Genomic DNA, 144,179 nt, shown 5'->3' on the forward strand with positions numbered 1-144,179 from the left:
GCAGCTGTGGGGCAGGGCGTGGGAAAAGAACCTCGGCCACCCAGGGGAGGCCCCAGTGAGTTGAGCGCAGGCCCCGTTCTCAAGCGCAAGCCCGTTCTGCCTGCGGCCTCAGAGAAGGGTTCCCAGGGAGCCGCCCCCGGCAAGTTGCTCAGTCTGGCTCTACACGCCCCGCGGCTCCTGGGGTATTTGCCCAGACGGCCATGCCCGAGCGCTCCTGCCTCCCTCAAGCCATGAGATACAAGCTGTCTCCAAGTCCCACAGATTGTCACTGGGACTTGACCCCAGTTGGGGTTTGGCGGCAGGTCTAATTCACTTCACAGCCCAACTCTTCTCTCTCACACAACCAGCCCAGACCGTGTTGAGCCCTGTGCCCTGACATTTCCTAGGTGCCCTCCCCATGGGGGAGGACTATCCCACTCCACACAGGCGGCTCCTCTCACTCTCCAGGGCACTAAAGCCCCACACAGAGGCCAACAGAAACCCCAGAGCATCCCAGGGCTGCAGCCTCGGGGCAGGGGGATCAGGCGGTGGACCCCTCCCCCTCACAGTAGCCACACTGCCATACTCCCCATTAGCAGCTCAAAAACTCAGACTTGAGAACGAATCTTTATTTTAGCAGCTTCACTAGCAAATAAGCGAATGCTCATGGCCAACCAGTCCTGCAGCAAAGCTAGACAGCCAAGTGCCCTCTGGGTCACAGTTGCCTCAGCTGTCCCCATTTAATAGAGGAACCCTGAGGTTTGCAGGGTTCAAGTGATTTCTCCACAGCCCATGTCCACCCACATCTGTCCTTTGCCATCTCTGCCAAGCCCCGCTACCCTCAGCCTCTGCCCAGCACCTGAGACCCGTGTTCCCAGACTCAAACCCTGCGGCTCCTGCCCTTCTTTCAGCACGAAAGTAGCAACAGGAAGAAGGAAGGCCAAAGGCCACACACTGAGGACCGAAGGGTCCAGACTGGTCCTTACTAAGTTTTAAGAACCCCATGAGCCTGCAAGGACAGTGCCTGGCCAGTGCCTTGATAAACAGCCAGACAGTGTGGGCCTTGGGGAACTTCTTGCCAGTAGCTGGGTCTACAAAGCTGCCAAGCTCCAGGCCTCCCCGCATGCGCTCCACGCCCCATCCAAGGGACCTGACAGAAGAGAAGGAACCTGACAGAACCTGGAGCCTCCAGCACCTCCAGGAGCCCAACAGGACACAGCCAGGGCAGCTGTGTCCTCAGGCTTGGGAACACCCTTCTGTCCTGACCCCAAGAGGGGCCACAGTCACTTGAGGGGAAGGAAGATGCTTTTCCTGGTCCTGGGAAGGGACCCAGTCAAGTAGGCACCGTGGAAGGGTGTGGGGAGCCGCTCATCCCAACCCTCTAAGAGTCAAAGTTAGGAGGTCTCATGAGCTAGCCCAGGGCCCCAGTCAAGACCTGAACCCAGCCTGGCTGGGGCCAGGCTCAGCAACAGGGCCTCATGTTCCTCTGAGCATTGCCACAGACCCCTGGAGAGCATCGTCTAGACCTTGTTCCATGCAGATGCCCAGTGCCACCACCCAGGCCTGAGAAGCCACATGGTGATGGTTTGGCCCAGGAATCTGTATGTTTGACAATGCCGGCATCAGATGCTGTTGCACACTGAAATCCGAGAACCATAGCAGGGTAAAGGGCCTTGCTGGTTTCTGTCCAGGAGCAGCTGATGCTAAAGGCCCCTGCAAAGCCAGCCTCCTTCCCTGCTGACTTGTCACCATGGGGGCAGGTCTGGGGCGCTTCTATGGGGCTGTCAGGGATCTAGAGCCACAAGTATCCTGGGCCTGAACAGGATCCAAGGCAGAAAGGAGTAATCAGGTGCGGGACCCAAGAGACCAGCTTCCTCCCTACCTGGCGTTGGATGACTGACATCTCCCACCACCCTGTGTAAGCCTTGGAGATTCTTGGGCAATTCAGAGATGGCAGCGGTCTCCACTCAGGAGGGAGGAGACCCTTGGCTTCCTGCTGATTGGTATGTGGGGGCCTCACATGATAGAAAAGGGAGGTCTGGTGAAGTTTGTCCCCTAAGTTTGTGGTACAGATCACACTGATTGCATTTGGCTCAAGAAAGGTGGCCTCCTCGCTAGATCTTAAAGTGCTGGTGAATTTCTTCAGTGAAAGGGGAAAACAGTGGCACAGAGCACATGGATTATGAGGCTCCTTCCCTTGTATTATTCCCACCCACCCATTATTACCTCCTATTTTCACCTGGGAGTCCCACAGCCCAGGGGGTGGATAGATGCAGTCACCGCAAGAAGTGGGGGCAGAGCTTTGATAAATCCAGGCCAGCTGACCCTCTGTGGGAGAAAGGAAAACGCACCCCCAAGTCTCCCAGGGCCCAGGCCTGGGCAACCGGCTGAGGTGTGAAGAGCTTCTGGCCAAATCATCAAATTAAAGTGTGCTCAGTACAAGGAAAATCACTGTATATTTCTGAAAAATTAACCAGAAGGGCAACAGTAGGGTAGACGTGGATACGTGGATATGTACCTCCCTTTACATAACTGTCTGGCTTAGAAAACAGAAACCAAAGGTGTCTCCATCCTAAGGAAGACTGAAGAGCAACTCAACGTCACCTCTACCTCCCCTTCCCAGAACACAAGGCCACAAACTGGCACCCAGAGTTTGTCCTAGCAAGTGGGGTCAATAAAGACAGGGAGGGCAACAGTGTGGCACAAATGACTGCTTTCTGGGAGTTGCCTGCCCTTCTGCCACCATACTGGGGTGCCCTGCCTGGTCATGGTGCCCTTGTAAGCCGTTTGCTGCAGGAGCTGCTCTCCAACTATAAATGGCTCTGTAGCTGCTGGCATTTGCACCACAGCAGAAGGAAGAATGCAGGTTGGAATCTGCAATAATAATCTGAATCCAGTGACATGGTAGGCCTCCACCTAAAATATGTCCAGGATTTTGCTGCAATTCTTGCACAAACACGTTGATGACATTGATTCCTAATGGACAGAAGGCATCTTGGGGACCGAGAGACACTTCTTGCCTAGTTCCAATTTCCTCTCAGACAACTGGTCCCAGGGAATGGCCATCCAGACCAGGGAAGCTTCCTAGCACTGGAATTCTTTGGGAAATGTTGTGAGCCCAGATCTTAGCCCCTGAATCCGAATGGTTCCTCATCATGAGGTGTAAGAAGCGGCTTCACCTAATATCATCTACACGCCTACAATCTCTTAGGACCAGATGTGTCACGGAATTTTGACTTGTTCAGGTGTTAGGTAACAAGATGCATATACATGTGTTATGCAACAGCTTGAATGTGGTATAAAGTGGACTCCTATAGTCAATTGCCTTAATAACTGCTTTCCTCAGCTCTCTGTTACCAAAAGGTCAAAGGCAAAGTCGAGATAGTGCCATCTTCTCACACCTCTCCCCACCCACCTGGGCAGCCTGAGGAGTGGGCTCCAGGATCAGGTTAACAGTGCATCCCTGGCCAAGACTCTTTCCTTTTCTGAGTCTCATTGCCCCCTGCAAATGAAATGCAAACAAGAGCCTGCCCTGCCCATCCCTTTCTGTGGGGTTCCATCAGAATAACATCCACATTCTCTGGCTTTTAAGACTCTGAAGTCTGCCTTTAGAAGAGGTTCACACACCATGCCTCTTTTGCTCAAGACTTTTTTTTTTTTTTTTTTGAGACAGAGTCTCACTCTGTCACCTAGGCTGGAGTGCAGTGGTACGATCTCAGCTTACTGCAAGCTCTGCCACCCGGGTTCACGCCATTCTCTTGCCTCAGCCTCCCAAGTAGCTGGGACTACAGGTGCCTGCCACCCTGCCCGGCTAATTTTTTTATATTTTTAGTAGAGATGGGGTTTCACCATGTTCGCCAGGGTGGTCCCGATCTCCTGACCTCATGATCCACCCGCCTTGGCCTCCCAAAGTGCTGGGATTACAGGCGTGAGCCACCATGCCCAGTCCTTTTCTTTTTTTTTTTTTTTATTTAGACAGAGTCTTGCTCTGTCACCCCGGGTGGAGTGCCGTGGTGCGATCTCGGCTCACTGCAACCTTCACCTCCTGGGATCAAGCGATTCTCTTGCCTCAGCCTCCCAAGTAGCTGGGATTACAGGTGCCCGCCACCATGCCCAGCTAATTTTTGTATTTTTAGTAGAGACAGGGTTTCACCATATTAGCCAGGCTGGTCTCAAACTCCTGACCTCAGGTGATCTGCCCGCCTCAGTATCCCAAAGTGCTAGGATTAGAGACGTGAGCCACGTGCCCAGCCCTCCTCTGAGACTCTTCGTGGCACACAGGTCATGGGTCAGTGGACAGGCAATGAGAATTTCGGGTTGAGAGCAGCATGGGTGAGCTGGAGAGAGCTGTGGAAGGGAAGGTGTCCAGGCAGAGCCAGGGGCAGGAGCAGGGTAGCTAAGAGGGAAAGAATTCCCATTTCCAAGACCCTCCATTCCTTTCTTGAGCACCCACCTGTGTTCTAACCCCCTCTCTCCTCACACTTCCAGAGAGGCCCCCACAGGACCTACTTCTAGTTTTAAAATTCCCTTCGGCCTCAGGGGGACCTCTGACTCCCAGGCTGCAGAGCCTTTGTGAGAATTCTCAGGCTTACCTGCTGGTGTCCCACTCTGGCCCTCCACTCCCCACCCCCACATTTGAGTGGTCCCTGGGCTTCTGTCTCATTCCTTGGCTGCCTTCTCTGGGCCTAAGCTCTCACCAAAGTCTCCTATTCTCAGGGGTGACAGCATTTCCTCAATACTTGCAGAGCACAGATCTACAAAGGGATCCCTCGGTCAGGTGCAGAATCCACAGTGTAAAATGAAAATGCAATGCCCTTTTTCAAACATTTTTGAGAATTTTATCTTAGGCTGGGTGCAGTGGCTCACACCTGTAATTACAGCATTTTCAGAGGCCGAGGCAGGGGTATCACCTGAGGTCAGGAGTTCGATACCAGCCTGGGCAACACAGTGAAACCCTGTCTCTACTAAAAATACAAAAATTAGCCGGGTGTGGTGGTGCATGCCTGTAGTCCCAGCTACTCAGGAGACTGAGGTGGGAGAATCACTTGAGCCCAGGAGGTGGAGATTGCAGTGAGCTGAGATCGTGCCACCATATTCCAGCCTGGCAGAGTGAGACTCTGTCTCAAAAAATTATTTTATTTTTTAACTTTTAAGTTCAGAGGTACATGTGCAAGTTTGTCATATAGGTAAACCGTGTCATGGAGGTTTGTTGTACAATTATTTCATCACCCAGGTATTAAGCCTAGTATCTATTATTTTTTCTGTCCTCTCCTTCATCCCACCCTTCACCTTCAGGTAGGCCTCAGTGTCTGTTGTTCCCCTCTATGTGTCCATGTGTTCTCATCATTTAGCTCCCACTTGTAAGTGAGAACATGTGGTATTTGGTTTTCTGTTCCTGTGTTAGTTTGCTAAGGATAACGGCCTCCAGCTCTATGCATATTGCAGCAAAAAACAAGATCTGGTTCTTTTTTTTTATTGCTGTGTAGTATTCCACAGTGTATATGTACCACATTTTCTTTATCCAGTCTATCATTGATGGGCATTTAGGTTGATTCCATATGTTTGCTATTGTGAATAGTGCTACAGTGAACATAAATGTGCGTGTCTCTTTATGATAGAACGATTTATTATCCTTTGGATATATATCAAAGGTATATACCCCTTGGTATGTTAATAGTTCTGTTTTTAGCTCTTTGAGGAATTGTACTTTCCACAATGGCTGAAATAATTTACACTTCCACCCACAATGTTATATAAGAGTTTCTTTTTCTCCACAACCTCAACAGCGTCTGTTTTGACTTTTTAATAATAGCCATTCAGACTGGTGTGAGATGGTATCTCATTATGGTTTTGATTGGAATTTCTCTAATAGTCAGTAATGTTGAGCTTTTCTTCATATGCTTGTTGGCCACATGTATGTCTTCTTTTGAGATGTGTCTGTTCATGTCCTTTGCCCACATTTTAATGGGGTTGTTTTCTTCTTATAAATTTAAGTTCCTTATAGATGCTGGATATTAGACCTTTGTCAGATGCATAGTTTGTAAAAATGTTCTCCCATTCTGTAGGTTGTCTGTTTACTCTGTTGACAGCTTCTTCTGCTGTGCTCGTTAGTTTTATTAGATCCCATTTGTCCATTTTTGTTTTTGCTGCAATTGCTTTCAGCATTTTTGTCATGGAATCTTTGCCCATTCCTGTGTCCAGAATGGTATTGCCTGTGTTGTCTTCTGGGGTTTTTATAGTTTTGGGTTTTACATTTAAGTCTCTGACCTGTCTTGAGTTGATTTTTGTATATGGTGTAAGGAAGGGGTCCAGTTTCAGTCTGCATCTGGCTAACCAGTTATCCCAGTACCATTTATTGAATAGGGAGTCTGTTCCCATTGCTTGTTTTTGTCAGCTTTGTCAAAGATCAGATGGTTGTAGGTGTGCAGACTTATTTCTCAGCTCTCTATTCGGTTCCATTGGTCTGTGTGTCTGTTTTTATACCAGTACCATGCTGTTTTGGTTACTGTGGCCCTGTAATATAGTTTGAAATCAGGTAGCATGATGCCTCCAGCATTGTTCTTTTTGCTTAGAATTGCCTTGGCTATTCAGGGTCTTTTTTGGTTCCATGTGAATTTTGAAATAGTTTTTTCTAGTTCTGTGAAGAAGGTCATTGGTATTTTGATAGGAATAGCATTGAACCTGTAAATTGCATTGGACAGTATGGCTATTTTAATGATATTGATTCTTCCTATCTATGAGCATGGAGTGTTTTTCCACTTGTTGGTGTTATCTCAGATTTCTTTGAGCAGTGTTTTTTGTTTTTGTTTTTCAGAAGGAGTCTCACTCTGTCGCCCAGGCTGGAGTGCAGTAGTGCGATCTCGGCTCACTGCAACCTCTGAACAGTATTTTGTAGTTCTCATTGTAGAGATCTTTCACTTTCCTGGTCAGCTGTATTGCTAGATATTTCACTCTTTTGTGAAAATTGTGAATGGGATTGCCTTCCTGATTCGGCTCTTGGCTTGACTATTGTTGATGTATAGGAATGCTAGTGATTTTTGTACATTGATTTTATTTCCTGAGACTGCCTAAGTTGTTTATCAGCTGAAGGAGTTTTTGGGCTGAGACTATGGGGTTTTCTAGATATAGAATCATGTGTCTGCAAACAGGGATGGTTTGACTTCTTCTCTTCTTATTTGGATGCCCTTTATTTCTTTCTCTTGACAGGACTTGCCCTGGCCAGGACCTCTAATACTGTGTTGAATATGAGTGGTGAGAGAGGACATCCTTGTCTTGTGCCAGTTTTCAAGGGAAATGCTCCAGTTTTGTCCATTCAGTATGACATGGCTATGGGTTGGTCATAGATGGCTCTTATTATATTATCATTATTTTTCAGATAGAGTCTCACTCTGTTGCCCAGGCTGGAGTGCAGTGGCACGATTTCCACTCACTGCAGCCTCCACCTCCCAGGTTCAAGCAGTTCTCCTGCCTCAGCCTCCCAGGTAGCTGGGGCTACAGCCACCAAATCCAGCTAATTTTTGTTTTTTTAGTAGAGACGGGGTTTCACCGTGTTGGCCAGGCTGGTCTTGAACTCCGTACCTCATGATCCACCAGTCACAGCCTCCCAAAGTGCTGGGATTACAGGAGTGAGCCACCATGCCCGGCCAGATGACTCTTATTGTTTTGAGGTATGTTCCTTCAATACCCAGTTTATTGAGAGTTGAACATGAGAGGGTGTTGAATTTTGTTGAAAGCCTTTTCTGCATCTGTTGAGATAATCATGTGGTCTCTGTCTTTATTTCTGCTTATGTGATGAGTCACATTTATTGACTTGCATATGTTGAACCAACCTTGAATTCTGGGAATGAAGCCTACTTGATCATGGTGGATAAGCTTTTTGATGTGCTGCTGAATTTGGCTTGCCAGCATTTTGTTGAGGATTTTTGCATCAATGTTCATCAGGGACATTGGCCTGAAGTTTTCTGGTGTCTCTGCTAGGTTTTGGTATCAGGATGATGTTGGCCTCAAAGAATGAGTTAGGAAGGAGTCCTTCCTTCCTCCTCAATTTTTTAGAGTAGTTTTAGTAAGAATGGTGCCAGCTCATCTTTGTACATCTGGTAGAATTTGGCTGTGAATCTGTCTGGTCCTGAGCTTTTTGGGGGTGGTAGGCTATTACTGATTCAATTTCAGAGCTCATTATTGGTCTGTTCAAGGATTCAGTTTTTTCCTGGTTCAGTCTTGGGAGGGTGTATGTATTCAGAAATGTATCAATTTCTTCTAGATTTTCTAGTTTGTGTGCATAGAGGTGTTCATAATATTCTCTGGCGGTTATCTGCATTTCAGCGGGGTCAGTGGTAATATCCTCTTTGTTGTTTGTTTCTGATTATGTTTATTTGGATCATCTCTCTTTTGCTCTTTATTAGTCTAGCTGGCAGTCTATTTTATTAATGTTTTCAAAGAAACAACTCCTGGATTTGATCTTTTGAATGGTTTTTTGTGTCTCAATCTCCTTCAGTTCAGCTCTGATTTTGGTTATTTCTTGTCTTCTGGTAGCTTTCTTAATTTCAGCCTAAATTTCATTATTTACCCAAAAGTCATTCAGGAGCAGGTTATTTAATTTCCATGTAATCGTACGGTTCTGAGCAATTTTCTTAGTCTTAATTTCTAATTTTATTGCACCATGGTCCAAGAGAGTCACTGGTATTTCACTTCTTTTGCATTTGCTGATGATTGTTTTATGTCCAATTGTGTGATCAATTTTAAGAGTATGTGCCATGTGGCAATGAATTTTAAAACAACAGCAGAGTGTCGAACTTAATGTGGGACTCTTCTAAGTGTGGTGCCCCCAAATGAGTATACAGGTCACATATACACATGAAGCCAGCTCTGCCAGCCGGACATTGACTCAGTCTTGTTTCCACCTTCATGCTGGTCTTCCTGTTAGTGACTGTTTCTACCAGTGCCCCCACCCCAACCCCCACTCTTTTCATCTTCTAATCCAGAAACTTTGGAGTCCTTGTAAAAGGATAAAGTTATCAAGAAGCAAAATGAATTCTGTCTCAGCAATGTCCACTGCTACCTCCTGTGGCTCACACAGGGACCTCCAGATGATCGGAACCCTGCTCACACTCTTCAGTTCTCCACTGTCTGCATTCTTCCTCCCTGCTTCGCCCTTCTTTGAATTCCCTGACCCTGATAGCGGTGCTGTGCAGACGCATCACCACCTCTGATCCATCAACTTGTGCTAATTTAAATCACCATTTTCTTCTCCAATGAACTGGCAACAACCACCATTCATTTTTTTCTCTTCTGACTTCCCAATCTGTAACGCCTTGCTCAGAGTGAGGTGTCCAGCAAGTGCTTAGTCCTGGATCCAGGGGTCCTGAAAAATACGACTCTCTCCCTAGTAGTCACAATGTCCTTAGGCCCTACTAGCTCAAAAAGGGCTACATCCTATTTCCCTTTCTCGTCTGTCTCTCTCCAGATCCCAGAAGTCTGAGAAACCTCTTCCTTGCTGAGCAGCTGTAGGGGGCAGAAGGGCCATGGATTAATAGCCACTTGAAGTCTGACGCGTCCTGTGTTTGGCCTCTTCAAGAACTAGCAAGGAGGTTATTGCAGCCAGAGCTGAATGAGCAAGTTGAGAGAAGCAGATGTGGTAACTGGGGCAGAGGACAGACGAGGGCCTTGTGGGCCACCACACAGGATTAGACTTTTAAATCTGAGATGGAAGCCATGGAAGGATTTTGAGCAGGGGAGTGACCCACTATTTAGACTGCTGTTTCTGGCCATGATGGAATTAGAGGAATTTGATTGACCCTCTTGCTTTAAACAACTAAGAAACCAAACAAAATATATGGAGCAATAGTTTCCAGACATTGAGCAACACCCCTGAGAGAAGGGAGGCAAATGAGGTGAGCCTTGTGAGTTGAATGCCCCAGCTGACTGCCCAAAGGCAGTTGCCAGAACACAGAGAGGGAGAGCCCAAATAGTCTGGTTGAGTTGAGCAAGTAGTTTGAAGTTCAAGATCAATGTGCAGGGCAGAGAGGAGGGAGTTGCACAGATAGTGAGCAAGCTCCGAAAGAAAATCTGTGGTCTTTGGTTGAGTACTGATCAGTACTTATGAGAAAACTACCCGAAGCTGGAGAAAGAACCACTGGAAAGCAGCAGGCTGAACAATGCTCAGAACTTACCCAAGGCTGCGAATAGTTCATGTTCCTACCAGCCGGAAGAGAAAAATCTCACGAGTCCCTAGAGAGGTACTGCCTCAGTAGTGGGCCAAATTAGCCCTAGACTGAAGACTGCTCAGGATCTACCCTAATAGTTTAAAAGCGAGACATGAATGATCCAATTATTTTAAATAACTACATTCCAAAATGAAATCCAACACTTCATATACGAATACAAAAAATTCCAGCATTCAACAATGTAAAATTCAGTGTCCAGCTTTGCAATAAAAATAAATCAATTTTTATACCCAATGATATCTTTAAGGAAAAATAATTTTTCAGACAAGCAAAAGCTGACAGAATGTAATGCCAGCAGATTTGCATTATATGAAATGTTAAAGAATGTTCTACAGACAGAAGGAAAACCAAAGTGTGGGTCTACACAAAGAAATGAAGAGTGCTGCAAGTGACAAATATGTAGCTAAAATACTCCCCCCAACCCATGTTTAATCCCTTAAAAACTAGTTAAAACAATATTTATATATACAAAAATAAAATGTATGACAACAGTAGTATAAAGAACAGGAAGAGGAAAGTAGAGGCATACAGTTGCAAGGTTTTTATACTCTACATGAAGTGATACATTAAGATAGACTGTGATATAATAAAACACATGTATTGCAAATCTTACTGCATCCACTGAGAAGCAAGAGGTACAGCCAATAAGCCAATAGTGGAGATAAAATGGAGTAACAAAAGGTGCTCAGTTAAACCAAAACAAGGTAGTAAAAGAGGGAAAAAGACGAGACAAATGGAAAACTAGGTAGGTTTAAACTCAACCATATGGACAATTACACTAAATGTAATACATCATCTAAACCCTCAATAAAAGACACATTTGCTGCTGGGATGAAAAAGCAAGCTCTAACTATATGATATCTACAAAAAACAAACATTAAACATAAACACACAATAGGTTAACAGTAAAGAATGGAAAAAGATATATTCTCATAAGTCAAAAGAAAGCTGGAGTGACTATATCACTATCACACAAAGTAGATTTCAGAACAAATAATTTACCAGGCATAAAGAGGGAACATTTCATGAGGAAAGGGATCAATCCATTGATATGACATAACAATCTTAAATGTATACGTACCAAACAACAGAGCTTCAAATTTTCTAAACTACCGCTGCTAGAACTAAAAGGAGAAACAGACAAATCCACAACTATAGTTGGAGATTTCAACACTCCTCTCTCAATAATTGACACAGAAAATCAGTAAGAATATAGAAAACTTGAACATTATCAACCAACCTGAACGAACTGACATGTGTAGAATACTCAACCAATAGCATTTTCCAAGTACTCAGGAAACATTCACCAAGATAGGTCATATGCTGAGCCATAAAACAAGTTTCAAAAGATTTAAACTGTACAAAGCATGCACTGATAGAAATGGAATTAAACCAAAAATCATAGAAACGTATGTGGGAAAACCCCAAATATTTGGAAACTAAACACCTTTCAAAACATGGTATGTTTTAGCCTTTAAAATTATCTCTCATACTGCTAAGTGAGTATGAGAAACGAGAAAGACAAGGGCAAAAGCAGGGAAACCCTTTAGGAGGCATTTACAGTTGAGTGCCATGGACTAGAGTGGTAGTGGTGGCGGCAACGAGAAGTTGTCAACTTTGAAAGGCAAGTAACATTTGCTCATAGACTGAATGTTGGGATGAAAAAGTAGATGACACCAAGATTTTCTGCTTGTATGAAACTATTGAAGGCTAGGAGTTGCTATTTATTAAGATGGGTGCACTAGTAAAAGGATTTGAGGGGAAAGATTAGGAGTTTTGAACTTGTAAAAATTGAGATGCTGTAGACACACAGATACATCCAAGTAGAAAAGTCAAATAGGTAGTTGAAATTCAGTGTTCCCAGGCTATGTGGGCTAAATATAATTTGGGCTTCTATCAGCATATAGATACTAGACTAAATGAGATGAGGAGTCACTGCAGATAGAGCAGGGGTCCAGAATTGAACCTTGGGACATTCCAAATTTAAGAGGTTGGAAGAATGAGGAAGTACCACTGGACTTGAAGAGCAGCAAGGCAGAAGTGAGATACTGAGAGATGGGAAGTTCGTAAGGAAGAGAGTGAGCAATTTATCAGATTCTAACATGGGATTGAAAATGGATCACAGGAAGTGGTTGCATGAGGCTGGAGTAAGGTGAGTTGCGGACAAAGGTAAAGTATGCCAAAGGGCACAAGATTTCTTTTTTGGGGGGTTGGAGTGGGGGTGGGGTGAAAGTCGATTATGGTAATGGTTGTGAGAATTGATTAAGAGTAGCTCACCTTGGAATCACAGTAACAGGAGGTATGTGTATGAAGGAAGGGAGGAAGGCAGAGGTGAGAACTTGTGGCAGTTCCCATTGCTTCCCTTTATTCAGTTAGGCAGCATGGTGACCAGCAGAGTGAGGAAAGGAGATGAAATAGAGAAAGTATACTTAAAGGGCACCCTGGCCCCACCTCTTATTTGTGGCCATGAGTTTAAACATAGTAATGACTGTACTTTTTCAGCCACATCTGGTGGTGTGGGCACAGGGCATGGAGGAGGCTGGGTCTAACTGAGGTGGGATCACACAAAGCTGCACTCATGAGAAGCAATACAACACAGGACACGGTTTATATTGCTGAACACCAATATGTCACTTTATTATTTGGATTTTTTCCCATTTGTCACATACCTGTCAATGTTTACACGATGAGGGAAATCAACTAGCACTGGAAGCAACTGACCACATCAGTTGATAATTCTGTACCCTCTTAACACACATCAATTTTCACTTGGTAGGGATTATCTTTAATTCGGTCTCACAGCTATTCTTAAAATTGGTGTCAAGATTGTCACATCTTTAAATACAGATAGAATTGCCAGAAGTACATAATTATATATATACACACATACAGAAAAATACAAGACTGTTTTTCCACAATATTTAATTTATACACTACTGTAACTCTATGCAACTTTTGAAGACAGGTTAAGGGGTACAAGTAACTGTTTACAGCAAGTAAGTAGTTTGGTCCAATATTATCTTAATGTAATGGTTTTTCGCTCCCTCCCTTTTATGTGATGACATACTATGACATACAACACATGCACAATCATTCACTTATAAACAAAGGAGTAAGACACCACTCAGACTGACATTTGTACACCCCGAGGGTCAACCAAACAACTAATAAGGCTATAATACAGCTATGCAGCATAAATGGTCAACACTGCTGATCCTAAAGTGAGCACCATATATACATCTGAATATAAAAAACCATTGAAACCAAACACATATGGGTTAGTTAAAAGGTGCCATTCCAAGGCTATACATAATCACAGGAAAAAGTATTTACACTGCTTGGAAAACAGCTGCAACAAAGAGTTTATTGCCAATGCCCTTTATAAACTTCGCTCCTACGTTTAATACAGATGTTACGCTCACTATCTATGTGAACCACACATCTTATTTCTGGCCCTTTATAAGATCCCTGCTCAAGAATTTCAAGCAAATATGTTCTATGGCTTCACCCACACATCTATTCTCATAGCTTTCAAATTATAAATACCACAATGAACTAGAGCTGTAGCTTAAAACATATCTAGCCTAGGTCTAGAAAGTAAAATAAGTATTTTAAGTATCATTTTTACTTAGTTTAGTAAGTATACTGTGAAATTCAGAGTTCTGAGTAAAATATATTTATCCTAAAGTAGCAGAGTCAGTGTGTACTTGAAGAAACAGTGACCACAGCAATGCAGTTCTTTGGTGATCCGCCCACTCTCCGAATTACAGGACCAGATGCATCTCAGTCCGTCACCTCAGAGACATGATGTGGGGCTGAAGAGTGGGGAAAGGCCCTGGGTCCCAGCCACATTCTATCACCAATGTTGCTAAGCACTGCTTTTAAGACTCCCAGGGCACTGCATGAAAAAACAGCAACTGGCCCCTTCCATAATTAGCAATTTGCAATATACAGTGTCCTACAAGATAAAATGCCACAACAGATGATTCTCTGGTCAAAAGCAGTCTTTGTACAGGAATAGGTTAAAGCAAGAGTTCTTTGATTATTGTTTTGGCAGGAAAAGGCAAAGTGAAAAGCAATTCCAGAAAAAAAAGTTACAAAGCAGGCTTTGTGCATTTTTGTTTGCTGTATGTGTGAATTTTACCCTTTTATGTATATTTTTCATTCAGAGCTAGCTGAGCCAATGAATATAACTGAATGAAAATAACAAGAGATAACCTAACTACCAAACTCCTAAAAACCAAATCCCAGTAGGTTTTAATTCATAGAGTTTTAACTTTGCCAACATTTGTGTGCACCTTCTGTACTAGGCCCTATAGTTCTTCTATCTACATGGAAATCCTGCAGTGTGCCCTACAGGAAGGAATTTACACAGAGCATCTTTTTGTTCTGTTAGACAGACATACACTCTCTAAGTAGAGTTAAGACATCATCACTTCATCACATTACAAAAGAAGATTGTCTGCTTGTAATTTATCACTACAGGGGAAGCTGCCTTATAAATCTAAGTACTTTATCTCACCTATTACAAAAACAAGGAAATCTTTTTCAGTTAAATTTTAAGAGCCCGAACTTTGTTTTTACACTATAGCTTAAGACAAACAGGTGTGGGTATGTTCAAATTGTTGTTTTAAGGTTCTCAGTGCAGACACTCACTGTCCTCTGCTCTGCACAGACCACGGACGGCTGGGCGGCACAAGGTCGCTAGCTGGCTCCAGGCCTGTGGGCATCACAACGTTATTGCTTTGGTTCTGTCTCAGACACCAGAGAGTGTGTCTCAGAGCCCAGAGTTTCCACATCACAGAAGGTCAGGACAGGAATTCAGATTTTTCACAAAGAAAAGCATTTTTTCTCTAAGTTAAGTGCAGAACATCAAATTTCTAAGTGCTCCATTTATAAGAGGTTCCAGATATACATCTTAATTTAATCCTGATCATCCACATTAAAATTATGAATGTAAAAATTACATAATAGGCTTTTCGGCTGGAAAAGAAAAGAAGTGTCTAGCAGCATGCACAAAGACCATGCATTGTCACATCATCAGGCGAACAAATGGAAAGGTAATAAATAATTGCTCCTAACGCCCACTTTAAAACAGTAAAACCAAATGGGAACAGTGAAGTGAGCCGGTCTTCACTGCTCTGAGCAGGAAGCGTTGCTAGCGGCCAGATGGGGCCACAGTCAGATGACGTGGCAACAGCTGGCTGGGCTGGATGCACACAGCAGCCCCTCCTTAGGGTTCCGCTGGATGTTCACAGAGATGGTCTTTTCGCACAGAGGTAGCTGCAGCACATTATTTTTCAGGTTCTTGCTCTTTATCCGTTCCAGTTCAGTGGTGGTATCCGCCATGTGGTCAGAGAAAAACTTTATGCTGCCCACTGCAGGGGCCTGCCCTGCATTCCCTGTGGAGCTGATGCACATTTTCCACGTAGATTTCTCTTGGACTTTCACACTGGAAAACGACAAGCCATTCTGTGGATCAATAATGTACTTGGTGCTCCCATGAAGCTGGGAACCGAGGCAGAGGCTCATGAGTTTGAGGCTCTCAACGAGCTCCCCAGCACTGCGAGAGGCCAGCTGCATGGAGCTGCTGGGGCCGGCACAGCGGCGTGTGGTACCCGATGTATTGGTGGGGTTGCCACCTGAGCCGCTGGAGGGGCTGCCCCCACCAGCATTGTTCTCGCTGGGGCTGGCCTTGTCCACCCCTCCACTGGCATTGCTCGGCTTGCTCTGGCCCCCGCCATCCCCCTCACTGCCAGGGGGCCCCTCGCTGCTATCCCGGCGGTGCCAGGAGTAGGTGAACCCACTATCTTTATCGAGCCGCCGCCGGCTTTCAGAATCATCATCACTGGTCTCCGAACTACTGCAGCTGGAGCCCCGGCCCTGACTTTTCCTCCGGTGGTAGCGTTTGTGAACTGTACCTGGAGAAGCTATGTTCATCTTTAATCTGCTCAACTTGGGAGGCAGATTCTCATCCATGTCAAACTCATCATCAGATTCCCCTTCCTCAAAGATCTGGTTGAGGACGGGCGCGCTCTTCCTGGATGTCAGGCGGTTGGTCACAGATGGCTTCCGGCGCAAAACCACTTGTGTTGAGAGGGACATGGGTTTCTTGTCCTCCTCATCTTCCTCTTCATCTTCTTCCACCCTGAACAGACACTTCCGCCCACTGGCTGTGGGTTTTAAGCTTGCGGGTGGCACCGTAGACAGTGCTGGTCCAGCCAACTCGGGGAGGTCATCTTTCTTAGCCGAGTCACACAGGCCTTTGCTCCTGTGGCCATTGAGGACACTGTCAGCAGCCCGAGCAGGAGACTGAGGGACAGTCGTGTGGGACAAAGGAGTGGCGGTGAGGTCATCCTCAAGGTCCTGGGGCACATCAATTTTGGTTGGCCATGACTGCCTATGTAACAGATAGATTGGAGGGGGGAAAGCCATATAATCATTATGCAGATGATAGTAAAGTACATCACATCAAACTTACTGGGACAAAATCTACAGACTTAAAGAAAAAAGCAGCAACCCTGCAAACCCATTCAACATCCTGTAAACATCAGCAAGGCCACCAGAAGGGCGAATGTGGTTTTGAAACATGGTTCAGTTTGTGGCTTATTGGCCAAGTGACAACTTCATCACAGCTGTCAGAAAAGAAAACAGGGCAAAAAGCTACTCCATCTTTTCTATACAAAAGCTTTATACTACAAGATAAACATTTTTTAAAAGCCCATGGAGGCTACTGGCAAAGCAAAACCTGAACAGCACACGTTTTGTTTCTTTGGTTCTTAGATCACAACCTTTAAAGGTATATTACTACAAATAAAATTCACCTGAAATTTCTAGGGCTCCTGATTTTACCATGGGGTAAGAACTTGGCGTTTATAAAATGAAATGGAAACAGTTCAATGGATCTGAATAGAAAGAAAAGTTACATGTGTAACACATATATATCATACAAAATCATATAAAAATCTCTTCTCCAATTAAACTCACTAGGTTAAATAAAAATGTCTGTCTTTTGAGACAGGGTCTCACTGTTATTCAGGCTGGAGTGCAAGGGCATGAATGCGGCTCACTGCAGCCCTGACCCCCGGAGATATCAAGCAATCCTCCCACCTCGGCCTCTTGAATAGCTGGGACTATAGGCGCACACCACAGTGCCAGCCTTAAATAAGTATATTTTTAAATGCCCATACAAGAGTAGTGAATAGCAAAATTCGCCATTATTTAAACTTTGATTTTATCTCCTAACCTGGAGTTGCCAAAGTAACAAGAATACTGCTTGGTTCCCAGAGAAGATGAATTTTTTAAATGAGGCTCTCTAGCTGCTATTCTGAATAAACATCTCTGAATTGTCAACTATCCTCTCTCCCCAGGGGGCATAGTAATATAGTTATAATAATAAAGGCAGGAACAAAATTCTACCAGTGGCCATTGTATGTGGAATATCGACTAGACTTGCTATGTGCAAGTTTTCTTTTGTTTTGCACAGGTTCTCCTTTAATAAATAAACGTGTCATTAAGAAAAACATTTAAATTTGAAGCTAAGAAGCAGTATTCTCTGAAGTGGTCATAACCGAACAATGGCTAACACTGTGTGGCCACGTCCTGCTTCTGGGTTAACTTCTTGATTTTCCATTCCAGAACTATCTGGCTGCAGTCTATGAGATGCCTACCCTGCTATCTGGCTCCTCCCTAGAGAGTTCCAACAGTGCTGTCCTCGGCTCTACAGGGCAGGCTGGAGGAAGAGTCTCTGGGGTCTGCAGACAGGCCCCGGACACAGTCAGTCATAAGAGTTCTCAATTAGAAATAATTCTAAATGCCTAGACCTCATGTTCTTCCATACAAATGTCCTGGGACAACCCTACAATTATTCATATTTTTAACAAAGTTAATGCTACTATATCTGAAACAGAATCCGTTCTAGAATTTAAGAAACCTTAAGCTACTTGATTTGACAACTCCCAAATACCACACCACCTCAGTGCTGCAGGATCCCATCTGTACCAACACCACTCCTTTCAGCTAAGCCACATCTTATACCTACATTCCTGAGATGGCATCTGGGACTTCATTCTCTAGTGGAGTCCCTGTGTTCTCGCTCAATTCCAGGTCTAGGACTCTGCCCCTGGACTCCAGAACCTGCCTACCGATCTGCCTGCGAAGACACCCAGCCCAACTGAGAGGCTGGGTATCAGTCTCCAGTTAAACACCCATCTCAACCAGCCTGTCACCAATTCTTCCGGACTACCCACTGGTGCACACAGCATGTATCTGTTCTCTGTGGCTGTGGCTCTCACTGGCCTGACCCTTCCTTCCAGCTAGTTGCCATTTTAAATACAGTCTCCTGACTCAGTCCAGGTTTCCACCTCCTAGGTCATTCTGACCACAAGGCATACCCAGCAATGGAACCAAGGGAGGTCCAGGGTCTTGTCAATAAAGTTACACTGACAACAAAGAGAAGGCAAGTCAGGAGACATTGCCACTGCCAGTGGGTCCTGTGCCATAGAAAAAAAGGCGCACATAGCTTCTCCACTTCAGAGTCCTCATGACAGCAAAAGGAAAACAGTTCAGAAAGCTCTAGTATTTTAAATTCTTTTTATTTTTAATTTTTATAGAGACAGGGTCTATGTTGCCCAGGCTAGTCATGAACTCCTGGGCTCAAGGGATCTTCCCGCCTTGGCCTCCCAAAGGGTTGAACCACTGTGCCTGGCCTACTATTTCTTTATAGCTAATGTTAGTCTCACATATACAATCAGCTTTAAACTGAGTTCTGGTATGTTTCACTGAATAGAAGAGTTCAAATCTAAATATTCTCTCCTCCAGAAGGCCGGTGGTAGCGCCAGTCTCGGTGCACCTGGCAAGTAGTGATGATCTGCCTTGGGGTTACTTTTTCTTGCCAGGGAGCTCGGGTCAGGACTAGGTTGACCGTAACTTCTGAGCATCAATCTGGTTTATCTCATCCTCAAGAATCCCCTCACTCCCTGGGTTCAGTCCTCTTCTAGGCAGACACTAGACAGTGTGCCTAGTTTTTATTACAGAGGAATGCATCCAAGATATGAATAAAGTTACTAAATTCACGTTCTAGTTAAACTAGACTTCTAAATCTTTACTGTTTGGCAGGCTGGGAATGTTTTCCTCCCCCTACTCTGCCACTCCACCCAAGCAACAAAGTTCACATGACGAGACAACAGCAAGTAACTTAAAATCGAAATGGCTTTCTTAATCTTTTACAATCATATTATTATTATTCACAATAATATTCACACACACATATATTCATAAATATTTGGAGGTACACACAGCTTTACTCAGAATCAGGAGCACTCTTCTGTTTTTGAACTACAGTTCCATGGGTTACTTTATCTGAGTGCATAAAGATAAACTTGAAATAAATTTCATAATGATAATGAAAAAAGTAAGCCTTTTCCATGCTTTGATTTTAAGTGGAAAGTTACTCTGGCAGAAGAAAAAGCAAAGTGGGAAGGCTGGAAGAGAGGAGGAGGAAGAGGAGGAGGAGAGAGGAGGTTAGAAAAGGCTTGGGGAGCAGCACGTTCTGACTTTATTGAAGATAATGGTGGTAAAATATTCCCAGCAGGGTCCGGCAAACACACAAAGCCCTGGTTCTAAGTGCTTTACATGTGTTAATTCATCATTCCTCTCCACAACCCCATGAGGTAAATAGCATTGTTACTTTTGTTTTACAGATTGGGCAGCTAAGTCATAGAGAGGTTAAGCAACCTCCCAAGGTCAAGCAGCTAAGAAATCAACTAGCTAATGTGACTATCCAATTCTGGAAATCCTGAGAGAACACTGTGGCATAACAATACTCTATTTAATTTTAAAAATTACTTCAAATAACTGAGGGAAAATTCAGCCTTGTTCCTAGAATGAAAAACTAAAGAAAATAACAGATTAATACATGTTGGAGTTGGAAGAATTTAATGAAAATAACTAGCAAGACACTCTGGCGTGAGGCTGCTTCTCCAAACATGTTTTCCTGACCATGCCAACAGACACGGCCCATCCCCACTGAGCCCAGGAGGGGACGGCATCCCCGGTGACGACGGAACCCAGACCCTCATGTACACCCGAAGAGCCCAGGTGTGGCCTCTGCAATGAGGCCATCATCACTGTTTGTGCTCTCTTGCCCCAAAGAGTTAGGAAGCATTAAAAAAAAAAAAAAAGTTCGCTATTTCAAAACGTTAAACTTACTAAAATCAGTGAAGATTTTTTTCTCACCTAAACTGGGCCTTGATATTGCTCGGGCTTGCAGATCTGGTCTGTATTTCTTTCTCTTGCTTTTCTCTCAGGATCCTTTCAGCCAGCAGGAAGTACGTGGCTGTGATATGGTTATACCTGTTGGTTTCCAGGGCTCTAAGGAAAACAAGGTGAGAGCAAACGTCAGCCATATCAGGAGGTTTTTTACAAGAAGCAGAACTGATTTTTAAAAGCACATGCAAGTTAAATTCAATGGCTGGAATCTTTAAAATTATGCAAAAAATGCAAACCAGAAAAAAAAATTAAACTAGTAGCTATTTAGGTCACTCAAAATTCTAAAAACAACTGCATAAAAATGTTCATATTTTTATGAACATTTTTCATAAATGAGAGAAAAATCCAAAATGCCAACAGCAGCTGAGTTAGACATCAGTTTTAGACACTTAAGATAATGAGTGCATGCATTATTCAAAATCTGGATTTGTGTGTACAGTGTCTGTTCAGGTGGCTTACTTGCTTCCACTAGAAGTATGAAATGAAGACGAAGTCTGTGTTACATGAATGTGCACTGAAGTACTAATATCAGTCAGAAAAATTAGAAAATGTTTTTATTTTCATACTCCCTCTGCATTTACTGGCAATTTAGACACTACAGAATTATTAAAGAAATTGAAAGTATGTCATCATTAATTGCTGTGAATAAGGTCAATGTAGTCATTCATCCATTTAAAAACTAATGCTCACCGAGTACCCAGTCTGGCTAGACACGGTGCTGGGACACAAGGCCCAACAAGGTCCACAGCCCTGCCCACTCTTTTGTAGCTGGCCTGTCACAGGATATACTGGGGCGTGCTTTGGTGGATCCCACAAGGCCAGGAAATACGTAACTATGGTTTTCAGAAACTTTCTGTAGTTACTGAAAATACTTACACAATGAACACTCAGGAAAGAAGCAACAGTAGACACCCATTTTTCAAAATGTACACTGGGGTCACAACTAATGGGGGCAGGGCAGGCTGAGGCATGCGATTCCAAAGGAAGTGTCCAAGGTAAAATTCAAGGGTAGAATGACTTATTAGTTTCTTCAGCAAAGTACTGAATACAGGAGTTGGCTTGGGTTTGGAAATGTATTGTGAGACAAAGGTGTGTGTTGGAACTCAGGAGTCACCCTCAGAATGAGCAGCTTCTCATGACGTGAGCAGCAAGCACGGAGTAAGGCTAGCTGAGGGGACAGCAAGACTGGCTCGCCCAGCTATCGGGAAACCAGCAAACTGGCAAACTGGAGTCACCTCAACCATTTAAATTGTACTACCTTTTGGATTTATAATTGGATTTATATTAACTAAGTAGTTCTAGATGACACTACTGCATATATATGTTTTAAGCTAAGAACATAAGGCCAGTTCAAAGCGATATAAACAGCCTTTTATCCACTCAAAAGTGAAAAATCATTTTCTACACATTCCAAAAGTGAGTGTCTGTAGCAGAAACAGCAAATATCCTGTCTTTGTCACATGTTTAGGTCATTTAAGTAGCTGTGAGTCAATACTGTAAAGAATCATAATACATTTGGAAACTTATAGAAATTTGTACTTAAACCAAAATTAAGAACCTGAGTTTATTTTTATAAACCTTTCTTTCCATTAATATAAAACACTCTAAAGTGTCCTTTATATAGACACTGCCCTTCTTGGGGATCAGAGCCTTCCACTGGGCATGCGTGTGGCAGGAAGACACACGGCAGGGGTCTGCAGGTCCAGCCCACAGCCTTCTCGTCCCCCAAGTCAGCGAACTGGATCAAATCCCGAAAGGGCCCTCCTGATGGGAACCCCTTTTTTTGCCTTCTAGGGCATACTCTCTTTCCAACATACCCAACTGTTTCATCCAACACATTAAATAACCTTTGACCTTTAATTTGTGGAAATATTCCTTATTTTTACAGTCAGGACCTCTTACAGATTTTAATCATTATCAGAACTAAGAAAATACATTTTTTCTCTGTATTATCTTTGATTCCAAACTGTTTATTAAAAACTGGCTTTGGTTTTAAAGGATGTAATTAACAACTTGTATAACCTGCAGACTCCAGGTGGCTGCAGCAGGGTCTCTCAAGGGCCAGACAATAAATATTTCAGGCTTTGTGGGCCATGTGGTCTCTCCCACAACCACTCTGCCATTGTAGCACAATGCAACCACTGACAATACTTAAATGAATGGGCATGGCTGTGGCCCAATAAAACTTCACTTATAAAAATGTGTGGCCGGCACCATTTACCATCTCCTGATTTAGAGGACTCTAGGCATGTGGTACTCTTCTCCCTACTCACTGTGGGGACCAGAAGGAGACAGAGGAATGAGAATAGTGCTACAGATAAGGTATATACTGGGATACAAAACAAGCTGTTTCATTCCACCCCTACAGAAAGGGAAAAAGGTCACAGCACTCACTGACACCACCCAGCAATGGCTTACTTGTTCACTAGCATAAAACCAAAACACCAAAAAAACCCTGTGTCAGACCCTGGGCCAAGAACTTTAGAGATAAATGACACAACTCTTGCCACCTATTACACAGGTGTCCAAAGGCTGTGTTAAGTAGAGAGAGCCCATTCCAAGAATCCTAAACCTGTGGCCCCCTGTACTGACAGGCACTGACGTACTCTACAATGGCGTCTCGATCCGCTATGTCCCCAAGCACCATGCGCTGAATGATGCTGTTGTGCTCCTCTTCCGAGAGATTTTTGTATGACACAAGGGGAATGTTATACTTTGTGGCTGGTGAAGGGTCCACTCCCTGAAGCCAAGGATGATTTTCAATCTCTTCTAAAGAAGCCCTTCTCTTGGGATCTCTCTGTAGCATCCGTGTGATCAGGCTGGAATGGAAGGTAAGTCCATTGTTAAAGCAAACTGCTTGCAAGGATTAGTAATGATGGATCATTTTATTAATAAAAATGATTTCCTATACCATCAATTAAATTAGGTGCACTAGTGGTGGCAGTGGGGCAGATGGGAATAATAAAAATTTAGTACCACTGTAGTCATAAAATAAAAAATCACAACCTCCGGGTATACTGATAAGCCAAATGCATAAATAAGAGCTCCCTATCATCTAGAATTAACTATAGGTATCAACATCTGTTCTTGAATTAACTGCTGGCTTAGTGACATACCAGAATCAAATTCAATGATCAGCAATGACATACAGAATAGAGTACACAAGCCCACTTCTGCTTCAGAAAAAAATAAATGATGCTTCTGATGAAGACAACTAAAATACATAATTTTTTTTTATTTTTTATTTTTTTTTGAAACAGAGTCTCGCTCCGTTACCAGGTTGGAGTGCAGTGGCGCGACCTCGGCTCACTGCAACCTCTAACTCCTGGATTCAAGCGATCCTCCTGCCTCAGCCTCCCAAGTAGCTGGGGCTACAGGAATGAGCCACCACACCCAGCTAAGTTTTGTATTTTTGGTAGAGACGGGTTTCACTATGTTGGCCAGGATGGTCTCGATCTCTTGACCTAGTGATCTGCCCGCCTCAGCCTCCCAAAGTGCTGGAATTATAGGCGTGAGCCACCGCGCCCGGCCCATGTAATGTATTTTTAGGAAAATATTTTATTTAAAGGCACCATTTTGGCAGAATAAATAAGTAACACTCAGCAACTAAAAATGAAGTAAAAGCAGAACCCTTATGAAGTGAATGACATCTGCTTCAGCTTTACAGGCTATGTTGGATGCATATAACAGAATATAATGTGTAAGGCCTACTGAAGGTAGATAGTACAACTAGAGTCCTTGCAAAGAGCTAGGACTCCAGCTTTGATGTAAGGGTAAAAGAAAAATGAGAAACAACTTAGAACTTCTTACTACAAGCCGGTCCTCACACAAGTCTGTGTTCCAAACTATTGATATCTGTGTGGTACACAGAAGTTAATTTATAGTGCTTTCAGCTGGAAGCACTCCTGCGCAACTAGTAAAGTAAATATACAGACCCCTCCTGTAGGAATGTAACTGAAAACCAGCCTCAAATAATTCTCCAAATAACATTACAAAGAATATCAGTCAAAACCACAAAAGAAACAAGTTACCAATAGCAAGACCTTGGAAACAAGCAAACTCAGAATGCAAATACTTCAGATACTGAAATTTTCAGATGTAAAATGTAACCGTGTTAAATATGTTTAGGACATGAAAGAGAATCTTGAAAATAATATAGCCAGTGAACTAAAGATGATACTTTATACTATAAATAAAGCTACTATACATAAAATTACTAGGCAATGGAGAAAAAACTAAATAGGGCTTCTAAAATGAAAAATAATCACTATAACTAAAAACAAAATCAACAAACAAAATTTAAAAATTAGACACAGAATCAATGTAAGATAAAATTAAGGAAATAACTGTATCAACAGACTGAGATAGGTAATATAAAACAGTTTTATAACAAGAAGAAGACAGAGTGAGAGAAATGAGAAAATCAGGAAGAAACTATATTTGAAAAGATAATGGCTGAGAATTTTCCAAAATTCATCAAAGAGCACAAATCCTGAACCACTAAGCCTAACGTATCCCGGAAAATCTTAAAGCAGCCTAAGTGAAGACAGGACACCTACGTGGAGACAACAAGATGATAAGATGGACAGCTGACTTCTCAACAGCAACAACAAATGCCAGAAAATAGTGGAATAGTATCTTCCATGAGCTGAGAGAAAATAACTATCAACCTAGAATTCTATACTCAATGAAACCATCTTTTAGGAGCATACATAACTTGAAGACATTCCAAATAAAAACTGAGAATGCTTATCACCAACACATGTTCGTCCAAACAAATTCTACACAATTTTATTTTGACAGGATAGTGTGATTCCACTTGGAAGGGTCAACAGTTTCTGTCAAGCATCTGGGTAAATATGAAATTTTTAACTGTGTAGAATGATAATCATATCTACTTTGTGGCATTTGAAAAATTATTAAAATATTGTATGGTAGTTAAAATATTCTAAAGATTTTGTGTTGTTCAAGAAGAGAATAAAGAGGCCGGACACAGTGGCTCATGCCCGTCATCACGGCACTTTGGAAGGCCGAGGTGGAGGGACGGCCGAGGTGGAGGGACGGCTTGAGTCTAGGAGTCTCAGACCAGCCTGGGTAACATATCAGACACTGATAAGATTAGGCTTTGTGTCCCCACCCAAATCTAATTTTGAATTATAATCCTTATAATCCCCACGTGTCAAGGGAGAGACCAGGTGGAGGTAAATGAATCATGGGGGCAGTTTCCACCATGCTGTTCTCCTGATAGTGATGATGAGCTGATGGTTTTATTAAGTGTTCAGTAGCTTCTTCTGAGTTCCTTTTCCTTCCTGCTGCCTTGTGAAGAAGGCGCCTTGCTTCCCCTTCACTTTCGGCCATGACTCTAAGTTTCCTGAGGCCTCTCCAGCCATGCTGAACTGCAAGTCAATTAAATCTCTTTCCTCTAAAAATTACCCAGTCTGGGGAAGTTCTTTATAGCAGTATGAAAATAGACTAATACACCATCTCTATAAAAAAAATAAAAAACAAAAAAAAATAGCCAGGTGTGGTGACTTGCACCTGTGGTACCAGCTACTTGGGAGGATCACTTGAGGCTGACGTCGAGACTGTGGTGAGCCATGATTGCACTGCAGCATTCCAACCTGGGTGACAGGGTGAGACCATTCCCCACCCCTCCCCAAAAAAGTAATAAGAATCAGCTGTAGTTTTTGTTAAATTAAGTATAAAAACATGAGGCCCCTGAGCATGGTGGCTCATGCCTGTAATCCTAACACTTTGGGAGGCTGAGGCAGGTGGATTGCCTGAGCTCAGGAGTTCGAGACCAGCCTGGGCAAAATGCAAAACCCCGTCAATACTAAAAATACAAAAAATTAGCCAGGTGTGGTGGCGGGTGCCTGTAATCCCAGTTACTCTGGAGGCTGAGGCACGAGAATCACTTGAACCTAGGAGGTGGAGGCAGCAGTGAGCCAAGATTGCATGACTGCACTCCAGCCTGGGCGACAGAGTGAGACTCCATCTCAAAAAAGAAAAAAAAAAGGTATAAAAACATGTATATTTGGCCGGGCACGGTGGCTCACGTCTGTAATCCCAGCACTTTGGGAGGCCAAGGCAGGTGGATCACAAGGTCAGGAGATTGAGGCCATCCTGGCTAACACGGTGAAACCCCGTCTCTACTAATGATACAAAAAATTAGCCAAGCATGGTGGCGGGCGCCTGTAGTCCCAGCTACTCGGGAGGCTGAGGCAGGAGAATGGCGTGAACCTGGGAGGCGGAGCTTGCAATGAGCTGAGATCGCACCACTGCACTCGTCAGGGCAACAAGTGAAACTCCGTCTCAAAAAAAACCAAAACCAAAACAAAAATAAACAAAAAAATGTGTATCTGTGTTAAAACAGGTAGAAAAATCACTAAAATAACAGACTATAACTTCCTAGCTAATTCAGGGAGAAAGTCAAATGAGGGGAAAAAGAAAAACTTTGGCAGGGCGTGGTAGCTCATGTCTATAATCCCAGCACTTCGGGAGGCAGAGGCTGGAGGATCTCTTGAGACCAGGAGTTCGAGAACAGCCTGGGCAACATAGTGAGACCCAGTCTCTACAAAAAGTTTAAAAATTAGCCAGGCATGGTGGCAAGCACCTGTAGTCCTAGCTACTCAGGAGGCTGAGGCAGGACAACCACTTGAGCTCAGGAGTTGAAGGCTGCAGTGAGCGATGTATGATTGTACCACTGTATTCCAGCCTGGGCAATAAAGCAAGACCCTAAGAAAAGAAAGAGGGAGGGAGGGAGGACAGAGAGAGAGAGCAAGGGAGGGAGAAGCAAGAGAGAGGATGGAGGGAGGGGAAGGAGGAAAGGAAAGGGAAGAAGGGAGGGAAGGAGAGGGGAGGAAAGGGAGGGCAGAGGGAGGGGGAGGGGAAGGGAGGGAGGAAGGAAGGAAGGGGAGGGAGACAGGGAAGAAAGAAAGAAAAAGAGAAAGGAGGCGGCGAAAGGGAAAGGAAAGGAATCCTCCATCAACTCCAAAGAAGAATGGGGTAAAAAGAAAAAATAGGCTGGGCGCAGTGGCTCACGTCTGTAATCCCAGCACTTTGGGAGGCTGAGACGGGCGGATCACAAGGTCAGGAGATCGAGACCATCCTGGCTAACATGGTGAAATCCCGTCTCTACTAAAAATACAAACATTAGCCAGGCGCAGTGGCAGGTGCCTGTAGTCCCAGCTACACGGGAGGCTGAGGCAGGAGAATGGCATGAACCCGGGAGGTGGAGCTTGCAGTGAGTGGAGATCGCCCCACTGCACTCTAGCCTGAGCAACAGAGCGAGACTCTGTCTCAAAAAAAAAAAAAAAAAGAAAAAGAAAAAAAACAAGTAGGACAAACATATAAAAAGATGGCATAAATAGATCTACATCTATCAGTGACTACAATAAATGTAAATGGAATAAACTCTCCATTTAAAACACAAAAATGATCAGATGGGATTAAAGAAAAACTTGGCTCCAGTCTGTTAAAAAAAGATGTATTTAAAACCAGAACAATGGGAAGTTTAAAGTAAGAAAAGAAAGAAAAATTATACAGTACACAAATAGTAACCAACAGAAGACTGGTGTGGCTAAAATTAGACAACACAGACTGACTTTAAGGCAAAAAAGCAGTACTAAAGAGGGCCATTACCTCATTGATACAAACTGATAGAATGGGAAGATAAGACAGTTTTCAACTTGTTTGCACCTAATAACATTACCTCAAAACAAAGCAAAAACTGACAGAGCTCCAAGAATAAAACATATCTACCATCACAGTGGAAGAATATCTCAGTAACTGATCAACTAGGAGAAAAAAAAACTCAGAGGAAGGATGCAAATAATTTTGAACAGCATAATCAAAAAGCTTGATCTTAAGGATTTATACAGAACTCCAAAATTGGAAAATATACACTATTTTCCAGAACAAAAAGATCTTATGCTAGGCCATAAGCAAGCCTCAGCAATTTGAAAAACCAAAAAAACAAAAACAACACTGGTACCATAGAGGCTATTATTCTTGGACCATAACACAATTAAGGTAGAAATCAATAAAAAGCTAATTAGAAAAATGCCATAGATTTGGAAATGTAAAACACCCCTGTAAAAAACTCACACATATAATAAATCAACACAAACTGGAAAATACTTATTAGAACTGAATAATAGCAAAAGGACTATAAATCAAAACCAGTGGGATGCAGCTAAAATGGTATCAGAAGGCAATTTATAGCCTTAAATTATTACATCAGAAAAGGGAAATTTGTGAGCTAAGTATCTGACAACAGAAAGAAAAAGAATAGAATTAGCCCATGGAAGTGAGTGGCATGAAATACTACAGACAAGAGAAAAGAAAATTAAGAAAACATAAAACAAAAATTTTAATTGTTAATAAAAGCAAAAGGTAGTTCTTAGAAAAAGTCTAATAAAATAACAGACTTCTTGTAAAACTGATCAAGACAAACAAGCACAAATTATCACTATTGAAATAAAAAAGGACAATATATTCACACTTCTTATAGACTTAAAAAATACAACTAAAAGGTACTATAGGCTGGGCATAGTGGCTCACGCCTGTAATCCCAGCACTTTGGGAGGTCGAGGTGGGTGGATCATGAGGTTGAGAGATCGAGACCATCCTGACCAACATGGTGAAACACTGTCTCTACTAAAAATACAAAAATTAGCTGGGCATGGTGGTGTGCACCTCTAGTCCCAGCTAACTGGGAGGCTGATGCAGGAGAATCGCTTGAACCCAGGAGGTAGAGGCTGCAGTGAGCTGAGACTGTGCCACTGCACTCTCGCCTGGTGACAGTTCTAGACTCCATCTCAAAAAAATAAAAAAGATAAATACTTGAGGTTAATACATTTGAAAAATTAGATAAAACAGACATGTCCCTTAAAAAACACAGCTTAGCAAAACTGATACAGGAAAAAGGTTAAAAACCTAAATAGTCCCAATAATTTTTTTTTTTTTGAGACAGGGTCTTATTCTGTCACCCAGACTGGAGTGCAGTGGCGCAATCACAGCTAACTGCGTCCTCGACCTTCTGGGCCCATGCCATCCTCCCACCTCAGCCTCTCCAGTAGCTGGGACCACAGGCATGGGCCACCATAAATGGTTAATTTTTCTTTGTTTGTTTAGTAGAGACAGGGTCTCCCTGTGTTTCCCAGGCTGGTCTTGAACTCCTGGGCACAAATGATCCTTCCGTCTTGGCCTCCCAAAATGCTGGGATTACAGGCGTGAGCCACCATGCCTGGCCCCAATAATAATAATATTTTTTTTTTTTGAGATGGAGTCTCGCTCTGTCACCCAGGCTGGAGTGCAGTGGTGCGGTCTGGGCTCACTGCCAGCTCCGCCTCCGGAGTTCACGCCATTCTCCTGCCTCAGCCTCCCGAGTAGCTGGGACTACAGGTGCCCCATCACCACGCCCGGCTAACTTTTTGTATTTTTAGTAGAGACGGGGTTTCACTGTGTTAGCCAGGATGGTCTCGATCTCCTGACCTCGTGATCCACCCGCCTCGGCCTCCCAAAGTGCTGGGATTACAGGCGTGAGCCACTGCGCCCGGCCAATAATAATAATTATTTTTTTGAGACAGAGTCTTGCTCTGTCACCCAGGCTGGAGTGCAGTGGCATGATCTCAGCTCACTGCAACCGCCACCTCCCGGGTTCAAGTGATTCTCCTGCCTCAGCCTTCTGAGTAGCTGGGATTACAGGCGCATGCCACCACACTCAGCTAATTTTCGTATTTTTAGTAGAAACAGGGTTTCACCATGTTGGTCAGGCTGGTCTCGAACTCCTGATCTTGTGATCCGCTTGTCTCGGCCTCCCAAAGTGCTGGGATTACAGGTGTGAGCCACTGCACCCAGCCCCAATAAGTATTAAAAATAATAATTCTAGGAGGGAGACACAGCTACTAGACACTAGGAACTGTTCTACTTCTTAAGCTAGATAATGGGGTACATAGGTACTCATTTTACTACATATACACTGTATACTTATTTGAATGATATATATATCAATATAAAAATAAGCATTTTCAGTAGAAGCTGTGGAAATACTACTTGAATTATAACATGAATCACAAACATTCAACATGCAGACAACGTATGCCCCCAGACAGCTGCCCTGCTTCCTGGGGTAGAGAATAGTTAACAGTAAGGTCATAAAAATAATCATCATCAATATTCATAGTTTCCTATGTGCTAAGGACCGAGCTAAGAGCTTTACACATATTAATTCATTTAATTTTCACAATAACCCTATATGGTAGTTTCCACCACTCTGACATCATTAGTAAATGGAGAAGTCAATATTTGAATCCAGAGTTTGAATACCTAAGGTCTTTTTTTTTTTTTTTGAGACGGAGTCTCACTCTATCACCCAGGCTGGAGTGCAATGGCGCAATCTTGGCTCACTGCAAGCTCCACCCCTAGGTTCACGACATTCTCCTGCTTCAGCCTCCCAAGTAGCTGGGACTACAGGCACCCGCCTCCACGCCCAGCTAATTTTTTGTATTTTTAGTAGAGACAGGGTTTTACCGTGTTAGCCAGGATGGTCTCGATCTCCTGACCTCGTGATCCACCCGCCTCAGCCTTGAATACCTAAGTTCTTAAACATCCACCTGAGATGGGGCTTCACTTAGAGAAAAAAAATTCCTCAAGCAATCAGATTTCCTTCTTACCAGTTGATAGGAGAAACTCAAAACTGTTTCTACAGCAAAGTCCTCTAAGTAGTGGCTATAACCTCAGCTGAGGTCATTTAAAAAATGTCACTTACAATGTCAATGAAATACTGAACTTCCAACAGTTCTATTCTATTACTATATTTCTCACTACACATTATCATAGTACTATGTACTAATTTAAATTCCAAATAATCGAGTATACTTTTTGTTGCTGGCTTCCCATAGTTGCATAAACCTAAACAGCTTTAGTCAATTGGCAGGAGGCGTGTGTGAAGAAAATTATGAGACGTACTATGTAAACCCTAAAATAGTGTGTTGATGGTCTATTCAGGAAAGAAAATGCCCTAACTCTTATCTGGAACTTAAAACTATTCCAGGTGATCTTGCTTTTTGCTCATGCAAAGAAAGGTAGTTGCCATGGTATTTCTTTACTTCAAGTGAAATAACCGCCACTCCTGAAGGCTGAAGAGGCATGTAATATTATTTCTTGAATAAGAAATAGATGAATACATTTTGTACTCTAATATTAAATTTCAGATCATATTCAGGGGTTAACCACTCCCCCCCCCCACCAAACACTCTTAACAACAGTAGAAATACTAAATTCAAAAATTAAAATGAACCCAGATGCTTGAATGTTTGAAGTCCTCTCACATTTTCTTGACATGTTAATGGAATTAAAACTTCTGGTTTTAATCTGAGTCCTTAAAGTTTCCACATACTTTTTTTTTACTTACTCTTTACACTCTTTAGACACATGGGATGGTACTGTATATTTGCAATCCATGATCATTGTCAGTGTTTCACTGTCATTGGCTTCTTGAAAGGGTGGCTGCCCACACACCAACATGAAAAGGATCACTCCCAGACTCCAAATATCTATAAATCAAAGACATACTTTTAAATACTGGACTAATTAGAAAACCAAAAACATTAAGAGTAAAAGTGGGCTAACAATAATATTTTATCTTGAGCAGTCAAAAGCATTTATATCTCAAAGTACAAACATCCATGAAGGAAACGAAGCCCCAATAGGGCAGGGAAGGTGTCTGTCTTCTTCACTGTTTTTATAGTAAGTGCTAGTAAACAGTGAACGGTCAATGAATGTTCAATGAAGAGATAAACTAATGTCTTTGTTAATATAGCAATAACATCAACTGCAAAGTATCTATCCAGGTGCCCAAGCCAACAGACAACACACTGCTGTTTCTCCCATTAGAATATATACCAGAAATAAAACTAATATATTAATACTCTGAGATCTGAAAAGAATTTTGCCTAAGGTCACAATTATCTCAAGTTGTTCTTTACCTCAATGCTAGTGAAGTAACCAGGTGAAGTCACTCATGTCATTTTATAGGCAAGAAAATTAAAGCTCAAGGAGGAAAGAAACATGGCCATCAATCTAGTCAATCAGGAAAAAGACTGGTTATGTATTACTCCAGAGGATGAAACTAGGACCAAAGGTATAAGTAACCAAGAGGCACACTTCAGCTTAAAAATGGGGAACTACTCAATGGAGCTGTTACAATACCAGAAAAGGCAGTGAGTTATCCATCACTAAAAGTATTCCAGCAAAGGCAGGGCAAACATCTGTCTAAAATTCTGCATAAGGCATTTCTGCACCAATGGTAAGGCTGGACTACCTGACATCTAAGGACCTCTCAACTCTAGCATTAGACTAACTCTGACAGTAAGAAACAACTCCTTACCTCTTTCATCATTAAATAAAAAGCAAACCCATCAATCATATGGGAAAATGATCTTTTGTTCAGATGAAAAAAAATTTTTAAGATGAAAAGGACTTAGGAAAGGCATCACAAATCATTTATTCATTCCAGAAACTAAAGAACAAACATGATAATATAAACATTCACATAATTAGAAACCAATCCAAGAAGTATTCTAGACCACAAAAGGCTTAAAAGTGAATGGAAGGGCAGACCACACGGCCTTTGTCATCACATCTGTTAACATTCAACTGCTGTTTCCATTTAAACTTAAAACACCCAAAACACCCAAAATAATGTAGGTTCCATGTTATTTCCCAAGATAATTAAAACTTAATAAAATATCTTTTCCTTGGTTCAAACTAAACAAAGACTGGCCACAAAGGCAGAAACTCAAAAGTTACACACAATGTGATTTTTCTATACGTACAATAAATTTTACTAAGGATACTCCGATGGAAACTAATGAATCAGATGAAAAAAAACAGACTGAAATTAAACATTTACATAAATGAAGATGAAAGGTAACTGTGGATCATTCAGTCCAAACCCTTGGCTCTGCAGTGTCCCTAAGAGGTCTGACATTGCTTTTTGAATGCATGCATTATCTGTCCCTGGACAGCAAGCTCACTCAGGAGTCCACTCTACTCACTTTCATTTCTTTGCCTTGACTTTGGAATCCAGAGGGCCATTCCCATTCAAAAATCAAACATATCTTAATAATGGTGACTAATCACATCTATTCTTTAAATGGCCAGTGAAAAGCATCTATAACCCCAGTCCTAGCAGTACCTTAAGATTTTTTTAAAGGACATTTATACAGTTGATGTTTAACTTAAATTCTCTTTGTACCACTTGAACCTGCTATTTTGGGTCACTTGTCCCAACTCCCAAGCCACCACTGTGAACAAGTGGCAATTACAATTATTCTCCCTTTATTGCAATGTGTCCTGCATTTACAAAAAGTTATGTTGTAGAAATTCACTGTAAAGTAAATCCCACCTTTCCAACTATGTCCATTATACAAGGAGGGTAACCTACCAAGTTTAAAAAAATAATATATACTTGGCTATCCCTCCACAGCAAAATAGGGGATGATTTTAAATGGCTTACAATGAAAATACATAAACAATAAAAATCCAGGTAGTTAAAAACTTTTTCTTCTGTTGTTCAAATATTGACAATGTTTAACGCGACTACTTATAATCATACCTAACTACTAATACATATGTATTTGGAATACGATAAATATATATCTTTCCATATAAGTCCTACAAAACATCAACTTTTATAAAATGAGTTTAATTACATTATTTCCTGTACTATCTCATACTATAACTGTGCATAAACCAGTTTGGTTTTTTACCTCTTGTCCATGCCAAACTGGGTATCTGATAGTGCAATTATTCAAAATAACGTTTTAAAAATATAATGAACAATATAAATATCAACTAACAATTACCCAACATTCTTGTTTGACTGAAGAAAACTTTCTTTTTCTGTTAAAGATTAGCCTCACAAACAAGAAGTTCAATTGATTTGGAAATTCTCTCTTCAGGATGATTTGTCCAATCACCTTAACACACTCTGCTTGCTATGATGTGACACACGATTAGAAGAAAAGCAACATAAAACTGCAGTTTCCAGTTAAGGCTCAAATAATTTCTAAATATAGACATGCTAAAAGGTTGAAAAACTTAGAAATACAATTCTATGTCAAGTAGTTGGCTAAGCTAAATGACATAATTTGAAGCATTTAAACTAGAAAAGAACAGCAGGGTAACTAAGTTTCAGAGAGGGCAAATGACTCTCCCACTGAGACAATGTGATTATTCAAGGGGCCATTTATTCCACATATTTATTTTCCAGACTTTTTATTTCTCTTCTTACTTTACTTTTGTCTTTGAATAATTTTACGTTTTCATCCCAAGGGCCAAAGGAAAGAATAAAAACAGGCCACTAAACAGAGTGCTATTACTTTAGCCAAACTATTTTAAAATGTGTTCCCAATCTTTAAAACGGGAGTACTAATAGTTATCTACTTTCTTGTAAAGCTACTGTGGGCATTAAATAAATTAAAACAGAATCCATGCTAAGTATTCAGCACAGAGAAAACATTCAAAGGTGGCTGCTGCTGCCCTGCCCCGCTTCATCTGTGGCAGGCACTGTTCTTGGCATAGCAGACAGAGATGAATGAGAGATGCCCTTGTCCTTACAAGCCTCCCAAGCCACTAAGGATGCTCCAGTGGAAATTAGCAAAACAGATATGGGAAACAGACAGTAAGTAAGTTCAAGGAGGCACAAAGCCAACACGGTTTGAGATGAGAGGGAGAAGAAACAGGGAAAGCTTCTTATTCTTAGTAATTGAGGTTTTTTAAAAAAAAAGGTGATGATTCAGGAGCTTGGGTCCCCAGAATTAGACATCTGGTATTATAGGACTAAGAATGGCATCAACAAAAATTATCCACCATATTCCTTCACAAATGGGGGTGGGAAGTGGTATCTGTCTTAATATAACATTCATTTTAAGCCAGGAACAGTGGTGCATGCCTACAGTCCCAGCTAGTAGGGAGACTGAGGTGGGAGGACCACTTGAACCCAGGAATTTGAGGCCACAGTGTGCTAAACCATATCTGTGAATAGCCACTGTGCTCTAGCCTGGGCAACATAGCCAGACCCCATCTCTTAAGAAAAAAGAAAATCCGTTCATTTTAGAGAATATTTTGTTATCTTTTTCCATAAGAAAAAAAAAAAAAAAGTTAACAAAACTACAAACTCCTAACGTATAGACCACAGCCTCAGCTTGAGATCTTAAGAATGCAAGGGATCACTGAAACCATAAATGGGGGATGGGGGTGTAAGGGAGCAAAATGTACAGGGGACCTTACGCTATAATCATTTCCAAAAAATGTTAATGGAATTGTCTATTCACATTAAAGATCCACGGGTTACCAAACATCAACCATCTGAATCAAATTTCACATAGATACGACTATCTGAAGTGTATGTTTTTATTTCAGACCCAGCTATAGGTGCTTGGTTAATAAAAATGAAAAAAAGGAAATATTTAATAAATGTAATCGGCTTGGTTAAAAAACAAAACCCCAACTCATGGAACTATAGGAAGGAGTGAAGAGATAATGAAGTTTTTGATAATATAAAGGGTGGAAGTTACAAGTTTCCCCTTACTGGTTGCCTTCGAGCTAGCTGGAAAATGAGGTCACAGAAAGGAGCACTGAAGTCTCATCTGGCTAACACTCAGCAGATCATAACATAACTGAATTATGCTATTTCTAGGGTTGGGGTAGAGTTTAAGATCAAAATGAAAACAAAACAGAGTAAAAGAACATGCTAATCATTCATCTGAGGAAAAGCAAATGCCAACAGCGTGGGGAGGGGACTACAGGACTACTGAGAGGTTTCCTAAAAAGTCATTTCTAAAGTGAATTATCTATACAACAAAAGAGGGGGATTAGAAAATAATAAAAATGGGAAGACCAGAAGAAGGGTTTTAGGTAGAAACCTCTACTTTTTCCTTTTAATAGCTTTATTTTATCAGTATAGCCATAAATCATGAAAGAAGCAATAGAAGTAGAATGTTGTGAAACCACAGCAGATAAAATAGGGGCACCTTTTACAAGACCACTTAACAGCTGCCAGGATTTATGCAATCACTTTTCAGTTCCAAGTAGGGTCACAAGCCACTGACATATGACCTAACACTAATGTAGAAGGCAATGCTTTCTTAGAATAGCAAGTATTGTTTCAGAAGTGTGTAGGTCCCAGGAGTTCTATAATAAAACCTAGGACCTTTGTTTTTTGTATAACACTCAGAAACCTAATTGCCCACGTTTATCCATCTGAATTTCTATTTACACAGAAGAACTACATGTCTGCATTCAAAATTATGCAGAGCTTTGGTTACTAATGATTCTTTCTTGTCCCAAAAAGATCAGTGGTTAGTTTTAAGGAACATGACTAGAAAGCATTCCAAAAGTAGAAAACGGTCAGGTCATCTGAATAGCATAAGAAAGAAACAGAAGAGGAATGAAGAACTTGCACAAGTTTTTTAGATCTGTTTTCTGATATGTCTAGTATTCCTAGTTTTACCAATACTTAAGTTAGAAGCAAGGTTTTATTATTTAACAGGGAAATGGTTTCTTTTTCCCCCCTAAAAAGAATGAATGCCATCATCTGATACCTACTTTAAAACACTCCTTTCTCAGACCTTAATTCATCTAAATGTCCCTTGGGGACTTCAAAAATCAGTGCTGCTAAAACTAAGCTTATCATTTTTTCCCCCAAGTTTATTTCTCCCCATCTACCCTGGTCGGTACAATGCAAACTTAGGAGACATTCCAGACTCCCTACTCTGAGGGTCCTCTGACTTCCAGATCAAGGAGGCACTGCCAATTCTATCACGTGCTTAAAATCCTCCAGTGATCTTCATCTTCCCCAAGGTATTCCCACACTGCCCTCCAACTTAGAAACCTGGGCTACCTAACAATTTCAGCATCATCACAATGGGCTGTGATTACAGATATTCTATTTCCCTCCATTACTTGGAGCTCCTTGAGTGCAGAATAGGGCCTTCTGTTGAGCAGGCACTAGTCTACACTCAGCTAGGGCCTGCTCAACAGAAGTTTGGTGAATGAAAACCTGAAATTAAAGAGTTCTGCAAATATTGTGGGGCCCCCTCAAAAGGCAGCTGATGCAGAGTTTTAGGGTACAGAGGAAGGTGGTGGTTATTCCCAATCCTACACACACACACACACACACACACACACACACACACGAAAAAAAAGGTAAGAGGAAAAAGAGACTAAGAAGTGCTCAGAGCAGACTGTGGTGGGATAAATCAGTGAAGATAAGCTGCAGTTTATTTCAGTCACCTGTTTAAGGCCCTGTGAAACTTGTTTTTTCAAGTAAAACAGAAAAAGTTCAAAATGTCAAAGTGTTATCAATCACATATTGTGGGAATGCACACATTCACACAAATCCAAACCAGACAAGCAGCAGACACCCTACCAACTCAGCATTCCTTCATAAAATCATTTTACAAACCTGCTATTGGTACCACTCAGGAAGAATACTTTACAAATGAAAATGGAAAGATAAGATGGCGAAAACATCATACTTAGGCGATTTCTTTCAGTGTGCCCTAATGAAAATAGCATGCCTGGCCTAAAGCTTCAGAGAGACCTGGTTCAAATCCTCTGATGGCTGCTTAGCTGAGTTTCAATATGGATACTCATCCAAGGGGGAACTGCTTCACCAGGGATACAGAGTGACTTTTTAAATTTAGTTTCAAGCAGTGATTTCACATTTCAAATTTCCCACAAGATTATGACAAATGCAATGCAATTTTAGGCGTATATGCCTAACTTCAAACTAGAAAGAAGAAACATTTAAATTTAGTACCACATCTAAAAATGTCCAATTCTATTTGTCTAGTCAGTCAAATGCAACTAGATTAGAGACCTATATGAATTAGCATTTTACACATTTGGAGTGTCCACCAACTAAATGTTTTAGTTTGATAGCTAGTGGAGTATTTTGATGTTTTCTTAAGTTGATGTTAAAAACACAGTCTTTTGTGTGAGGCCGAGGTGTGCTAACATAAGACGAATATACAAACTATTAAAACACCAGTTGATAAAAATCACCTGCTGCAAATGGCAGGCTAAGAAAATGGGTTCTCTTTCAAAAAGCAAAAAATGTTTAATGAAACAAAGCTTTCTGGGCACTGGGGATAAAAGTCAAGCAAGGTATGTCCTTTAACAGAAGATACATTATGCAGGTTTCTCTAAAATGTTTAAGCTTGCCAGGAAACTAACTTCCTCATTTGAGAATAAAGAGAAATGAACTTTAAATAGCAAATTTAATATAACAAATTTCAAAATTCAAAATATTAGCTCTTGAAATGTTTGTTTTGGCTAGTTCTCCATGCATAATACCTAAATGAGACATGTGGTTTTAAAATGTATGCAATTTATTTTCCTGTATTTAAAAATATCAGTATACCTTTCTCGGAATTACAATAAATACACAACCTGGTTGGTTCCATGTAGGATTATAACTTTCAGATTTTCCTTCATATTAAAATTGTAGAAAAGTTCTCTCGAATATAACCACACATTTCTTGTTTTTCAAATTAACACTACTTTTTTCAGATTATGAAAGTAGTGCATATTTAACGCCAGTAAGATTTATTAGCAGCCTGTGGGAGGGCCCCCTACTCACCAACACTATAGATAATCCTTACTATTAGCCTATTAGGTAAAATTATAAAGATCTGTTTTAATGTATACTGACCTGATTATTTTTTCCCTAATTTCTTTAAGGTATATACAACAAAATTCACCATTTTTAGGGTGCGTTTCTCCAAGTTCTCACAAATGCAGTCACGTAACAAATACCACAATCAAGATACAGAGCAGCTGTATTACCCCAAAATTTCCTTTGTACTTCTTGTAGTCAACCTTTCCCCAAGCCCAGTCCCTGACAACCACAGCTATTGTGTGTCCTTGCAAGTTTTGCCTAGAAATGGAGTCACAGAGTATGTAGTCTTTGCCGTCTGGTTTTTCTCAATAATGCATTTGAGATGCACTCACGTTGTTGTACACATCAATAGGTCACCATTTTTCATGGCTGAGTAGTATTCCATTGTATAGATGTTCCACAATTTATTTCAGTTTGGGACAGTAATGAATCAAGTCACAAAAAAAGTGTGTACAGGCTTTTGTATAAACATAAATTCTCATTTATCTTGGGTAAATACCTAGGAGTGAGTTTGCTGGGCCACTGCTGGGTAAGTGTATGTTCATCTTTCTAAGAAACTGCCAAATGATTTTTCTAACTGGTTATACAATTTTACATTCCCACCAGAAATGTACGAGCGTTTCAATTGCTCCATTCACACCCTTGTCAGCTCTTGGTATTGTCAGTTTAAAAAATTTTAGCTATTCTAATAGGTGTGGTTTTAACTTGCATTTCCCTAATGACTAATGGTGTGGAACATCTGCATGTGCTTATCTGCCATATTATGTCTTTTTTGGTTAATTATTCATAATTTTTCTTTTTTGGGTCATGCTCTTGGTACTGTACAGAGTATCTTTGCCTAAGCTAAGGTTGCAAAGATCCCCTATGTTTTCTTCTAGAAGTTTTATAGTTTTCCATTTTACATTTACATCTATGACACAGATTGAGTTTTTACAAATGGCGTGAGGTACTGATCAAGGTTCATTTTATTGCATATGGATATCAAACTGTTGCCACAGCATTGCTGGAAAAAAAAGCTCTTTCTCCATTGAATTGCTTTAGCACCTTTGTTGAAAATCAACTGGCCACGTATGTGTAGGTTTATTTATGGACTTTCTATTCGATTTCACAGATCTACCAGACTACCCTTTGCCAATACAGTCTCTATCATTGTAGCTTTTCTACTAAGTCCTGAATAATTATTTGCAAGGTTAAACTTTTTCTTCTTTTACTGGCTAGTTATATCACTTCTTTAATAAATTCTCTTTTCATTTGTCTATAGGAGAGTTTGTCATTGATTTCTAAGAACTCTTTCTACATTAAGAATAGTAACCATTTCCTATATTACAAATATTGCCAACTTGTTTGCATTATAATTTTGTTTCAAATAATATGTGTACCACATCCATCAACTGCAATCAAAGCTATTACCCTTTTCCTTATGACTCTTGATAGTATGAATATTCGCTTTTTTTCTTAATTACTCACATGCAAATCCTTAAATCATCTGGAATTTACTTTGATATAGACATACATAGAAATCAATAATTTCTTCTCCAAATGTTGAATTTTTCCAGTCAATTTATTAATTCTTCCTTTTATGTTGTCTAATAATGGAAGAATTTAAAATGATTAGACCCTGTTCTTTTTTCTGCATCATTCAGAATGACCAGCTGAAGAACCATGCTAAGATACAGGGGTGCCCATGGGGGCATCAGTTTGTATGCCAAAAAGCCACAAAGCAGACACTGATATGTATATTCAACAAATGTGTGGCAGCACTATTTGCCAGGTACTGTGCTAGGTGCTGAGATATAATCATAATGAAACCTAAAAGGTTGGCAATGAAGGCACCTAGGTGAGACAGCACCACTGGACTTTGTGTCCTGGGACTTGGCAAAATTCACCTCTGTTCATTCATTCACACAGAAAGTGACCACCACCTGGCTTTAAAAGATGCCTCCATCTTATCTTCCATCAAAGATTCTCCTTTTAGAGCTGCTTCCATGGTAAGTAGGTGCCTTGCCTTACCTCCAGAGGTGCCCAGAAGCACTGTTCAAGAACACTTGAACTTCAGGTGGCAAGGAGAGGCGCATACCATGTTTTTCACGTTTTTTAAGTTTTTGATGATGATTTCATGATTCTTTCTCATCTTGCTGCTATCAATCAGGGCACCTGACTTTAGGAGGTCCCTGTTACCTATCAGCTGACAGCTGGAAATACGAATTTACTGAACTTGCTAGAATTATACGTAAAATTAACTCAATTAGGGTCTGAGTGAGACCCTGAATGATAGCTACCAGCAAAATACATGAGCTTTGTACATGGACTTCGGACAGTCCATTTCATCTACCAGGAGTCTTTATTTGCTTGCTTCCTAGTGCTCTGCTGGGTTTAGGACAACTCAAAAACTGGTAAGTGATCAACAGGCAGTCCTCTAATTGGTAAGATTCACGGATAGCCAAGGATTCTGAAGACTGTTTATCTTATATAAAGTAACATAAAAACAATTTTGGAAAGCCTCCTTACCATATGAAAAGCTGCCCCCTTTATTCTCCTGACAACAGCTGGAAGAGTCAAAGGTTACAAAGTCAGGGAACACTCAAGTTCTCTCTATTCTTGCCTCTACTAATTAATAAATTCATTTTGATACTGAAGCTAGATGATAAATCCAAGATTCTTATCAAGTTGTTTACTGATATTGATAATACAGCCTTGCATGGGATAGAGGGCAAGGTACCTCACAAACTGATAACTGAGTACAAAACTAGAACTAATCTAAAACCAAGTGAATCTTCTGTCTCCAGGTGGAACATAATGGGTTTCAGCCAAATGAAGGTTCTGCTATAATAACTTTAAAAAAAAAAGCCTTGTGAAAAGCTTTGGGAGTAACAGGAATACATGAGCTGAAATTCGAAGTCATAAGAGCCCTTTGTAGACCTTAAGCAAAAATCCATATAAAAATCTTAAAAGTGTGACTTCAGGAGTTTCAATGGATCACAAATGTTCCTAAAAATGATTAAACCTAATCAACGTATATTATACACAAATTATCAGGTTTTCTTGGTAGAGTATCTTATTAAAACTCTGAAAGTAGGTAAATTTGGGGGGAAAAAAAACCCAGCCACTCTGATACAAGAATACAAGCTTGGTGCTAACATTTATACGTCTCATTGTAAATCAACTGATGGGTGTTCTAGTGTATACATTAGTATATACACAAAACACTTTGTTAAGCCAGTTTTGGTCCTCTAGAAACTAATCACTACTGAATACAAAGCTGAGAATCACAGCCTGGAACATGGTGACGAATCAGTGACACCATCTCAGGGGCATCCTTCCATCTACTGGAGCTCTCAATCCATGTTAAGTCTCTTTTAAACTCTAACAAGGGCCTCCAAATGTCAGTGAAGAGTTGCTACATACAAACTCTGTTATACAAAATGGGTTTTTAAGAAGACCATATAAAATATACCAAACATCTACAAGTCTATTTGACTTTAGGAAATAAAAAGAACACTGTACCCAATGACTTGATGTTTCCTTTGGAAACAGATCCATTTATAACCTTACCTCCAATTTTCCATTACAATCTCCTACTCAAGTCATATCTATGAAATTTAAAACACACTAGGGAAAATGGGAGATCAAGTATATAAAACAACAATGAGTCACGTATTCAAAGGCACAAAAATAAGAACACTATTTTACACGTGTATTTTATGTTCCAAAGCTTATTTCAAAACTGTTTGTGTTCATCCAAATAGTTGTGGGTCCACTTTTTACTCAACCTCATAAGCTTGCAAGATCAGATCCAGAAAAGGCTTCACAGTGTTCAACAAACACCTCTGAAACTAACCCAAAATGTATGTTTGTATCTCTCTGAAGACAGGAACCACAGCCTTCACTGGGTCCTCTAAGAGTCTAGGACTCATTAAATATACATAAGGCAAAGAAAAGGAATTACGACATGAGCAAAGAAATCAGGAAGAGCCACAGAGGGTGACCACAATTAATGTAATCTTCATTTCCTTGGTTCATCTCTGTAACATTTATTAATTTAAATAAACATTAAGAGCTTGTCATGTTTGCCAGGTGATAGGACACTGACAAAATATAAACAAACACACAGTCCCCTCTCTCAAGGACTTTACTATTGAGCAAGGGGGACAAGTGAGCCATCTGGAGTGAGGCAGGCTTGGCACTGCCCCATCCAATTCCAAAGAGAAAGGGCAATCAGGGCATGCGTTCTCCTAACTTCATCATCCTCCTTTTTTAGCCATCCACAGCCCCCCTTTTATTTTTACCCAGCAAAATAGTATGCCTACTCTGTGCCTGGCTACATCCCAGGTGCCGAGATTTAGATATATCTATGAAGAGGGCCTCACTCTAAAAGGTGTTGTTTTCCTACTCACCAGACACAGTATCACAAAGGTTGAGAACCTGTAATTTTTTTCTTGGGTTTCAGAATTTAAAATCTAAATTAAAATTTTAAAAATATTAAATTAGACACTTTACACTACACTGGAAATCATTTCTGCCGGGAGCAGTGGCTCACGCCTGTAATCCCAGCATTTTGGGAGGCCGAGACGGGCGGATCACTAGGTCAGGAGATCGAGACCATCCTGGCTAACACGGTGAAACCCCGTCGGTACTAAAAAAATACAAAAAAACTAGCCGGGCGAGGTGGCAGGCGCCTGTAGTCCCAGCTACTCGGGAGGCTGAGGCAGGAGAATGGCGTGAACCCGGGAGGCGGAGCTTGCAGTGAGCTGAGATCCGGCCACTGCACTCCAGCCTGGGCGACAGAGCCAGACTCGGTCTCAAAAAAAAAAAAAAAAAAAAAGAAAGAATTTCTTATTACAACTCTATTTAAGGCTAATAGATCAACCTGATGACCACACATACAACTTGCTAACGTGCTGGGACAGGGATTCCCCAGGAACTGAGACCGGTCACTAACTGGTCCCACCTGGTCCCTCTCAGTGAGCACAAGAGAGTGATCAAGCATAGCAGCCTGCGTATAAACAAACAAACCGATTCTTTTTTTTTTTTTTGAGACAGAGTCTCACTTTGTCGCCCAGGCTGGAGTGCAGTGGCATGATCTCAGTCCACTGCAACCTCTGCCTCCCAGGTTCAAGTGATTCTCCTGCCTCAGCCTCCTGAGTAGCTGGGAGTACATGCATGCGCCATCACGCCTGGCTAATTTTTATATTTTTAGTAGAGACAGAGTTTCATCTGGTTGGCCAGGCTGATCTCAAACTCCTGGCTTCATGTGATCCACCTGCCTCAGCCTCCCAAAGTGCTGGGATTAAAAGCGTGGAGCCACCGCACCCGGCTCGATTCTTTAGTACATTCTAAAACACTAAAATAACTTTTAGAGTTGTCTGTTCAGCAACATGCAATGCGAATAACAGGATTCCAAATTCATTGTGTTAGAAAGTTTGCTCTAACTGCTAATTTTTTGTATTGCAAACTTATCTTTCTTCTTCAACAGGCATACATTTCTTACCTCAATAAGTTTAAAAAAAAAAAAAAAAAGAAAGAAAGAAAAAACAAAATTTAGTATTTTCAACTCCCTAAAGGTTTCTCATGTTATGACCTAAGGTGAATGTAAGTTGATTCAGTTTCCATATGTATTTTTGTACTAAAATAGCTACTGTTTTGAGTGTTTTGAAAAGCCTTTCTGAAGTTCTAAGAAACTAACCTGCTATCAAACACCAAGACTGTCGTTTCTTATCTAACATTTTAAAAAAGAAATAAAAATCCCTACTTTAGAAGTTAACCTATTCCCTAAATATAAATAACATTCTGAAAGTTAAATACAACTAAAAACAACATGTGAGAAAAACACAAGAGCAAAGGTCCCGGGCCTGCCCTTCCTCCCCATTTTCCCATGGCAGCCAACACTTCAGAAATTCCCGAGGACAAATTTCCAAAGGGGACAAGGGTATCTCGGATACATTTCCTCCCACATTGAGAAAGAGGCAGGAAAGGAAAATGAGGCCAGGGTCTAATGTTAAGTGTCCCTCTGGGACCACAGCAGCAACACCATAGAAACATAAAGCATCCTGTGATTTTTCCCAAAGCAGCAGCACTGAGACAGTGACATCTCATGGACTGAGGGTTAATTTTGTGTCTGGCATTATGCTAAGTACTTTACTTATATTCATTCTTTTAATCCCCTCAACAATCCTAAAGGCAGGAACTATGAACCCCATTTCACAAATGGAGGTAACAGAGCCCAGAGATGCAAGTCAAGTGGGGAAAGAGAACAGGCAGGGCTGGGGTCCTACACCTCTAGAGAAGCTGAGGCCTCGCTGAGGGATGACATGTAGGCAAGAAAATCAGGGGCAAGAGGGGCTAGGCAGCAGAGGGAGATGGATGGCCCTGAGGTAGGACCAAGCTTGGAGTGTGCCTAACAGCAAGGAGGCAGCGAGGCTGGAGCTGAGGGAGCAACTGGGAGGTAGTGAGAGGGAAGTCTGGGAAGAAATGGAGATGACAATCTTTTGGGCTGTGTTGGCCACAGTGAGGATGGTGGCTTTGATTCAGACTGAAATGGAAGGTCTCTAAATAGTTCTCAGCAGAGAAATAACATGATCCAACTTGAATTGTACAAAGAAAGGGTAAACATTGTTTTCCTTATGAGTAGGGGTTACCTGAAACTGCCACCTTAGTCTGCTGACCCAAGGAATTCTCTCCTTACAGCTGCTCCCCACTGTAATTCCCAACATACTCTTGCCCAAAGCCCCAGATCCTCCTCTCAACTGGAACTTTCCACATCAGAGAACTGTGGTAGAAGAAACAAAGGAAAGAAAACCTGCCCCTAAAATCCCTCCTTTCTCTTGTTTTCTTTCTAAAATACACACATTTATGCCAGTCAGCCCCATTAGGAAGCTCAGACAAACTACCCAGATTCAGCGCATGAGTTCTGCTTTGAAATATATATAAATATTAACTTTTCGTTTTTGTTCTTGTTCCTGTACCAGAACTTACAATAATCAATTGTGCACAACTTTGTCATTTTACACAGGATTTTAGAGGAAGGGGGTGGGCACTAAGGACCCTTTTAAAACAAACAAAATGAAAAAATCCCTTTCTAGTTAAAAGCACTAAGAGCCCTTAGAAAACTGCAAAGGTACTATGAACCCAAGAAAATGAGTTGGAATGAGGCGGTGTGGTAATCTGACTTGCAGAGGACCAGGGGCACTAATCAGAAGCTCCAGGGAATGGCAGTGGAAAGGAAGCAGGCAGGACAGTCTCTGGGCTCCTCAGGGAAGAGGAAAGACAAGCAATCAGTGCAGAGGAGTTTCCAAAGGGGGTGTGTGGGGGAGGGTCTAGCTTGAAGTTTCAGACACTGGTTCTGAGGACACACATCAGAAAAAATTTCCAAGGGGTCTAAAATGTGGTTTTCACTTATCCCTAAATGAGCAGACAGTGGTTAAAAATGGGAGGCAGGGAAGAAGAAAAAAAATTAAGCTCCAATTATTAACGTCAAAAAAGAAATATTCCCTTTTACTCTTTAAACTTAAAAACAATTTTTAAAGAACATCAGAATTTAAAATGTTGAAAATATCTTTTTCCACTAATATCTGAAAATATTTGATTCTATAGGTTAAAATCAGCGGTAGGCAAGGCTGGATGCATATTAGAATTGCATGGAAGCTTCTGAATGTGAGCCTAAGCCATGTAAATCTGAATCATAATCTCTGGGGGTGGGGCCCAGGCAACATAGTTATTTTTGAAAAATCTCCCCCAGGTGAAACTGATGGATGGTGACCACTGAGAGCCACCAGTTTAAATCTTACCCTACCACTAAAGTAGAATAAATTATACATTTGTATCAACATATATTTTGTTTGATCTGAGCCTTATAACACAGTGAGAACAATAAGTACCACAGCTAAAAATCAGTGGAGAAAATAAAAACCACATAAATAATTTCTATCATATTTTTCAGTCTGCTCAAATACTTTTATATGACTGAACACCTATATGGTACCTATAGACTACTTCCCATAAACATCTCATGCTCAAGAATCTTTACTAATTCTAAATACTTTTTATTTACAGAGGGTTTATGCCAGATCAATTTTTAATTGTAATTTCAGAAACATCTGTTTCTTACAGGCATGTGAAATTTCAGGAAGCTTAGGAAAAGATTTTCATTTTTTCCTTCTGGTTTTATATGACAAGTGATAACATTACAGATGCATAAAGTATCTTTCAGAGTATGTGACATTTCACTTGGCAGCTGGGTTATGGAAGGTGTGTGCTACATTTCTACGGATACGTTGTTCATTTCTTGACAATTTTAATATTACACTAGTGACTATACCTGGGCCTCAGGCTGCAAGGCAGTTTGTGCTGGGCACGCTTATCCATGCAGGTATTATTTTTAATAAAACTTACTGAGGTGCTACTTTAAAGAAGATCAAACTTCTTTTCCTAACCATAGAAGAGGCACAAATCATCCCTTTAAAATAGATAATCCCAAACTCCACAGTCAGGAGTGGTCCCTGTGACACAAGCCTAATGTCTTCTAATCTAGAACTCATCAGGGCCTGTATATCCAAATGGTAAATAGTACAAGAGTAAGTAATATAAAAGTTAAATTCTGCCTCTGGGAAGAGAAGGCCCTCCGAAAAACTGAAACATTACTAAAACATTTGTTTCTAATAAACAATAACTTAAAATGGGAAATGAAACTACACATTCAAATTTGGTGCCACTTGGGAAGGACTATAAAAGTAAATACATTAATAGCATCTCTGGAATCTGAAATAAAAAGTGTTACCGATTCCTGTATAACTTACAATAGCAGTTTTTGTTTGTTTGTTTTTTGTTTTTAAGAGATGGGGCCTCATTACCTTGCCCAGGCTTGTAGCACAGTGGCTATTTCCAGGCACTATCCCACTATTGATCAACACAGGAGTTTTAACTTGCTACATTTCCGAACTGGGCCAGTTCATCTCTTCTTAGGCAGCCTAGAGGTAACCCTGGCTCCCGAGAGGTTACCATATTAATGTCCAACTTAGTGCAGACACCCGATCGGCATAATACACTACAGCCTGGAACTCCCGGGCTCAAGTGGTCTTCCTCCTGTCTCAGCCTCCTGAGTAGCTGGGACTACAGGTGTTTGCCACCACACACAGCTATAACTGCAGATTATTTATAAACCAAAGAGAAAATTTCTGATTCATTTATGACCATTTTTTTTTTAATTTTTTTTTAAGAGATGGAGTCTCCTATGTTGCCCAGGCTGGCCTTGAACTCCTGGGCTTAAGCAATCTTCCCACCTCAGCCTTTTGAGTAGCTACAGGCACACACTACCAGGCCTGACTTCATTTATGCCCTTCTGAAATAGTTCAAAGTTTTATCAAAAGGTTTTACGGCTTACTTAGGCTGTACTATCTTACAAGCAGGAGCAATTCTTTAAAAAATATTTAAACATTTTAACATTATACATAATGCTACAATCATAACTCTTTTGGTGGACACCCATTTCCAAAATTCTCTAAAAGACTCTTTTACAGGAGTCTACTGAGGAGCTATTTTATCACAGACTAGGGTAGACAGAAAGAAATTACAGTCTTAAGTACACCTCTTGGCTTGATTGTCAAGATTTCCAAAAACTGGCATATTATACAAATGATAAGAAACAGTAAGTTAATAGCTGTAAAGAATGTCTCAATTTATATTTTATTAATTTACCTTTTCACAAGATAAGGCAATTCATTTCAGATAGACCAGAGATAGCAATTTTTAAATGCATACTGGATTTTAAAATGTTCTTTACATGTAGTAAGTTAAGTCAAATAAATAAAGATGCTTAAGGATGCAATTCTAAGATAAGTCTATATCCTTCCTCATTATGGAACATTTTAAGGCATTATGACTCAGAAAAAGTTAAGGATCAGTGCTCTAAAATACAAGTACATACTTTTAACATGGTGAGGGGTAAATGCTCTCACCTCAGAAGAGATAATTGTTCGGCTGATTATCTGATTTTATATTTATTTTTTAAAAATAAAAATACCAGTGTAAGACTGACATTTGTTAGCATGCAACACACTGCAAAATATAGTGTGTTTCTGTCGGATTGACCTTCATTCCCAGACCATCATCAGGCATTACTGCTAAAAACGAAAACCACACTACACAGTAAGTCAGAAACACCCACACTGGGATACTTGCCTTCCAGTTAATGAATAATGTGTATCTATATTCAAACTTTTCATTTTGAAATAATTACAGATTCACAAGAGTGGCCAACAAAACAAATGGACAGGTAAGTTTCATGTACTCTTCACCCAGTTTCCCCCAACAGTAACATCGTGCTTAAATATAGTAAAATACCAAAACTAGGAAACTGACATTGGTACAGTCCACAGAGCTTATTCAGATTTCATCATTTCACATGTATTTGTGTCTGTAGTTTCTATGAAATTTTTATCACATGTGGAGATTTGTATAACCACCAGACATAGAAGTGCTCTATCACCACAAGGCTCCTTCATGCTATCTTTTACATGCACACCACCTACCACCATCTCTAATTCCTGGCAGCCCATTTTTACAGTTTTGTTATATCAAGAGAAATTTATAAATGCATTACATAGCATGCAACCTGAGATGATTGTTTTTGCCCCTTGGAATCCATCCAAGTTGTTGTACCAATAGTTTATTCCTTTTTATTGCTGCACAGTATTCCATGGTATGAATACACCACAGTATAACAATTAACATGTTGAAGGATAACACCTGGGCTGTTTCCAGTTTATGGCTATTATAAATAAAACTGCTATGAACATCCATGTACAGATTTTTGTGAATACAGGTATTCATTTCTCTGGGACAAACACCCAGTAATGCAATTGCATATTTAGTTTTATAAGAGCATATTTACTTTTATAAGAAACTGTCAAACTATTTTTCAGAGTGTCTGTGGTAGTGATTTCTCTCCTTATTCTTTTCATAATTGTTTTAGTTATTCTAGGTTCTTTGCCTTTCCAGATACATTTTAGAATAATGTTGTCTATGTCTATAAAAGCCCTGCAGAGTTTTGACAGGAATTATGTTAAACCTATAGACCCATTTGGGGAAGACTGGCATCTGTACTATGTTGTATTCCAATTCATGAACATATGTCTCTCCATTTATTTAGGCCTTCTTTGATTTCTATCACTAATATTATTTTTTCGTTAGATGTGTTCTGTTAGATGTGTATCTAGGTATTTCACTTTCTTTGGCATGACTTTACATTTCAGTCTCTACATGTTCCTTATCAGTGTAGAAAAGCAATCGATTTTGTGTTGATCTAATATCCTGTGATACTGCAGAATTCATTTGATATTCTAGGAATTTTTCTGTAGATTCCATGAGATTGTCTATGTACACATTCACGTCTTCTGAAAGCAGACAGGGTTTTATTTCTTCTTTTCCCATCTTTATATAACTTTCAGTACCATGTTGAGTAAAAGTGATATGTGTACATCCTTGCCTTGTTTCTCAACTTAGGACGAAAGCTTTGAGTCTTTCACCATTAAGTAGGATGTTATCTACAGGGTTTTTGTAGATTCTCTTCATATAAAAAGTTGATGTTCCTCTCTATTCCTTGTTTAGTTAGAGCAGGCAAAGAGTAATATTTTAATGTAGGACAAAATACAGAGTATAAAGAAAAGATGTCTAGTTTTTTACACACCAATATGTGTGAGGACACACTCCATGACTCTAAACAACTTCCATTAAATGCTGAACTGCAAATGAGAAATGTTGTAGAGAATGTATATAGGCTTTTTGTGCATATTCAAGACTTAATCTAAATCCAAACATTTGCACTGTACCCATATGGAGCCATGTTTCCAGTAACTCAGCTTTCATTGATTACTGCATAATTGGTAGTAATAATTAATGCAGAGACTGAATATTTCATCTTTGAAATAGTCTATAAACTAGGAAACACCTAACATAAAGGTTTTTAAATCCAGATCTGTAATATCCTAGAAGACTCCAAACCTTAGGTGAGATGATCTCAACACCAAATTTAATTCATTTTAACTTGAAAATAAGAACTTTCAGGAAAGTAGAAAAAGGTCATAAATAATGTCAGGGTTTTACAATTACTGAAAAGTTGTGAATCTATTATTTAAGAAACAATTTTCCCATTTTAGAGTTCCTATAATGAAGAAAATTTTAAAGTACAATTTTTTAAAGAGTAAGTTCTTTCCTAATGCTGCTCTGACAAAACCTTTATTTATCAAGAAATTCACTTGGAACCTCACTACAAGCAGGCCACCCCACAGGACAAGCAGCCACGCATCCATCAGTTTCAGCAGAGCCTGGTTGCTCAGAGCAAAGACATTACACCTGTCTTGGCTCAGCAGGCACAGGTTCATTGCCCTGTCTCTTCTTCCACTGTATAACCTGATGTGACAAGCAGCAATGAGTTCTCCACGGTGTACACCACTGCACTGCACTCTACCACAGTAATTCCACAGACGGCAATGAGAGATTCCAGGATTTTTCCCACAGATTCTTCCCCCCCCCCCCAATCCTTTCCGACTCTGTGAAATCAACTTAATACACATTCTTGAAAGCTCAGAGAGCTGACTGAATCAATACTGCAAGAGCATGATCTAGCTACCCTTCCTCTTTCCAAATCCCTAGATATGAAAGAAACAGTAGAAGGCAGGTAGGATCAGACTGAAAGAGGAAACCAGAGCCCCAAAATCCAGCTAGCGGGGGCTTCTGTGGTGCTCTTTTCTAGATGATGCACACTGGAAACAGGAAAGAACTGCACCCAGACAACCATTAGAAGGATTAACTGAGGACTAATTTCCTACCTTGTAATTCTACACTAGCACCAAGCATGTCCACGCAGACATGTGTTTCAGGATTTTTGTAGATTCTCTTTATCAAGTTGAGGATGTTCCTCTCTATCGTGGACATTAGGAACAGAGAGAGAGGGATGGTGTCCAAGAGGTGTATTAACAACCTGACAAATACTAAGACCAGATACCAGTGCTCCCCAGTCAGCTGTATGACCCTGCTCCTCTCCCATATCCCCTAGAGTACTCAGATATCATATTCACAGCAAAGTATCTGGAAATCTCAAAAATAGAGATGAACAAACAACGAACACCCCCAAGAATGAAGGAAAAATGAGAGAGAGGAACCAAGTTCATCAAACAGAAGCAGCAGCACCCAAGAAAACCTGCTTAATGAAGCACTTTCGGAACTGTTAAAATAGAAAAACAAAATATGCTCCACTGAATTAATGAAATGTAGTTCTACAAAGAAAATTAGTCTTGCATCAGACTTCTCACCGACAACTTTAAAAGCAAAAAGATGACAAAAATATCTGAAAAACGTATCTTCAAAGTTGGGAGAAAAATGATTTTGAATATATATTTCTATATCCAGTCAAATTAGCATTCAAATGTGAAGACATTTTAGACACACAAGGACTTGAATTTTTCAAAAATCGTCTCTGAAAGGGTTAAAAACAAAACAAAGCAAAATAAAAATAATCCAAGAAAGGGACAGGGAGGCCAAGAAATTCATAAAATTAAGTAAAAAGTAAGTATTTATTACAGACAAACACAAGCAAACAAGAATGTTAATAACCAAAAAAGAAGTAAAAACAAACTGATTCTTATTTGTAGGGTAGGAGAAATAATGTGAAATCTAGACATTAAAAGTGGACACCAACACAAAAAGAAACAGATTACACATCGTGCAAACCACTGCAGGGGAAAAAGCAAAGAGAGCTTGCATAATCTAACAAAATATGGGAAAAGGCAATAAATAATAAGGCAAATGAAAACCACAAAATAAGACAGGACAAGTCCGAACACTCTAGTAATATTAAATATAAATAAATCAAATTCACCTATTCAAAGACTGATTCATAGATTAGACATGAAATACTGCTATACACAGGCGTACCTCGGAGATACTGTGGGTTCTGTTTCAGACCACTGAAATAAAGCGAATGTTGCAATAAAGCGAGACACACAATTTTGTGTTTCCCAGTGCATAAAAAGTTACATTTATACTATACTGTAGTCTATTAAATGTGCAACATCATTATGTCTAAAAAAGATACTGTACATACCTTAATTTAAAAACACTTTACGAGCGGCACACATTCTCAGAATCTCCTGGGGCTGTGTCACGGGCAAAAAATTAAAAAAACAAACAAACAACAAAAAAAACTTTATCAAGACCCTATCTTTACAAAACTTTAAAAATTAGCTGGATGTGGTGGTGCACACCTGTAGTCCCAGTTACTCAGGAGGCTGAAGTGCGAGGACTGCTTGAGCCCAGGAGTTCAAGTCTGCAACGAACTATGATCATGCCACTACACTCCAGCCTGGGCTACAGAGGGAGTCTCAAAGAAATTTAAAAAAAAAAACTTATTTCTAAAAAATGTTAACAATCATCTGAGCCTTCAATGAACGAGTCAAGGCATAATCTTTTTGCTGGTGGAAGTTCCTGCCTTGATGTTGATGGCTGCTTACTTATCAGGGTCATGGTTGCTGAAGGTTGGCATGGCTGTGGCTATTTCTTAAAATAAGACAACAATGAAGTTTGCTGCATCATGTGATTCTTCCTTTCATGAAAGATTTATCTCTGCCATGTAATGCTGTTTGACAGCATTTTACCTACAGTAGAAATGCAGAACCTCTTTCAAAACTGAAGTCAGTTCTCTCAAACCTTGCCACTGCTTTATCAAACTTACTATGTGAGTTTACATAATAGTCTAAATCCTTTGTTGTCATTTCAACAACGTTCACCACATCTTCACTAATAGAATCCATCTTAAGAAACCATTTCTTCACCTGCGTTCATGGATTTAAAAAAATTAAGATTAAAAAAAAAAAAAAACACCACTTTCTTTGCTCATCCCTAAGAAGCCACTTCTCATCCATTCAAGTTTTATCATGAAACTGTAGCAATCCAGTCATATCTTCAGGCTCCCTTTCTATTTATCTTCCTATTTCCACCACATATGCAGTTATTTCCTCCACAGACTGTGAACCCCTCAAAGTCATCCATGAGGGTTGGAATCAACTTCTTCCAAATTCCTCTTAATGTTGATATTCTGATCTCCTCCCATGAGTCACGAATGTTCTTAATGGTGCATCCTTTCCAGGTTTTCAACTTATTTTGCCCAGATGGATTGGAGGAATTACTACCTATGGCAGACACACCCTTACAAGATGCATTTCTTAAACAGTAAGACTTGAAAGTCGAAATTACTCCTTGATCCATGGGCTGCAGAATGGATGCTGTGTTATCTGCATGAAAACATCATCAATTTCCTTGTACATCTCCATCAGAGCTCTTGGGTGACCAGGTGCATTGTCAGTGAGTGGTAGTATTTTAAAAGGAATCTTTTCTTCTGAGTAGTAGGTCTCAAACAGTGGGCTTAAGAAATTCAGTAAACTATGCTGTAAATAGATGTGTTGTCATTCAGGCTTTGTTGTTCCATTTACAGAGCACAGGTAGAGTATATTTGACTTAATTCTTAATGGCCCCAGGATTTTCTAAATGGTTAATGAGCATGGCTTTAACTTTAAGTCACCAGCTGCATTTACCCATAACAAGAGTGTCAGCCTACCTTCTGAGGCACTGAAACCAGGCAACGACTTCTCTCTAGCTATGAAAGTCCTACATGGGATCTTCTTCCAATAGAAGGCTGTTTTAGTTGTATCAAAAATCTGTTGTTCAGTGGAGCCACCTTCATCAATTACCTTAGCTAGATCTTCTGGTTTCTCCATCAGCACTTGGTGTTTCATCTTGTACTTTTATGTTATGGAGATGGCTTCTTTCCTTAAACCTCATGAACCAAACTCTGCTAGTTTCAAACTTTTCCTCTGTAGCTTCCTCCCCTCTCTTCGCCCTTAGAGAACTGAAGAGAGTTAGGGCCTTGCTCTGGATTAGGCTTTGGCTTAAGGGAATATTGTGGCTGGCTAGATCTTTCACCCACACCACTAAAACTTTCTTCATATCAACAATAAGGCTGTTTCACTTTCTTACCATTCATGTGTTCACTGGAGTGGCACTTTTAATTTCCTTCAAGAACTTTTCTTTTGCATTCACAACTTGACTGTTAGGTGCATGAAGCCTAGCTTTCAGTCTATCTTGGCTCACCATGTCTTGCTCGCTAAGCTTACTGATTTACGGCTTTTGACTTAAAAGTGAGAGATGTACCACTCTTCCTTTCACTTGAACACCCAGAGGCCACTGTAATTAATTGGCCTAATTTCAATATTGCTGTGTCTCAGAGAATAGGGAAGCCCAAGGAGAGAGAGAGATGGGGGAATGGCTGGTAGGTGAAACAGTCGGAACACATACAACATTTATTGGTTAAGTTTGCTGTCTTATATGGGTGCTGTGTCTGGCACTCCAAAACAACTACAATAGTAACATTAAAGATCACTGATCACAGATCACCATAAAAAATAAATAACGACAAAGTTTAAAATATTTTGAGAATTACCAAAATGTGAGAGAGAGGCATGATGTGAGCATATGCTATTGGAAAAATGATGCCAAGAGACTTGCTTGATGAAGGGTTGTGGTAACCTTCAATATGTAAATAAACAAAAAAACTGCAAGATCTGAGACATGCAATAAAGTTATGCACAATAAAATGAAGTATGCCTTTATTGTTTAAAAGGGATAAATTTAAAGCAATGACAAAACAGACTTTAAGGCAATATGTATCAAAGAGTATACTTTTGTATTGATAAAAGGTATAATTCATCATGTAAAATATATGAGAAACTTTTAACATCTTTATTGCCAATCAAAGCTTGACAATGCCATGTATAAAGCAAAGAATGGTTAAATTACAAAATTCACAGATCAGAATAGAAGACTAGCATTATTCTCTCAGAAAATGACAGGTCAGAATAAAAACATGTAAGGGGACAAAGGAACAAACTGCATAATGCATAATCCTAAGTATGTATAAAAACTCCAACTATACAAATATTTTAATCACATAAAGAATAGTCACCATGGTATGAATTACCATGTATCAAGCCACAAAGAAAATCTAAAAATAGTATCCAAAGCAGAAACCAATTGGGCATAAATTAACTTCAGTGTACTAAAATCAGTAAGTTAAAAAACAGACAAAGAGAAAAATAAATCTATCCATTTTGAATTTTTTAAAAAGGAACACCTTTCTAAATAATCTTTCAGTTAAATAAGAAACCAAAGATAAATTTTAGCAATGAACAACAACTGCAGAGTGAAACCCCTAGGACGTCCTCAGAGATTCTGGGAGAGGGCATCATATAGCATCAAATCACACAGCATTCAAGTTAAAGATGTACACATCAGATATTGCCAAATTGTCTTCTAAATAGCATTAATAAACCATTTGTTAGAAATAAAAGACACACAGAAATAAGCTTTTGATACATGATGCTATTAAAAAATAGAAAACTTCAAAGATCCTAGAAAGAATAAAGAAAAAAAGACATCTAAAACAAAAAGTATAGTTGATAAGTAAAATCAAATCTGATTTTTTGAAAAGAATAATAAAATAGACAATTCCTCAGTGAATTCTCAAGACAGAGGACCAGCATACTATAAAACACTTATTTAAAAAAAAAATAAAGCTTTTTTATTTAGTAACATCTCAAAATATAATGTCTGATTTTAATTTTTGTGTATGCTCATTTTAGTAAACATTTGTGAAAAATCAGACTACTTTTGGCATGATAAACTAATAGTACATTAACAGAAAGACACCTGTCCATTTTTTAAAAATAGCAATTCTATATTTCAATCACGCATCACACAATATGAATTGAAATAACTATAAATAATGAAAATGAAAATGTTACCCATGAACTCCACCCAAGCCTACTTCACCAACACACGGTAATCATTTATCAGACTGGTGAACATCTTCCCAAGTGGTTTTCTTTTCCTTTTTTAATAGCTTTTTAAAAGTTTTATTATGCAATATTTAAGATATAAGGGGGGAAAAAAGGAACATTACAATGAACCCCTGTGTACCCACCACTCAACTTAGAAACATCACCAATACAGCTGAAAGTCTACAGATATGCCTGCCCCTTAGAAGTAAACTATCTTGCTCTCACGCATTCTTCAGAGTTTACTACATGTAATACACGTGCACATACTAGTAAATAATATATGACACTGCTTTGTATGTTTTAAAATTTTATATAAATGTTGGCTGGGCGCGGTGGCTCATGCCTGTAATCCCAGCGCTTTGGGAGGCCGAGGTGGGTGGATCACAAGGTCAGGAGATCGAGACCATCCTGGCTAACACAGTGAAACCCCATCTCTACTAAAAATACAAAAAAATTATCTGGGCATGGTGGCGGGTGCCTGTAGTCCCAGCTACTCGGGAGGCTGAGGCAGGAGAATGGCGTGAACCCGGGAGGTGGAGCTTGCAGTGAGCTGAGATCATGCCACTGCACTCCAGCCTGGGTGACAGAGCGAGACTCTGTCTCAAAAAAAAAAAAAAAAATTATATAAATGTCGTAATGTCGTATGTACTCTTCATCAATTTGCTTTGTTTCCCTTAAAAAGTATGCTTGAGATCCAATCATGTTGGCAAAAATGTTTAATGTTCACCATATATAGAATTCAATATGAATACTGAACAAATTATTCCCCTGCTATACATTCAATAATGCTGTTAAAAACGTTCTTTGAAAATCTCTTGTATACATAAGTGAGAGTTACTCCAGAGTGCATATGTAGGAGAGAATTGCTGGGTTACCAGATGTGTACATCTTTAACTTTATCAGATACTGCCAAATTGTCTTCTAAATAGTGTAAGAGTTCCTGATAGTCTATGGTCTTATCAATACTTAAGTTTTGTCTGACTTTAGTTTTTCCCAATGTGAAAAGTATGAAAGAGTATCTTACGTTTAATAGATTTTAAAGAGTACCTTATCTTTAATAGGATACTCTTATTAAATTTGCACTAATGAGGTTCAAGAGTTTTTCATATGTAGACATTTGTGTTTCTTCTGGAAATTCCTGGCTTCACTGTCTGATTAGAATGGCTCCATTAATCAAAAATCTCCACTCACATATGCTAAGGAAAGACTTCAGTGAAGTCTAGTTATCTGTAGTAGGCAGAAACCGCTCATTAACCCTTTCTTTTCCAGAACATGATAGTCTTAACATGAAAATCAGTGTCTTGGTGCACAAAGTATTCAACATAACATCAACACTCTTCAACGTTAAGTGCACCTTTGTCATTAATCCTTTAACCTGCATTTCAAGTTACCACAAATGCAAGCAGAATACTTACATGTATGAATCTGACATCATGTGCATGTAATATTAGTACATTTTTTCCAAGATTAAACTAACAAAAAGCTGACTGCACCTTCTGATCAACAAATCCTTAAAAAAAAAATTAAGCACAAATTCCTACATGAAATTCAAAACAAATACAATCCCAAGAAGACAAAGTTGACACAAATTGAAAGGCAGTAAATGCTTTCACCACAAATAGATAAATCTTGACAAGTGAAAGAGCACAAAGTGTGGAGAGGGAAAGAAGGCAGTTAGGAATGCCAAAGGTACCACAATTCCAGAATCCACCATACAGAAAGCCTCTGTATGCCAGTTTCCTATTCTGAACAATGAGATGGACAATAACAACCCCACAGGTCACTGTGAAGAGTAAACAAGATAATATGGGACTGCTACACCTGTACCTGATTCAATTCTATATTATGGATAAAAAATGAAGCAGACAGGTCAAGCATTTGTTCAAGTTCACAGTTAATAAATGATTCTAATACCCAAATTATTGACACTGCACTGTAATATTTACAGTACCTTTCCAATATGGGTCTCCAATGATTGTTAGAGGATATGCACAGAGGGGAGATGGCTAAAGACAGCCACTAAAATAAAAATCTAAGATAGGAAAAGCATTGGGACCTTAAGAAAAAAATTACAATGAGCAGAAAAGAGATTACCTTAAATGGTAACTTACTCATTTTCCTTTGTACTCACATATATACTTTAGACATGTGCCATCTAAAGGTTGAAATCAACAAATTGCCAGCTTTAGGAATATACGGCATTTATGAAACCCAATTTGCTAGTTAAGGCCAATTAAATTCTCTAGACATCATTTTTAGATAAACAACTGATTTGACCAACTCTAGCTGGCAGAATTCAAGTGGCCAAATACTGGACCGAGGTTACCTACCTACTGCAGGTGCATCATACTCATCACCAAGCAGAATTTCTGGAGCAGAATATGCAAGAGATCCACAGCTTGTAGTGAGCTTCTTCCCTGGTTGAAATTTGTTGCTGAACCCAAAGTCTGTCAACTTTACAAGACCTTGTTTTTCAAAGAAGACTACATTCTCTGGTTTTAAGTCTCTGTGAACCACATGGAGTTTATGGCAATAAGATATAGCATGAACTATTTGAGCAAAGTACTTCTTGGCCAAGTCTTCGTTAAGACCCTCCTCATGTTTCATTATATAATCAAACATATCTCCTCCATCCCCAAGTTCTAGAATAAGATATAGTTTGGTCTGAGTGTCAATAACTTCATAAAGGCGGACGATGTTAGGATGCTGCACTAGTTTCATGCATCTCACCTCCTGGAAAAGATGACCAGTAGCTAGAGTGTCCAGTTTTGTCTTGTCAATAACTTTTACTGCCACCTTTTCACCCGTAAAGACATGCCTGGCAAGTTTAACCACAGCAAAATGGCCTCGACCCAAGGTTTTATCCAGATCATATAATCCAGCAATCTTTCCATCATACCCTCGCTTAAATCCCGCCATGCTGGTCCAACAGAAGAAAAAATATTTAGACTGTTTGAAATAGATCTTCTCATATAAGAATATCTGGTGAATACAAAAAATTCATTTTCTATGTCGTCATGGATATCTACAAAATAAGAAGAGAAACAAAATTAAGTTTCTGTGACTTTTCTTCACAAACTTTAAAATCAGTTCATTTTTTTTTTTCATTTTAAGAGAAACTTGAAGAAAATAAATTGAGATATAAAATGAGTCAGGGTAATTCATAACAACCTATTTCTATATTTAGACTTTATATTACAAAGGCTGAGAATTTAAATACTATATTAAATTTTTGCAAACTGAAAAAAAATTAGTTCATTGGAAGCAATTTTTTGGTGGTCAGTAATAAGAAAACTGGCAAGTTTGACAAATATGTTTAAAAAACAAACATTTTCTAAATGTAATTTTAATTAGTGTCTTAAAAAATAAGGCAAGAGTTGACAAGGGAAAACACAAAGAATAAACATTTGGACAGAAACCCAACAACTTTTCAGTTTCCCCAAGACCAACACCACTTCCTTTAAGTGCAAAAAAAAAGAAAGAAAAAAAGAAAAAATCCATTCTGTGAAGGTTTCTCCAACTCCTTCTCTCCTCAATATCTCCAGAGCACCTTGGGACACCTCTATTCTATGTGGTCGTATTCTACAGGTATTTGGGTACACCATCTCCTCTATCCTGACAGCAGCAGGTTCTCAGGGATTTTCTATTCTAAGATTCTATTTTTTTTCTTCTACTTTCCCCCAATACCTAGAACAGTGCTTACAAATAGCATGCAATCAAAACTGTCTTATTACATTTTGAAATGCAACTTTTTCCAAAATGTTTCGGAGGTAATTGTTTGCTCTTGCATCACTATTGTTTAGGATAAGCACCTGGCACACAGTAGGTGCTTAACATATTAGTAAACATACTAACTTTGACTTTTTAAACTTATAACTGAACTTATATAAATTTTTTGAGGGGGTTCTAGGTATGTGGTAGTAGGTACTTAATAAATATTTGCTAATTTACTGGTATTCATCAGTTATGCTGATTTTTAATGATCGTTTTCCAACTCTCAATCACAACCCAGCATAACGTGATTATATTCTAAGAGTAAACAGGCATGCATTCTTACAGATGATTTAAAGATCATTTGGTTTTTAAGAACCACATTTCATACTGTGCTTAAAAATTTCAACTTTTATAATAAATGAATAGAAATAGGTTCCCCATAAATTACACTGACTCAGAAAAACAAACATGTATAAAATTAAACAAGATGCAACTTTATATCTCACAGGCTGAACCCTCACTTTTTTTTCTGACCAACATTTAACAGAACTGAGTAACAAAATCCAATGAGGAATACAGCAACCTCCTAAGGCCAGCTCTCTCCCATTAGTCAGTATCTATCCCTTTGACGAAGCTTTTTCTACGGCTCTCAATATACAGTTTCACATTTTCAGTTACATATTAAGAGCATTAATTATTGAGTCCACTTAGATAAAAAATATCCCAAAAAATGAAATTTGACATATAATGGGTAAGATTTTTTTTAATTTTTAAAAACTGTTATTTATTCTTATTAGAGACAGGGTCTTGCTATGTTGTTCAGGCTGGTCTTGAACTCCTGGCCTCATGCAATCCTCCTGCCTTGGCCTCCCAAAGTACAAAGATTACAGGCTTGAGCCACCGTGCCTGGTCAGTCAGCACTGGTCTCATTTTTATAGCTAAGGCAATAGGCTGCTCTAGGTACAAGTGACATTAACTGCAAAAGCTAGGATTCACACCTAATTAATAAATTTCAAAGTCCACATTCTTTATAAACATTTGGCCACTCTAAACAATGCCCCATTTTGGATAATATCATCTTAAGAGTTAAAATACTAACTATAAAAGAAGCATAAAGTCACTTTTATATTTATACCACTTCAGAAATGATCTGAATCACATACCTAGAACCCCCTCAAAAAATTTATGTTAAGTTAAATTACAAGTTCAAAAAGTCAATGTTAATATGTTTACTAATATATTTTTTGCATTTTGGTAATTATTGTAATAATAAATAGCACTACCATTTACTGAATGAGTATTACACACCAGTCACATGCCACATACTTCACATCATCCTCATTCAATCCTCACAATTCCCCTCAGAGACAGGAATTATTAGCTCCCCTTTGAGGCACAGTAACTTGGTCTAGGTCAAATGGCCAGTGTGTAAAAGAGCCAGGACTGAAACCCAGGGCTGTCTGACACCAAAGTCCGTGCTTTAAAACATTATGCTAAGCTGTGTTTGCAAATTGATTTTAGAACCAAAATTATTAATCCTGCTATTAAGATTTTTAAATAAGAAACTGATACAATGCCTAGGTGTTGGGAGGTGGGGGAAGCAAATTTCTTCTATATGTATATTATCCCTGTCATCTGAACTAGTAACTTTAATGACAGGATTAACAGGAAAATCCAAATTGAAAGACCTTGCTTTATTTGGACAGTAGTTCCCCAAAGAAATTTTAATTTGGTATATTTAATTTTCAAATATAAAAACTCGGGGGGGGGGGGCAGGAAACTAACTTTAAATATTTTAACTTCAATTAATTATAAGGGCAATAATTATGCTTAAAATTCTACCCAAGTCTATGTTTCTATTGCATAAGGTTGCAAATGCCACTTTAGCTTTTAAAACACATTCCTTCAGGCTGCCCCCAAGGTATATAATTTTGTTCTTTTCATCTATCATTTTAGTTTAGATGTGTTCCTGGAAAGTTACATAAATCAGATTTTATAAATGAATCTGATTTTTGAAAACAAAACTGTTTTTACTACAAAAATAAATGAAAAATTTTTTTTTCAGAGCCTCAGACACCCACAGATAAGTACTATTAAACCTTAATGTTTCTCTTCCCACACCTGTGCCAACAAGAGGGCATGGTGAAATAATTTTTAATCTACAGCAAGCTCATGGGAAAGAATCTAATTGGTATCTTCACAATGAGTACCCTATAGTGAAACAATCACTCTTACTACCAAATAATGTCCTTTTTTAATGAGCACCCCTTTTCCATAGTCTATGAAACCACAATTAAATTGTATAGCTAAGAACAGGACACTATGATTAATTGAAAGTTGAGACGAAAAACATCCTCGTTAGTGAACATCTTTTTAAATACTAGTCTACTGTCCAATCCTACTATCAAGTACATTTTGAGTTAGAGTACAAAGTAACTAAATCGTTTTTTTGATCTTTGAGGATCTTGCAGCTCCCAAAAGTCATTCTGAACATCAATGCCGAATGTTAAGATGTGGCTTATATAAAGGTGAATTTGTAATGTCTCCAAGACATACCCTGCAAACTGCATACTGAATAATCCTTGTTATCACAGTGTTTTGTTAGTTGCTTCCTTTTCCTAAAAGAAAATACAGAAAAGATTCAGATTTAGTTGTATTTGTTTGAATTTTGCTTAAAGTCAAAATACATACTCTAAGGCTGGATCTAGACAAATGTATAAAAATGGTAAAATTTGTCTTTAGTAACCCAGTTTCCCCCATTATCCTTCTGCCTTCTGTGAATTACAACTCCTTTAAGTGACCTTTAGTAAACAGGGATTTCAGAGTGAACAGATTTTTCCAGGTAGACAGGTCAGAAAAATTATTCCACTGGAATGAAGAAATAATAATGAACAAGGCCGGGCGCGGTGGCTCACGCCTGTAATCCCAGCACTTTGGGAGGCCGAGGCGGGTGGATCATTGAGGTCAGGAGCTCAGGACTAGCCTGATCAACATGGTGAAACCCTGTCTCTACTAAAAATACAAAAATTAGCTGGGTGTGGTGGCGGGTGCCTGTATTCCCAGCTACTCAGGAGACTGAGGCAGGAGAATCACTTGAACCCGGAGGCAGAAGCTGCAGTGAGCCAAGATGGCGCCATTGCACTCCAGCCTGGGTGACAAAGTGAGACTGCATCTCAACAAAAAAAAAAAGAAAGAAAAGAAAAGAAAGAAAGAATAATGAACAGTACAATTGCCATTTTTTAAATGCCTCCTACAACAGGCCCCAAACTCACATTTCACTGAATCCATGAAACTGCATGCTAGGTACCATGAAGCTTAACTTGCCTGAGAAGCAGCAGTCTCTAGCTCCAATTATGCTCAGCCTGGCATCAAAGCCACCCAATCTCTAGGAGCCCCTACAGGCTCATGAAATACTCACACTACAGCAGCCAAGGAGGGCAAGCTTTACAACACACTGTCCTCCAGAAGGCAAGTGGAAATCACTTATGATGCCAGCATCAGGGATCACACAAAACACCTTCTCCATCAGAGGCCCGCCACTTGATAGTAACAAAGAAACTATCACCACAAACAAAAGGAATGTGAGCAAATCACTTATATCCAACTTCGTGGCACAATAAGGGAATACTGACTGAGGTAGCCTTGCAGGTCTTTCCATGAAAATTAACTATTACATGAATAACAGAAAGGCCTAAACATTCACATGACGCCAACATAGTAATTTACACTATACACTAAAGGTAAGAGGTGTCCAAGTAAAGTTCAAATGCACTCGGGACAAAAGGAGTAGTAATTTACACTATACACTAAAGGTAAGAGGTGTCCAAGTAAAGTTCAAATGCACTTGGGACAAAAGGAGTGCAAGAGAATGGGGGAAGCAAGATAGGAAAGGTGAAAGAAGGAGGAAAGGTGGTTGACCTCTGGATATGAAAGCAAGTTCCTGCCAGGAATGAGGGAACAAGGAGCAAGAGTTCTGCAGCACACATAGGGCTGGCAAAGCCATGGGCACAGGTCTGTATCTAGTGACAGACGAACCCTGGGATGCCTACCTGACTGGTCCTTCAGCTCCAAGAGGGATATGGTAGCTCCTTCCACTATCCTTGCCTGTTTCTCTTTTTCCAGCAGCCCCTGTTTCATCCCTAGTCTCTGTGGTAAAGCAGTGTGGTAGTACAGTGGTAAGTACTGGTTCTAAAGACCAACAACCGCATTTGAATCCCAGCTCACCAATCACTAGCCAAAGGAACTCAGCAAGTTCCCCTGACTTCTCTGTATGGTCAGTTTCTTCATCAGAAAATGTTAGTAAAAAGAAAACAATCTCATAGGATATGGTGAGGATCAAATGAGTTAATACAGGTAAAGTGTTCAGAACAGTGCCTGGCACAGAGTAAGCATTCTGTAAATACCAGCTAGCACCACCACCATCATTGTTACAAAGATGACATTCCCACCATCCAAGCAGAAATTCTTTTAGCTGTTTACCCTACGTCAAGAGAATGAATTCACCAAACTATTATCTCTCTTGCTTTCATAAGAGAGACCAGTTCAGAGACTGAACTGTTGTTCAGTTTCCTAAAATAAACTAAATTGAAAATGAGTGCTATAAGATATAGGAAATAATGTCTCTAGTTAGGCATCAAAGTCTGGGGGTTTTTCAATAAAACAGCTCACAAAATCTAAGTATTTGCTTTTAAAATGATATCAATATAATTTTCTAACACATTTAGCTTTTCAAAAAGGACTTAATACTCCTTTACATTTTTTCACATCAAATATATTCTTATAGAAAATCTCAAAAACAATTATGAAAGAAAAATCTGTTTAGTTCAGGAGAAAACCACAATTAGAACATATAGACTAGTAAAAAAAAGGGGGGGGATTTGGAAAACAAAAATCCATTATCCCACCCTTTATGATAACATCTGTTTACATTTTGGTATAGATTCTTTCAAATTATTTTCTATTTATAATATATGGCCAGACACAATTTTAAAAAATAAAATGGGGATAATACTTAGGGGCTTGGCGGGATGTCAGGGTAAAAAGAGATTTGTAACTATTTTCACAATACTTCTCTCCAAAAAACAAGTTGGAAAAGTTAATACAAGACTTTCACTTTAGAAAGTTTAGAAAATGCATAAAAGCACAAAAAAGAAAATAAAAATCACCTCTACGCTCATCTAGGATGACTTCTCATCAGGTCCGAGTGTACATCCTTTATACTTACAGTTCTTTACAAAGCTAAGATTTTGGACATGAAGTTTGATAACTACTTTTTCCTCTACTTTAAAAAGTGAACATTTTCCCATGCACTAAGTTCTTCTAAATCAATATTTTAAATGACTATACAGCTAAGATAACATGTTTTTAAACAGCAACCACTAAATAGGCCGTTCTAAAGCAACCTTTTTATTTAGCACAGGCATATAACTAGGCTGGACCTAAATGAAATAGGCCAACTTGCCAAGAGTGCTCATAATATAAAAACTTGTGTCTGAGAAACAAGTACTGTTATGTGCTGCAAGAATATACTGATGTTCTCCTACTAAAGACAGCAGAAGCAACTGAAGCATGTGGGTGTGGCTAGAGAAGAGGAAGGAAGTGTGGGTGGCCCTACACACGTTTTGCAAGCTGCTGAAAACAGTTGTAGAACCAGCTTCTGTTAAACCTACTATCAATTTGGAATTCACCCTGTTATTCTTGTTAAAACTCACTTTTAGCTTTTCATCAACATCATCACCATTGCAGTCTCAACTGTACATCAAACAAATGCCTCTTCCTCACACCTCTTAGAGAGGCAGGGACAAAACAGTATGCTCAACAAAGGCAGCTCTGCCTGGATACCACTCTGAACCAATCCATGGCATGAGAAAGTAGAGGAATTGAACAAAAACGGCTGTGCACAAAAATTGTACTACTTCTATAGCTTATCTACAGTAATAAACATTTTGTTTGGAATCTAAGTTTTCCTCCAAAATCAGATCACCAATATTCCTCTCAAACATTTAAATGCTTAAATACACACACACACACACACACACACATATATGCACCAGTATATCCATCTAACACAGACAACTAAAAGTTGAGTTTTTGCAAAGCTCCACTAAAACTGCATTTAAGCTTCTTACACATAGAAATTATCTGGTATCTTTTACAAATACCAAAAAATGAAAACTGTAATCCTTACTCCTGAAAAATAATAGACCAAACTGTACATCTATAGAAAAACCAACTTAAGTAGAGGAACTAACACTCTCTCAATGGTATTACCAACCTGATTTTACTGCTAAAATTTTTTAAATGGTATAGGCTGAAAGGAAGACAGTAAACTAAGTCTTCCAGGAATAACCTTTAGGTCAAGCAAAATAAACACAACCCTATCATGCAGTCACCACTGCTGTTTTCTTTATTCAAAGTAAATATCTCAGCCAGGCATGGTGGCTCACATCTGTAATCCCAGCACTTTGGGAGGCTAAGGCAGATGGATGACCACTTGAGGTGAGGAGTTCGAGACCAGTCTGGCCAACATGTTGAAACCCCATCTGTACTAAAAATACAAAAGTTAGCTGGACATGGTGGCATGGGCCTGTAGTCTCAGCTACTCGGGAGGCTGACGCAGGAGAATCGCTTGACCACAGGAGGTGGAGGTTGCAGTGAGCCGAGATCACGCCACTGCACTCCAGCCTGAGCAACAGAGCAAGATTCAGTCTCAAAACAAAAAAAAAAAGTAAACAATATTTCACTTTCTAATGATAGCATGCCTCTTCCTAGGAGTTATTAATATGAGCTATAAACCAAAGATAAGAACCATTAACAGGTCAATAGGTCCTAAGTTGTAGAAGAATTCAGTTTTTCACTGGATTGGTTGAATATTACTATGCGGTTACACAGTTATCAGTCTGCAATCGCTGGATGGGATCAAGATGGGATCTACAAATTAAAAGAGTAAAGTCCATTTATTATTAGAAATCTTCTTTTGGGCAATTTGTACTCCTAAGTCTCTAAGAAAGCATTTTCCAAGACAAGGTAGCTGCCTACTAAAGTATGTTCTTCGTTTTCATCAATTTTGATGGACTAGGGGCTGCTGAGGGGACTAGGAATGTCATGGTGAGAAGCCTGTTCCACTTTTTTGAGGCAATGATTTGGTTACCAATGCAGAATCCTTGAAGCACTGGTTTGAGTAATCTTATTTCCTCTAAGTAAAACAAGCGCAGTCCAGCATATATCAAGGAATTTGAATGTATTCAGGAGTTAAGCAAATCATTAACTCATGTATAATACTTAGTATTTGTAGAGAGGAAGAGATTAACATCCAAGCCACAAGACCTGGACCAGCAACACAGACAATAAGTTGAAATTCCTAAACAGATTCTGTCTCTTGTTAAAGTGACGAAAAATGCTAAGCATGTCATCTTTCTACCTATGGGTAAGTAGGATTTAAAAAGTAGTATGGTAACAATTCCAGCATTAAGTGTTCACATAATAGTAATGACTTAAACAAAAGCTGGGTGTATAGAAATTACTCCAAAATAAACAAAGCCAACCCACAATTACTACTGTGCCCAGGAAAACAGAATATTAAGTTATGGAGAATTTTAATAATCTAAATCTCTTCTGATCTAAAGCTTTTATTACCACTGTCAAAACTCACTTTAACTCCCTACCATCTTTTTATTCCTCCTAATATTTTGATAAAAGTGATCATTAAAAAATGGCCAAAAAAGAATCGTGACACAGAAAAACAAAAAACAAAAAAACTAATCAATAAACCAAAATACTGGCACCTAACATTTCACTGACTTGGACTCAAAAACAGGTTCATTCCAGGGATTCTCTTCCACTGGTGGAGCTACAAGCAAGCTACCTTTCTGAAAAACAATTTGGCAGTAAGTGTACAGGTTGAGCATCCCTAAGGTGAAAATATGAAATCCAAAAATGCTCCAAAATCTGAAACTTTCAGTGCTGACAAGACACTACAAGTAAAAAAAACCCTCATGTGACCAATCACAGTTTCTATTAATTTTTGAGAGGAAATGCAGTCATAACTTGGTTTCATGCACAAAATTATTAAAAATGGGGTATAAAATTACCTTTAGCATATATGTACAGGTGTAAATGAAACAGAAATTAATTTCATGTTTAGACTTGCGTCCCATCATTATGTATATTGCAAATGTTACAAAATCTGACAAAATCCAAAACACTTCTGGTGCTAAGCATTTTAGACAACAGATACTCAACCTGTCTCACGAGCCTTAAAATAATTAATATCCTTGACAATAATCTTACTACTAGATTCATGTCTCAAATAAAGATGAGGACAAATATTTACATTCAACAATGTTCAGTGATATTTATACATGCAAGAAAAAATCAAATAATCTAAAGGTCTACAATAAGGAGATGGTTAAATAAAACACAACATACCCAATGTTAACAGTATGCTACCATATTTTGAGGCTATTTAATTTCATGGGAAAGTCTCACAACATAATGTTAAGTTTAAAAAAAAATTGTATATACCAAACTTCACAACATATAATCCCGATCTTTTTTTTTTCTTGTGATAGAGTCTCTATCACCCAGGCTGGAGTGCAGTGGCACGATCTTGGCTCAATGCAACCTCCGCCTCCCAGGTTCAAGCAATTCTCCTGCCTCAGCCTGCGGAGTAGCTGAGACTATAGGCACATGCCACCACACCCAGCTAATTTTTATAGTTTTTTTTAGTAGAGATGGGGTTTCACCATATTGGCCAGGCTGGTCTCAAACTCCTGACCTCAAGTGATTCACCTTGCCTTGGCCTCCCAAAGTGCTGGGATTACGAGGTGTGAGCCACCATACCTGGTCTGTCCCAATCATTTTTAAAAAGCATATAATCTGTATGAATGTATATATTTTAAAAACTTAAAATGTTAAATTAGTAAGATTACAGAATATTTCTTCTCTTTATGCTTTTCTGTTCTTTTAAAATTTTTGACAGTGAATATGTGCTGCTTTTATACTCCAGGAAAGGCAGAGGCTACTAAATTTTTGACTTTCTGTACATAATTATCCATTCCATTTACTTTTCCATTAAGACATCTAGGAAATACACCAATTTTTCTGAAAATACACTGTGTACTATACTATCTAATGCCTATTTATGTAATGTTAATAAACAAGGCATATTCAATGAAATATTTACTTCCTCTGAGAAAGAGGGTATGCAGCCCAGCATGGTGGCTCACACCTGTAACCCCAGCACTTTGAGAAGCCGAGGCAGGCTGATCACCAGAGCTCAAGAGTCCATGCTGCAACGACCCGAGATCAGCCACTGCACTCCATCCTGGGAGACAAAGCGAGACCCTGTCTCAAAAAAAAAAAAAAGAAACGAAAACAAGAAAAACAAATAAAAGAAATAAAGGTATGCAACTGCTTCAGTCTGAATAACAGAAACACTAAGTCATTTTCATTAACAAATAATTTGAGCCTTAACTGTACAGGACACAACACACAGTCCCTGTCCATTCAAATCTTAAAAATGATTTAGGAAAATAGGATCTACAGTGCAGCAAACCACCATGGCACATGTATATCTATGTAACAAACCTGCACATTCTGTACATGTATCCCAGGACTTTAAAAAAAAAACGAAAAGAAAATAGTATTCACATATAAAAAGAGAAATAATTATACAAGTGAGCCTAGGTGAGGCATGTCAGAGGAAGAATAGAGGATACTATAGAAGGCAGGCTCACCAAGGACAGGGGCAGTCCACAGACCAGGGCTTATCCTTCAACAGGAGAAGAGGAACACAATTTCTGAAAGTGGGGTAAACAAGCAACAAAGTAAGAGTGCCTACTGCTGGCTGGCTTAGGAAAGGAGAACACCAGTTTGCGTAAAGTGATGACTTGGGGGTAGAAGTGAGATAAATTTAGTAAACTTAAGAAAGGCGGCTGATCCTGAAGAATACCTAATGGCTCATCATTTAAGCAACGGTGCTGGACAAAACAAATGGAAAAGTTGCCATACTAAATAATTCACCACATATCTGTGTTTGAATTATACTTAAGTTTAGTCAAAGTGTCATTAAAGAATAAAAAATGCATAGGAAAAGCCTCTCATCAAAGAGCCTCAATGGAAGAGGAAAATCCTTTACATATTAACATGAAAGCAACACAGAAATAAGCTTATTCGAGAATGTAAACAAATTTTAAAAGTTCATTTTCACTACAAAGTTTCATAAAACTCTAAATTTTTGTTATAGCTTAATAGATCTCTCTTGTTATCACCCATATACATACTACTAAAAATCTATTACTAACCTAAACAGGTTTATACAGAAACGAGTAAAGCAAACCATGGATTTTTCTTTGTCTTATTTCTAATTTTTAAAATGTCTTTTGCTGCCACAGTTGCCCATTAGAATTCCAGTTTTGTCTGAATGCAGGTCTCAAAATGAGGAAACAGATTTTAATTTCTAGGAATCTATGCATGTACTGCACTTTTTACATTTATTGTATCATTTAATTCCTTAAGAGTGATACCCATTTTACAAATGAAAAAGCAGCGCCAATGAGGTTAAGAACTCACTTTGTCCAGGTCCTATACCCAGTTAAGAAGTTGCCTGGGTTGGGTTCTAGTCCTTACCAACCCCTGAGCCTTGCTTTTTTTTCCCTTAAACAATATGAAGTTTTTACCTACTCCTTTCTAATTCAAAGAAAAACAAAGACAGTAAAATTAATATATTTTGACATCTCTAGTGTTCCTCCAATTATGCAACTATGCATAATTATGCAGGTAACTATGCAAGCTACCTGCTCCAGCTGTCTTAAGGGGAAGAAATTCATCTAATAAACATTAGATGTTTAAACATTAAGAACACATAATTCCATTTAAAACTTTCTGAAATGTTTAGAAACTGCATCTCAAGTTGAGAAAGGAAGTTACAGGAAAACAGCCATTCATAAAACAGGCTGAGGTAATTATTGGTCATCTAAAAATGGAAGGGTCCCTTGAAAATAACTTCACACAATTGTTTGCATACAATTTTGTGACAGCAAGATTCCTTCCCAGACAACAGCAAGTAATTCAGGTAAAATTTAAGCAGGTTTTGTTTTCCCCTTAAAAATACTGTCCTTTATTCTTTCCCAAACTGTAATTTTGATGTATTTTGCAAATCATACTCTTTCCATTTGTTTCTGAAAAAGCATCTTCCTCACAAGAGGATTAGGAAATACTCAGAAAACAGATAAGTAAAGGACAAAAACCAAGCCCTGAAACTGTAGACTGAATATTCTCATTCCAAATTTCTTTAGTACCATTCATAAAACTTTATGCCAATAAAGAGAGAACTGTTTAACATGCAAAAAATCAGGTAAAGCAGAAAGTTAAACTTTACTCTAAAATATAATCAGCCCTGTTTCCATCTACCTATACACCGTAGAAAGATTCAATCAAGCTCATGAACATATCCTTCACCTTACCTACTTACCACATTTGTGTGTTGAGGATGTTAAGGATCTATTCTTTCAGCAATTTAAAGACATACAATACATTATTGTTGACTGTGATCACCATGCAGTGCAACAGATCACTAAAACTTATTTCTTTTTAAGTTACACAAAATAAATTTTCAGTTTCTGAAAAAAAAAGTAATCACTCTGTTTCTGTCCACTATTAAATAAAAAGGTTGTATAATATTACAGCTGTTTTTAAAAAGAGATCCATGAATATAGTACACTCTAGCTTAATAATCTATGAATATTTGTTAGTATATTGGCCTAAGTCTAAAATGAACTTCATATAAGTCATACTGTAAGAGTAAAACTTATATTAAAATATCTACAATGTCTCTAATATAGAAGAACCAACATAGCTAAGTATTAAAGCAAACTTGACTATTATTCCCCTAGCTATGCAATAGAGTAAAACACAATAACTTAAGTGTGTGTGTATACACATGGGGGCGAGGGAACATCAGAGGAGGAGCTAGGATAACAGTCCTAAGGTTCCACATTTCAAAGTACCACCTAGTTAAGTTTTCTTATCATCTTCACCATGGAAGCACACTTTAGGAATGATCAAAATTCATTTATTAAGCACATATGCAGAGTGGCATGACAGCACAGTGGAAAGAGCACCACAGGATCTACAGCCCAACAAGTTACTCGACTTCCATGAAAAGGTATATCTTGATAAAATAAAGATAATCACCACCTTGGACAGTTACTGTGAAAGCTAAATAGGATAATATATATTAGCAGGGTGTGAGTAGAATACAAACCACCTAAGGATTTTATCCCCCCAACTTTAGAACTGGCCTCCCTCCCACAAGATTACAGTATTTGAGAGGGGTTGTATATATAGTTCTCCATCTCATTTTTATCAGTAACCTCATCCCCTATTGGCCCAATAAACTGGCCCCTAAACACCTGTACTGGATACTAGGAAGGTCCCTGTCTCAAACTTGTTCACAGTCTCTCACGGGAACAGATATGCAAAAAGAGGTGTTCTTTTCTTCTAAATCTGCCTTGGAGAATGCCACAGACAGCATTCTGGAGAAATAATTTTTGTGTGTTTGAGCTAAGAACTGAAACTGGCAACAGTAAGGAAGAGGCTTTTCAGGAAAGAGACCCAAGGATGTTTAGCGTGACTCAGACAACAATATATGCAGAGCGTAGGGGACAAGGTCAGGCAGGTTGGTAAGAACCAGATATCCAAAGGGTCTTGTATTCCATGTAATTCATCAATTTCTACTTCTTAGGTCTAGACTAGCCCTTACCCGTGCTCTAAGGCCCAGCTTAAAGGACGACTTCCTGACCATCCCCTTGCCCTCCCCAACTCCCTGCACATACCAGCTCCCTATACTCACAGTACCTCGTCCTTTGCCATTATGACCCTTATCACAACTGTGAGGTCATATAATTATTTGTGTGACTGTGTGGTTAATAATCTGTGTCCCCCATTAAACTAAATGACAGGCTCAGTTCACGTAAGGATCATGTTCATTTTATTTAGTTCTTTATCCCAGGGCCTGCCAAGTACAGCATCTACTCAAAATATACAGATACATTTTATTAAACGAACAAATGAAGGCCACCATAAAGAGCCAAAAAAAGAGCTCAAGAAAAATCCTGAGCAGGAGAACGGCAATCAGAGACGATGGTTTAACAAATTGCTCTGGCAGCAAAGTGAAGATCAGACTGAAGGGACAAGAATAGAGCTAGAAGACAGGTAAGAAGACAACTGAAAATATCTCCAGGTAAATTACTTAAAGACTTAAAAATGAGAGCAGCTGATATGGGCAGTGATGATAACGTTGTTGTGGAGGAGACACATTTTGGAAGTAGAATCCAAGAACTCAATGCACAGGAGGCTAAGCAAAGGCAGAAATCCAGAATGACTCTAGTGGAGAGTGGTAGCTGGTGATGCCATTCTCTCAGACTGGACTTTCAGGACAGGAACATCTACAACATGCTAGCAGAGAGTAGAGGATTTGCTTCTAGTTCTGAAATTGTATGACTGAAAAACAATTCAAATCCAACCCGGCTTTATTAGAAAGGGTGTGGTTTCTATAACAGGCTGATAAAATCAACAAATTAAAGATCAGATTTTTTTTAACCTTCTTCACCAAGACACTTCTTGGTACAGACTATATACCAGGCATTACTTGGGTCTGATAATGTAGAGATCAAAGAAGTAGTCTCTGCCTTCAAAGAACTGGCAGTCTTGTGGGTTTAAGAGAGAGAACTGCATGTCAACAACTAAGAAATTGAGGCCTAGTGAGGCTGCGATTTGACCACCGTTATGTTGTGTAATCTAGGCTCCTGAAGCATTCTATCAACCTATACTAAACGCTCCCGACAAATATTAGTCAAGAGGGTATGTGTTTAGATGTACAGATAGACCTAATCTTGCTTTGGGTTTGAAGATACTCCAAAACTTAAACCATGTCAAATGATCAACTAATGACCTCTGAGTCCGAAGTAACTTTTGAGTAGCCACATGGCAGCAGACTAGGGGGCACAACAGCAAAAGGAAAGGGAAAGAGGACTGATTTGCTATGGAAGAGCCTATCTGAGCAGAGGCCAAATGCTGGCGATGCCAAAGCAGACTCTCAGGAGGCTCTGGAAGTGACAGCAGAGAAAGAAATGTTCAGGGAGGGCAAAACAGGAATCCTCTTTAGACAGGTTCCTTCCCTACCACCAGCAAGAAATGGTTTCCCATGAGACACAGAGCCACAACCCACAGCAGATGTGCAGAAAAGCAGATGAGGATCAATGACATAGCTCTGGATTATCCAGAGCAGACAACACAGTTCCAGTGCTCACTTGTGAGGCCATTAAATCTGAGGAATTTCATACCAGCTCTTTCCAAAGTTAAAACAAAACACCTCACCAACAACCTTCTCCTCCATACCCCAAAGCAACTGCCCCATTTCTCTCCTTCCTTTTCAAAGGCTTTAAGGAAAGAACAGCTGCATTGTCTCAGCCTTCTCAACTCCCTTTCACCCACTTGGATCTATGTTCTTCTCCCACCACTTGACCTTGTCTTCTGAACCCTCTGAGCCTTTTCCCTTCTTCTCTGCCTGGGAATTCCTATTCTTCAAGACCAGTTTAACCATCACCTCCTCTGTGAAGTATTTCCATGTCAGGCTGTTACTGCCGCCATCCTTGTGCTTCTGCAGGGTTTTCCCTATGCCTCACCACAGTTCATCTGCTCGTACTGATATGTTTACCTTGGTGTTCCCCAATAGCTTCTAAGAACCTAAAGTCAGGAACTGGTTTTTACTCACTTTTCTACTGCTGCCCTCCCTCTACCTTAGGGCCCCCAAAAGAGACACACAAACATTCCACAAATAAATGATCAAAGGTTAAGTTTATCTTCAGAACTGCTAGGATCCACTCAATTTTTCTACCTAAGTTGTTCTAAGTTTACCTGCACATACATACACACTGGGAAATACCTAAATTCTGAATAACAGTTTCCTTACTAAAGTATCTTAGTTATAAACACTCTATCTTTTGGTTGTTAAGCAAACTGGGATGCAGTTACATTAAGTCTAGAGTTTCTCATCTACGTTTTTAATTCCTAAGATTCGGGCCTATAGAAAGTTCACTTCTACCCTTTTCTTCCTGGGCGGTGTAAAGAGCTCTTAGGATTAGACAAGCTGCTACAGGGAACAAATCATGCCTTATTTATACCAGTGCTTAGAACCATGGCTGCTCAGCATCTCCAGAAATAAATATTTTTCTATTTAGTTTCACTTTCTATACGAGGGAATACTCACAGTGAAGTTCAGATGAACAGTATTTCCTGTGACCAGTAAAAATATCATGAAAGCCCTTCAATTTTAATAAGGACATTCAAAAGTCTTTCTTTTAGGATTATGTGATTAAATCTAAACCATAAAGCCCCAATCTATACTTCTGGTCTAGAAAAATAAAAATTAGTACAACTTCTGAGTTCTAGCATGTTTTAAACTAATGGATCTTACTGCAATAAAAGAGAAAAAATACTCAGAATTATTTAAAAAATACGGTGAGAATAATTTTTGTGCACAAAATGAATTAAAAACTGATTATAAAAACTTTAAAAAAAAATTGAAAGGTGGGACTGTCCTGCCTGAAAAGCCTTGAGGATGAGAGTATTACAAAAAGTTAGCACCGTGCACTTGACTTTCTACACTACTTCAATATGTGACCTTGGGAATGTCATGTAATTTCTCTCATTTCTAGTTCTGTAAAATGGGAATGTCACCTGTTCTCCTCTCAGGGACAATTACACAGATAATCAGATTAAAAATTTGGTATCTGGTGTTCTTTAAAAAAAGAAACTTGTCTAATTAGTATGCTTTAATCATCACTTGTACAGTACATTCCTCTTCAGGAATCCAATTCCGAGAGAAATATTTAAGCAGACGTTGAGGACAGATTTCCTTAAGGGAATTATTTCATAAATCTGGAAAGCAACGTAACAAGATTATAAATTAACAAACTGATTACATAAGCCTTGACAACCCGGGCTTTAAAGTACACTGCTATATATATATTCCGGTAAGTTAAAAGACTGGTTTGGGACATAGTGCTCCAATCCCATACAAGGAACCCAAACTGAGGCATTTCATGTTCGATAGGAATTTGGTAGAGATTCAACAGGATGTCCAACACTTGTAAGCCATGCTTCACCTTAAAACCTGACCAAATGTTTAACGCATTAAGTCAACTTTACCACGGTTCCTAAGATTTTGAGAATATACATTTAATAATTAAAGGGAAGGGAGGTGGAAAGTAACATGACAGTTTGAAAGGTCCCATATCCTCAGACCTCTATAGATTTAGGAACTCCAGTGCTAAATTCTCCCCAAATCCTGAAACTCCCTATGAAGCTACTGGATTGCATGCGATCCAACAGTTACAAATAGCACAGCTCCAAGAACCCCGAAGATAAAAGGCTGCCACTTTCCTGCAACCCAAGTCCAAGTAAAAGGCAGGAAGGTTCCTGTAAAATGGTCCAGAAAGAAATCAACAGGCGATGACTATGGAAAAGAACGTAGGTTTCCCAGTCTCCCCGTCCGAAAAAATTCTAGCTCTCCCTGGGGAACGGCACTGCTCCTCCTGCCTTACCCCGTTGCCCTTTCTCTACAGACAACATTCCCACTCTATTGTAAAGCAGTTTGACCAAGGAACCCTTCTGCTGCGGCCGGATTTCTACAGTCTTCTGAAAGGGGAAAACGCATTCAAAGAACACACACCCTACCGAGCGCCCCGGGCGCGGGGCCCCGCGGGCGCCGCACTCGGCCCGCTGCGGGGCGGGGCGCGGGGATGCGGGCGCCTTCCGAGGTGCCGCAATCCCGCCGCGGCCGCAAGGGCAGGGCCTCCAGGCGCCCGCGGACGCCGCCGCAGTGACGGCTCCCGCCGGGCCCCGCCGCCGCCCCGCAGCCCAGGCCGCGCCGCGGGGTCCGGGCCGCCGCAGCCCGGGCCCCGCGTCCTCCCGGGCCGCGCGCTGCGGCCGGCGCCGAGAGCGCAACTTACTTTCCGCCTGCGGCGAGCGCCCCGGCCCGGGCGCCCAGCCCGGCAACGGCGGAGGCTACTGAGGCAGCGGAGGCCGGTCCCGCACCCCTGCCTACGGCCGCCGCGCCCCGCCGCGCTCCGCGCTCGCCCCTACCTCAGCCGGCAGGGAAGCGTCCGTCCGCAGCGGCCGCGGCGCCGACAACTCCCTCCCGGCCGCCGAAACCCCGCACCCAGCGCTAATCATAATACCGAGCGGGCTGCCGGCCGCGGGGAGGGGGGTGCCGGCGAGCTGCGCCTGCGCGGGCTGCGCGTCACTGTGACGTCAGCGCTGGGGCGGGGCCGCGGGAAGGGCAGGGCGGGGCGGCGCGCACCTGCGGCAGGCGCGCGGGCTGCTGGAGGGCATCCTGGCGGCTCCCTGACCCCGGCGAGTCGGGACTGCGGTGGCTGGCGGGACAAAGCGGGCAAGGCGCCCAAGGAGGATGGAGGACGGGGGAGGAGGAAGCACCAGGGACACGGAACAATGGCCGGGAAAAGTAGCGCGAGCTGTCAGGGGAAATCGGAGGGAAGGGACCGCGTCTGTACAGGACTGCGTCTTGGCGGCAGGGGGCAGGGAGCCGCACGCGCTTTACTCTTTGGTTCCCGCCCAGGCTTAAACAAGGATAAAAAAAATTGTAAAAATACATATATATACACACATACACGTATGTATATACATATATGTACATAATATGATTTTTTTTTCTCTGTAATTCTCGCTGGGAATCTAATTTGAAAACATTCTGTTGATTTTGTTATTTGAGCAAAATTGGAAAAGCCCAACATCTGAATGCAGTGCTGGCCTTAAAGGTCAGCGGGAGACACAGGCCCGGCTAGGCAGCCTCTGGCAACAGCATAGAAAAGTAAGCGGTCGTGGAGACATATCAAAGCACATGAAGTCAGAGATATAAAACACGCCGGGCATTAACCATAGCCCTGGATGGTTCAGTGGTATGGTCGCCAGGCCGGGTTGCTCTGGAAGGGAGCTTCGGGATGGCCGCAGAGGATGGGAGGGGACTCCCGACTCCCACCCCTGGAAGCATGGCATGCAATAGAGACCAGCTCTTCGGGGTTCCTGGAAGGCAGCACCAACAAACCAGACGCCGGATTTCTCCAACCTGCTTTTCCGCTTCTGTTCCCACGTTGTGTCCACCCTTCCCCAAGAAAGGACCCCTAGCAAAGGACACAAGCCAGAAGAGCTGCTTAGATGCTGCAAGCTTGGTTGAATTGACTGGACTGCGGAGAGAAATTTAGATGGTTTTTAGCAAATCTCTGTCGACCTGCAAATGTCGAAAGCCTTTTAGTTTCTATGACATCAACTTTACTTGTCTGAAGATGATTGGGAAGCAGGAGTGGATTGTTGGGAGGTGCAAACAGTTTGATCCTTAGGGTAATAACATAGGGTTTTCTGATCGAGGGGGACTTCCAGTTACCCTAATGCCCTTGCATCAGATGGTGGAAGAGCACCAGGGAAAGCCTCAGATTAGGCCTCTGCGCCTTAGGGTCCCACCTGGGATCACTCTGACTTGAAAAGACGGTAAAAGAATCATCTCATTTTGACATGGAAATCGTAACTGTAGCAGCATATTAAATAAGAGCTCCTAACTTGGATTTGTAGAATGTTTTTCCTTTGTTGCTAGAAAGCAGGAAGACCATGCACTTTTCTCCTCAGGGAGATACCACTATTCAGGGAACTCTAGCCAGCTAAAGGGAGAAAATACCACTGCAATGGTCTCCCAGCGAATTTCCAGTGGTTGAAGGCCTCCACCCCCAGGTCTGTAGTCCCTGAGTTGTATCGGTAACTATAGAACAATGACTAATATATAAGCTCTTGAAAAATAGAGTGTTTATATTGCTGCTGTTTAGGTTTTGAATGAATTTTCTAAGGAAAAGGCATAAGAATAGCAAAACAAATGAAAAAGAGCAAAATAATAAATTGATTTAAATGAAGTTGGCACCAAAACTCTTCTAGAGAAGGATGCAGTACTGGCCACATGGTAAATCGTTTATTCATCCCCAGTATATCTTAGGTAGCTGAAGTGCTGCTGGCAAGAACGTGACCCATTTTTGGTTCCACACCATAAATGTGGTGACATGATCTGATTATGCTTGGGCAATATTTAAAAATATTCAAGTACAAATTAATATAGTATTACTTAACTTGGAATTTAAGCAAATGTGCTTATAGTTAATGAAGAAACCCCTTTTCCAATCTGTCCTGGGGTTTTCTCCAACACACTGCTTTTTTAATGTTGGGTCTTTTTATGGACCTGTAAGAAGCTTTAATTAGATGTACAGCGTTCTACAAAACGACAAGATGAAGCATGCGTGCTTGTATTACAGTCTCTATGATTCAGATCTCAAAAATAACATAATGCCACCAGTTTAAGGAAGATGTTGTTTATTGGAAGGAAACCAGGGAGGTGCTACAAATTAGATCAAAATGTGAAAATTGAGCAGATTGATGAAAGAATTGTCATTTTCATCTTTGGAACCCCAAAAGCAGCATATGTAATCTTCTCTGGATATTGTTAGTTTTTGTAATTTATTTCAAATTTTTAAATAAATGTATTTAAAATGACAGACATTGAATATTCATACGCAGTTCAATTTTGAGTTGTGACATTTTATTTAATAACATTCCCTTTTACATATTTAATTAGTTATTTCATATATTTATACTTGTGCATTTCTAGATCCTGGCTTCACCCCAATAGGATCAAAATAATACTTAATTGGAATGACCTAAAGACTTCCTCAAAGACTCCTTTACCACCCTATTGGCATCAGTTAACAACTTCTACTCTTTTATCTCAGATGTCAGTTAAGGTCCTGTGTGTGTGTGTGTGTGTGTGTGTGTGTGTGTGTATGTGTGTGTTATTTTTGATAGTTGCAAACAAGAATTGGAAATGCTAGTCCTTAACTCTGCTTGTTTGCAACCAGTGAACTAGAAAATAGGACAGACATTGACATATAACCCCATCTCTACTGCTAAGAGCAAGATGGCTTTAGGAAAGTTGCATAACCTTCTATATGTTTCTTCTGTAAAATGAGAAAGACAGTGATGATAATAATACCTTTCCTATAAGTTTGAGGTAAAGCAGCAGTTCTCAAAGTGTGCTCCCTGGACTAGCAACATCAGCTTCTCCTGGGAACTGGATTGAAATGCAGATTTTCCAGTTCCACCTCAGACCTACTGAATCAGAAACTCTGATTTCTCTGTTTTAAGACTTGCAGGTGATTCTGAGACAGGTTAGAGTTTGAGAACCAGAGTTGATAAGAATGAGTTTATACCATGTTAGCCAGGATGGGTGAAACCCCATCTCTACTAAAATACAAAAAATTAGCCGGGCGTGTTGGCGGGCGCCTGTAGTCCCAGCTACTCGGGAGGCTGAGGCAGGAGAATGGCGTGAACCCGGGAGGCAGAGCTTGCAGTGAGCTGAGATCAGGCCACTGCACTCCAGCCTGGGCGACAGAGCGAGACTCCGTCTCAAAAAAAAAAAGAATGAGTTTATATAAAGTATTAGAACAGAGGCTGGCATACAGTAAGCAGTATATTAATGATTTTTTTTTAATGTGTGCAATATGATCTTGCCGAAATATACAAAGTCTAATTTAGGCCAGAAGAAGCATGTCCATGTTGTTCTTCCAACAAATAAATCCTGATAAATCCCTTATCTAAAAACTTCAATACAGCCTACCAAGCCCTTCCTGATCTGGTCCCTGGCTTCCTCTCCTGCACTTTCTTTTCTGCATATGTACCCTGTCTCCAACCTTTCCAGTTCTCAGAAAGAGAATTGACTTTTCACACCTCCCAGCCTTTGTCTATTCTGTTCCTTCTGTCTGGAAATGTCACCCACTCGTTTTCTCTACTTCCTACATCTGCAGTTTCCTGAATTCCTATTTACCCATCAAAACCCAGCTCCCGTGTCACATCCTCTGTACTACTCCTAACTGTCCCACTCTAGTCAGAGCCAGGAGTTCTCTGGGACCACCATACCATCCCACTCATAGTATCATACAGTTTTGTAACTTTATTGTTCCATTTTCTCCCTTTGGATCTTAATCTCCAGGGGGGACAAGGATTGTATTTTATTCCAATTTCTATTCCTGCCACCTAGCACTGAGGTTGCAAATAGGCAGTCTCAGGGCTTTTCACCCACAGACGTGTGGCATTGTTTTTCCCCACATAGGTTCTTTAAGAATTTGAATTAGTTGAGAACATTTTTAAATTGGGAGATTTAATACTTTTAACAGTTTTATTGAAGTATAATCTGCATACCATAAAATTCACCAATAATATGTGGACAATTCAATGGTTTTTTAGTAAATTTATGAAGTTATTCAGCCATCGCCCCAATCCACTTTTGAAATATTTTCATCTGGGTTGGGAGAGGTGGCTCATGCCTGTAATCCCAAAACTTTAGGAGGCAGAGGTGGGAGGATCACTTGAGGCCAGGAATTCAAGAACAACCTGGGCAACACAGAGAGACCCCATCTTCGCAAAAATAATGACAAACATTAGCTGGGCGTGGTAGCATGCACGTTGGTCCCAGCTACTTGGAAAGCTAAGGTGGAAGGATCACCTGAGCCCAGGAGGGCAAGGATGCAGTGAGCTGTAATCTCACCCCTGCACTCCAGCTTGGGCAACAGAATGAGACCCTACCTCAAAAAAAAATTTTTTTTATCAACCCCAAAAGGTATCTCCTGTGCACATGCAATCAATCCCACTCCAACTTCCAGCCCTCAACACATACCATCTGTTATCTGTCTCTATAGATTTGTGTTTTTCTAGAAATGTCATATAATTGGAATCATATGATGTGTACTCTTTTGTGTCTGACTTCTTTCATGTAGCATAATGGTTTTCAATCTAGCATGTATCAGTAGCTCATGCCTTTTTGTTGCTGAACAGTATTCCTTTATATGGATATATTAGATTTTCTTTATCCATTCAAATGATAAACATTTCATTTATTTCCAGATTTTTGCTATTATGGATACTGTTGCTATGACTATTCAAACCCTTAGTGGGGACATATTTTCATTTCTCTTGGGTACATTGCTGAGTGGAATTTTGGGGTCATGCAATAACTCTACGCTTTAAGAAACTGACAAATTATTTCTGAAATGACTGTACCACTTTACATTCCCACCAACAATGTATGAGGGTTCTAGTTTTTCCACATCCTTGCCAACACTTGGCATTGTTAGACTTTTAGATTATTACCATTCTAATACATGTATAGCGGTATCTCCTGATTTTCATTTGCATTTCCCTAATGATTAATGATGTTCATTAGCTTTCCATGTGATTTTTGGTCATTCATATATCTTCTTTGATAAACGGCCTTTTCAAATCTTTTGCTCATTTTTAATTGTGTTGTTTGTCTTACTGTGTTGTAAGAATTTTTTATGATTTTTGGATATAAGTCCTTAATTAGATATGCAATTTGCAAATATTTTCTCTGGGCTGTGGCCTTTCTTTTCATTTTTAAAATGATGTCTTTAGAAGTTATAAAGTTTTGAATTTTGGTGGATTCCAATTTGTCAGATTTTTCTTTCATGAATCATGGTTTGGTGTCATATCTAAGAAATTTTGCTTAAGCAAAGGTCACAAAGATTTTCTCCTCTGGTCTTTTCAAGTTTTATAGTTTTAAGTTTGGCCTTTAAGTCTGTGGTCCATTTTGAATTTATTTTTATTCATGATGTGAGGTTTAGAGGCTATGGTTTTTTTTTATTATTATTATTTGATTTTTGCTTATGGATATTTAATCATCCCAGAATCATTTATTGAAAATGGTATCCTTTCCCAATTAAATTGCCTTGGCAATTTGTTGACAATCAACTTAATGTAAGGATTTTCTATTCATTTTTGTTGATCTATATGGCTATTCTTACAACATTATGATCCAGTCTTTATTATTATTATACAGTAAGTTTTGAAAATGAGTAAAGTCTTCCATGTATAGTGTTCTTTTTCAAAATTGTTTTACTATTCTAGGTATGTTGCATTTCCATGTAAACTATAGGACCAACTTGTCAATTTCTACAAAAAAATTGTTGACTTTTAGAAATTTTGAATAAGATTATGTTATATGAATAGATCAATCTGGGGAGAATTATCATCTTAACAATAATGAGTCTGTCAATTCATGAATATGATATGTATAGTCAGTTTCTTTTCTTTTTTTTTTTTTTTTTTTGAGACAGAATTTCACTCTTCTTGCCCAGGCTGGAGTGCAATGGCACAATCTCGGCTCGCTGCAACCTCTGTCTCCCAGGTTCCAGCGATTCTCCTGCCTCGGCCTTCTGAGTAGCTGGGATTACAGGCACTTGCCACCATGCCCAGCTAATATTTTGTATTTTTAGTAGAGACGGGGTTTCACCACATTGGCCAGGCTGGTCTTGAATTCCTGACCTCAGGTGATCCACCTGCCTTGGCCTCCCAAAGTGCTGGGATTACAGGCGTGAGCCACCATGCCTGAACAGTCAGTTTCTAACTGTTGCTTTTTCCCCCTCATCTTGAGTCCCATTTTCCTGTTTCTTTCCATGTCTTGTATTTTTTATTAAAAACTGGACATTTAAAATGATATGTTGTAGCAATTCTGGATTCTGATTTTCTCCTTTGAAAGCTTTCTCCTCTTTTCATTAGTAGCTTGCCTGAACTTAATCTGCAGTATCTTCCCTCACGGTGTGCAGCACATGACTCTGCTCAGTTGTTTTGTTCTTAGTTTTATTTTTTAGTCTAGCTTCCCCATGGTTGCTTCTGTATCTGCATATCTTAACGGTCAGCAATGATTGGGTAGACATTGCATCCAAACCCATAAGGTTTCCATACTTTGCTGATGAATCTGTGCATGAATTGAAAAGCAAGGTAGTTTTCAAGCCTATTTCAGCGTTTACTCTCTGCTAAACCCTTTCAGGTCTCCCTGGCACATGTGCTTACCTTCCCAGTCAGCCAGGGATGTGAGGAAAGCTTATCTATCTATGGCTCTTTTCTTTACATGCTTTTCCTTTTACATTTTTGTTGGTTCATTCCTTATACCAAGGATTGCAGGCTCAGACTAGCCAAGCTATGTATTTTCCCCCTCTGTTTCCTACCATGTTTACTACTTTTACAGATAATACCACAGGGCATGGGTTTGTGCCCTCCACTCCAAATCAAATGAGCTCTTTCAAAACAACATTACTGGTTTTCATAGCCAGTCATCCCCTGGTAAACACTACCTGGCCAACTGAGCTGAGGATTGGACTGGGGAATGGAATACATACTTCCACTATTAATATCTGAAGTTTTAGAATTTCTTCATGAAAAAATATTTCTCTTTTTCAGTTTTGTTTTGTTCATTTGATTTTGGTCTATTTCTAGTGTTCTGACATCATTGTTTTTGCCAGGCACTGTGGCTTACGCCGTAATCCATGCAACTTGGAAGGTAGAGGTGGGAGAGTGACTTGAGGCCAGGAGGTTGAGATCAGCTTGGGCAACATGGTGAAATCCCATCTCTACAAAAATTAAAATGTTTAAAAATTTTCAAAAAAGAAATCATTGTTTTTGAAAACTGTGATAGGCAGAATTCTAAGAATGACCCTCAGTGACCCTTGCCCTGTATAATCTCTACCCCTTTGAGTCTGGGTGAAACCTGTATATATGATGAGATGTCACTCCTGTGATCTGTAATACCGGCACACCTCACAGATACTGCAGGTTCAGTTCCAGACCACCTCATTAAAGTGAGTCATCCAGCTTTGTTTGTTTCCCAGTGCATGTGAAAGTTATGTTTATACTCTACTGTAGTCTATAAAGTGTATATTTTTAAAAATGTACACAACTTAATTTAAAAATACTTTATGCTAAAACTGCTAACAATCATCTGAGCCCTCAGTGAGTTATAATCTTTTTGCTGGTGGAGGGTCTTGCCTCGATGTTGGTGGCTGCTTACTGATCAGGTTGGTGGTTGCTGAAGGTTGGGGTGACTGTGGCTACTTCTTAAAATAAGACAACAATGAAGTTTGTCTCTTCAGTTGACTCTTGCTTTCACGAAAGAATTCTCTGCAGCAGGTGATGATGTTTGATAACATGCTACCCACGGTCAGACGTTTTTCAAAATTGGAATCAATTCTCTCAGACTCTGCTGCTGCTTTATCAACTAAGTTTATGTTGTATTCTAATCCTTTGTTGTCGTTTCAACAATATTAACAGCATCTTCATCAGGAGTAGGTTCCATTTTAAGAAACCACTTCTTTGCTCATCCATAAGAAGCAACTCATCATCCATTCAAGTTTTATCTTGAGATTACCGCAATTCAGTCACTTCTTCAGACTTCACTTCTGATTCTAATTCTCTTGCTATGTCCACCATATTTGTAGAGACTTCCTCCACTGAAGTCTCAAACCCCTCAAAGTCATCAATGAGGGTTGGAATTGACTTCTCCCAAACTCCTGTTAATGTCTGTATTTTGATCTCCTCCCGTGAATCATGAATGTTCTTTTTGTTTTGTTTTGATACAGGGTCTTGCTCTGGTCACCCAGCTGGAGTGCATTGGTACAAACAGGGCTCACTGTAGCCTTGATCTCTTAGGCTCAAGTGATCCTCTTGCCTTAGCCTCTCAAGTAGCTGGGACCACAGGCTCGTGCCACCACATCTTGCAATTAAAAAAAAAAAAAAAAATTTGTAGAGATAGGGTCTTACCATGTTGCCCAGGCTGGTCTCAAACTCCTGGGCTCATGTGATCCTCCCTCCTTGGTCTCCAAAATGCTGGGATTACAGGTGTGAGCCACTGTGCTTGGCCATATGAATGTTCTTAATGACATCTAAATTAGTGAATCCTTTCTAGAAGGTTTTCAATTTCCACCAGAGGAATCACTATCTATGGCAGCTATAGCCTTACAAAATATACTTCTTTTCTTTCCTCCTTTCTTTCTTTCTGTCTTTCTTTCTTTCTTTCTTTTTCTCTCTTTCTTTCTCTTTCTTTCTCCTTCTTTCCTTTCCTCCTCCTCCTCTTCCCCCTCCTCCTCCTTCTTCTCTCTCTTCCTTCTCCTCTTCTTCTTCTTCTTCTTCATCTCCTCCTCCTCCTCCTTTTTTGAGGGTAGACAGAGTCTTGCTCTGTCACCCAGGCTGGAGTGCAGTGGCATGATCATGGCTCACTGCAGCCTCAACCTCCCAGACTTAAGAGATCCTCCCGCCTCAGCCTCCTAAATAACTGGGACCACAGGCATGTGCCACCACGCCCCGCTAATTTATTTTTATTTTTCATACTGATGGGGTCTCCCTATATTGCCCAGGCTCCGTAATATACTTCTCAAACAATAAGACTTAAAAGTAAAAATTTCTCCTTGATCCGTGGGTTGCAGAATGATTGCTGTCTATGGCAATTTCTTCCTATGAAAGACTGTCTCTTCTACATTGCAAATCTGTTGTTAAAGTAACCAGCTTCATCAATAATGTTTGCTAACTTGCTGTAGCTTCTCCATCAGCACTTATACTTTAACGTTATGGAGATGGAAAAAAAAAAAAAAAAAAAAAAACCTCATGAACCAACTTCTGGTAGCTTCAAACTTCCTTCAGCAGTTTCCTCACCTGTCTCAGCCTTCATAGAATTGAAGAGAGTTAGGACCTTGCTCTAAATTAGGCTTTGACTTAAGGGAATATCGTGGCTGGTTTGATCTTCTATTCAGACCACTAAAACTTTGACCATATCAGCAATAAAGCTGTTTCAGTTTCTTATCATGCATGCATTCACTGGAGTAGCACTTTTAATTTCCTTCAAGAACTTTTCCTTTGCAGTCACAACTTGGCTAACTGTTAGGTGCAAGAAGCCTAGCTTTCAGCCTATCTCAGCTTGATATGCCTTCCTCACTAAGCTTAATTATTTCTAGCTTTTGATTTAAAGTGAGAGATTGCCACTCTTCCTTTCACTTGAACACTTAGGAGACCACTGTAGGGTTATTAATTGGCCTCATTTCAGTATCGTTGTTTCTCAGGGAATAGAGGAGACTGAGGAAAGGGAGAGAGATGGGGCAATGGTTACTTGGTAGAGCAGTCAGAAGACACACATTAAGTTTGCTGTCTACTATGGGCACTGTGTGTGGTGCCCCCAAACAATTACAATAGTAACATCAAGATCACTGACCACAGATCACCATAAAAGATAAGGTACTGATGGCAAAGTTTGAAACATTGTGAGAATTACCAAAATGTGACACATAGACACAAGGTGAACACGTGTGATTGGAAAAATGGTGCCAAAGGAGTTGGTCGATGCAGGGTTGCCACAAACCTTCAACTTATAAAAAAAATCTATTATGGGTTGCCACAAACCTTCAATTTGTAAGAAACCTATTGTCTGTGAAGTGCAATCAAGTGAAACACAATAAAATAAGGTATGTCTGTATTTTATAGCAAAAGGGAAATTATCTGATGGGCCTAATATAATCAAGTGAGCTCCTTTGAATCAGAGAATTTCTCCTGCTGGTGGGAAGAAGGGGGAAGTCAGAGATTCAAAGCATGAGAAGAATTAAAAGTGTTCCATTGCTGGCTTTGAAGATGGAGGGCCACATACAAAGGACCAGAGGGCAGCTTCTAGAAGCTAAGTGATTCCCAGCCAACAGCCAGGAAACAGGACATCAGTCCTATAGCTGCAAGAAATTGAATTCTTCCAACAACCTGAATGAAGCAGTTTCTTTCTCAGAACCCCCAGATAAGAGACCAGTCTGGTAAACACTTTGATTTCAATCTTGTGAAGCACTAGGCAGAGGACCAAGTAGAGTCTACCTGGACTTTTGACCTACGGAAAAATGAGGTAATGAATGTGTGTTATTGAAGCTGCTGTTTGTGGTAATTTGTTATGCAGCAATAGAAAACTAATATGACAACTTTGTCCAGTTTGACTCTGCCATAGCTAGAAGTCCTACCTCCTGGCAGAGTTAATTTTGAAAAATAAAATCAAGATTTCTGGCTTCTCTTGAAAAATTGGAAGATCTTGCAACTTGAGATTTGAATTTCTAACATCTGCCACAACTCAGCAGCACTCTCTCTGTGCTGCTTGTTTAACAGGGTCTAGGGCCTCCAGTTCATCTGCTTTTGTCCTTCACTGCAGGCCTGCATCTCCAATTATAGGCCTGGCTGATATGGTTTGGATTTTTCTCCCTGCCCAAACACAAATATCATGTCGAATTGTAATCTGCAAAGTTGGAAGAGAGGCCTGGTAGGAGGTGATTGGATTATGGTGGTGGTTTCTAATGGTTCGGCACCATCTCCCAGTGCTGTTCTCCTGACAGAGTTCACACGAGATCTGGCTGTTTAAAAGTGTGTAGTACCTCCCCACTCTCTCTTCCTCCTGCTCCGGCCATGGAAGACAGTCCTGCTTCCCCTGGGCCTTCCACCATTATTGAAAGTTTCCTGAGGCCCCCTCAGAAGCCATCATGCTTCCTGTACAGCCCCCAGAATGTGAGCCAATGAAACCTGTTTTCTTTATAAATTTCCCAGTCTCAGGTATTTCTTGATAGCAGTGTGAGAATGGGCTAATGCACTGGCTTTGGAACATCTGAATCCGTAACACCTGATCAGCACAACCTAACTGGTAGTAAGTGCTCAGTATTTGTTGAATGAGTGAACAGGCAACAAGTAGGAGATTTTTACACATGAGCACATGAATGGACATTTGGGATGACCAAGGCTGATGGCAATGTATCCTTTAGTGCACTTAGGGAAGGATGAAGGACACCGGCCACAAAGCCTGTCCACCTGAAGAATTCCTGGAAGTCCCATCAAGAACTTTCACTTGCATCTCATTTCATTGGCCAAAAGAGTATCAAATGACCAGCCCCAGTTCCGAAGAAGACTGGGAAATGTAGTTTCAGCTCATCACATGCCACCCCAGCTCCAACAAGGAAATCAGGGTTCTGATAGAAAAGAGAAAAGGGAGGGTGATACTGGGTTAACTGACTATCAGTCTCTACACTCAGATCATGAAAAAAGAGCAAAACTAGCACCCAAAAAGCCTTCATGTGCTTCCTTCTCATGAGTATCCCAACAAGGGTAGCCACTACCTGATTTCTTACAACACAGTTTAGTGTTACCTCTTCTTCAACTTCATATGCACGGGATCATACAAGTGGGTTCTTCTGTGTCTGACTTTTTTTACTTGCAGTAGGAATATTAAAGGAAAAAAACAGTATCAGAGCAGCTGAAATTTTCTAATAAGAAATGTATGAATTAGCTTTGAGGAAAGCAAGACTATCAGTGATGAAGTTACCCACCTCCATTTCTTGAGTTAGTTATCGTTAACTACCCATTTGTCCTTGAGACAGGGAAGGTCAAGAGAAACGACAGGAAAGAATAGTGACAAGGGTTTTTTCTCATGGAAAGTATTCAAGGCACTTTAAAAATGGGGGTCATATGACCCCTAAATGGATGGACACAAAGTAGAGGGCCCTAGTGCTGGCTAGAGTAGGGTCTTTGGGCCCCCACCAGGCCAGGCCTTCGCCCTTAGTTGTTGGATTTTGGGGGAGGTCTTGTCTGGACTTCCAAAAGGAACCAGGATAACCAAGGCAGTAGGACTTGGGGGCTCCAGGCAGTGACCATTTATCAGTTAGTGCAGAATAAGCTTAGTGTTTTAACATCAGTGCTGAGTGCTGCCAAACATTTCCCTTTCTCTGTACTAAAACAGCATGAAGCTGGACAGCCTCTGGTGAGACTGTGGCCATAAGGTATTCCACCATCATGAGGAATCACTGTAGCTCAAATGAAGTGTGTGTTTTGATGAGGGTGAGATGGATCCGTCCGTTTAGAGACAGGAGGAAACGGGACACTGGGCAGTGCAGACCCTGCCATTGGACTTGGCATTTGATAACTGAACAGAGCTGAGCTGAAGCATCGTGGCCTGGCGGTCAAAACAGCTGATGCTTACTGCCTTAGGTGGTCTTAAAAATAAAGCTTTCCTAATTTCCAGATCACAATTCTCTTTAACTTTTCTACTCTCCTTCAAAATTAGGAAGTGTTAGACATGTAACATTGACAATAATAAAAACAGGGTAAGGCAAGTTGATTCAGGACCAAGACCACTCTCGAGAAACAGTAGCCCTATATTCACTCTCAAACCCCACTCCCTTGCCTGGCCTGTAGAGACTAGCAAAACTAATTGCTCACTTTCCTATCGTTTTTTGCAGATAGTGGTGGCCATAGAATCTGGTTCTAGCCAATAGATCCAGATGGAATTCAACTGTGGGGCAAGGGAAAGGGTTTGTGGAAAGCTTTTGTTTTTCTCATATAAAGGGACAGCTGCAGCTGGTTCTGGCCTTCCCCTGTCCTCCTGCCCTGATGGTGGGCATGATGCCTGGAATAGGAGCTGCCATGTTGAAGCCATGAAGGAGTGGCTGGGAGAAGCATAGCCACGCTGGCTCTGGACCTCATGAGCTGCTGAACAAATGCTAACAGCTGCCTGCTTCAGACGTTTTGTTCTGTGAATAAATGGAGAAATCTGTTCATTATGCTTCCTTATAGCTGAAAGCATTCCTAATGGATACAACTAATAGAAACCATTACTTGTCATGGATAGGAAAAAGGGTGGAGGTAGGGGGTACAGCAAGGGTTTTCCAAGTCTGATTAATGCCTTGAAAGAAACTGTGGATGCTTTTAGTTCCTGAAAGCACAGGAGATATCAGAGACTATTGGGATCAGATCAAAACAGCACAGAAGCCAACCTGAAGGGCCTTCCACTGGCCAAGGAGGGGATAATCTGAGCATTAAAAAAAAACCTACAATGAATTAAAATTTGTTGAAAATGGATAAATAAAGGGAAAGGTCAAGCAATTCTCCTGCCTTTCCTGTATGAACTGCATTTCAGAGTAACCAAAGAGATGATAAGGAGTTCTTTAAGGAAGAATCCCATTTAATAAAGACAGAAGGAATGATAGAACTAGAAAATCACCACTTCACAGCATGTAATGAAGTAATGAATCTAGTCAATGATCATCAATAACCATTAGGTAAAAGGATGACAGAGAACTTTTAATAATGGATAGATCAGGCTAAGAACACTTAAACCCACTGCTCAATTTTCACATCTCTTAAAGTGGAACAATTGGACATGTCCGTTAGCATGTGATACATTAGAAAGTACACACCATCTCCTATGAAGTTTTCTAGCCAAAGAACTGTTTTAAGAAGAATCGAATCCAGTTTACCAAAAATGGATGATCAAGCTAAATGACTTCAAGAAGAAACAATCAGATAAATTTAGCATGTGAGATATTCTATAGGAAAAATGACTCCTTTCTCTCCCTCCTCAGGTGAATGGCATAAAAAGGGGGAAGGTGGAAGGGGAAGGACTTGTAAAGTAAAAGAAACTTAAGAGTCCTTTCAATAAAATAAATTGTTTATTGGGTACACATGGACACAAAGATAGGCACAATGAACACTGAGGATTCCTAAAGGAGGATGGAGGGAGGGGAGTCAGGATTGAAAAAAACTACCTATTGGATACTGTTCACTACTTGGGAGATGGGATCATTAGAAGACCAAACCACAGCATCATGCAATATGCCCATGTAACAAACCTGCACATGTACCCCCTCAATCTAAAATTTAAAAAGAAGATAGGTGCAGTGGCTCAAGCCTGTAATCCCAGAATTTTGTGAGTCTATGCAGGCGAATTGCTTATGCTCAGGAGTTCAAGATCAGCCTGTACAACATGGCAAAACCCTGACTCTACAAAACAAAATACATAAATTAGGCCAGATGTGGTGGCTCACACCTGTAATCTCAGCACTTTGGGAGGCCAAGGTGCGTGGATCACTTGAGGTCAGGAGTTTGAGACCAGCCTGGCCAATATGGTAAAACCCTGTCTCTACTAAAAATACAAAAAATTAACCCGATGTGGTGTTGCACAACTTTAGTCCTAGCTACTCTGAGTGCTGAGGCAGGAGAATTGCTTGAACCTAGGAGACAGAGGTTGCAGTGAGCTGAGATCAGACTATTGCACTCTGACCTGGGTAACAAAGTGAGACTCTGTCTAAGAAAAAAAAAAAGTTAGCTAGGCATGATGATGTATGCCTGTAGTCCCAGCTGCTGGGGAGGCTGAGGATCAATTGAGCACAGGAGGTTGAGGCTGCAGTGAGCCATAATTGTGCCTCTGCACTCCAGCCTGGGTGACAGAGTCAGACCCTATCTGAGAAAATGAGAGAATAGGCTAGGTGCAGTGTCTTACCCCTGTAATCTCAGCACTTTGGGAGGCAGAGACAGATTGCTTGAGCTCAGGAGTTTGAGACCAGCCTGGGCAATATGGCAAGACCTCATCTCTACAAAGAATAAAACAATTAGCCAGGCGTGGTGGTGTGCACCTGTAGTCCCAGTTACTTGGGAGGCTGAGACAGGAGGATTGCTTGAACCTGGGAGGTTGAGGCTGCAGTAGGCCGAGATTGCACCACTGTACTCCAACCTGGGTGACAACATGAGGCCTGGTCTCAAAAAAAAAAAAAAAAGGAAAGAAAGAGAGATAAAATAAAATAAAAAACCAATACCATGTTTAGCTTTTGGTTGGATACTGATTTGAATAAAAATAGTATTTGAGCTAATTAGGACAATTTTAATAAGTTCTGAGTATTATGTCCCATTATAATGGTAGTGTAGTTATGGTTTTACAAAGTTATTCTCTGATAGAGATACTTACTTAAATATTTCTGGATGAAATGAAATGATTCATGGAATGTGCTTTAAAATATTTCAGCAAATATTGTGTGTGGTAGAATAGGGGGGAAACAAAATTGGGTGTCACAAAAAGGGGTTTATTAAAATTTTTTCTCCACTTTTATACATAGTTGAACATTTTGTATAAAAAGTTTTTTAAGTGGTGATTATTTTTCCTTCCTGTGTTCTAGATGGTAATAGCAGCGAAATGAAAAAGCAGTAAAAAAATCCTGTCAGAGCCCCTGAACTGTATTTCCTTTCTTCATAGTGTTATTTTCATAAAAGCTAAAGCAGATGCTACATTCACAAAACTAGGATATAAAGCAATACTATGTACCTGTAAAGTGTAGGACTTTACAAGTCCTTTTGCCTAGCATACTTCCATGTTCTTGTCCACCGTGGGACTCCCAGGATGGTTCTCTCCACTGCTCCATGTGTTCCCAAGAGCACTTTGCTCTTCCCATTGACATCTTTTGTTTTGTTGTTTTTTGTTGTTTTTTGTTTGTTTGTTTGAGATGGAGTCTCGCTCTGTCGCCAAGGGTGGAGTGTTGTGGAACAATGTCAGCTGACCTCAACCTCTGCTTCCTGGGTTCAAGTGATTCTCTGCTGCAGTCTCCAGAGTAGCTGGGATTACAAGCATGCACCACTATGCCTGGCTAACTTTTGTATTTTTAGTAGAGATGAGCTATATTGGCCAGGCTGGTCTCGAACTCCTGGCCTCAAGTGATCTGCCTGCCTCAGCCTCCCAAAGTGCTGGGATTACAGGCATGAGCCACAGGGCCTGGCCTTCCCATTGACTTCTAACAACTTATTCATCCTCTTCCATCAGACTGTGAGCCGTCCTCCCATCTCCTACCAAGGACCAAGAATCAATTCCTATAATTATCTGCATTCCCCACATCTAGGGTGGTGTTAACACATAGTAGGTGCTCAATACATACTTGGGGAATATATAAACAGAACCCAATTCATTATGTTTTGTATCTGTAGAGACTGAAACCCTAAAGAGTTTAAGTTCCTGAGCTAGGATGCAACTCATCAGAATAATAACCATTCCCAAGAACTGTAACTCCTGGTTCCTAATCCAGTGCTGCTTTTGAATCTTATTGCTAATTCCAGAAGTCTTCCTCTTTATGGGAATATCCTTCCTCTACCAGTGCCAAATGTGTCATTTTCAATCCCTCCCACCCCGACCCCAATTCTCACAACAAACTCAGTGTTCTCTGCCATGATAGTTTTGGATCCTTCTAGAAGACATTACTGAAATTGTTTTAGGCAGGGGAGATTATAAGTAGTTACATAACACAGACAACATGGTGTTGTTTTTAATAATAATAATAATAAAAGTGAAATCCTTAGCACTAGTGTTTTCAGAACCATTAACTCTTCCTTTGTTTCTGCTCTAGTTTTGAATTTGCTGAACCAAGGAAAAGAAACCAGGAAATTACTTGGTTTACTTGTTGCTTGACTTTTGGCCCCCAAGTTATGGCCATACACTGTGTGCCTGACAATCCACTCCTGACTAAAAACAACCTTGGTTTTCTCCAAGCCTTGCTGGTTACTCCGAGCCAGGCTATGGTCAGAGGTCATACTCAGGTACTCCATCCAGCCCACCTTCAGGAAAGACCTCTTTTTTCTGATGCCCCCTAAAGTTACAAACCACAATTTTGTAGCCCTCCAAAATTACACACCCAGACACCCATCTCCTACCTTCATTGCTTACTTCCATGACTTGGCTTCAGTGTCAAATCCTCTGCTCTTCCATCTGGATTGGGTGGCCTACTTTCTACCTTCTGTTCCCATAACACAACACAAGTCATCTGTCATGGATCTTCCAATGCGCTATTACAATAATCTCTTAATTTCATACTAATTTGTAAACTTTTCTCTAACACAGGGACTGAAAGTCTCTTACCATTGAATTCCCAGTGACTTACACATGGTAGCTACTCAATAAACACTTTTCAGTGAATATACCAAGTAGTTGAATGAATGACTTTCAAGATTCAAGAGTCTAGTAGTTAAGACCTTAAATTTAGACTATCCTACTTGTTAAGGTGTTTAAAACAAACAAATAAACAAAAAAAAACCCCTTTTGTCCACAAGGTTTAAGTTAATAATGTTGAAAGGGAGGAATCATAGTCTTCAGAAAGTGGTGAAAAGATTTAATATAAGAACCATCCTGGGAGTCCCATGGTGGACAAGAACATGGAAGTATGCTAGGCAAAAGGACTTGTAAAATCCTACACTTTACAGGTACATAGTATTGCTTTATATCCTAGTTTTGTGAATGTAGCATTTGCTTTAGCTTTTATGAAAATAACACTATGAAGAAAGGAAATACAGTTCAGGGGCTCTGACAGGATTTTTTTACTGCTTTTTCATTTCGCTGCTATTACCATCTAGAACACAGGAAGGAAAAATAATCACCACTTAAAAAACTTTTTATACAAAATGTTCAACTATGTATAAAAGTGGAGAAAAAATTATAAGAAGTGGAATGAGTTATACAGGCATCCATCATCCCTCCTTTTTTCTTTAAGAAGACACCTCTGGAATGACTGGAGGAGGTCATTTGATTTGTCCTCCTCATCTGATCCACGTCTGCCTCTTTTAACGGAGGAAAATTGAGGGGTGTGGATAGTGAGGAAAGGAACAAAGGTTGCTGGAAAGAGCTGAACTCTTCTGACACTTACGCACTCCTGATGCTGCATGGGAGCCTGACTCACCCAGAAAATGACTAAACTCAGATCCTTAATCTGTACTGGGGCCCCACCCAACAAGGGCCCATTGCCTGTACCTGATGCTAATTACTAGATATCGATCTGCAATAAAGAGGATGGGTGTGGATTATTCATGATAATCCCCATACTTCCCAAAAGTAAACTCCGGGTTGTTCAAGGTGATGGAGTACTTGTGGAAGCTCAGAGACAAGGGAAGGGCCAGAAAAATACCCAAATCTTAACTGAGAGTACAAACAAGATAATTTCTTATAACCAGTGAGCTATATCTAACCCTACTCTAAATGAAATCAATGAAAGGGCCTAATTCAGCTTTCTGGAGTTGCTAATCCTGGTCATAAACTAAGGGAAAAAGTCACTAGACTAAACCAATTGAGGTTTAATGAACATAAAATGTACTGCCTGCAAATGTCCAAAAACTCAAGACCAAATCATTCAAATCATTAATATTGTTTAAAGTATCCTCTCAATAGATTCACCCATCGTTAGTTCTGGTAGGAAAATAGCAGTTCCATAATCATCATCATTATCATTTTATTCAATATTCACAATAACTTGCCCCAGCTGAAAGGCCACTGGGAAAGGAGAAAACCTGGGGACTCTTGGCTATGTTCAGAGCTCAGAGCCAGCTACCCCATCAACCTAAACACTGGCGACATGAAAACTCTAAGCCATATCTTGCTGTCAAGGAGGTTGCTGCTCATTTGCTGCCAGGGTGTTGTAGAATAAGTGCCAGTACACAGTGCAGACACGCAAGAGCTTTAAATTTAAGATATAGAGGAAAAAAGAAGACTCTGTAAGCAGATGCATGTGTTGCTTTTGACTGGTACAAAATTTTTGCATCTGCAATGCTTCTATAGCTCTGCAGTTTAAATTCTATGAGGACAGGAATCTCGTGGATTCTGTTCACCATTGTAGCTCCAGCCCCTTTCATTGATGCAAGGCTCAGAGTAAGGGCTCCGTAAATATTTATTATATGGATGAACCAATGCCGTGTATGCTGGCATGAATGAATGACACAAATCTGTATCATGTATTAGATATTTTGGGAAAGAAAACTGAGAAGCAAGGAAGTGAATTGATTAATTTGAGGTTAGGGTCACCAGCCCAGCATGTGGCTGATGGCACTTATTATACTTAGTTGTTCATAAAACACAGCCAAACTCCTGTTCCTCTGTCTGGGTGTTCCTCTAACATTTTCTTGAAGTTATGAAAATATAGAAACACTTGACTGAATGACATATACATGTCAAAATAAAGAGAAACTGAATCAATGTTCAAAAAGCAACTATTATTCTTCACAAAATTATAGACACAAAGATCGTTTCATGGGAGGGGTAGAAGCAGGGCATACAACATGGATTTCGACGTCTTCAGCGGTGAAGCGACAACCTCCCATCTCCTTTCTGCGATTCCATGCTACTTCCTTGATCTGTAGCCACAGTGTATGCCAGTTACTTTTCTTGTATTAGTAGACGACATAACAAAGAATTTATATAGGTCACAGAATATTTTAAAATTCCAAACAGAAGAACTGTTAATGAATTTAGTTTGGAGTGTCTCGCCACCAGAAAAATGACAGACCTTTCCTAAACACCTTTGGCTGTTTGCTCATCAAAAAAGTGACACATTTTCTCTCTGTAAAAAGTCTCAAAGAAAAAAGAAAAAAAAGACTGAGTGCAGTTGCGTCCTGATGCACTGAGGGCTAGGACTGTTTTTAAATTCAATATATATTGAATTGAATGTAACTCCAGAGAACCAAGAGAAAGCTCCACTCAGAAAAGGTAGATGAGGTCAGCTTCCTTTTGTTTCATGTCAGAGAAACTTCACAAAGTGAAAATTGAATGCCGAGGCCTGGGCACATTCTTACCCACGGATGGAAAATGTTTGCCTGCCTTTTGTTTTGTTTTCAATAGTGCTTGTGATGACTTCTCAGAAATTTCTGTCTCTGCCACTGCAATCTCTATTAAACCTTCCATAAGCCTTGGATAACGCTCTGATGTGCATATTTTAAACATATGACAGGATTGACACAGTGCAAATTCTACCTGTAATTTCCTGAGATAAGTCCATTATAAATATGTGGGTTCAAACCAACATTTGAAGATGCCTCAGTCTGATCAGGTCCCTGGCTTACCAAGAACTCTGAATAGCAAATAAGTGAGAGCAGCAGACACTGACGTTGAATCTTGGGTTGTTATTTCATTGCTGTTCAAACTTGGCCAAGGCCTCAGGCTGGCATCTGTATTCTGAGTGTAATGCAAATACCCTCAAATATTTCAAAGGGCTGTTGAGGTGGAGGATTAAATGAGTGAAGTCATGAGCAGTGCTTAGAAAGGTTAGTAAATGTCAGCTGTTACCAGTAGTGTGAGGAAGTGGGTTTGAACATCTTCGGAGCAGAAGTTCTGATGCCAAAACATAACGTTTAATTCCAGACTTAGTGTGAATCAACCCCCAAACAAAGGGATTAAATTTGAAGGTGCAAGGGATCACGGGGCTGCAGCTTTTTTGGCAAGAGCTGTTAACATTCAAAATGCTCATCCCTCTATTACCGGCAATTCCACCTTCCAGCGTGTCATGGTTTCTCCTCTAAAGAAACCCAAACACCTTGGCATAAGGAGGTATGTTCACTATATGCTTGTGCAAGCAGAAAAATTGTCAATAACCTAGGTGTCCATTAATAGCTTAAATGATGTGTATCCATACAATGATACACCATGCAGCTAAAAATGATGAGGCGGCCCTCTGCTTTCTATCATAGGCTGTTCTTCAAGCACGTTGTTGAGTGAGAAAAATAAAATTGCAGAATGAAACAAAAAGTAACAGTAATGTAAAAACTCAAATGCAAAATAACTGTATTTCGTTCTCTGGAAATATATGTATGTGCTTGTGTCAATAACAGAAAGATGTTCTGGGAACGGGACAGCTGCAGGTTAGAGTGGTCGAATGAGAAGTCAGCCATCTCAAAGACATTTTGCTGTTTTCCAATGTGTTTCAAGTACAAAGTAAAAATCATCACATGTAATAGCTAATAACGTAATTTTACATACAATATCTATGTAGCAATGTATAATAATTTATAATCAATGTAACACAATTTATTACTGAAGCAATGTATTAAATAGGTTTATTATAGCGATGTATGATTTTTATGTATGCAGTTTATAATTTGTATATGAAATTTAACATAATCACTCTGGGGTATCTGGTAAACACGTAGATTCTTGGGTTTCACACCCAGATATTTTAATTCTTGCAGGTTTGGGGTGTGACCCAGGAGCCTGAATTTTTAGCAAAGAGATTTCTGCTGCTGATGGCTCAAGGCCCACACTTTGAGAACATTTCATTTTAAAAGCTGCCTCTCCCACTGTAGGGTGCACATGAATCACCCAGGGGGCTAATTAAAGCACAATTCTGCTGCTGCAGTTCTGGGGTGGGGCCCAGGATTCTGTATCTGTAGCAAGCTGATGCTGCTGGTCCCTTTCTGTGAAGCTTGACTTGAGTCAGTCTTTGAAATGGGTAGAAATTCATGGGTGCGGGAAGGACGTCGGAAAAGAAGGAGCAGACATGAGGAGGTAGAAGTGAGGGAGTTGTGCCAAGGGACGTCAGAGGAACTGGCCTGATGGAAGAAGCAGCAGAAAGCCTGGTGGGCACCTTGATGCCAGGTCAAGGACCTGGAACTTGGCCCATCAGCAACTGCTGGTGGTTTTAGGTGGGAGCTCAGTGTTCCAGCAGTGTGGGGAATTGCGAGGAGCAAGATCACAGTCCCAGGCACAGGTGTCTGAGGAGCAGCCAATGATCCTGAGTTGGGGCTGGATCCAAGGTCAGGGGTTCCTGGCAAGCCAGGCCTCCACCACCCCAAGCAGAGAATGTGTCACTCTGGTCCCTCTCCTGGGACACGGGTGTAGTCATAAATTGCAGGGATGCTCCAAAGCTGCTTATATTCTGCAGTGGTCAAAGGGCTGCTTTCCTCATTTATGGGACTGGGCTAGCTTCTTCAGACAGGCAAGGCAAGTGTCACTTTTCTTTGTGGGAAATGGTATTTTGTTTCCCAAATTGGTAAAAGAAGAAAGCTTTCATTTAACAGGATTTGGACTAGCTCACACAACCAGTGAGAGGTCTTCAAGAGAAAGTTATTCAGGTCAAGATAAGAATATGGAATGGGGGAGGGCTAGGCAGTGACAGAGCATTGCAAAATCTCAGGATTCCTGGTTCCTGTTTGATGCTCAAAAGGGCTGTTTGACTCTGAATAATTAACTTAATTCTCCGCTTCACTTTCAAGAGGAGATGGAGGCATCCATTTTTTTTCTCCCAAAACTCCTATCTAGAATGACATCAGTACAACAGGCTCCCATTAATGCCCATTTTGCCTGTCCAGAGGGCTCTCAGGCAGCTTCTTCTATTCCCAGTAGGCAGCTGTGGCTCAGAGTGGCGCCACATGGGTGTGCTCTGGGACACGCTGACAAGGGAGGGATGACCCTCCCAGACCCCTATCTGACCATGCTCCCTGTACTCATGAAAAGGGCAGGAGGTCTTAAAGGGGCCAAGAGGGCTGAGCACTCCATCTTCAGAACCTCTGCATACTTGTTTTATATGAGCAGCTGCACATTTCGAGCACTTATCGTTTGGATATCACTGTACAGTCTGTTTTAATTGCATCTGAAGGAAATACAAGCAGACACCTGCGTTAGAATGACAGCAACGACTGCAGCTTAGAATTATGTTTGCATGTGAACAGTTACATGCAAAATGGAGAATCCAGTTCTGTTGTGGTAGTAATATTATGGGTTATTGTATCTTTTACAATTTGTTCTTAATGATGCCATTGTCTTTTCAATTAAAAACCCAACTTATCACACACACTTGAATATTTTCTAAACCAAGCTATTTAATTATTGTAATAAAAATACTTTTCTAATTTGAAAAGCAATATATGTTATTGTAAAAAGTAGAGAAAATATAATAAGGGCAGTAAAAATCACCCATCATTTCTTCACCCAGAAATTTATATCTTGCAGTACTTTAAAGAAGAGATGGAATGAACCCTTCCTTTTTTTTTCTTTTTTTTTTTTTTGAGATAGAGTCTTGCTCTGTCACCCAGGCTAGAGTGCAGTGGCACAGTCTTGAATCACTGCATCCTCCACCTCCCGGGTTCAAGCGATTCTCCTGCCTCAGCCTCCCGAGAAGCTGGGATTACAGGTGCCTGCCACCGCACCCAGCTAATTTTTGTATTTTTAGTACAGACAGGGTTTCACCATCTTGGTCAGGTTGGTCTCGAACTCTTGACCTCATGATCTACCCATCTCGGCCTCCCAAAGTGCTGGGATTACAGGCGTGAGCCAGTGTGCCCGCCTCTTTTCTTAAATTAACTTTTTATTTTGGAATAATTTTAGACTTACACCAAAGTTGCAAACATGATGCAGAGTTCCCATATACCCTTCACCTATCTCCTCCTAATGTCAACATCATACATAGCTATGGAACATTTGTCAAAACTCAGAAATTAACATTGGTACAACACTGTTAGCGAAATCACAAAGTCTCTTCAGATTTTGCGTTTTTCCACTATGTCCTTTGTGTTGTCTAGGATCCTATTCAGGGTATACACTGGGTGGACTTAGTGCTCAGATTTTATAAGTCTTCATTCTTCCCAGGTGTAATGTGCAAAATACTGATAAGGAAATATTGTCTTTATATTATTTGATGTTTGAGCTTCAGAATAAAACACTGGATACCTACCACCCTTGTATCAGTAGTTTGGGAAGGTGGGGAGTTTAATTTGAGTTGTCTTTGTCCAGGACCCTACAGAGGACCTGGTGTGAAGTTGTGGAGGATGGCTAAGACACAGCAGTGGTACCCTGCTTGGCAGGGGTGCAGGATCCCAGGGCTTCGAGTGCTTGGCCTAGAGAGGCCACTTGTTATTTCCTCTCTTAAGAGTAAGGAGCATACATGGGGACAAGTAACATACAGTAACATACTGTGGGCACACAGAGGGCCAAGAGGGAATGCTGCAGTCTTCTCTTCTTTTCTCCCTCCTTCCTTCCTTCCTTCTTTCCTTCCTTCCGTCCTTCCTCCCTCCCTCCCTCCCCCCGCCTTCCTTCCTTTCCTCTTTACCATTCTTCTTTTGTTCAATCACTCAACAAATGTTTGACTGTTAGACACTGTGCTATGAGGTGCTGAGGATGTATCTGTTAACAGGACAGGCACCATCCCTGCCTTCATGGAGCCTGCCACCTAGCAAGGAGGAGAGGCTTTCTTCAAATGACCCCACCAATAACTACACAACTACAGCTCTGGTAAGTGCTATGAAGTGAGCTACCAGGAGACTCAATCTGGTCCAGCTGATATAATCTGGGTGTCAAGGAAGGTTTCTGTGGGGAAGTGACATTTAAGCTGAGTGTGAATAATGGGTAGGAGCTGCTCAGACAAGGCAAAAAGAGCAACCCAGGCAGACGACACAACTTGGGCAAAGGCCTGAGGTGGGAAAGAGTGCTGGCATGCATGGTCCCTCGTACAAAGAGGCTTTTCACAAACTTTGTTGAACAGATGAACAAAGCTCTCAGTTTACAATGTATTTGAAGGTATGTTTATTTAAGAGACTAGAAACTCAAACAAAAATACTTGCCAATAGGACCCCAGATCCCGACCATGACCCCCAGTCTCCCAATTCCTATCAAAACAATCTTTCAGCATTATTTAGAATCTCCAAGGTAACCTACCTTCTTTCCCTCAGCCCAACCTATGGCCCAGCATGTAGTCACCCAGCTATCCCAGCCACTCTGGCTGGAGTGGATGGTGCTCTGCCCTGTTGGCGTGGGCCAGGCCCCTGGCATTGTCAGTTTCACCTCCCTCCAGTTTTAGGTGGGTCCTCCCCAGCGTGCTGGGGGTCTTTTGCTCTAGCTTCAACTGCAGCTGTGTGCAATATAATCATCCACTGAATCTCCTTACAGGAGGACATACTCTCCCCTCCTGCAAGACCCCGTTGATCTGGAAACTTTATCTGCATAACTGCTGCTGAAGGTCACTTGGTAGCCAACTGCCAGGAGGTAGCTGACTATCTCAGGGAATCTTTGGAAGGCCATCAGGGCATGCTTGACAAGAGTCTGGAGACCTAATCCTAGAGCTGCTGGCAAACTGGGCAACAGAAATGCTAAGGCCCAGAAATGCTACTATTTGCCCTGGCATTACTGCATCCCTCATGGTTTCATCAGTCCCTGGAAGAATTGGCTGGGGCAGTGAGAGGAGGATCTTCTTTCTGACTTCCCCTAAATCTCAAGGCCACACATAAAGAGATGTCCCAGGGTATCCCAGAGGTAGAATAAAGCAGAAAGTTGGATGCAAGACAACCCATACTATGACATATGTCTGCTATGATAATTTTATTTCTTCAGTCATCATCCAATGACTGCCTTATATGATTAAAATCAATCCTAGGCAGTGGAACCCCAAAGGGGAATAGACACAGGACTGTCTCTCCCAGAAGCCTGCCTTTACCCTTGGAGGGAGCAGATGGGAGACACATCAGTGCCATAAGTACTGGAAGGGCCTCTAAGCATGTCTGTGCTGGATGTGCAAAGGTGTGATGAATTCTGATTGGGGAGATGGGCAGGGGTGTTTGGTAAAGCTTGATAGTAGAGGTAACACTGGAGTTACTTATTGAAGGAGGGTTGTTCAAACAGGCAGCTTGCGAGTTTAGGCAAGGTATCAGAACATTCCAGGCAGAGAGAACAGCAGATGCAAATGCATGGAGGTGTGAAGTAGGCACAATGTTTAAGGAGTTGTAAGCCATTTGTTAGGGCTGGAATTCCCAACTTGAATGAATTCTGGCAAAAAATTTAGGCTGCTCAGATAGGGAGAACTGGGTTGTGCCTGAGACTTTGGATTTTATTCTCTAGACCTGTGCAGTTCAATATGGTAGCCATATGTGGCAATTTAAATTGACTAAAATGAAATACAATTAAAAATCTCATTCTTCAGACACATTACCCACATTTCAAGGGCTCAGTAGCCACTTGTGACTAAGGGTTCTATATCTGCTCTGTCCAATAGCCATAGTCACCCAGCTGTCCAATATGGCTATTGGGTAGAGCAGATACAGGCCATTTCTACCATCATAGGAAGTCCTATTGAACAGTGCTGTTCTAGACCACAGGAGAGGGACTATGAGAGAATTTTATGCAAGTGAATGACATATCCATATTTGTATTTCACAGAGTTCTCCTTGTGGCCACTTGAGGATGGATCAGAAGGGGCATAACAGAAGGCTAGAGATCAGTTAGAAGATGATAGAAACTGCCAAGCCCAGAGGCTGTGGTCACAACAGAGGAATTGTCCCCCTTTGTTTTGTGCAAAGCCGAGTGGAGAATATTCTGGGTGACTAATGTTTCATCTCAGTCCCGATGTCCTCCCAGCCCAATTTGGGAGATAGGAGTCCCTTCAAAATCGTAAACTAGCGAATCTGGGCATCCCACTTAGTAGGATAAATCTCATTTTACCTCCGGTAGGTCCTGGAGCTTGTTATGTGAACATTGTGTGTTCTCCAGACCCAGGATCCCCAACTCCTAGGTGTCACATGTCCAAGAACCACCTCACTCACACCAGGTCGGGGGAGAAGATTCAAGTTTTGTCACCACGAACATCAGGTCAGATGTTCAACTGAATCCCCAGTTGCCTATTGTCCTTAAATACCAAAGTAGCCAGCAGTTAGGAGGCTAAGAAGGCAGGAATAGCGTTTGAACGTTGATAAAAATGCCATGGGTTTCTGTTCAGTTTCCCCAGCTGTTTGCAGCTGCAGACATGGGATATGGGAACACTGACACATCCTTGCTCTGAGGATAATTAATGACAATGTGCCCAGTGTGCCGCTGACTCAGAGGGAGCACCTGACAGGGATTCCGCTGGAGGCTTCTGTGTTCTGAGGGTGTGGATGTGCCCACATGAACCACTCTGGGGTTTTTGAACATCACTCTTCTGTTTCCGGCTGAGTCAGAAGTGGATCCCGGAGTCAGAAGCCCTGATTCAAGGCTTGCCTTGCCAGTCAGCTAAAGACAGGTTTCTGTATAATACTTACTCCACAGACTCAGAGCCTTCACTGCAGGCCAGGCCCTGTCCTAACTCCCTAGATGTATTCATTTAATTCTCACAACAACTCATAAAGCCAACTCTATTATTAACTGTACTTTATAGAGAGGAAACTAAGGCATGGAGGGCAAGCCCCTTGCCCACGCTTACGCAGCTGCCAGTATTCAAACCCAGCCACCCGGCTCCAACACCTGCACACTGTGTGCCACTGAGAAATGCATCGTGCAGGCCAAAGCCCTGTGACACCTTCCATTGCCACTTCAGCAAGAGAAGCTTCTGTTGTCAGTGCTGTGATCACTGTGATGATGGAGATCCTGTGAGGAGAACATGAGCTTCTTTGGGAAGGGGCTGGTACAATTACCCTAAACACACACCAAGTTCTACACCTTTTATTATGACCCCAAACAGGGAGGTCTTGCTGCCTCCATCACTGGATGCTGCTGCGATCAGACTCCTTTCCTGGGGCCTCCTGTGTCCTTCCTGGCTGCATCACAAGCTTCCATTGCATTCCTTTGGAGAAACATTTCTTTGAGAGGTGGTTATAGTGCACGGTGTGCTGGCCCAGAGATGGCAAATCATACTTGCCCACTTTCCCAGAACTGAGCTCGGCACCGTCTGCCTGTGCCCTCCCACGCACCTCCCACTTCAGTGAGCAGGGCCTGCCCCTGTGTCCTCACTGCCAGCTGCAGCAGGCCAACATGCATGTGTCTGAGGAAGTCCTTAACAAATGAACACACTGCCCAGAGGGGCAGTTGCTGTAGAGGACCTACTTCATCTGAAAAACATCACCAACCAAACTCTGGCCTTGGTGTCAAGGTAATAAACAAGAGCTTGTTTATTTCTATTGTTTTGTTGGATGATCCCAGCAACTTGTATAGGAAGTCACAAGCACTGGAAAAATCAGGAGTATTTTTCTGGCTTCAGGTCTAGATTGCTCTAGGGGCTGGCTGAGAGTACCACCAGGACTCATTTTTCTCTTGGTCTCTCAGCTCTGCCATTCTTGAACCCCATGTTGTGGCTCTCTCCATGTTGAAGTCTAGATGGCTGCAGAATGACTAACTTCAGTGTTGAGCTCAGTAGGAAAGAGTAAACATCTCAGGGCATCCACAGAAATTCCCAAGATTCATTCTTATTGGACTGGCTTAGGGTGTGTGCCCATCCCAGAACCAATCATTGTTACCCATGGGATAAGCTCCACTCCTGGAGAATGAAGATACGGTAGATCCCCAAACAAAAATCAAAGGTCTTACCAGACAAAGAGGGAGCAGATGCTGAGGAGTCAAACCACATGGGGAAACTATTCTCCATGACCCAGAGAGATAAAGTGTTGTCTCCAGGCCACCCAATAGGAAAGTGGCAGCCATGAGTCTGAAACCCAGTCCTTCCACCTTTAAGATCCATTCTGAACCTGTGACCTGACCTAACCCTGGGTGTCCTAACTGTGGCTAGAATGTCAACAGGAAACCCAGAGGCTTTGCAACTTTGTGTACATGCAGAGACTATCCTTGGGGATCCGTTTTATGCTACAACAAAGTTTACCATTGCTTGCTGCTCACTGCCCTTGGTGTCCTGCACCTTCAGCTCTTGTCTTGTCTCTACTGTAATAGATTACAGCAACAGCCTCTGACTCTCAGCCTGCCTCTAGCTCTGCAATCTTCTACCCACTGCAGGAAGGATTGTTTCAATTTCTCCCCTCCTGGAGCTGCTTAACGCTGAGCACCCTTCATGAGTGGCCTTGCTGACCTCTTCAGGTCCTTCTCCTGCCATACCCAGCTCATGCTGTGCATCCAGCTCAAGGAGATGCTGATGTCCCCCAATCCCAGGCCTCATTAGCTGAGGTTGCATCATTACCTGAGGTTGCACCATCAACTGAATCACTCCTATAAGAATAAGGAACCATGTAAAATGGGGAAATACAGTATTTACCATTTCCAAAACTGCTCCAGGCTCTCCAGCATCCAGCCACTGGCAGTGGGCTCTGTCCAGAGCATTCCTCAGCTGTCTGCTCCCCTCTGTTGGGTCAGCTCATTGCTGATCCTTCACATCACAGCTTAGATCTCAGCTCCCCCGGAAAGTCTTTTCATTCACATTCTCAGCACCTCAATTTCCTTGTGGGGAATCCACCATGGTATGTGGTCTTTTGGGGACAGTAACTTCAATAGAGCCCCACCACTCGCAAATGTGGGAGGTTGACCCCTCCTGTGATCATGGCACAATAGAGCTTTGATCACTGTAAATGACTTTGATCACTGTACACAGCCAGGGACAGATGTGTAGCCTATGCTTAGATGCTTTTTTCTGGAACAAACCAGATGGAAGAAATGGCTGCCGCCTTTCATGCTGTTAACACTGACAACAACTGCCCTCAGATCATTCCTGTGGTTCCTTCTTCTTAGCCCCTCCGCCTTGAACTACCTTCTTTCCTGCCTGTTTCCGAGTTGGTTGTACAACTTTCTTGTATTTTTGTGGCTCATTATCCTTTCAATAAGCTCAGTTTTGCTGCTGTTAAACAAAATTTGTTTCTGCCGCCTGCAATCAGAGGTCCTTGACTGATACTCTCTACTTCTCCTCATTGCTCTCCAGTGTCCCCAGTCCCTTCACAGTGCCTGGCACAGAGGGGGCAACAGCAGCTGTTCCATGGATGCCTGTGGGCCATGTACTTTCCCCAGGCTTCTTGCAGCTGGCATTCCTGCCTCACACCTCAGTGAGGCCAACTCAGTCACCAGGCAGAGCTCAGCTCCCTACTTCCTTGTCCCCTCCCCACCACAGTAAGGACCAGCCCTCCTCCCCAATAGAGCCTTACCCCACACAGAGGCAGAATCTACTGTCCTTTTGGGTCAGTTCCGCTAGGGCCAATGCCTTTCAGAGTTTCTGCTCAGCTGTCTATCCTGTTCCTCAAGTTCTCCTTCCTCTTCATTTAATCTAAAACCACATTAGGGGCTATCAACACTGGGTAGTTTAAGATAATCAGAATGTCCTGTGGTTTAGTAACAAATAGTTGGGGCTCCATTTTTTTTTTCACTTTATACTGATTTGGGATTTGGTTACTTTCAGTTAACAGCCAAATTCCAGCAGAAAATGATATACATACAGAGAGATAAAATCCTCCTGGAGTATAGATTTTGTTGTAGGCCCAACAGAACTTACTGAATTTTCTGGATTTACTTTCCAAAATCAAAGCCGTTAAATACAGGACTATCACTTCATTTGGAAGAGGTGTGAGTGTTTTCTATTTGTAAATTTAAAATATTTTAATCATACTAATACAAGCACCTGGTGAATTAAAGTCAGAGGGGAGAGGAAGCTTATGGTGAAAAGCAACAGTATCCTACCCCCGTTCCATCGCTTCAAGGCAATCTCTCTTATCCAGGTCTACTCAGTTTTTCTCTGATTATTTCTACTACGCTGTAATAAATCTTTTTCATGAGTCTAATGTTTCCCTGTGTCTTAGATAAGGTTGTCCATACAGAGAGCCTGAAAAGGATTCAGGTGCATGTGATTTATTGAGGCAGGAGCAGAGGAGGACAGGAGTGGGAAGCAGGCTGGGGCAGGGAAGAAGCTATGGAAGGATGGGGTCTCAGCTGGAGGTGGCTTTGGCCTGTCCACATGCAGAGCTCTGGACTCGAATTGCACCAAAGTTGATACTACCTTGAGGCAGAGGAGCTTTAGTTGGTCATCGGCTACGGGCTGCCCACGATGGGTAGTTGGCAAGCGCATGTAACTTCCTCCAGAGAAGGGATCAGCTGAGCACTGTTTGCAGCTAACACTCTCAGCAGAGGGAGGCTGGTGGGGAATCAACAGGATCCACTACACACTCTTTTGATGATTTCTTTGGAATATATTTCAAGAAATGGGATTATTAGATAAAATAGTGAACATGTATGTAACTCTTAGAACATGTTTCTTAGTGCAGGAAATTTAGGCATTAGTCTGGGCATTAATACTTCATTATGAGTTAATTGATCAAACATGAGCCAGCTGAGGCAGGCTACCAGTTGAAGGAATGGAATATAGTGTGGGCAAGTGTGTAAGTCCTTTTGTGTTGCTGTAAACGAATATCCAAGGCTGGGTAATTTATAAATAAAAGAGGTTTATTTGGCTCATGGTTCTGTAGGCTGAACAAGCATGGCACCAGCATCTGCTCAGCTTCTGGGGAGGCCTGGGAAGCTTTTACTCATGGTGGATAGTAAAGTGGGAGCAGGTGTGTCACGTGGTGAGCGTGGGAACACAAGAGAGAGGGAGGAGGAGCCATACTCTTTTCAAACAACCAGACGTTGCATGAACTCAGAGTGAGAACTCATTATCTCAGGAGGGCACCAAGTCATTCATGAGGAATCCACCCCCATGACCCAAGCACCTCCCATCAGACCCCATCCCCAACATTGGGTATCACATTTCAACATGAGATTTGGAGGCGACAAACATCCAAACCATATCAGCAAGGCTGGGGAGGATAAGAGCTTTATCTCCCAGGCCTGGCAAGCCAAGGGTTTCTTGCAGAGGACTGCAAAGAGGGAAGGAAAAGGGAGGAAGATAGCCAACCAGAGGGAAGCTGCCAGTGGGAGGAAGGCATTCGATACCTGTCTGGGATGGGGCATGGGAAACTGAAGGGGAGGTGGGGGAGTCTGGAGGTAAATGTCTTCACGTTTGCAAAGAAACCAATATTATACGTTGTTCCTGTGTTTCATTTATAAAATATTTTGATTTTTATAAAGAATCACAGACAATTCCAAAAGGTGCAATACAGAAAGAAGAAGGACACCTCCCTTTACTCCCCACCATAAATTCATCTGCCAGGAGCAGCCACTGTTAATTGTTTGGTAATAATCACCGTTCCTCTGTTTGGCTTTTTGAGGGAGAAGTGTTGTTCCTCCTACTCCCAGCTTATAGGTGTTTTCAACTTCCAGACTCCATAGAGTGCAAACAATAATAGAGATCAAGGACTCACATCCTATGCAGTGTTCCTACCAGGCAACGGGGCCCCTTGAGGTACAGGCAAGAGCCGCAGTCCTAGTGGTTATTGTCATGAGACCTGGTGCTCTGGGGTCCTGTTCAGCTGCTCTGCTTCCCACATTTCCCTCTACATCCTCAGGTCCCTTTTCAGAGCAGAGGCAGGTTTGCTAGGATTTCTCGACCACTTCTTTCCCTGCCATGGGTCACCCAAGATGCACTAAGATTGTCTCTACAGTTTCCATTTTTCAAAATGCAAATGTCAGAAACATTGCTCTGTTTTCATTCAAACTGAAATAATATACCAACTTGTTTAATCTGAGAGAGCCAAAAAGGAAATGCCTGTTTGCCCAAAATCCAAATAAGGAAGCTCAAAAAGCCAGACGATGTTCTGCATGTCACTCCTCTGAGAAAGAGGCAGATAAAATGGAAATAGTTTGAACTGAGAAATTAATTCCCAAAGCAATTCAAGTTCAAGCTGCAGTCTTGATTCTAGTCCCTGACACTCCAGCATCTACAGGACCACATGAGACATTCAAACATTAGTAAGAAGAAAAACGTCCGGGTACTGCCAGGCTCTGGCCTACTGGAGTCCATGATACTTTTGTGTCTTGCAGGCAGAGTTTGATAAGTAGACACATTCATTTATTGAATTCATTGAACATTGCTAAGCAATTCATTGAACATTGTTAAACATTCATTTATTGAATTCATTGAACAGTGCCAAGCACTCTACAGGATCCCACATAAATAGAATAGTCCAGCTGTTTGGTTTGGAGGACACACTCTACATGTTAAAACACACACAATTAACCATCATGCAGAGCAGCAAAATGGCAAAGAGGTAGAGTAGAAGAGACGTTCCAAGTAGAGGAGCTACATGCAGGTATTGCAGCTTCCCAGGGGTTATATGGAGGCCTTCTTGGAGGAAGAGGAGCATTTGCATTGAATCCAGGATGGGTGATAATTTGGTGCGTAGATATTGGGATTGCCTGGGATGGTGGGGACAGACATTTTAGGAGGGAGAAGTCAGAAGCAAAGATGAATGGGCTTAAATTACAGCTCTATGCAACATGGTGGGACTTCACACACACAATGTTGAGTGAAAGATGCCAGTTGCTGAAGAGGATCTATTGATTGTAGGATTCCATTTTGTAAAGTTTTAAAGAAGACAAACTGCACTGTAGTGATTAGAGACTCACATTTAGCAGTAAAAGGGTAAAGAGAAGCAAGACATCTTTACCATAAAGACCAGGCAGAGGGAGGAGGAATACCAGGAGGTGTCTCCTGACCTGGGCGGTGATTATACAGGTATTTGATCTCCAATAATTCATGAAGCTTTATAGACCTGTTCTATGCACTTTTGTATGTTTATGTCTTACACTGGCCCACAGCTACCTCTTCCTTCCACTATCTGTCAAAGGTGAAACAATTCTTGTGTCTCATATCTCCTTGAGGGGTTTGTCATCTCTGGAATTTAGTTCACTTAGTTTCTTTGTGATCTTAGCTCTCTAATGGGTTCAAGAAAATTTATGATTTTGTAGATTATCTAGCTTTTAACATGACTAGAGAAGGAATGTTGTTTTCTTGTGGCTTTCTACATCCTAAGAGGAATTTTGATATCTCATAATAAAAAATATTTTTTATAAAAAAGAGAAAAAAGCAATATTGGCCAGAAAGAATAAGGCTAGACAAGAGGGTGTCTGAAGGATTGTCAGGGAAGTCAGGTTAAGGGTTGAGCTGGCAGGAGGAGGCTTGGAATGTCAGGCGGGGTTGTCAGAATGTGGTTTAGTTTGGAAGGCAATGGGGAACAGCTATAAGGTTGTCAGCAGGAGCAGAGAGAGGCTGGGTCACAAGGCCACCCGCTCAGGGGACAGGACAAGGGTCCAGCAGAGCCCACACAAAAGCCTGGTCAGTGGAAGGCAGGAGAAACGGGAGAGAAAGGGATGGATATGAGCAGCAAGGAGAGCTAAAGGGCCTCAGTGGTGAGAGTCCCTGTAAGCGGGTCCTGGGCAGGGAGCATGCTGAGATAGTGTCAGGGAAGAGGTGATGGTTGGGGTTTTACTGCCACCATATTTGGTGCCAGAATAAGGATACCTGTAGACAATTTTAACTGAAAGAAATATTAGAACTCCCTCCTAGAGCTTAATTAAGAAAGCATGGAAGGGCTCGGTAACATGTAACAGGTAATGTTCTGTCTGGAACGTGAGAAGCTTATGCTGCACGCAGGACTTGGGTATAACCAGTTTGTTCCTGGCATTCATATTTAATGTCCTGTCTCTGCTGCTTTGTAACCAATTAGCATTGCTAAGTTGACTCTCACACCTACAGTCTGTTGTTAGCTATCTTTCCCTTCATTTATTATCTTTTTATGTCCCTGGTGAAAACCATGAGTTAGGATCCCCAGGGATCTTTTGCCGGGTGTCAAGTTGTCAGTGTGTAATGTTTTATTTTGGTAGATTCTACTCACATTTCTCCACTTATGCTGGAGTACAAACTGAAGAGCTTGTCCTTTACATTTAACATTCAACTTTGGAACTTGGAAGACCAGGCCTGTGTTATTGTAACAAATAGCATTGTTGACTCTGTGACTTTAGTGATGCTCAACCCTAATCCTAGGTGTCACCCTTTTTATATTTGATTTTTTTGAATATTTAATGCATTAAAATTTATGTCAGAATCTCAGCCAAAACAATGGGGGGAAGTTCCATTCTGTTTCTACAACTATACATAATTAAATTCTTATATGTATATAAGAATTTATAATTAATACATTCTTAAATCATAATTAAATTCTTATATATATATATTTAAAAAGTCAGTTTGTTGGTAGGGGAGTTCTTTATATTCTAATTGTCTGGGTTTAATTTGCAAGATGTGCTCTACTGCTCAATGGGAGAGCACTGAAGAACATTCCTTATTGTGCTCTGAGATCTCCTGGGGAGCTGGTTTGGGGGATAGAAGATGGTTCTGCCCTCCTTATGGTGGGTCTCAGGGAGGAATTGGCCAGCATAAGTCATATGTTAAGATGAAATGGACTCCTACAGAGAACTGTGTCACTATGGTAGAGGTAGGGAGCAAAAAACATGCTGTGTGTATGGGTTTGTTGGTAAAGTTTGAACAGTTAGGGTCAGCTATATCCTGCGCTGTCTCTCCCTTAACCCCCCATGCAGATGCTAGGGAATGGAATGGGGCCCAGAAGCTCTGGACACATAATTTCTCTGGATGTTTTATTCTAATCTTCCTTTTCAACACAGTGATTATAGTGTCTCCATAAAATGAAGGAGACATCCCTAAGTCTGCTTGGGGCATTTCAAATGAACAGGCGATGAGAAGTTGTTAGTTCTGTCGCTATCTATGGAAACTGGTAGTACATACTTTATCTTACCATTGACTTTGCTTTTCCTTTATTAGTCGTTATTATTAACTTCTTCATCAGACAACTGAGCAAAATAAAGATTTTAATATTTTTTTTTTTAGAGATGGGTCTTGCTATGTTGCCCAGGTTGGTCTCAAACTCTTGGGCTCAAGCAATCCTCCCGCCTCAGCCTCCCAAGCAGCTGGGACTACAGGTGCACATCACCTCACCAGGCAGGTTCCAAGATTTTTTGATGGGTGAGATATATACAGTAATTAGTATAAAGAGCATTGATGTTAAATGTTCAGCTCAGTGAGTTTTTTGCAAGTGAGAAAATAGACAAAGACCACGCAAATGAAAATAAGAGGTTATTTATTCAGAACTTGCTATAGCAAGGGAATCAGCACCATCACTTCCTATCGGCAGAGACTCAAAGGCAAGCAGGAGTGGGAAAACTTTACGGCGGCAAAATGGGAAGGCTTCAGGTGTGCCAATTGGAGGCTGATAGCATGGGGGAAGCTGGAGGTGGGCTAACAACAAGGGGGGCATCCTATGTGATTGTTAGGGTATCATATTTTTTTTTTTCTGTTTGGTTCTGAGTTGGAAGAGTAGGGCCAAAATATAGGGAAGCTGGCAGTCATTCACCAAGTCCTCACCTGTGCCAATTGCTTCAGAGATTGTGATTTGGCTTTCTGGGCTTCTTATGTGAGTCTGAATTCTATTGTCATATATGGTCTGGTCATTGTTCATTTGCATATTTACTCTCATATATACATATGTGCATAGTCATCTACACATATATACATGCATTTGCATATTTAGTCATATATACATATATAAATGTATATGTCACCATTACCCAGGCAAAGTGAATCTTGATTTGTGTGTTTGAAATTATATCTTTGGTGTTTTTGAGCACACATAGTACAGTAAAATGCTAGAGCCACTTTCTATGTAGAGAAGCCTCCCATTGCATTTAGGGAGGTGATGGTTTAAAGTGTCAAGATAATTGATACAAGGAGTTATAACCAGGCAAAAGTTTCCCCAGATGTTCATGCAAGCTGCAACATTTTCTTTCCTTATTTTTAAGTTTCTCTGATCTGAGGGAAAAAGAGAATGTGAAAAGTGAAGAATAAGAAGTGAGTGCTAGCAGGATCATGGAATCTGGGTAGTAGAGGACTGGCAAAGAGCAGGTCTGGAGGCGCTGTGTGGAGCACAGGAAAGGGAGTGTTGGGGGCCAGAGGGAGGAAAAGGAGAAGTAACTGATGAAGGAGTGTGGGGTGGGAGACTTCCAACAGACAGCCAAAGACTCGGCTGCCATCACACTTTGCTCCTTCAGACTGCCTCTCTCCTGCTCCCATAGAAATATAATTCTTAGCTAAGCACTTGGCTACCCAGGGAAAAAAAAAGAGATTACATTTCCCAGCCTCCTCTACAGTTAGGTGTGATCACATGACTATTTCCTAACCAATGGGATGTGAGTAGAAGTGATGTGTATAATATCCAGGTTGTTCTCATACCAGATAAAGGAGTGCTCTCCCCTTCTCCTTTCCTGTTGGAATGTGGTTATGATGGTCATGAGTCATCTTGGACTATTTAGATGAGGGCAATGCCCTAGGCACAGAGGAGAAACAAGATTGAAAGAGTCTGGGTCCCTTCGCCATAAAGCCATTATACTTCCCCAAGACTGTTTATGTCCAGGTTGTTATATGAGAGAGAAGCAAATTCCATCTTATTTGAGTCATTGAAATTGTGACTCTTCTTACACTATGTCACCTCTGTCTATGAGGTTTCCCTTCTCCATTCATCTATTTATCTGCTCTGTTGTATATAATAGAATTGGTGCTCTGCTTTCCCAATATTCTCCTTGGAATATGCCTGGAGACAAGTCTGCTGGTCTTATCCCCAAGGCATCTACAGGGAGTGGCCAAAGGGGAAAAGTAAAGCAATAAACAATGAGTGCCATGTGTGTCTTTTGGCTCTGGCTCCATAGCATCCACTAGCAAGCTGTTACCACACTTGAACCTCAGACTTCCACATGCTGGGAGCCAGTCTCCTCAGAGGCTTATGGTCCAAGAATGCCATGAGGCTGCTTGGGGGGTTTCATTTTCATTCTTTCTTGCACACAGCTTGACAGCTTTGAGGCTCAGGACAACATTTTTTGGTCCTGAATGGACGCATCTGTGCTAAGCATCATGGTTCTGCTCCAAGTCCTGTTTCTGCTCATCAGCTGTGTTGTTAATAATGTTGGTTTCTTTTTTTTTTTTTTTTTTTTTCCTTTTTTCGTTTTGGTCTCTCAGCAATTCACCCCCAGGACAATTCACTCCAGGACACCTGGTGAGCCCTAAGGAGACTTAGCTCCCAGCATGCTTAGCGCTTGTAAAACAAAGACTACTGACTTTCCTGGCCTATTGCATAATTAATTAACATTCATAGAGCTTCCTGAGATGTTCCGGACACAAGCCATTACCTACAACATTTTGCTGTATTCCAGAGGGCCCCTTCTATTGCTAGTTGCTGGAGTTCCATAATTCCTTGCCCTGGTTTGTGCAGAGGGTGGCCAAACAGTGGTCTCTGTACTGTTTCCTCTGGCCTGATTAATTATTGCCAGACTTGCTGTTCTCAATGCTAGAAATCATGCCAGCTGAATCGGCTTTGTGTTCAGGGCATTTGCCTTAAATGACACCAAATCCATTCTTGACCCTAATTATATAAAATATGCTTCAATAACTTTCTACTAGGTGAATTAAAATAATGCCAGTACTGCTGCTTGAACCTCTCCTCCTCACTATAACTTGATTAAGAAGCATTCAATGATCTTGAAACATGTAATAAATTTCTTCCCATGCTATTATTCTTGGGGTCCCCCAAAGAGCTGCCAGGAGCCAAGTCTAGTGCCAGGACTCTACTGAAAGGGACTGAGATGGATTGTGGCCTGAATTTTAAACTTAGGATATTTCCAGCAACAGACTCTGGGCTTCTTTTTGACGCCCTCCCCACCTTTCATGCACAAACATACACTATTTGGTTACTAATAGTTCTTGCTCCCAACTTTTCCCCATACAACTCATTTCCACACACGCATTCTTTAATATCTGACATCTGTCAAAGTCTTGCCAAAAAGCTGCATTGATGCTCCAGCATTTGAGCGGCCAGGGTTTTTGTTTTTGACTGCATTCCAGATGGATGCTTCCGGCCTCATTGTTTACCGTGAGACACACGCAGCTCTTGCTTCCCCTCATTCTTCTTTGGGCACCAGGTTTCTCTGTGCTTCAGTGGCTGCGGAAATCTCTCCTCTAAACACATCCTGTCAAACACAAAGACCCAAACCATCCGAAACTGGAAGCCTGACTTGAGGTTGTTATGCTTGCTTCTTACTGCCCAAGTGAATTAGATTTTACACATTCTAGCAGCATGTGTCCTGTTAACCAAGAGGGGAGGACATAATATTCTGTCATTAGGATAAAAATGTCCTGATTGTACTTCACATCTCTGATGGGATGCCACACCATCATGCATGTCAAGTTCTTTAAGGTGTTCACATTAGTGTCTCTAATGCTAGTCCAGTTGCTGAGATGAAAACTGGCTTGACAATGATCCATCTTGATCCACACATTTGTTCCAGTTCTATTGCCAAAGCCTCATACTCATTTATCTTCTCTGCATGAGGCCAGGAAGTTCAACCTTCCCCTTTATCTCACTCTGGGATGAGGCTTGGCCAGCCGATGAAGGGTATCTCCCCAGGAAGGTTTTATTTCTTTGCTTCTTAAAAAGCCCTAAAGGGTCTTTTCATCCAGGGAAGACTCAGGAACCCCTAAACTGGTCATTACACTCCAAGTACAGAAGAGGGGCAGGAAATTTATCTCTTTCAACAGGGTTCTCTCTACAGAATTCTACAGTGATGAGTCCTCTCCAGGTGAATTGAGTTGGTTCTGGTTTTCAGACTAAATATCCATCATAAAATTTGCCTAGCCATCCACTAATTTACCCACAGCACACTGCACGTGCTCTCTAGGTAACCACGGCCAGAACCTCAGCTGCTGTAGCCTGGGGGTCATTCTCCACTGGGTCTCTTCTGAATAAACAGTGTTATCCCCCTGAGACCCACCTCTTCCTGCTGCTCCCCCACAATGAATCCTCAATTCAGCATACAAATGTTGAATGCATACTCTATGCCAGATGAAGCAGGCAGAACATTCTTAACAATGTTTTAGTCTTGCGTCTCCGAAAATTCCAGGACAGCTCTGGACTCCCTTTCTAGAAAAATGCATGTGCTATACATATACATTCTTCTAGGCAATCTCCTGAGGCCAGCTAAACAACTCTAGGTTGAGAACCCTCCGAATGCAAAGAAACTGCATGAGACTTAGACATATGTGGGGCTGAGATGTAGCTCTGTTGTTTACCAACAGTAGGACCTTGGAGAAACCCCCTACAACTCCCTGAATCTCAGTTGCTTCAACTATAAAAAGGGACTCTGGTAGTACTTGCCTTAGCCTCCTGGCATTTAGTGGGGTTTTAGTGAGAGAATGGATCTAAAGGCAGATGACTGTTATTACACCCGAGCACTTACCACATGTGTGCATTGACCAGGATTTCAAAATCTCACCTCTTGGAAAGGAGGGAGGTGAAGGTTCATGATTGCCTATGTTCTACAAATGAAAATTCCACGGTGAACTAAATGACAGGCTTTGACAAATTGAATGCAAATCTTATTATAATGGAGGGACAAGAAGGTGACCAAATATTAGGGACTATGGAGGTTTCCAGATCTAGTTCAGCCTCTGATTCCACCTTAGAGAGCCCCTCATCTGCCAGCGTGCCAAAGACCTATTAATAGCTTGGCCCCATCCTGGAATTGTTTCTGTTGGTTGATGTCTCTCTGAGGACTGAGAGGCTCACATGAGGAAATTGATTCAGCTGAAAGTTCAATACAGCTATGATTTATGTGGCCCAGAACTAATCAAGAGGGAAATTTCTTGGGGGTATTAAAAGTCATCCTTTTCACCTGCAGTGCTTTCACAGCAGTTCTCCAGGGTTTTGGCTGCAACTTCTACTCTCCCTAGATGATTTTAGCCTGGGAGTTTTGGTGGCACCACCAGAAATATAACTGGTGCCAAATATCTGATCCTACATTCTGTTGTTGGAGGGTTTTTGGTGAAGGATCCAAGGCTCAGCTTCCATTTGCCTTTGATGGTTTTGTTGACACTTGAACCTGGAGTGGGTGTTCCACCAGTAGGTGAGGAAGTAGGAAGAATTGAACAGTTTCTGTTCAAAATATGGACAGAACTGGACAAAATCTGTTCTCAAAAGTTTCCTAGAAGATTTAAAAAACAATGTTTGATTGTGTCTACTTCTAAAAGTAAAGTAAGACAGCTTGTTGTACAAAAGGTACATCAGCAGTCCTTTGTGCCAAAAGTTTGAACATCACAAAAGTTTAGGAAGCCAGGGAGGGAGGAAGAAAGGAAGGAAGTAATGAAGGCCAAGAAAAAATAAAAATCAATGAAAAGTCAACGTCAGCAGTTCCCAAATGAACAAAAGCCAGATCTGTAGCTAACGACCAGAGCAGGAACATGGTCTAGGAGCCACATATCCATTTATATGGGCCTGAGCATCCTGTTTACAGGACCATTTTATGAATGTATTTGGGGACACTGATTACTACCCCTCCTCTTAGTTAAGTTTTTTCTGGGTGGAAACATATTGCATTAATCCTCATTTTTTTTATGAGAAAGCAAATAACATTGGGCTGTTTGAAGAGTCACTAAAGATACTGTATAAGATTAAACATTCAATTGTATAAAAATAGATAATAACAAGGAACTCTTATAATGGGCTTTATAGCAAACCTCAGACTTGGGTAGACTTTCACTCTTTTGATCCTCACAACAGCTCTGTAAAGCAGATAAAACAGACAGCTTTTATTAATCCCATTATGGAATGAAACAAGGCTCTGCAGGGTGTCCAAGACTACAGTCTGTCCTGTGTCAGCTTTGTGGTTCTCTTCAAGCCATCAGACCACAGCAAAAGAGAAAGAAGAAGCTCTGTGTCAGTAACTAAGGGGAAGAGGTTGGGAGTTGGAGACATTCGCCCCTAGAAGGTCCTGAATCACGGGTCAGAAACACCCTTCATACAATTCAGGGCTGCTTTAGTCTTATGATCTGAGAGGCAAGTACAAAATGAGGCTGAGAAGGGATGGTTGAGATGGCCAGGAGGTCACTGGAGCAATCTTCAGAGATAACCGAGGAATGTGTGAAGCCCACATCCTGTTGTGGTAGGGCTTTGGTGAAGGGCCCAAGGCTCTGCTTCCATTTGCTTTTGATGGTTTGTTGACACTCAAATTGGGGCTGGTAATCTACTAATGGGTAGGGAGAGCCTCAAATCCAGATTTTTCTAGATTCTTTAGTCTAGTGCTTTCTCCACTTTGGTAAATGGTTTGCATAGGAAAACCAAAGATGTGTGTGCATCGTTAACAACTCATTTCTGGCAGCAAAGTGAAAACCGTGAATCAGCTAGAATAAAGTCTTGTGTAAAGAATATGACTGTAATCACACAGATGTGCCCAAAATGATGGAAAGGGACCAGAAATGCTGGAAAGCATCTATGTTGTGTGCCTGAGCTACCTAGGGATGGAGAATCTCTGTTTGGGGAATGCTCCATTTCTTCTGTGAGGAGGTAAGTATAGGTAATTCCCCTGCCTGCTAGATCCATGACTCAGCTTTGCATAGCTGAGCCCAGCAAACTTTTCAATTAGCCAAGGTTTCCAAGTGCATTCTCCAGAGCATGAGTTCTTTAGAACATTAGCAGGAGTTATGCGAAGGAAGGCTACAGGGCCAAGCATGGTGGTAGGTTAAACACAAATTCAGCAAGCTTTTCACCATGGACCATTCAAACCCTTTAATATGCCAGGGTGTGCTGTGCAGTTCCAGAAGGGGCATTTGGGATGCGGGGGTTCCCAGATTTATTTGGCCATGGGACCCTTGCCACGTGAGCATCTTGGGAGAAAGGTTATGTAGAACAATTTGTCTGTAGATGATTCACATCTTCTCACATTACGTTCAGATAAGCAAAAAAAAAAGACATAGCTCCTTCGTTTTTCCCAAACTGGTCTAATCTTCCTCATCAGAGCCCACCCTGTAGTGGGGGAGGGGCATTGCAGGGGTAGGAGTAACTCTATTTAGTTAGGTCCAATGTGCTTGATTAGATCCAGTCATGTAAATGGTCTTTCTAGATATTTTCAGGACAATGCTCCACTTCCACCTCTGCTCCTCTAAGGTGACATGTAAGTATAAGGGAGATGGCTATTTCTGCCATGACCCTATGATGTTAGAGGGAGGATGGGGTTCTTAGGTAGATGTGAGGTCTATCAGTTCCTTGCTAGTCTCTGCCATGGAGCAGCTGGCTGGGATTGCTGCATGGGTGGTGACCACTGGGCTGGGTGCCCTCTTGGTATTTCCTCTGTCTTCTGCTGCTGGCGTAACTCACAGACTGGCCTCTCTCAGGCTGACTTGCTCCACCATGGCTTCTGCTGGCACTACCGACCCTTCTGAGTTTCTGCCCCCATATCCTCTGCTCTGGGGCCACACTACCTCTCACCAAGGTCCCTTGGCAGATCCAATGCCTCTCAATTCAGTTTTCTTGTCCCCTAAGAGGGCACATGGGCACAATGGGGGGTATCTTTCACATTGCATAGGAGCCAAAGCACCCCCACTAGATTCTGCTGTGCCCTTAAGTTTTCTCTGATGTGGCTGCACATGGAAGGTTCTTATGAGAGCTTACAGGGTAATCTCCTCCCAGGAATTATTAGTTCCAGGAGTTTTTGGCCAATTCATAAACAATCATGCCATCTGCAAACAAAGACCATTTTATTTCTTCCTAATCTGTATGCTTTATTTCCTTTTCTTATCTTATTGCATTAGCTAAGACTTCCAGTACAATGTTGAAAACAAGTGGTATGAGCGAACATTCTTGCCGTGTTCCTGGTCTTGGTGAGAAAGTTTCAGGTTTCCCCATTAAGTATGATATTAGCTGTAGGGTTTTTTTCTAAAAATTTCCAAGTGCATTTTTTTATATTTAGTTTGTTCAAAGCAGAATCTAATCAAAGTTGGCCTGCAATTGGTATTAAAATATGTATTTTTATTTTAGGAATATTAAGTAAAGCACTCAATTAATTGGCATCAAATTAATGTTTCAAAAAGACACTGACTGATGAAGTAAATGTCTTTTTATAGCTCATTTACTCTAATCATAATCCTATCAAAATTAACCTGAAATTCTTAGTTTTTGTTTTTTTAATGTGGTAAAGTTATTTATATTGACTATGATAAAAGGATATTACCTAACACATATTTAGTGTACATCTATTTTTAAAAAATAATAGCTTTATTGTGGCCGGGTACGGTGGCTCACGCCTGTAATCCCAGCACTTTGGGAGGCCGAGGTGGGTGGATCACGAGGTCAGGAGATCGAGAACATCCTGGCTAATGTGGTGAAACCCCGTCTCCACCAAAAATACAAAAAATTAGTCAGGCGTGGTGGTGGGCGCCTGTAGTCCCAGCTACTCGGGAGGCTGAGGCAGGAGAATGGTGTGAACCTGGGAGGTAGAGCTTGCAGTGAGCCGAGATCACGCCACTGTACTCCAGCCTGGGCGACAGAGCGAGACTCCATCTCAAAATAGTAATAATAATAATAATAATGATAGCTTTATTGATATAATTTACCCTTTTAAAGTGTGTAATTCGGTGGTTTTTACTATGTTCACAGAATTGTGCAGCCATTACTGCTATTCAATTTAAGAATATTTTCATCATCCCCACAAAAAAATCCGATACCCATTGGCAGTCACTCCACATTTCCTCCTTACATCAGCCTCTGTCAACTACTCATCCATTTTTTGTCTCTCTGAATTTACCTATTTTAGACGTTTCATAGAAATGGAAGTATACAATGTATAATCTTTTGTGCCTGGTTTCTTTCACTTTGTATAATGTTTTCAGGATTTGTCTATGTTGTATGTACTGGTATTTCACTCCTCCTTATTGCTAAATAATATTCCAGTGTCTGGATAAATCACATTTTGTTTATTCATTCACTAGCTGATGGACATTTGACTTGGGTTGTTTCCACTTTCTGGCTATTATGAATAACGTGGCTATGAACATTCATATACATTTTTTTTTAGTGTACGTTTTCAATTCTCTTGGGTGTACACTTAGGAACAGAATTCTAAGTCATATGGTAATTCTACCTTTAACATTTTGAGGAAATGTCAAACTGTTTTCCAAAGTGGCATTATTTTATAATAATAATTATTATGATGATGATTTTTGAGACACTCTGTTACCAGGCTGGAGTGCAGTGGTGTGATCACAGCTCACTATATCACTGTAGCCTCCACCTCCCTGGGCTCAGGTGATCCTCCCACTTCAGCTTCCTGAGTAGCTGGGACTCCAGGCATGCGCCACTGTGCCCAGCTAATTTTTTTTTTTTTTTTTTTTTTTTAGGGATGGGATTTTGCCACGTTCCCCAGGCTGGTCTCAAACTCCTAGGCCTAAGTGATTTACCCACCTTGGTTTTCCAAAGTGTTGGGATTACAGGTGTGAGCCACCACACCTGGCCTTTATCATTCTTTATTGAAGTAAGTATGTAGGGTGTATTTAAGAGACAGCAATTAGTTTTACTGCTGTCCAGATATTTGCTAGCCTTGCCAATATACCTGAAATTTCCCCAATCTTACTGCTTAAAGCTAAGATATTGAATGCCTTTTGTTAAAAATATACTCCTTTAATATAAATAAAATATGGAGCCAATTCCAGTTAGAAGATGTTTATCCACTTGGCCTGGGTGAATGGAACATTGATCAGGTCAATTTTTTATTTTTTATTTTTATTTATTTACTTTTTTTTGAGATGGGGTGTTCCTATGTTGCCCAGGCTGGTCTTGAATTCCTGGGCTCAAGCAATGCTCTCACCTCAGCTTTTCAAAGTGGTGGGATTACAGGAGTGAGCCACGATGCCTGGCCTGGCCAGGTAATTTTGAAAGGAAGGAATGGTCGGGAAATGTCCAGGAAGCCCAGTCTTACTGGAGAAGGGCTGGCTTGGGGATAGATGAGAGTGAAGGAGGGGAGGAGGAACAATCTGGAGGAAAGAGTTCTGAAGAAAACTATGCAGGAGTTGCATAGGGCACATGTTATGGTTTTGCTCAGAACTGGTATTCCCTTTTTGTTATTCTAAGTCTGAAATTAGAGTTAAACACTTATCAACATAAAGTCAGTCCTAATTAGATTTACCTTTTGAAAAGAAGTAAATCCAGTGGCCTGGTGGCAAATGTTTAAAAACTGGCTCACTGGAGGGAAAAAGCCTTATTTGCAGGATTTGCTCATTTCTGTGCTATAACTACACTCACCCTGCTCAATTTCATGCTACCAAAGTGATGCTATTGAACATGTCAATGGGGAGAGATAGGCATAACTGACTATCTTGAGCTGGTAAGAGCTGGCTCTAACACCACTGATTGAAGTGAGGGATTAAACCAACAGATAGAATCAGGGTGTGGCAGCTCATGAGAAGTTGGAACTAGCTAGACTAGCGGGTATGAGAGGAGGAGGAAGCATGAAAGTAGGCCAGTCCCAGATGAGAAGAGTCACTTGGCATAGAAAGGCCATGTTCTGCAGATTGATTCTTGGTGCAGCTCTGAGTTTCTCTTCTACAATGCAAATATCCTTCAGAAACACAGAAACCTACTCAAAAGGCTGCTGCCACGGTTCTGTTGCACTTTGATAATGGTGCAGTCACTCAGGCCAAACTGTTTTCTGCTGCTGTGAATCACCTGATGAGGCTTTCCTGGACTGACTTGACCTCCCAGAGGCTGAAATGAAATCAAAGAGACAGGATAAACGGAGGCTTTTCCTTCCCTTTGCTGTGAGGCTACGTGGTGTGAGCATATTTTCTGTTGGGAATTAGTTGCTTAGAGAAGAAGGCTCAAGCAAAGCTGGACCAGGTGTTCACTCCATTTAGTCTTAGAGCCAAGAAAAACCATTTTCTAGGCACTGGAAAGAAGTAAAAGGAGAATGCCAATTAATGATCATCTTTCAAATTCTTTCTTCTCCTCCAACGGACTAGGTTTTGTCTGGCCTTCCAGGCTCCGCAAGGCAATTGAACCTCTTTTCTGCAGAGAATTTTCTGATGATGATGAGTCAAGGCACCCAGTGGGGAGTTTTAAAGATAGATGACTTCCTCTGTGAAATCAAAGCTTTACCTGCAGCAGGATCTATAGAAAGCTATCACAGGCAGCAGAAAAGGAGAAATTCAGTGACTCAATTGGGAGGTGCAAGCAGAAGGCCATGGATGTCAAATCACCAGGCTGATGAATTTTTCACAGAATTGAGTGTTTTGGCAGAATTGTCCTGAGTGGCTGGTTGCTTAGGCAATGTGCAGACAGCTTTTTTCTAACTCAATGGAATGCCAATTATCTTTTTTCTTTACCTGCTAGACCCTCAGGGAAAGAAATCTGTATATTTTAAGAAGGCGCATATATTTCCTTTGTGAGCCAAATGAAACTGAGGAGATGATCTTAATAAATTATGAGTGTTCTCTTATCCTGATGAGGAGAAAAGAAAGGTTGATTCTCCTTCTAGAGCAGTCTCTTGATCTATCCAATCTATTGAAGAATAATTGAACCAACAACAATCATTTCCATGAAGTATCTACTAATTACACTGCTCTATAAACAGTTTCTGCGTTCAGACATGCCAATTGCTAAAAACGGATCATTACATCACTAAGGGTGTCGTTGGAGCTATAACTACTCCCAGATTCAGAAGATCTAAGCTTGAAAAATGAGAGCTGATGTTTTATTTTCTCTTTCTTGGTTGTACCCCAACTTTCACCTCATATATTCTGAAACCTTTGCTTTACTCCAAATTCTAGTCTTTGTATTAAGGTATCCCAAAATATACTATTTTCTTTAAATGATTCACACATTTTTTAACCTATTCAGCAAACTCTAAGAGAGCTGATAGAAAAGGTCAATTCCAGCCTCCATTTTTATCTTTCAAATGAGGGAGTTGAATTATGTATGAATTAAGATTAGGCTCAATTGTAATAGAACCAAAATAACAGTGACTTAATTTAAGCATAGGGTTATTTCCCTCTCACGTAAGTGAAGCCTGGAGGTAAACCATGCAGGGCTGGTACAGTTACTCCATGATCATCAAGGACCCAGGCTCCTTCTGTCTAGTTGCTCTGCCATCCTTTAAACATGGCTTCCACTTCTTGGTCTAAGATGGTCACTCTAGCTCAAGCCATGAAGCCAATAGTTCTGCTTTTAGTAAAAAAGGGCATGTCTCCCCTCTGAAAAGGTACCACCACAGTCACATTCAACACTTTCACTTATAATCCACTGGATAGCTGCCAGAGAATCTGGAAATTGAGATATATACTCTGAGAAGCTATTGATCAGCTAAAAATTGAGGATTCAGTTACCATGGAGGAAAGGGAGTATAGATATTGGGAGGAACTAGCTGTTACTACCGCAGATTAAAGCAGTGATTTTTAAATTTTGTTCTCAAAATCCTAGGGTTTTAGTATGTTGTACGGTGGCTACTGTAGGTTTGGGATGGGGGACATGTGGAAAAATTTGCACTGGATTCCAGAACACTTCTCAAAATCTGGACACCTGGATCCCCCTTTTTGAAGTGCAATTGTGTTAGGACATTTCTGATGGGTGCAAGTGGTCTGGACTGAGAGCCACTGATAGCTGACTGGTGAGAACTCCCAGGGTCTCAGAAGAAGGGATGCTTTAGTGGTACCTTGCGCTGGTCAAGGGGAGATTGGATTCTGGAACAGAGTGCCAATTCTGAACAAGAACACATTGAGCTGGTGTTAGGCCAATGTTCAACATTGACATCATATGACACTGAGAGAAGAAATAAGTGACAATGGAGCCCTGAAATTGGACTAAGATGCTCTATTTTTTAAAGAGGATTGTGAGCCAACTAATGGTTAGAGCAGAGTTTCTCAACCTTGGTACTGTTGACATTCAGGGACGGATAATTCTTTCTGTCTATAACTCTAATGTGCATTGCAGGATCTGCCCAACAGATGCCAACAGTATACCTCTAGTTACAAAACTGAAAATGCCTTCAAACATTGCCAAATGTTCCCTGAGGGCAAAATTGCCAACAGTTGAGAACCACTGATTTAAAATCCATGTAATGATATGCATTTTTATACATTGCTAATGGGTACAACTGGATACCAATCCTTTCATAAATTGGATGGGCTACATATCAAAGACCTTAATATGTTCATGACCTTGACTTAATAATTCCACTTCTTAGACTCTGCCCCAAGAAAACAATTTGTAAAACGTTTTCTGCCTGGACATGTGCATTCCAGTACTATTTTCAACAGAGAAAAGCTGGAAACAATGGAAAAATGTTAAACAGTAGGGAAACAGTTAAGTAAATTATGGCAGATACATGTACCCACTAAAATGTGCTTATGAATCTATAATAACATGGGGAGAAACTTAAGATATAATAAGGGAGCAAACAAAAAACTATGCAGAGAAAAAGACAAGAAGGAAATTCACTAAAATGGCAGAAGTCTAGGAGTGGATTTGGAATGATTTTTCCTTTTGTTTTTCTATCGTTTCCAAACTAAGCTCCATATGAATGACTTTACACCAATACCAAACTATAAAACAAAACTTTAAAAAATATCTTATTTAAAGAAAATACCCTGGTGCACACTTCTTGTGAATAGTGTCTGTCCTAGAGAATCCATAGAAGTTTATAAGCATTCCCATAAGCTGAAGCAGACACAGATCTTCCTTCTTGCACAGAGTTGTCACGCTTTGTGCCAAGTGACCCTGCCACCCTTGCCATAATCCATCGAACCAGGAAACCCTGTTAGAGGTAAAAGCTCCAGCAGACTAGGTAGAAGGAAGCCCAATCACCTATGAGAAGGCTTGACTGAAGGCATTGTCAAATAGAAGCCTTTGATATTGGAGAGTGACAAACAGGGTCAACCAGGAATTGTGCATATAAAAAACTCCCTGAGGAAGCATCTCTGTCCACCCCTGAGAGATTAACAAGGACACCCAGCCCTTAAGCAGCTGTGAATCTCCAAAGGTGAGTGGTATTATTGTGGTTTTCCACAAAGCCACAGAGAAGGCTTTCCTTGCTCCTTCACTCTCTTACAAAAAAATTCTACAATGCATAGCGATCTTGACAGAGTGTGACCCAGTGTCTACACAAAGCTTGTCTTTGTGTCAGTGTGTATAGTAGACATACAGGCAGCTAGCACCCTCCTTCTTCTCCTCAATGGTCCCAAAGGATACTCCACAGATGAGTGGCATGGAAAACTTGTTAAAGTTCCAAATGCCAAGCTCCTCCACAGATAGTCTCATTGGATAGTCTTGAGGAGTGGGGCACTTGGGGGTTTGTATTTAAGAGTTCCCAAGTAATTCTGTTGCATAATTTGGTTTTGGAACCATTGTTTTACTCGCTACTGGAATAACTGTACCCTCATGCTCTAACTCTGAAGTAATCCTTAACAATATGAGGTATCCTCAAAAAATTAAATGTAGAGTTGTCACGTGATCCAGCAATTCCATTTCTAGGTATGTACCCAAAAGAATTTAAAGCAGGGTCTCAAAGAGATACTTGTACATCCATAACAGCAGTACTCACAATAGCCAAAAGGTAGAAGGCAACTCAAGTGACTGTCAATGGTTGAAGAGATAAATAAAATGTGGCATATACCTACCATGGAATATTATTCAGCCTTAAAAAGATAGGAAATTTTGACACATGCTACAACATGGGTGAGCCTTGAGGACATTATGCTAAGTGAAATAAGTCAATCCAAAAGGGACAAATACCATATTATTACACTTTTATGAGGTACCTAGAATAGGCAAATTCACAGAGACAAAAAGTAGAATGATGGTTGCTGGGAACTGCAGTAGTAAAGAATGAAGAGTTATTTATTAATGGGTATGGAGTATCAGTTGGGGAAGATAGAAAAGTTCTGGAGGTGGATGGTGGTAATGGTTGTATAATATGAGTGTAAATACCACTGAACTCTACACTTGAAAATGATACATTTTATGTTTTATATGTATATTTTATGTTATATATATATATATAACATGACAACTGCCACTTGGCACATAAAATATATATATATATATAATGCTTTATATGTATCTCTCTCTATATATAATATGTATATATATAAAGCTTTATATGTATCTCTCTCTATATATAAATACATATATATCTTTTGACACACACACTTACACATTCAGCCACATACCATCAGCAACCACCAAAACAAATCATGAGATATTTTTTCTAGCAAGGAAATAAGCTGCCCCAAAGAAATCATAGCCAATAAAATAACTTTTTGGGAGTACAAAACACTGTCAGAGATAAAAAATCTCTAGGAAATAAAATTAGTACAAAACAAACATCATATCAGGGTCACTCATCATAAAATAAACAGAGAGAAACAGGAAATGGGAGACTAAAATAAATCTTCTATTTAAGGAAAGAATATCATTCCCAAAAGTTTACAAACAAGTCTTTCTGGATCGTTAAAAACATCTCTGAAATGTTGCAGTTTAAAGACCTTAGAATACCATCTCCATTCCCCACTCCCTGAAGTATGCATTTACTTCTTCTCTTATAAAATTAATCTTTTTTGAATGTTCAAATATATTTGGTGAGTCTGGTGGGCGCCTAGCAGAAGAGCCCTGTTTCAGCTGGGAAACGCTTCAGGGTGGGCAGGACTTGCTATAAACAAGATGGAGACAGACACGATAGGGAGCAGGGGAGACTGTGTCATATATGATGCTGCAAGTAGGAGGAGAGGAGGCATTTGGCAGGAGATTCCACAAATATGAAAGTCTGCTATTAGGATGGTAAGCTGCTAGTCATTGTTTTCACAGACAGTGAGACCAAAAAAAGTCAGCTTTAAATACAGTATGAGTGATGTTTAAATGAGGTGAAAATTCAAAACAACAGTGGCTTTAAAAACACAGAAATTTTTATTTTCTTCATGTAACAGAATCCAGAGGTAGGGAATGATGTGGCGACTATGAAGTTGTCAGGAACTTAGCCTCCTTCTGTCCTTCTGTCTTGTTGTTCTGTCATTCTCACTTCTTGGGTCAATGTGACTATTTGACTATTTAAGCTTTGGCCATTAAGTTCTATTCTGACCCCAGGGAAAGAGGAGGGGTGAGGAGGCCCACTCCTTCCAGTAACAGAAGCTGTATATGGCACTCCCATTTATATCCCAGTGGCCAGAACATAGTCTCATGGCCACACCTAACTGCAAGAGAGGCTAGAGGCTAGAAAACGTGGTCTGTATTCCAGGGAGCTGTTTACCCATTTTAGATAGGGAAAACTAATATTGAGATAGAGGATTGGCAATCTTCAGCACTGGAAAGTTAGGTCAGAAGATAGGACTCTGAGAGTCTTTTTCAGTCCAAGTACTGTAAACCTTTTACATGAGACACTTCTAGATGCTCTGGCTGAATCACTTCACTTAATCCTTATAACTTCCCTGGGTTTATGGTCTCATTTCTACTTTACAAACAAAGGCACTAAGATTCCAAGAATTTATGTCACTGAATCCAAAGCAGCTCCATAAATTGTGCTATTGGCCTCCACGTTCTTCAGGATCAGCCCTGTGTGTTCCCAAAGCCGCTTTCCCTGTGGCACCAAGAGGTGGTAAGTAGAGTCTAGCCAGGGGACAGCTGCCTTGGTCTATCGTAGGTCTCTCAGCTGTAGGCATGGTCACTTCTAAACACATATGTCTTCTCGACTCCACATTCTGCCATGAAGGAGGCCAGGAGCCTGTTGCCCAGAAACTATGCACGTCATCTCAGCGCTCCTCTTACCTAGGAGTCTTGAAAACCAAGGCTGGGCTGCTGGCTTACTTGGGTTTTGAACTGATGTTAGCATTCTGGAGTGGACTTACTCATTCTCGGTTTGACTGTTGCACTGTCTTTTGAGAACATGCTTGTGCTAAAAGATGTGTGTGTGTGTGTGTGTGTGTGTGTGTGAAAGAGAGAGAGAGAGAGAGAGAGAGATGTTTATTTGTTTATTGCAGGCCTCAGAGGACCAAAGAGGAAAAGGGGCGTCAACCACAGAGCTGGGTCCTGTCCAACCCCACACACCTGCTCCCCCACTGTGCTCGTCCCCCAGTGCTGAGACATCTGTTGTCAGGAGATAATACCTGAAACCAACAAAGCTGAGAAGAAGTCTCCTTTTACTGGCTCTATTCTCTCTTGACAGATTATATTGGTTCTTTTCATATTTTCAAAGAACCCTCTTGGGGGATTAGAAAATTTAATGTTTAAGTCACCGAGGATGAGAAATAAGAAGAGCATTTTTGAAAAGGGACAGGTGGCCTGATTTTGTTCCTGCCTGGGAGCTGCTCACTCCATCCCAACACTCAAGGGGGAAGGTTTCTCCTTAGGTCGCTGGCTGGGTGCAGCCTGGAAGTTCTGAAAACACAGATGTCTCTGTATTGCTGTGGAAAGTCCATGGAGGCTTCTTCTCAATTCCACAGCAAAGTCATTCCATGGGAGTTTGGAGATGACTTCCTTAGAAGCACAGTTCCTGTGAAAGAGGATAGAATCTTGCTTTCCTCTTCCTTTCACAGACCTCCTTCCTTTCCTGAACTACACCTCCACCGTCTTGCCTTTTCACCGCTAAGTCAAATCCTTCTGAAAAGCTCTTAATTTCTGTTTTTAAATATCTTTTCAACAAAAAACATACAAGTAAACACTTGTTTGTTATAAAAAGTTTAGAAAATAGATAATTTCTAAAAGGAAAGAAAAATTGCCTGTTTTTCTATTTCCCGGGGTTCATTGTGGCTAATTTTTAATTTATTTTTAAGCACTATATGTATGTATTATATATATAAGCATGTGTGTATATAAAGCTTTTTTTGAAAAGCAAAAGTCGACCGGGTGCGGTGGCTCATGCCTATAATCCTAGCACCTTAAGAGGCCGAGGCGGGAGGATTGCCTGAGCTCAGGAGTCCGAGACCAGCCTGGGCAACATGGTGAAACCCCATCTCTATTAAAATACAAAAGAAATTAGTTGAACGTGGTGGCCTGTGCCTATAGTCCCAGCTAGTCAGGAGGCTGAGACAGGAGAAGTGCTTGAACCCAGCAGGTGGAGGTTGCAGTGAGCCGAGATTGCGCCACTGCGCTCCAGCCTGGGCGACAGAGTGAGACTCCGTCTCTACAAAAAAAAAAAAAAAAGCTAAAGTCAAGTCTGGCTATTTTATAACTAATTTTGGCATCTTTCCGTGTTAATAAATATATATTTGAAATATTGTTCTTAATGGCTGAAGATATTCCATTCCATCACCATTTTAAAAAAATCCCTTCTTATTGAGCGATAAGATTAATATACTGCTCTAGTTTTTAAATGATTTTTATAAACAAGATCTTATGGCACATTCTTGATTGTTTCCTTAGAATAAACTCCTAGAAGTAGAATGCTGAGCAAATGCTTTGCAAGTTTTTAGGAGTTTTTGATATATGTGGTCAAATAACCTATAGAAAAGTTGTAATAATTTATACTCCTGTCTACTGTATCTGAGGGGATTCCCTACATTCTAGTTTATGGTGGACACTATCTTTTTCTTTAAAGTTCTGGAAAGTCAATGATATTCTCTAATCTTTTGGAACAGAACCACAATTATAGATCTGTCCTGTACAGAAAACTTTTCTTCCATGACGATGCCATCTGAGAACTCAGAACTGAAGGCTGCCAAAAAGGAGCCAAATTAGAACCAAATTCAGATATATCCGTTTTCCAGGACATCCTTTCATTTCCATCAGCCTCTGAACACACATCTGGCCAAACAACTGTCTGTAATTTGTAACCTAGGCTGGATTCAGTGCTGACCTAGATAGAGAATACGTTTTATTTCATTACCAGCTCTCTGAACCATCTGGTCCTGGCTAAACAGGTTACCCACACAGTTGGAACCTTCGTCAGTCAACTAGTTTTCCTCTTGCCAGTTTGTTAATAAAAAAATACTTCCTATCTTGCTCTTTACCTCAAAAAAGAAGGCATGATGACTTTTTTTTTTTTGCCTGATAGCTAAGTACCTTATTTTTTAAAATCTTGACAATCCTACAGATTCTATCACAGCACCCGAAAGCTCTGAGAGGATGGAAAGAGAGAAGGGAGAAAGATTGAATTTCTGTGGTCACAAGGACTTGGGCCTGAGGAGTTGCCTCTGCATGCTATCAAGCTTATTTAAATATTTGAAATATTTGTGGTTGAGGAGGAAATGCCAATTATCTTTAAAAATGAGATTCTGCTCTTGGCTACAAGGGTTTTTCCAAAATCCGAGGATTAAAGCAAACTGCTTTTCCAAGCTCATGAGCTATTTTTATCTGCAACAATATGGAGCACATACACCTGTTTGCACGCACATCAATGTGTCTGGACGCTTGTGTTCATCATGTTGAAGGCAGAGCTATGAGACAGTAAGATTTGTATCTTAACACTTACGTGGAAGTTTATTGCTATGGGATGAAAGACTATCTTCTTTTATAGTCACACATTTTCTCATATGCTGTTTTGGGATCTTAAAATCAGTCACAGGAAACAAATTAGACCTATTTTTGTTTTTATTTTATTTTTTAAAATTTCAGTAGCTCTTGGGATGCAAGTGGGTTTTGTTTGCATGGATGGGTTCTATGGTGGTGAATTCTGAAATTTTAATGCACTGTCACTGGAACAATGTACATTGTACCCAGTATGTAGTCTTTTATCCCTTCCCCTGCAACCTTTCCCACCCTGAATCTCCGAAGTTCATTGTATCACTCTGTATGTCTTTGTGTCCCCTTAGCTTAGCTCCCATTTATAAGTGAGAACATATGGTATTTGATTTTTCATTCCTGAGTTACTTCACTTAGAATAATGGCCTCCAGCTCCATCCAAGTTGTTGCAAAAGACGTTATTTCACTCCTTTTTTAGCTCAGTAGTATTCCATGGTGTGTATATACCATGTATATACCACATTTTCTTTATCTGCTCGTTGGTTGATGGGCACTTAGGTTGGTTCCATTTCTTTGCAATGTGAATTGTGTTGCTATACATATGCGTGTGCATGTGTCTTTTTACATAATGACTTCTTTTATAACTTTAATTTTAATTTTATTTTAAGTTGTAGGATACATGAGTAGAATGTGCAGGTTTGTTGCATAGGTAAACGTGTGCCATGGTGATTTGCTATACCTATCCACCCATCACCTAAGTATTAAGTCCAGCATGCATTAGCTATTTTTCCTGATGCTCTCCCTTTCCCCACTGCCTTGCCAACAGGCCTCAGTGTGTGTTGTTCCCTTCCCTGTGTCCATATGTTCTCATTGTTCAGCTCCCACCTATGAGTTTGGTTTTCTGTTCCTGCGTTAGTTTGCTGAGGATAATGGCTTCTAGTTCCATCCATGTCCCTGCAAAAGACATGATCTCATTTTTTTTCATGGCTGCCTAGTATTCCATGGTGTATATGTACCACATTTTCTTTATCCCGTCTATCATGTTGGTGGGCATTTGGGTTGATTCCATATCTCTGCTATTGTGAATAGGGCTATAATGAACATACACATGCATATATCTTTATAATAGAATGATTTATATTCCTCTGGGTATATACCCAGTATTGAGATTGCTGGGTCCAGTAGTATTTCTGGTTCTAGGTCTTTGATGAATTATCACCCCATCTTCCACAATGGTTGAACTAATTTACATTCCCACCAACAGTATGAAAGCATTTCTGTCTCTCTGCAGCCTCACCAGTATCTGTTGTTTCATAACTTTTTAATAATCACCATTCTGACTGGCATGAGGTGGTATTTCATTATGGTTTTGATTTACATTTCTCTAATGATCAGTGATGTTGAACTTTTTTTCATATGTTTGTTGGTCACATAAATGTCTTATGAGACGTGTCTGTTCATGTCCTTTGCCCACTTTTTAATGAGGTTGTTTTTTTTTCCTTGTGCATTTGTTTTAGTTCCTTGTAGACTCTGGATATTAGACCTTTCTCAGATAGATAGGTTACAAAAATTTTCTCTAGTTCTGTAGGTTGTCTATTCACTCTGATGATAGTTTCTTTTGCTGTGCAGAAGCTCTTTAGTTTAATTAGATCCCATTTGTCAATTTTCGCTTTTGTTGCAATTGCTTTTGATGTTTTCATCATGAAATCTTTGCCTGTGACTATATCCTGAATGATATTGCCTAGGTTTTCTTTGAGGGTTTTTATAGTTTTGGGTTATACATTTAAGTCTTTAATCCATCTTGAGTTAATTTTTGTATAAGGTATAAGGAAGGGGTTTTGTTTCAATTTTCTGCATATGGTTAGCCAGTTCTCCCAGCATCATTTATTAAATAAGGAATCCTTTCCCCATTGCTTGTTTTTCTCAGGTTTGTCAAAGATCAGATGGTTGTAGATGTGTGGTCTTATTTCTGAGTTCTTTATTCTGTTCCATTGGTCTAGGTGTCTGTTTTTGTACCAGTACCATGCTGTTTTGGTTACTGTAGTCTTGTAGTATAGTTTGAAGTCAGGTAGCGTGATGTCTCCAGCTTTGTTCTTTTCGCTTAGGATTGTCTTGGCTATATGGGCTCTTTTTTGGTTCCATATGAATTTTTAAATATTTTTTTCTAATTTTGTGAAGGATGTCAATAGTAGTTTAATGAAAATAGCATTGAATCTATAAATTACTTTGGTCAGTGTGGCCATTTTCATGATATTAATTCTTTCTATCCATGAGCATGAAATGTTTCTCCATTGTTTGTGTCCTCTCTGATTTTCTTGAGCAATGGTTTGTATTTCTGCTTGAAGAGGTCCTTCACTTCCCTTGTTAGCTGTATTCCTAGGTATTTTATTCTGTTTGCAGCAATTGTGAATGGGAGTTTATTCATGATTTGGCTGCTTGTCTATTGCTGGTGTATAGGAATGCTTGTTATTTTTGCAGATTGATTTTGCATCCTGAGACTTTTCTGAAGTTGCTTATCAGCTTAAAAAGCTTTGGGGCTGAGATGATGAGGTTTTCTAGACAGAGGATCATGTCATCTGCAAACAAAGACAATTTGACTTCCTCTGTTCCTATTTGAGTATGCTTTATTTCTTTCTCTTGCCTGATTGCCCTGGCCTGAACTTCCAATACTATGTTGAATAGGAGTGGTGAGAGAGGGCATCCTTGTCTTCTGCCGGTTTTCAAGGGGAATGCTTCCAGGTTTTGCCCATTCAGTATGATAATGGCTGTGGGTTTGTCATAAATGGCTCTCATTACTTTGAGGTATGTTCCTTCAATACTAGTTTATTGAGAGTTTTTAACATGAAGGGGTGTTGAATTTTACTGAAGGCCTTTTCTGTGTCTATTGAGATAATCATGTGGTTTTTGTCTTTAGTTCTGTTTATGTGATGAATTACATTTATTGGTTTGTGTATGTTGAACCAGCCTTGCATTCCAGGGATGAAGCCTACTTGATCATGGTGGATAGGCTTTCTGATGTGCTGCTGGATTTAGTTTGCCAGTATTTTACTGAGGATTTTTACACTGATGTTCTTCAGTGATATTGGCCTGAAGTTTTCTTTTTTTGTTATAGTTCTGCCAGGTTTTGGTATCAGGATCACGCTGGCCTCATCAAATGAGTTAGGGAGGAGTCCCTCCTTTTCAATTGTTTGGAATAGTTCATATAATGACTTCTTTTCCTTTGGGTAGATACCTAGCAGTGGGGTTGCTGGATCAAATGAAAGATCTACTTTTAGTTGTTTAAGGAATCCCCATACTATTTTCCATAGAAGTTGTACTAATTTATATTTCTACCAGCAGTGTAAAAGTATTCCCTTTTTACCACACTCATGCCAATATCTATTGTTTTTTGACTTTTTAATAATAGCCATTCCTGTAGGAGTGAGGTGGTATCTCTTTATGGTTTAAATTTACATTTCCCTGATGATTAGTGATGTTAAACATTTTTTTATGTTTGTTGGCTGTTTGTATATCTTCTTTTGAGAAATGTCTATTCATTAGACCTATTTTTAGAACTCTGCATTGTTAATTGTGTTGTGTTTTTATGGTCTCTATGCTTTTGCTCATGCATTTACTTAATCATGCAAAACATCCTTATTGAAGGCCCAGTTTGAGCAAAGCCCTCTATTGAGTTCTGTGGAAGGCATCAAGACAGAAGCCCTAGTCCAGCTCTTTCATCGACCAGTTGATGCAGGAGTCTTAGTTTATACACCTTTAAAACAAGACACTTGTGCTTACTATCCCACTGGGCATTAACTTCCCTACACTGTGAGCTCCTCATGGCAGTGCACCTTTTCATATACCTGCTGACCATTTGTCTGTCCTTTCTGGAAAAATGTCTGTTCAGGTCTTTTGCACATTTTAAAATCAGATTATTTGTGTTTTGTTGTTACTGAGTTGCATGAGTTCCTTATATATTTTGGGTATTAACCCCTTATCAGACATACTGTATATGTGGTTTGCAAATATTTTCTCTGAATCCATAGCTTGCCTTTTCATTGTGTTGATTGTTTCCTTTGCTGTGTAGAAGCATACGTGGTGATGGCAAAATCCTGGGCAGTCCCTAGTTAGCATCCAATGCCACGAATCAGAGACATTTGACTCACTCTGGAATGAGAATGATCAAAACCTTCATGGAACTGTCCACTCCAGCTATGGATGCAAGCATAAGTAAGCCTGACAGATGCTGAAGTCACACCAGAGGTGTCTGATTCAGCATCTCACACAATTTATAGTCATATGTTTGTAGATATTTTGAAATGTTTTATTAGGAAAACTTTCAGATGTACATGATATAGACAGAAGAGTATAATGAAACCTCAGACACTCATCACCCCACTCGACAGTGATAATACTGCCTCCCATTACTCCCTGCCCTTGAATCCCAAACATTCTGCCATTCCATCCCTTACATGTTCTGAGATTTATAAGGACTTTTTAGAAATGTAACCACCATGCCATTATCCATCCTCACAAAGTTAATAATTATTCCTTAATATTAGATTAGTTCTTTCAAAGATATCTCTTTAGGGTTTTTTTTTTTTTTTAAATCACAATCCAAACAAGGCTCATTCATTTCATTCAATTGTCATATGTTTAAGTCTCTTTTATTCTCTAATAGTTCCCAATCCTGACTACATCAAACTGAAAAACTTCTGCACAGCAAAGGAAACAATCAACAAATGAAAAGACAACCTATGGAATTCAGAGAAAATATTTGCAAAATGTACATCTGATCAGGTATTAATATCCAAAATATATAAGGGACTCATACAACTCTATAGCAAACAAAAACAAATAACCTAATTAAGAAATGGGCAAAGGAACTGAATAGACATTTTCCCAAAAAGGACATACAAGTGGTCAGCAGTACATGAAAAGTTGCCCAACATCACAAATCATCAGGGAAATGCAAATTAAAACCACAGTGAGAGATCATCTTACACCGGTTAGGATGACTGTTATCAAAAAGACAAAAGATAACAAGTGCTGGTGAAGATGTAGAGAAAAGGGGACCCTTGGACACTGTTAGTGGGAATAGAAATTGAAACAGCCATTATGAAGAAACAGTAGGGTGTTTTCTCAAAAAATTAAAAATGGAACTACCATATGATTCAGCAATCTCGCTTCTGTGTATATATCCAAAGGAAATAAATTTAGCATGTTGAAGACATATCTACACTTCCATGTTCATGAAAGTATTATTCATAATAGCCAAGATATGGGATCAACTTAAGTGTTTGTTAACAGATGAATGCATAAAGAAAATGTAGTAAACATACACAATGGAATACTATTCAGCCATAAAAGAAGAAAATCTTGCCATTTGTCCCAACATGATAAACCCAGAGGATGGTATGTTGAGTGAAATAAGCCAGATACACACAAAAATATTGCATGATCTCACTTTATTGTGGAATCTAAAAAAGTCAAATTCATAGAACCAAAGAAGAATGGTGGTTACTAGTGTTAAAATAGTTAAAATAGTTAGTTGGGAGGTCATTAGGCTAAGGAGGTAAGGCCTTGGGTCTTACCTAATCTTAACCAAACAGAAACTGCCAACAAATCTCTAATTAGGGATTTTCTACTGAAATAAGGCTACTGCTCCACTATAACCAATCAAATATTTTCTTTGCCTTACTTTCGTGCTTATCCTATAAAAGTCTTCCTTTTGTGCCTCTGCAGGGGAGTCCCCAAACCACTCATGGTCTGGAGTTGCCTGATTAATGAAGCACTGTCTGCTCAAATAAACTCTTTAAAATTTTAATGTGCCTGGCCGGGCGCGGTGGCTCAAGCCTGTAATCCCAGCACTTTGGGAGGCCGAAACGGGTGGATCATGAGGTCAGGAGATCGAGACCATCCTGGCTAACCCGGTGAAACCCCGTCTCTACTAAAAATACAAAAAACTAGCCGGGCGAGGTGGCGGGCGCCTGTAGTCCCAGCTACTCGGGAGGCTGAGGCAGGAGAATGGCGTAAACCCGGGAGGTGGAGCTTGCAGTCAGCTGAGATCCGGCCACTGCACTCCAGCCCGGGCGACAGAGCAAGACTCCGTCTCAAAAAAAAAAAAAAAAAAAAATTTTTTAATGTGCCTAAGTTTACCTTTTAACACCACGGATAGGGAGTACAGCAAAGGAAATGGAGAGATGAAAGGATGAATAAGTTCTGGAGACCTAATGTGCAGCAGGGTAGCTGTAGTTAATAGTACTGTATTGCATATTGACATTTGCTAAGAGAGTAGAATTTTAAGTGTTCTCCACACACACACACACACCCCCACACACAACTATGTAGAGTGACAGATATGTTAATTAGCTTGACTGTAGTAATCATTTTACTATATGTATATATCAAAACATCACATTGCACACCTTAAATATACACAATTTGTATTAAAAACAAAAACATTTCTCATTCCTTTTTCTTTCTTTTCCATGTTATTGATTTGCTGAAGAAACTTGGTCATTTATCTTGTTGAATGTCTCACAATCTAGATTGGGCTGATTGCTTATTTGCAGTGCTGCTTAATTTGTTCTTCAGTCCCCTATATTTCCTGTAAACTTGTAAGAGATCTAGAGGCTTTTTAAAAATCAGGATTAATTTTTCAAAGGCAAGAATATGTCATGGTTGGTGTTGTGTTTCATGTTGCCTCACCTCAGTAGACACATAAGGCATGGTTATCTCACTAATAGTGATAGATCAGTGGGTTTAGATGGTGTCAACCTCACTGCTTTGTTATAAAATTCCCCATCAACATTTCCTCTAAGGTTTTCAGCATCCACTAATAATTGTTTCCTAAATTAATTATTCCACTGAAGTCACAAATGGAATTATATCATTCCTTCTGCATTTAATAGTGGAAATTTTTCTGTAAAGAAATTTCTCCAGAAAAAACTCAATTATCCAGAAATACAGTTATACAGACTAGAAAGTTAAAATAAATGTTTTTCTTTCTGTCTGTTTACCAATTTTTGAAGTAATGAGCTGAAGCCCTAGCAACCTCTAGTGGAGAACCATGATCTTTTCCTTTCTTTTCTTTTTTTAAAGTATTATTTTGAACTCATGGATTTTTATGTTGCTGTTTTAATCTACTGTTATTTTGTTGTTGTTGTTGCTAAGAATTTCCAGTCTTCGGGAGTGGAAACCCTTCAGGCTGACCTCTGGGTATCTCTTACATAGTCTTCATATATTTTTTTTTTCTGGCACAAGATGTCCCAGGCTCATCTTGTACATTTCCTACTCACCCTTAGAATCAGTCACCTCTCCAAGGAACTCTGCCTCTCATATTGAGAAATGGTATTTAGAGACCACAATCTGGGCACTAGGGGTGCTTGTCATCATCAGACTTTTTCAGTGGATGGCACTACAAATAAATATTTTTTAGAGGGAAATAATATAATTTCATACGCTACTTCCAATTCAAATTTCAAATTACAGAGTTTCTACTTAACCTTATTTCAATATGTAGATTACTAAAATTTATTCAACTGGTCCCCTATTGCATGATTATTTGGTTAATGCCTGTCTCCTGCCAGACTCAATGTTCTCTATGATGTCTGCTTTTACTTCCTTCTGTGTCCCTTGTTCTTAGCACAATGCCTAGAACATAGTGGATGCCCAAACATGTGTGGGATAAATGGATGCTTAAATGTGTGAAGGTCACTTCTAGCCCTGGAATTCTAGACTCCCTAGACCCAGCTACAACTCACTAAGTAAACTCACCTTCAAAATCACTGGAATTCCTAAACCTGAGAGTTTACCTCCACCCTCTAAGTAAGGAGAGACCCCCATGAGAGATTCCTGGCCATGTCCCAGGCAGAGGGAACTCAGGGGGCTGAGGCATGGAAAAGGCAGAAAAAAGGAGAACGCTAGAGAGATAGAGGCCATCAAATGGGAAATAGAGAAATTGATCACACCCGCCTCTGGCCTTCCATGTATGTTTTGCTCAGTTTAACCCAAGACTGTTTTCTTTCCCTTCAAGGAGTAGCTGTGCTACAGGCCTTCCAGGTGCTATGGGCTGCAACAGAGGGGGCCTGTTGAGGTATTTTTCTGTGCCTTTTGTGGTGATTTTGATCTTTTGTGCACTCCCTTCTGACACTCACAAGGAAGACTTGTAGAGTGTCTAATTGTTTACTAGACCATGGACCCTGACAGTGATTTCAAGAGTCTGCAAATGATGTGCTTGAGGTTTTACCTTGATGAAGTGGCTGACCTGGGACTTGAACAGATGCCCCTGGAAGGCTGAGTGTCTTTCCCTCTGATTACCTCCTTCCCCACAAGATTCTCTTCAGAGAAACAAGAGGGGCTTGGGAACCACTTTCTTTATGCCCCAGTGATTCTTCTTCCCAAGAACTTAATTGAGACTGCCAGTTGCATTTGCCCTCATTGTAGTCAGTGTCCTGTGGAAAAAGGTTGGCTGGTTATTCAGAGTAGAACAAAAATTTCTTGAAGCCTCCTTTTCCCACTCTCGTTAATGAAGGCTTTTGTACTGCCCTGGGGTACCTCCTTGTTGCATATTTCTTGTTGATGTTATTATTGTTGTTTGTTTGTTTTCCTTTTTAATTTACAAACAATATTTTCTCCAATTCTAGGAGTTGTATGTGCGAGAAGATCAGAAGATTGAGAAGATTAGAAAAATGGAGAAAAGCATAACGAAGAAAAGAAAACTTGTCGGTCTCCCACCACCCTGAGTTATGGTGAGGACTTGGTGGGCTGCCTTCTGTGTCCTTGCCCCCTGTGCCCTCCAGATCCATGCCCTGTACTGCTGTGTGCCTGCAGCCTCATCAGCAGGCCCTGTGCCCTCTTGTATGGCTGTGTTTGGCTACTTGGAAGGCTTGGCAGAAGGAATGAGAGCAAAGTCAGTGAAATTGTTCCCCTGCCCCCCTCCCTGCAAGGTCACCTTGTTGCAGATTGCTGTTCCTCTCAAGACTCAGGAGCCTAATGAGACACTGTCTCCTGCTGTGCTCTGGTTACTGTCCCTTACCTCCCTCCTTTAGGTGTAAGAATGGTAAGGCCATAGCAACTGCACTTTTGGTTGTGCCCCTACCTACCTGCACTTTTGTAAATATTCCCTCCCCAGGTCATCCTGTATTGAGCATGCTGTCTGTTTTCTATTGGGAATCTGATTGATTTACTTCCTGACTCACATTTCAAGGCCTTTCCCCTGAAGCTCCTATTGCCATGAGCTTTCCTGAGGTTTCCAAGCCATGCGTGGTATCTAGAATAAACGTGGGGGGCCGAGGAGAGGAGGCCCTTAATTTCCTGACTCTTCCCTGGTACCACCCCCAACCTGATCATGCACAGAGCAAAGCCCACATCCATGTGTTGTGATGTGAGGGATTCCACACCTCTACCCTCTCCCAAGAAGCTCCAGCTCCTGCTGCTATTATCCCTCTATTCAAGTTATTCTGTTGGTTACCTGAATTATCTCCAGAAGGTCCTCTGCCAGTCGAAGAGAAAGTTGTAAGAGAAAAGGAATGAGCCATGGCTTGCTCAACCCAAGGTCTTTGTGCATAATCTGCCTCAGAGCCCCACTCACAGCCTGGCTGAGTCCTGCTGACCTCTCTGGCCTCAGCTTTAATGAGGCGTCCCCTGCAAAGCCTTCTCCAAGCTCTCCACCCTGGTTAGGGGCCCTTCTTCTGTGCTTCCTCATGACTCTTATTACAATGTGTTGTAACTCTCCTCATGAGGCTGTGAGGTCTGCGAGGGCAGGATCTGTGTCCTGTTCACCCTTCTACCTGGCACTTGGCCATAGCACCTGGCACACAAGCACTCCATGCATATGTTGAACATTGCAGATTTGATATATCCTCCGGTATAAAGTTTCCTCATGAGATCCATTTTGAAGGACTATTTACAGTGGGGAGACACTTTGATTTGAATGAGCCAGCCACCTCCTCCTTGAATACTGTATACATTAGAATCCATTTACCCATCCTCACAGGCACTGATGTGATGGGACCCTTAACAGATGTGTTTATTGCAGATAAGGGTGGAGTGTAGAACAAAAAGTGAAACTTTGTCGGAGATCTTTGTGGGATGTTGACATGAGAGGGGGCAGAAGAGTATAAAAGCAGAGCTAGGGAGATGTAAAAAGACTCTTTTTATTCCATCATTTTCCCGAGAATCAGGTGTAGAAAAAAAATACCTGTGCTGCTGAGGGTCATAGGGAGATAGACTTCAGATGCAGTTTCAGTCTTCTGAGGTCGCTTCTGCTTTTGTCTACCTTTTTCAGCTTCATCTGCTAATGTGGGGTCAGCGGAGCTTTATGCATTAGTGAAATACATCTCTGTTTGCATAAAGAAACACTGGAAGGATATACAGAAAACTAATAAAGTGGTGACTTCCAGGGGATGGAGGGGAGGATCCTAACAGACTAGGGTAGCAGTGTAGAAAAACTTCTCAATGATTCCTTTTGATATTATTTTGACTTTTGAATCATAAGAATATGTAAGTTATTCAAAAATAAAATAAAATTACATCTAAAAATTTTTCCTTGAGAAGAAAAATAACCCCTTAAATATTTTTTACTTTCACCCACTTAAGTGGAGGAAAAGACTCACTGTTCATCTATTCTTCACTTTTACACATTCTCATGGAAAAACCATGAGACCTGTGTATAATAACAAAATGTTGCTGTGTGAGCAGGGCTCTTTTTGGAGGGAGTGGTATTATGTAACATTTGCTTTTGCACGAAGGATATTGGTGATTCCTATTTGAACCAAAATGGATACATATATTTCAATTCAATTAGAAAATTACAAGACCCTAATACTGATGTGGTAAATATAGAAACCTAAACATTGCAAGGGAGAGCAGATTATCTGCAATCAACTACGTGGATAGCACAGCAGCAGCCACTGATGAATGAGAGAACAAACTTGGCTTCCTTCCAAGTGTGGGACTTCTAGCCATTTGCAGGTATGGATGCACAGCAGAAGTTTTGTTGGTTGCTGCTTGCTGCATGGATGACAGAATTTGGAGTAGAAGCCTGAA

The 144,179-nt window shown here is 40.7% G+C and overlaps 1 protein-coding gene across 4 annotated transcripts; it reads right to left on the minus strand.

Moving 5' to 3' along the window:
- Positions 1–12,808: 12,808 nt before the first annotated feature.
- Positions 12,809–78,071, minus strand: SNRK (SNF related kinase). Of its 4 annotated transcripts, none has more exons than XM_026454868.2 (7): positions 77,907–78,043; positions 63,315–63,376; positions 59,375–60,069; positions 31,888–32,029; positions 23,078–23,290; positions 20,439–20,573; positions 12,809–16,602 (listed from the first exon to the last, which is right to left on the minus strand). In XM_026454868.2, the coding sequence occupies exons 3-7, from the start codon at positions 59,961–59,963 to the stop codon at positions 15,384–15,386; spliced, it is 2,298 nt and encodes a 765-aa protein (XP_026310653.1). In that variant the 5' UTR covers positions 59,964–60,069; positions 63,315–63,376; positions 77,907–78,043; the 3' UTR covers positions 12,809–15,383. The 4 variants fall into 4 exon arrangements, with proteins under 4 accessions (XP_026310653.1, XP_026310654.1, XP_026310656.1 ...); XM_026454870.2 differs by lacking the exon at positions 77,907–78,043 and adding an exon at positions 77,774–77,794 and having other exon boundaries at positions 13,111–16,602; XM_026454869.1 differs by lacking the exon at positions 63,315–63,376 and having other exon boundaries at positions 77,907–78,071.
- Between the last annotated feature and the right edge of the window lie 66,108 nt (positions 78,072–144,179).

This window comes from Piliocolobus tephrosceles, chromosome 2 (genome assembly GCF_002776525.5).
Source record: "Piliocolobus tephrosceles isolate RC106 chromosome 2, ASM277652v3, whole genome shotgun sequence".
Taxonomy (NCBI): domain Eukaryota; kingdom Metazoa; phylum Chordata; class Mammalia; order Primates; family Cercopithecidae; genus Piliocolobus; species Piliocolobus tephrosceles.

Bases quoted from the DNA above. Each gene is read 5' to 3' on its own strand.
- SNRK (XM_026454869.1), bottom strand. From the start codon at position 59,963: ATGGCGGGATTTAAGCGAGGGTATGATGGAAAGATTGCTGGATTATAT. The intron at 32,030-59,374 runs GTAGGTAACCTC...TTTGATTTATAG, and splicing joins GTATGATGCACCTGCAGTAG to ATATTTGGAGTCTGGGAGTG. The intron at 23,291-31,887 runs GTAAGTAAAAAA...CTTCCATTCCAG, and splicing joins GTGTCTAAAGAGTGTAAAGA to CCTGATCACACGGATGCTAC.